At 38.6% G+C, this 135,754-nt stretch overlaps 20 protein-coding genes, 1 long non-coding RNA gene and 1 other non-coding gene across 43 annotated transcripts in view; 12 read left to right on the top strand and 10 right to left on the bottom strand.

Annotated features, from left to right (window-relative positions):
• The window catches only part of LOC135595781 (receptor-like protein CLAVATA2), a 2,540-nt gene extending 1,146 nt beyond the window's left edge, over positions 1-1,394 (top strand). The window contains exon 1 of the mRNA XM_065087168.1: positions 1-1,394. This exon is cut by the window's left edge and continues 1,146 nt beyond it. Coding sequence (XP_064943240.1) covers positions 1-1,180 — 1,180 coding nt within the window. The 3' untranslated portion in view covers positions 1,181-1,394.
• Positions 1,395-1,530: 136 nt separating this feature from the next.
• On the top strand, positions 1,531-4,879 carry LOC108951174 (3-isopropylmalate dehydratase large subunit, chloroplastic-like). The gene is made up of 5 exons (XM_065087171.1): positions 1,531-2,974; positions 3,355-3,926; positions 4,222-4,299; positions 4,368-4,502; positions 4,606-4,879. Exons 3-5 carry the CDS (start codon positions 4,267-4,269, stop codon positions 4,810-4,812), a joined length of 375 nt encoding a protein of 124 aa, XP_064943243.1. The 5' UTR covers positions 1,531-2,974; positions 3,355-3,926; positions 4,222-4,266; the 3' UTR covers positions 4,813-4,879.
• Positions 4,880-14,480: 9,601 nt separating this feature from the next.
• Positions 14,481-32,114, top strand: LOC135583830 (uncharacterized). Of its 7 annotated transcripts, none has more exons than XR_010480648.1 (16): positions 15,525-15,995; positions 16,472-16,610; positions 18,516-18,735; positions 18,815-18,915; positions 21,183-21,304; positions 21,375-21,466; positions 21,897-22,002; positions 23,672-23,826; positions 25,740-25,867; positions 27,083-27,213; positions 28,598-28,695; positions 28,775-29,037; positions 29,154-29,547; positions 30,362-31,024; positions 31,126-31,193; positions 31,794-32,114. XR_010480648.1 is itself a non-coding variant. In XM_065087167.1 (15 exons), the coding sequence occupies exons 2-15, from the start codon at positions 14,749-14,751 to the stop codon at positions 30,477-30,479; spliced, it is 2,400 nt and encodes a 799-aa protein (XP_064943239.1). In that variant the 5' UTR covers positions 14,481-14,547; positions 14,657-14,748; the 3' UTR covers positions 30,480-32,114. The 7 variants fall into 7 exon arrangements, 2 of the variants coding, with proteins under 2 accessions (XP_064943239.1, XP_064943238.1); XR_010480646.1 differs by having other exon boundaries at positions 31,126-31,197; XM_065087167.1 differs by lacking the exon at positions 15,525-15,995 and adding exons at positions 14,481-14,547; positions 14,657-15,081 and having other exon boundaries at positions 30,362-32,114.
• A 1,169-nt stretch (positions 32,115-33,283) lies between these two features.
• On the top strand, positions 33,284-41,760 carry LOC135583825 (adenylylsulfatase HINT3-like). Of its 5 annotated transcripts, XM_065087159.1 has the most exons (15): positions 33,295-33,673; positions 34,694-34,749; positions 36,059-36,116; positions 37,282-37,348; positions 38,368-38,423; positions 38,505-38,558; positions 38,632-38,792; positions 39,020-39,331; positions 39,418-39,525; positions 40,101-40,270; positions 40,514-40,650; positions 40,758-40,945; positions 41,045-41,116; positions 41,249-41,452; positions 41,604-41,760. In XM_065087159.1, exons 1-7 carry the CDS (start codon positions 33,461-33,463, stop codon positions 38,731-38,733), a joined length of 606 nt encoding a protein of 201 aa, XP_064943231.1. In that variant the 5' UTR covers positions 33,295-33,460; the 3' UTR covers positions 38,734-38,792; positions 39,020-39,331; positions 39,418-39,525; positions 40,101-40,270; positions 40,514-40,650; positions 40,758-40,945; positions 41,045-41,116; positions 41,249-41,452; positions 41,604-41,760. The 5 variants fall into 5 exon arrangements, with proteins under 5 accessions (XP_064943236.1, XP_064943231.1, XP_064943232.1 ...); XM_065087164.1 differs by lacking the exons at positions 41,045-41,116; positions 41,249-41,452; positions 41,604-41,760 and having other exon boundaries at positions 33,284-33,673; positions 38,368-38,411; positions 40,758-40,896; XM_065087160.1 differs by lacking the exons at positions 40,101-40,270; positions 41,045-41,116; positions 41,249-41,452; positions 41,604-41,760 and having other exon boundaries at positions 40,758-40,896.
• LOC135595780 (protein VERNALIZATION 3-like) lies at positions 40,878-43,662 on the bottom strand. Its single transcript, XM_065087165.1, has 5 exons — positions 42,751-43,662; positions 42,040-42,101; positions 41,875-41,915; positions 41,252-41,468; positions 40,878-41,127 (listed from the first exon to the last, which is right to left on the bottom strand). Exons 1-5 carry the CDS (start codon positions 42,940-42,942, stop codon positions 41,097-41,099), a joined length of 543 nt encoding a protein of 180 aa, XP_064943237.1. The 5' UTR covers positions 42,943-43,662; the 3' UTR covers positions 40,878-41,096.
• A 2,828-nt stretch (positions 43,663-46,490) lies between these two features.
• LOC103968428 (CMP-sialic acid transporter 5) lies at positions 46,491-59,073 on the bottom strand. Its single transcript, XM_009381646.3, has 16 exons — positions 58,738-59,073; positions 58,049-58,309; positions 55,956-56,072; positions 54,070-54,126; positions 52,966-53,043; positions 52,789-52,833; positions 52,086-52,145; positions 51,694-51,816; positions 50,911-50,988; positions 50,666-50,735; positions 49,187-49,294; positions 48,908-49,041; positions 48,756-48,832; positions 48,332-48,380; positions 48,191-48,253; positions 46,491-46,860 (listed from the first exon to the last, which is right to left on the bottom strand). The coding sequence occupies exons 2-15, from the start codon at positions 58,217-58,219 to the stop codon at positions 48,203-48,205; spliced, it is 1,218 nt and encodes a 405-aa protein (XP_009379921.2). The 5' UTR covers positions 58,220-58,309; positions 58,738-59,073; the 3' UTR covers positions 46,491-46,860; positions 48,191-48,202.
• A 901-nt stretch (positions 59,074-59,974) lies between these two features.
• Positions 59,975-61,296, bottom strand: LOC135595014 (uncharacterized). Its single transcript, XM_065085518.1, has 2 exons — positions 60,764-61,296; positions 59,975-60,301 (listed from the first exon to the last, which is right to left on the bottom strand). The coding sequence occupies exons 1-2, from the start codon at positions 61,278-61,280 to the stop codon at positions 60,222-60,224; spliced, it is 597 nt and encodes a 198-aa protein (XP_064941590.1). The 5' UTR covers positions 61,281-61,296; the 3' UTR covers positions 59,975-60,221.
• A 1,641-nt stretch (positions 61,297-62,937) lies between these two features.
• LOC135595013 (uncharacterized) lies at positions 62,938-65,562 on the bottom strand. Of its 2 annotated transcripts, none has more exons than XM_065085516.1 (6): positions 65,485-65,562; positions 64,863-64,943; positions 64,485-64,790; positions 64,295-64,368; positions 63,479-63,563; positions 62,938-63,312 (listed from the first exon to the last, which is right to left on the bottom strand). In XM_065085516.1, the coding sequence occupies exons 2-6, from the start codon at positions 64,918-64,920 to the stop codon at positions 63,206-63,208; spliced, it is 630 nt and encodes a 209-aa protein (XP_064941588.1). In that variant the 5' UTR covers positions 64,921-64,943; positions 65,485-65,562; the 3' UTR covers positions 62,938-63,205. The 2 variants fall into 2 exon arrangements, with proteins under 2 accessions (XP_064941588.1, XP_064941589.1); XM_065085517.1 differs by having other exon boundaries at positions 62,938-63,297.
• A 595-nt stretch (positions 65,563-66,157) lies between these two features.
• TRNAT-UGU (transfer RNA threonine (anticodon UGU)) lies at positions 66,158-66,229 on the top strand. Its single transcript has one exon. It is a non-coding gene; the product is annotated as a tRNA-Thr (tRNA).
• A 2,803-nt stretch (positions 66,230-69,032) lies between these two features.
• Positions 69,033-70,526, top strand: LOC103968425 (probable fructokinase-1). Its single transcript, XM_009381641.3, has 4 exons — positions 69,033-69,468; positions 69,635-69,967; positions 70,045-70,161; positions 70,246-70,526. The coding sequence occupies exons 1-4, from the start codon at positions 69,082-69,084 to the stop codon at positions 70,372-70,374; spliced, it is 966 nt and encodes a 321-aa protein (XP_009379916.2). The 5' UTR covers positions 69,033-69,081; the 3' UTR covers positions 70,375-70,526.
• A 1,137-nt stretch (positions 70,527-71,663) lies between these two features.
• LOC135595012 (protein SHORT-ROOT-like) lies at positions 71,664-73,155 on the bottom strand. Its single transcript, XM_065085515.1, has one exon. The coding sequence runs from the start codon at positions 72,956-72,958 to the stop codon at positions 71,750-71,752; it is 1,209 nt and encodes a 402-aa protein (XP_064941587.1). The 5' UTR covers positions 72,959-73,155; the 3' UTR covers positions 71,664-71,749.
• Positions 73,156-74,296: 1,141 nt separating this feature from the next.
• Positions 74,297-75,017, bottom strand: LOC103968423 (uncharacterized). The gene has a single exon (XM_009381640.3). It carries the CDS (start codon positions 74,980-74,982, stop codon positions 74,422-74,424), a length of 561 nt encoding a protein of 186 aa, XP_009379915.2. The 5' UTR covers positions 74,983-75,017; the 3' UTR covers positions 74,297-74,421.
• A 705-nt stretch (positions 75,018-75,722) lies between these two features.
• LOC135586838 (protein FAR1-RELATED SEQUENCE 6-like) lies at positions 75,723-81,766 on the top strand. Of its 4 annotated transcripts, XM_065087154.1 has the most exons (9): positions 75,724-75,994; positions 76,646-76,690; positions 76,763-76,867; positions 76,956-79,100; positions 79,189-79,284; positions 79,383-79,493; positions 79,688-79,753; positions 80,799-80,871; positions 81,347-81,766. In XM_065087154.1, the coding sequence occupies exons 1-8, from the start codon at positions 75,974-75,976 to the stop codon at positions 80,841-80,843; spliced, it is 2,634 nt and encodes an 877-aa protein (XP_064943226.1). In that variant the 5' UTR covers positions 75,724-75,973; the 3' UTR covers positions 80,844-80,871; positions 81,347-81,766. The 4 variants fall into 4 exon arrangements, with proteins under 4 accessions (XP_064943229.1, XP_064943226.1, XP_064943227.1 ...); XM_065087155.1 differs by lacking the exon at positions 76,646-76,690; XM_065087156.1 differs by lacking the exons at positions 79,189-79,284; positions 79,383-79,493 and having other exon boundaries at positions 75,829-75,994; positions 81,347-81,486.
• A 304-nt stretch (positions 81,767-82,070) lies between these two features.
• Positions 82,071-87,191, bottom strand: LOC135583801 (probable uridine nucleosidase 2). 2 transcript variants are annotated; one of them, XR_010480643.1, is made up of 10 exons: positions 87,034-87,191; positions 86,766-86,881; positions 85,687-85,746; positions 84,824-85,009; positions 84,632-84,736; positions 83,790-83,886; positions 83,474-83,581; positions 83,038-83,173; positions 82,224-82,410; positions 82,071-82,129 (listed from the first exon to the last, which is right to left on the bottom strand). XR_010480643.1 is itself a non-coding variant. In XM_065087158.1 (9 exons), the coding sequence occupies exons 1-9, from the start codon at positions 87,074-87,076 to the stop codon at positions 82,302-82,304; spliced, it is 960 nt and encodes a 319-aa protein (XP_064943230.1). In that variant the 5' UTR covers positions 87,077-87,191; the 3' UTR covers positions 82,071-82,301. The 2 variants fall into 2 exon arrangements, 1 of the variants encoding a protein (XP_064943230.1); XM_065087158.1 differs by having other exon boundaries at positions 82,071-82,410.
• A 99-nt stretch (positions 87,192-87,290) lies between these two features.
• On the top strand, positions 87,291-89,386 carry LOC103969769 (uncharacterized). Its single transcript, XM_009383419.3, has one exon. The coding sequence runs from the start codon at positions 87,430-87,432 to the stop codon at positions 89,359-89,361; it is 1,932 nt and encodes a 643-aa protein (XP_009381694.2). The 5' UTR covers positions 87,291-87,429; the 3' UTR covers positions 89,362-89,386.
• Positions 89,387-91,875: 2,489 nt separating this feature from the next.
• On the top strand, positions 91,876-97,403 carry LOC135595779 (6,7-dimethyl-8-ribityllumazine synthase, chloroplastic-like). Its single transcript, XM_065087153.1, has 8 exons — positions 91,876-92,059; positions 92,157-92,272; positions 93,528-93,623; positions 94,346-94,441; positions 96,143-96,221; positions 96,400-96,446; positions 97,010-97,069; positions 97,193-97,403. Exons 1-8 carry the CDS (start codon positions 91,924-91,926, stop codon positions 97,232-97,234), a joined length of 672 nt encoding a protein of 223 aa, XP_064943225.1. The 5' UTR covers positions 91,876-91,923; the 3' UTR covers positions 97,235-97,403.
• Positions 97,404-100,015: 2,612 nt separating this feature from the next.
• Positions 100,016-104,560, bottom strand: LOC135583797 (ankyrin repeat protein SKIP35-like). Of its 2 annotated transcripts, none has more exons than XM_065087151.1 (4): positions 104,418-104,560; positions 102,909-103,951; positions 102,317-102,728; positions 100,016-101,453 (listed from the first exon to the last, which is right to left on the bottom strand). In XM_065087151.1, the coding sequence occupies exons 2-4, from the start codon at positions 103,559-103,561 to the stop codon at positions 100,635-100,637; spliced, it is 1,884 nt and encodes a 627-aa protein (XP_064943223.1). In that variant the 5' UTR covers positions 103,562-103,951; positions 104,418-104,560; the 3' UTR covers positions 100,016-100,634. The 2 variants fall into 2 exon arrangements, with proteins under 2 accessions (XP_064943223.1, XP_064943224.1); XM_065087152.1 differs by lacking the exon at positions 104,418-104,560 and adding an exon at positions 104,237-104,381.
• A 1,088-nt stretch (positions 104,561-105,648) lies between these two features.
• Positions 105,649-109,693, bottom strand: LOC135595778 (uncharacterized). Of its 2 annotated transcripts, none has more exons than XR_010480640.1 (3): positions 109,127-109,693; positions 106,151-106,840; positions 105,649-106,028 (listed from the first exon to the last, which is right to left on the bottom strand). It is a non-coding gene; the product is annotated as an uncharacterized LOC135595778 (long non-coding RNA). The 2 variants fall into 2 exon arrangements; XR_010480641.1 differs by having other exon boundaries at positions 105,649-106,025.
• Positions 109,694-111,165: 1,472 nt separating this feature from the next.
• On the top strand, positions 111,166-113,028 carry LOC103968418 (uncharacterized). Its single transcript, XM_009381631.3, has 5 exons — positions 111,166-111,545; positions 111,617-111,869; positions 112,326-112,484; positions 112,568-112,714; positions 112,856-113,028. Exons 1-5 carry the CDS (start codon positions 111,349-111,351, stop codon positions 112,973-112,975), a joined length of 876 nt encoding a protein of 291 aa, XP_009379906.3. The 5' UTR covers positions 111,166-111,348; the 3' UTR covers positions 112,976-113,028.
• Positions 113,029-113,363: 335 nt separating this feature from the next.
• Positions 113,364-117,270, bottom strand: LOC103969768 (glutathione S-transferase zeta class). 2 transcript variants are annotated; one of them, XM_065087149.1, is made up of 10 exons: positions 117,219-117,270; positions 117,034-117,124; positions 116,890-116,946; positions 116,687-116,772; positions 116,503-116,574; positions 115,667-115,720; positions 115,472-115,547; positions 114,927-114,988; positions 114,174-114,233; positions 113,364-113,846 (listed from the first exon to the last, which is right to left on the bottom strand). In XM_065087149.1, exons 1-10 carry the CDS (start codon positions 117,237-117,239, stop codon positions 113,724-113,726), a joined length of 702 nt encoding a protein of 233 aa, XP_064943221.1. In that variant the 5' UTR covers positions 117,240-117,270; the 3' UTR covers positions 113,364-113,723. The 2 variants fall into 2 exon arrangements, with proteins under 2 accessions (XP_064943221.1, XP_064943222.1); XM_065087150.1 differs by having other exon boundaries at positions 117,222-117,267.
• A 1,432-nt stretch (positions 117,271-118,702) lies between these two features.
• LOC135595777 (protein RDM16-like) lies at positions 118,703-123,902 on the top strand. 3 transcript variants are annotated; one of them, XM_065087146.1, is made up of 7 exons: positions 119,086-119,596; positions 121,311-121,379; positions 121,454-121,580; positions 121,666-122,127; positions 122,233-122,427; positions 122,525-122,682; positions 122,900-123,902. In XM_065087146.1, the coding sequence occupies exons 1-7, from the start codon at positions 119,547-119,549 to the stop codon at positions 123,759-123,761; spliced, it is 1,923 nt and encodes a 640-aa protein (XP_064943218.1). In that variant the 5' UTR covers positions 119,086-119,546; the 3' UTR covers positions 123,762-123,902. The 3 variants fall into 3 exon arrangements, with proteins under 3 accessions (XP_064943217.1, XP_064943218.1, XP_064943219.1); XM_065087145.1 differs by having other exon boundaries at positions 118,703-119,596; positions 121,311-121,580; XM_065087147.1 differs by lacking the exon at positions 119,086-119,596 and having other exon boundaries at positions 121,317-121,379; positions 121,459-121,580.
• Positions 123,903-130,311: 6,409 nt separating this feature from the next.
• The window catches only part of LOC135595775 (PHD finger protein ALFIN-LIKE 8-like), a 6,065-nt gene continuing 622 nt past the window's right edge, over positions 130,312-135,754 (top strand). Inside the window, exons 1-6 of one of the 2 annotated variants that reach the window (XM_065087142.1) lie at positions 130,312-130,573; positions 130,669-130,701; positions 131,309-131,537; positions 134,184-134,307; positions 134,375-134,968; positions 135,069-135,264. In XM_065087142.1, coding sequence (XP_064943214.1) covers positions 130,474-130,573; positions 130,669-130,701; positions 131,309-131,537; positions 134,184-134,307; positions 134,375-134,653 — 765 coding nt within the window. In that variant the 5' untranslated portion in view covers positions 130,312-130,473 and the 3' untranslated portion in view covers positions 134,654-134,968; positions 135,069-135,264. Of the gene's footprint in view, positions 130,574-130,668; positions 130,702-131,308; positions 131,538-134,183; positions 134,308-134,374; positions 134,969-135,068; positions 135,265-135,754 lie in introns of those variants that run through there. The other variant, XM_065087141.1, reaches the window with a different exon arrangement.

Genomic DNA, 135,754 nt, shown 5'->3' with positions numbered 1-135,754 from the left:
GATTCCAGCAGAGATGACGGAACTAAGGAGCTTGCAAGGACTTTTCTTGTCACAGAATCAGCTTACTGGAGAGATCCCAGTTGCAATTGGGAACCTGACCTATCTCCAGTCTCTTGATCTTTCTTACAATTTCCTCTCTGGTCCAATTCCTGTCAGCCTCGCGGGTTGTTTTCAGCTTTGGCAGCTCAAGTTGGATCATAACAACCTTTCTGGTGCCCTCCACCCAGAGCTTGATGCCCTTGACAGCCTCCGTATCCTGGACTTAGCTGGGAACCGGATTTCTGGTGAGATTCCTCTTCCTTTGGCAGGTTGCAAATCGCTCGAGGTCGTCGACCTCAGTTCTAATGACCTTGGGGGTGAGCTTAGTGGAGCCATTCTCAAGTGGCAGAATCTCCGGTTCCTCTCGCTAGCTCGCAACCATTTATCGGGTGACCTCCCAAACTGGATGTTCTCGTTTCAGTACCTACGGTCACTCAATCTCTCTGGTAATCACTTCTCAGGATATATTCCAGACGGAGACTTCATTGTCAGTGATGAGTTCAATGGCAATTCTAATGAGCCTTATGATGGCTTCAGCATGGTCCTGGTTCCAGTCTCAGTGAACTTTGCTGGTAGTCGGCAACTGGAATTCAATTACAAGCTACACTCACAAGTGGGAATTGATTTGTCCAATAATGCTCTTCGAGGAGAGATACCTGAGGGATTGATTGGGTTAAAGGGTTTGGAGTACCTGAATCTTTCATACAATGACCTTGCTGGCCGCATCCCCGGAAATCTTGAGAAGATGGGGAAGCTTAAAAGGCTAGATCTTTCACACAATTCACTCTCCGGAGAGGTCCCAGCAAGCATCTCTGTGCTCAGGGAGCTGGAGGCACTAAACCTCTCCTACAATTGCCTGTCAGGGCCTGTGCCAACAAGGGAGGGGCTCCAAAGGTTTCCAGGTGCATTTGCTGGAAATCCGGCACTCTGTATGGAGTTTTCAGGGAAGGGATGTGATACAGAAGCAAACTTGCCTGCAGGGAAGGCGATAGGTGCAAGTGGTGGCAGAGATGATGGTTGGATGTCAGTGGGGGCATTTTGGATCAGTGCCGTAGCCAGTTTTTATGCATCAGTGGTCGCACTACTTTGCTCACCAATGTCAAGGGAATATATTTTTCAGGCATTCAAGCCTGAGTTCTGAGTAGAGACTGGGAAGGAACCAAAACTGATTGTAGATGTACAGTCCTAGCTTCTTTTCATTTCTTGTTTAATCATCTCATCAGATCTGATATTAGTTTTGGCAGAAACTAACCCAGGATTGTGCTGACTTCTCATTAGCACCAGGGCATGTGCTTTAGTTGTGATGCTTTGATGTAGCAAAAATGGTTAAAATTAATGTTTTTAGTTTTGCATAAGTGCTGGATTATGGTCAAAAGGTTTATTTATCTTCCTTTCCATAATGATAATGGTTGTTTCTGCTCATAAGAAAGATTCAGGTCAACCCATGATGCTATTGTGATGCACTTGGAGAAAGCACATCGGAAAAGTTGGAACCATAATTTGGATGGACTTAAATGTGCACTGTATGTATGCTGCACGATTTATCTGTTATCTTATTGGTTTTGTTTCCTGTTTTATGATCATTATGACCGTCTCATGCTCATGCAAATTTAACATAACCTGCCACGGACTTTTGTATGGTAATGTCGCAGCAAGTATTGTTCTCATGATTCTGCTGTAGCTCTCTCAAAACATTGGCAATAATTTTCTATTTCTCCATTATAATTTCATTGATAGGAATGTGATGGTTCCAATCTTTGCAGATAGCAACCCTTATTTGAGCAATCTGTTTTCGGTTTTGTTATTGGTATTTTCATGTAAGAAGTGGGAACTCTAATTGGTGGAGCATTTACATGGCATATTTCCAAATGGATAACCAAGCTTTGGTTACTGCCTTCACGCTTTGGAGGATGTGGTTTAGTTGGTACTTGGTAATCCTTGAAACAAAATGGCATTGGAAGGACATGGATGTTGGTACCCATATTCAGTGATTTTGAACCAGAAGGAATGATAGCAACTATTGAGTAGACTTTTTTTAGCAATAATTTCTCCAAACATCATGTCTAATATAACCAATATTACATAATGCATGAGATAAGACTGACAGAACATTGTTAACTGTGACAACATTAGGAGGATATCATTGAGACTACTGACCTGCTACTGAAGACTTTCTTATGAAAATTAGCAGTGGAAGCATGGTTATCAAGGCCATTTCCTATTCTCTACATTTTTGACTTGCTATCAAGTGGAAAGCCAGCATATTTCTTGACTGCTTGATGATGATGCTAGTCTTTTTCCTACTCCATGCAGCTACCTTACTACCATTTTCCACGTATTTTACAACAATTTAATTATGGTTCTATGTATGGGATACAAATGATTAATTCAACAGCTGTTCTATTTCTTGACATTAAAAACGTATTTATCACTTTCTCTCAAACACATTTTTTGTTGGTTGCTTGGTTAATGGTTAGACATCAGCATTATACATACTGATTATCAGTTTTTTCCCTCTGATTCTATATTGTTCTTATTTATGGTTAATTCAATATCACAATGAAAGGTTTCATTCAAAGTTTTTTTGCTACCGTTTTAAAGTTAGTTTTACATATTTTCTGAATAAAGATTGCCCAGATGAGCAAAAATCTGTGGAGTGTGGGGTATAATTTATTTGCTGTTGGCTTGTAGAATTGCACGAGTTAAGTGCAAGCTGTTGGGGAGAGGTGATGAAATATTTCATACTTCTGGACAGGAATAATAATCTTGAATGGTGATATAGATGACTGTAAGCCTGGCAAGGAATTTGAAATGTTGTGCAAATATTTTTTCTCTTTTGATATCAAGAGAAGCTTTAAAGCACGATTTGAAATACTGATCTGGCAATTGTTTTGGTGATGATCCGCAAGAATTGTATTTGGAAAAAATTGGAAAGGTAACTAGATAGTTTTCACAGATAAATCATGTTTGCATCTCTCCCTTTACAGCATGTTTCTAAATTGTTTATATCAATCATGTGTTTTCTGTCTTCTTTCTTATCACACATTGTGGTTTAACTTTACATATTACCTTGAGATTTACTGGATTTAGGATATCAAATGTTTTGATATGCTTCAGGATTTCAGATTCCATGAAACTAGTCCATTTGTATCTGGAACTCAAAACTAGTAGCTTCATTGATAGAATGCTTTTGTAGCTCACTAGTTTCACAACTCAGGAAGTTTCTTTTGCTTCCTGTAACATGGCAAATAATCTCATTGAAGTATTGTATTGCAATTATTTCTCAATCTATCTCATGGTTCCAAAATGTCACAGATTCTATTTTACAATGGCCTTTGGATGTTCTTCCCCGGATGCTAAGTTCCGACAAACATGCCACCTAGAGAGGAAGAGGACCTGAGGCTCAAGGTTGCGTCCGAATCTGTTAATAGTAAGGGAAGATCTTATGAGACCATGAAAAAGGTGTCGAGGAACATATTCCAGTACGCAAATTTCCTGGTCTTCTTGCACCAGTTTCTCTCAGTCATGGCTGTCGACGAATGAACTGATGGCAGCGGCTTCTTGTTGACGCCGACTACTGCAAGAGAGAGTTAGAGATGACTTAAAACTGTTCATAACAACACACTGTGCTCAAGGTTTGGCGGCCGCTCTTTTTGGACTCGGAGGCGGTGCGGTGATCTTAAGTAGAAAGGCCATCATGCTTCACGGTGGTGCGCTGCCCTCGTCGATGTCCTGCGAGAGGTGGTGGTCGACGGCGTTTTGGATGCCGGAAGACAATCCACTCCGTTCGGATCGGATCCAATCATCCGTTTCGGATCGGATCCACTATTAGGCGGCCCTAAGAAACCCTCCTCAATTCCCGGTCAGCGCGGCGGCAAAATATACTCGTTAGTGATAATTTACAAATATACCCTCCAATATTAGTTTCTCTAATTTTGAGTTTATCATATATACTCAACAAGCTTGCTTGAATTCCTCTAAGATTATTTCAGATTTATCGTTGCTAAATTGATAATGTCTATATTTACATTTACACCTCTAAATTTAAATTTAGAAACAAAGCATTTTAAAATATTTAAAGATATATTAATTTCAATAATAGATATGTAAAACCCGCGACGATATTTATGCTTCTCATGCTCTGCTAATCGTCGGTTCCGTTTCCCCGATCCGTTCTTGTAGGGTTATGTTGAAGATTTCTACGTAAGAAGCACGGCATCGTCGCTCATGGCTTCGAGCTCCGCGATCTTCGGCGCAAAGGTGCGATCTCGTTAGCCAAAGCCCATCTCAGACTAGAGGGAAGTGTCTGATCGACCTCTTTTCTTTAGCTGAAGGATTCTGGCTTCACGTCATGCTTCTCGCCTTCGATGAGAGCGCGTCGTTGCCGGAAGCACGCCTTGAACAAAGTGCTTGCAGTTGCGGCGCCTGCCCGATCTCCCTGCTCTCCATCGATCACCGGCTCAGTTTGGGAATCCATTCCTTCTGACTTGACGTGGGTTCTTTTGATGTGTTCTAGTGTTTAAGGTTTCTTATTTTGTGTTTTTTTGCGCCTTTTGCAATTTGCAGGTCAAGCAAGCAATGACGATGACGGAGAAGATCCTTGCGCGGGCATCAGAGAAGACGCATCTGGAACCTGGAGAGAATGTTTGGGTGACTGTTGATGTCTTGATTACTCAGAAGACGCATCTGGAACCTGGAGAGAATGTTTGGGTGAATGTTGATGTCTTGATGACTCATGATGTCTGTGGCCCTGGGGATGTTTGGAATCTTTAAGAAAGAATTTGGTCAGAACGCAAAGGTAGCTTTTAGTTCAAAACGACAAAGTTGGCTATTCATTTCATTTATACTGCCTCTTTTTCTTTAGATCCGAAAAGGTAAATATTGTTTGTTTATAATACATTTTTAATCAAATAAGAATGCTATAATTAATTGTTAGGATCGAGTCGGCACTAAGAGGGAGAGGTGAATTAGTGCAGCAGATAAAAATACGTCAAGTCAAAAATCTCGTTCGATAAAATCGTTTCGACAAAGAGAGTGTAACTTTAAAAGCGTATGGAAGGGTGTGCAATAAAAGTAATGAGGAAGTAAAACAATATGTAATGAAGTAAAGTTGAATGCAATAAAGAGATTAGGCAGTAATGAATGAACACACCAAAATTTACAGTGGTTCGGTCGTTGTGACCTACATCCACTTCCGATTCCTCCTCTATTGAGGTCATCAGCGTCCACTAATAGTCTTCCTTCAATAAGCGAAGACCAACCATCTCTTTACAGCGCTTTCTCCTTTTCACGGGTTTAGGAGATAACCCTTACAAGTCACTCTTTTACAAGTATTCCCTCACACATCTCTCTTAGGACTAACTCTAAGCACTAGGAGGAGGAAATTCAAAGTTTTGGTAGAGTTTATTTAGTTTTTTCCTTAAGAATTCTTGCTCCTTTCTTGTTGCCCAAGTGGGGTATTTATAGGCCCTAAATGGTTTAAAAAATGGAGCTAAAAATTCAAACTTTCGGATCTTTCGGGTACGGGCGGTACCATCGCCTGCATTGAGTGGTACCATCGCTTGTAGCTTGATATTGGGCGGTACCATCACTTGACACACTGTCATTAGGCGGTACTGTTAGGAACAAGTTGACACTAATAGAGAAGGGGGGGTTGAATTAGTGCAGCAGATAAAAATCACGTCAGTTTAAAATTTTATTTTGATTAAATCCGATATTCGACAAAGCTCGTATATATAATATGTTTAACTTGAAAGCGTATGGAAGCGTAGTGAAAGTAAAGTAGTTTGCAGTAAAGGTAAATTGCACAAAAGAAATGCAAACCAGATTTTTATAATGGTTCGGTCGTTGTGACCTATATCCACTCCATCGATTCCCCTTCCGTCGAGGCCACTAGCATCCACTAATGATCTTCCTTCAATGGGCGAAGATCAACTACCCTTACAACTCGATTCTCCTTTTGACAAGTTCAGGAGAGAACCTTTACAACCCCTTTTCACAAAGCTTCTCTCACACTCTTCCTTAGAATGGTCTCTAAACTTTAGGAGGAGAGACTCTATACTTTACAAGGGTTTTCAACTTTAGAAACACAGAGTTTTTGTTCACCTTTCTTCCTACTCCATGCAGGAATAGCTGGGGTATTTATAGACCCTAAATGACTTCAAAACTTGGAGCCAAAATTCAAATCCCCGAGATTTCGGGGTACAGACGGTACCACCGCCTGTAGCCTGACACTGGGCGGTACCATCGCCCAGCCTGGTGGTACTACTGTTTGACAGTCTGGGAGATCGAGTTTTTTTAGTTTTACAATTCATAGGCGATTCCATCGCATGTTCTGGCGGTGCTATCGCTTGACCTAACTTTTGGGTCACTGAATGGGCCTCCCAATGAGCCCAAATCAATCTCAATTAAGGCCCAATTGACCCCTAATTGAGTTAGCATGATTACACCAAAAGCTAACTCAATTAGTCCCTTAAACTACTTCGACAAATGATTACAAAACATGAATCCTTTATCCAGCATGTCATTGGTTCATTCGGCGCTCGTCCGATCCTTCGGCGTATTGTCCAATCGGCATGTTGACTCCCGCAACTTCCGATCTCCTTGGCGCAATGTCCAATCCTTCGACCCGATGCTCGAATTCACGGCACGAGCCTTCTGCCGACATATCGACCGATTCTCTGACCTGACGTTCAATCTTCTGACATGTTCACTCCGGCTCAATGTCTGATTTCTTCTGCTTTAATCAATTTACCTCTCCTTGATCGAGCTAGTCCCGTGTTACTCAAAACGTAGATTAGATCACAAACTCATTAATTGATTTTATCATCAAAATCAGAGATTCAACAGGTAACACCGCCCAGTCTGGCGGTACCAACGCCTGACAGCCTCGAAGACTGGGTTTTTTGAGTTTTCCAACTCATAAACGGTTCTACTGCCTGTTTTGGCGGTGCCACCGCTTGACCCAACATTTGGGTCACTGAATAAGCCTCTCAATGAGCCCAAATCATTCTCAATTTAGGCCGAATTGGCCCCTAATTGAGTTGGCATTGTTTCACCCCAATACCAACTCAATTAGACCTAAACTAACTCGATCTAGGTAAATTATTACAAAGCACTTAATCATATGTTTTCCGGCATGTCATTGGTTCTTCTGGCGCTTCGTCCAATCATTCGACGTATCGTCCTCTCCTTCAACGTATTGCCCAATCGACATGTTGACTCCTGCAACTTCCGATCTCCTTGGCGCAATATCCAATCCTTCGGCCCAATGTCCGAATTCACGACACGAAGCCTTCTACCGACACGTCGATCGATCCTTCGCCCCGACGTTCAATCTTCTGACATGTTCACTCCGGCCCAACATCCGATTCTTCTTGCTTTAATCAATTTATTTTTTTTTATCAAAGTTAGCCCTGCGTCAGTCAAAACACAGATTAGATCGAAACTCATCGATTGATTTCATCCTCAAAATTCGAGATTCAACAATCTCTCCCTTTTTGATGATGACAACCAATTGATGACAGAGTTTAAACCAAACTCCCCTATCAATATGTCATATTGAAATAAGACATCACTTAAATAAATAACGGTGACCTCGACGGAGGAGGAATCAAAAGTGGATGTAGGTCACAATGATCGAACTACTATAAATTCTGGTGTGTTCATTCCTTACTACTTAATCTCTTTACTGCATTCAACTTTACTTCATTACAAACTTTCCAATCCCCTCTTGTCTACTCATTCAAGAAAAACAAAACAGTTTTCGTCGGAATCAGTTTTTATCGTACGGAGATTTTCAAACCAACGTAATTTTTTTGCTGCACTAATTCACCCCCCCCTTTTAGTGCCACTCTTGATCCTAACATCAATTACCTTTTACGTAATGATTTATTTTTTGATAGGATCATCTTAAACCAAATAGACACCAGTTACGATTCAAGAGCCTTTGACATCTACAATATAATCACAGACCAATTCATCTTAGCTGTTGACGTGAAGCTTCCATTGAAATAAATATTTAACTATTAGGAATGTGCATTGGGAAACTTTTATATTCATTATTAGATATATGTAGTTCAATGAAGGATTCAATGGTTGCAGGCTGGTTTTTGATGGAAAGTAAGGTTTTTCTCATGAAGAATATCTTGTGTTTGCCAGCTGATGGATCAACTCATGCCATTGGCATAATCTGGCATGCTTTATATGTTGGCTGAAGGGAAAAGAAAATGAAAACACAAAAGAAAGGAAAGGAGATAATGAAAACACAAAACATCTATCCATTAATGGCTGATGCTGTTCTCATTGGCATTGACATCTTATTGGTGATTGATATTGTTACAAGGCCTTAATGGTGATTTAAAATCTCGTTTTCCCTTTCTCTTGCACGTCATCAGTGAGAAATTTCCCAAACTCTCCTCATCTCCATGAGATTTCTAGTGCTTATCTATCCTTTCCACCAGATATCTAATATACTTTGTAGTTAGTCTTATCCTCGTTTCTCAACTGCATCGCATGGAGAGGCCAAGGAACCCTGAGAGGCAGACCATATTGATTAAGCAATTTAAAGCCCTTGCCTCCAGAGCATTGCTATCACAAATAGTTCATTAAATGAACCTGTCAGATTTAAAGTCATAATTCAAACACCAGTTGGCAGGTTGACTGGTACTCTTGGAGCAGAATGTTTGGCACACTACAAGGACAAAAAGGATGCTATTTATTTATTACCAAATTAATAGGTGATGTATTATTTTCTTTTTTGAAGCTTTATCTCGTAACTTTTCTGTTGTACTTCATGCTTTCTTATGCTAACATAAAATACAGAATTAACATGAATGAGAGCAGTCGAAAAAAATGCAGAATAGCAGTAGATAGTTTTGCATTTTGGGATTCATGAATTCTTTTAAAAACTTCTAAAAACAGTATTATTGAAGGTTTCCAAATCTTCAAATGTATAGTTTTCAAAATTTCAAATACAATACTATGAAAACATGTCTTTCAGGTTTTCTGATTTTTAATCTTAATATTCTCTGTTCATGTTTAAATTTTGACAGCCTTCAGCTGCAATCCCTTGCCTGCTGTTGTAAGGTGGCATTTAAGATTGCACACTCTCTTTTTTTAACACCACTTGAATTGTAAATCTCAGGTTTGGGATCGTGAAAAGATTGTTGTGATACCAGATCACTATATATTTACTAGTGATGAATGTGCATACAGGAATGTGGATATTTTGAGGGACTTTTGCTTAGAGTGGAACATTAAGTATTTTTATGGTATTCAAGTTCTTGGTAATTTTAGGATATTAGATATTCTTGATTTTTCTTTATGAATATCAACCCTTTCTCAGTATGCTTGTTATTTCTTATGTTCCTTTTTCAAAACTGCAGGCTAATCCAGATTACAAAGGTTATGCCACATTATGCTTGCACAAGAACGCCATTGTAGACCCGGGGAGGTGCATGAACTTATAGTAGCCATCTAACATACAGTTTGGTATCTATATCTTATTCTGCTCTAAAGAATTTGAGATTCACAGGTTTTACTCGGCACAGACTCCCACACATGTAATGCTGGTGCTTTCGGGCAATTTGCTACTGGAATTGGCAACGCCGATGCAGGTTTTGTCATGGGAACTGGGAAGCTCCTTTTGAAGGTTGCTAAAGTTTTCTGTGTGATGTTTATATGCACAACACATAGTGTTTCTCATTTGTGCATTTATTTTTTCTATTACAAAATTATAGATTGTTTCCTACACAAATTAGACTGCATATTTTGGATATCATGGCAAAAGCATGGTGGGCTTTTGAAGTCTGGCAACACTTTGCAAATTAATCTCGTTAATGAACTCTTTAAGGCCATTGGTTCACTTAATTGCCTCTAGTTTCATTTCATTATCTCCACTGGTCTTATATTTGTTTATTCTGGCTAAACTAGTCTTCTTTTGGGAAAAACACTGTTAAAAGTGGTTTATCAGCTAAACTCTTGATAAATTTTCTGATTTATTCTTCATTACTACAAAACTTTTCTCAATGTTGAGTAATGACTGAGTGCAAAATTCTGAGATATTGCTTTTACTATTTTAAGCAAGTGGCGTGGTGTGAGGTCTAAACAGACATGAAAGTATGTGGTCTTCAACTCTGAACAGGGCCATCGTGGAGGATGACATGTGATGCATCACATGCAAATTCTAGTGCTGAAAAAGCATGAAAATTTCCTTTTCCACTTCAATCATTTTTCCTGTGGATGTTGCTCAAATTCAGTCTTTCTGTTGGAATAATGATGTTGACTTCCTCATAACTATTTCCCTTGTAGTAAATATTGGAATGAATTGCTTAAAAGTGCTCTTTATCACCTAGTTGCAGTTTGTTGACAGCTTAATTTCTGTTTCTTTGTACCCTAAGGTTTATATTAGATGGAGCAATGCCAAACTATTTGCTTCCCAAGGATTTGATTTTGCAAGTAGGTTGGATTACTCGACATCTTATTGAGTCCATATTGTCTTTAATGACGTTCTTTTTTACTTTGTCCTTATTAACTGGATTACTGGTGAAATAACTGTTGCTGGTGCAAAATCCATGGAGTTTGTTGGCTCTACAGTCAAAGGGCTAAGTGCAAGTACCATGTGTACTAATTATATTTTTTACTACAATGGATTTCATTAGAATTGATGCATGATAATTTTTGTTCAAGATGGACGAGAGGATGACTTTGTGCAACATGGTCATCGAAGCTGGGGGTAAGAATGGGGTTGTTTCTGCTGATGAAACTACATTCAAGTGCCTTGAGGTATGGAAGCTGTACTTTTTGTTGATGTGTTATGTTTCTAGTCAATACCTTATTTAATATGTTTGCAGTGCAGTTAGTTAGTAAAAACAACAGTAACTGTTTTATTTGTCTATTGTTGCTAAGGAAGGTTACACATTTAGAATAACCTTTGCTAGAGTTGTTCAGGTCATTTAACTTCTGAGAGAAATTTGCTTGATGCAAAATTTCATTCTTATTTTTTTTCAGGATAAAACTTCCAAGAATTTTGAACCTTTGTAGAGAGATGATAATGCCAGGTATTATAAATTTAAGTTTGTAGATTTGTTGCCGTTCTGGTTCATTCATGATATAATACTGTTTTACCTTCTTTTCCATGTAATTGTATTTGTAATGCTGGTTCTCGACTAACAAATGTACTAATAATTTCTAAAATTGTTTTCTGGTCTGCCAATCTTAGACAAATCAAGTCTCTCAGGTATATGCTGATTTCTGATGCAAATTCAATCAAGGATTTTTTTTCTTTTGAGTAACTTCATGAGAGTCCTCATTGACTGTCACCCCCAAGGATTGCAACCATGATTTCTGATTGTTTTGCATAAGTGTTACAGGCAAATTATGCTCCCACCTGAACCACTAGCCACCTGTCTGCAACCAAATCCCCATATATAAAATGTCAATGCAAAGGATAGAAGGAAAAGCAATATATCGACATGGAGTCAGTGCATTACTGGTCTTCTGAACATGTGTAGTATGACCATCCTCAAGGAAAATGACCAATAAATTAAGGCAACTTCAATATGAAGGATGCCTATTAAAGGATACTAGCATGATGGTTATTATCGTAGTGTCTTAACTTTTGAATGATCTTTTAGAGAAAAGTTTTCCATTCTATCCTTAGCTGTAGAAAATAAGATCCAACATCATTTACCCAATCAAACCTTGTTAAAGTTGTCTAAGTTTGTGATACTTACACTTATCAGATCTTTGGTCTTGCAAGCCTCATTCTGATTGACAAGGTATAAACTATAAACTAGGGAAATAGATTGATTTTTCAGGTTGCAAATAGGTGCTCAACAATGAGATTTTTCAGATCTATGAATCTGTATCAAGATGTTTGGAAATAATTTCTGAGCACTTTAGGAGGTTCTGAAGATATATGACTTAGTGGAACCCATAACTGTGGGCATTTATGCAATGTATGAATGACTAAGGCATTGGAAAAGGGATTTTGAGAAAGGCATTGGAATTTAATGGAGTTTGAGAGAAGAAGTTTAAGAGTTCCAGTAGGTCCTTTACTTTTTCCCTTTTGCAGGAAAACTATTACCATCTTTTGTTCTCTCCATGCAGAGAGTCTTATAAGTTTACTCATCAATTTTATCTTTTTGTTATCTTTGTGATGATAGTTCCAAATTTAGAAATTCACTAGTCAGAAGTCTGCCATTTTTCATCTGGAAATTCTTTCGGCTCTATAACATCTAAAATATGTTCGTAACTGCTTAACTTTTGATGTTAATCCTTTGGGTTAGCCAAGGCAGGTAACTTATCATTTTCTCGAAGTAATTACTTGTTCATTACAATGTTTGCCGCATTGTGGTGTACTGCCTGATATGGGCAGTACCTACTGATCTGATAAGAAATCGATATGGGCGGTACATACCAATCTGTCGATACATCCCATCATACCATGTGTCGGTATGTCGGTATATATCATACCGATGATCAGTCGGTACACTAGTATGGACCGGTAAAACGAATCATGATTCATTATATTCAAATATTCTTTATAGGTTTATTCAAGAATATAAAATTGATGTGTCCAAGTTGGAACCATTGGTTGCAAAGGTTTGGAAAAATTACACTGATGACTGATCATCCCTTTAGTTCTTATGGTCAACTTGGATCTAGAATTTTATATTTTTCAACAGGAAGCATTAGCTAACATAACATTTTCTGCTAATAAACTATTCCTGATCTTTTGTTATAAATGTACAGCCACATTGCTCTGGCAAGAGAGTACAAGGGCATCAAAATTGACAGGGCCTACATAGGTTCTTGCATTGGTGGAAAGATGGAGGATTTTTTAGCTGCAGCAAAGGTGTTCCTAGCTTCAGTAAGGGGCTTTGTATTTTAAATCAATTTCTGCAATTGGTTTTAGTTTGTCTTCAATGGACACCTTCTGTGTGCTGAAAAAAGATAATTAGGCTGTCTCCCTGCCACACTATGCCCATCTTGGACTGTTTGATGACTTATGGATTATTTGGATATGCACTACTGATTTTATGAATGCCTTCCAGCAGTTAATTTAAAAATTCAGTTATAATGACTTATTATGTAAATAATCATCTGTGATATGCAACAAGATGCTGTACAAGAGATTTCATGCCTTGCCTTGAAAATTGCAAATGGTCCTTTTCCTGATATCTCAAAATGAGCTTGCTTCTTTTATTCTAAAACTCCTGAATATATGCAAACATTTGTTTCCTTATAAAAATAAGTCTCATTTATCTTTTTTGTCATCCGATTTTCAGAGTAGAATATTTTGCCAAACAAAATTTTGCATTACTTAATTTTTGATCGGGTTAAAATAGTCTTAAGCTTATATTTTTTCCGTCTTGATGATGCTTGTTGGCCTTTGTCAAACAATTTAGATAGAAAAGTGTTCTTCAGAATTAATGCCATCACAATATTTGGATCGACCCACCAGTTGATGAGCCAGAACTTACAGCCTGTTCTAAAATGCTGCTTGAGATGGCTGTCGAAGCAAATGGGCTATGATATTCCCAATAAATTTCCAAGTATCTAACTAAAACCTAGAAACTATAATGTGATTTCAGAAACACCTTTGCTATATCATTTTTGCTTTCTGGAGTCGATAATTTGTTGATTGACAAAAAGCTTTGGGAATTTTGATTATGCTTACAGTCTAGGAAATCGTAATGAATTAAAAGAAATTGGTTTACTCAATTCTTCTTTGTGATATTTCTAGTTGACCTAAACTGATGATTCTCTTGCTTATGACCAGGGAAAATAGGTAAGAGTTCCCACATTTCTTGTTCCTGCCACGCAAAAGGTGCAAATTGGAGCTTGCATGTACCAGTGCTTGCTGAGTTGATTATTGTAAATTTCTGTAGGTATGAATGGATAAATATAGCCTCCCGGTACCAAGATCTGGCAGGAAGACTTGTTCTCAAATATTTGAGGAGGCTGGTTGTGAAGTTCCATGCCTATTTGTTTCTACCACAAATAGGAACTTCCATGGCAGAATGGGTCACAAAGAGGGTCAGATGTATCTTGCTTCACCATATACGGCTGCTGCTTCAGCTTTGACAGGATACGTTACTGATCCAAGGGACTTCCTTCCGTGAAAGGAACAAGTATGCAATCTATGTATCATCATAGAGAGTCCATACAAAAATTATGTATGTTTTTCCTCTCTAGCCTATTGTAACTTGTAATGTTAGATGTTTACTACAAGAATAATCACGGGAAATAGCCTGTATATCGTAAAGTTCTTATGTTAGCATAGAGACAAATATAACAAGTCATAAGTTCTACTGTACTTTGTATGGATTTCATGAATTATGTTGTCAATGTTATCGAGTTGAAATATCTGTGTTCCTATTAAAGTGACTTTGTTATTTCTTCTCTCTCACAGGTTTTTTGGTCATCCATTGCAGGTTGATGGTACCCTATATATGATGCTCAAAGTTTACTTCACAGATCACTTCTTGATTCTTCACCCTGGTGAGAAAAATCTTATGATTCCCTTTATAAAAATGTATCTCCTTTATTTGCTATATTAAGAGGAATTAAAGAAGGAATTCTATTGTTTTCCTGATTACTTCGATCATAGACAACATCTAAGAAAGCTTCATATGCACCCAACAAGTCATTCCTGTCCGAGGAAAGACGAAAAGTAGTGCTGCCTCGAAGCCTCTTCAAATTATGGCCTCCGTCCTTCCGCTCTCATCTGTTCTGTTATCCGAACGAGAAAGCCTAATGGAGCTCTTCGGCCTTCATGGCGTGAGGCGGGTAACGGTGGCCATGGGAGCCATCAGTCTGGCCGAGGCCACGTTGGGGGCGGCTCTCATGGGCGTGATGCGGCGCCGCTGGTGCGGCGCCAGGGAGATGGCGGCTGTGGGCTTGACGTCCTCCTTGGCCGTCGCGAGGATTGCGGCCATGGTGGGAATGGCTGTCGCTCAGGAGCTGACGGCGATCGCCATCGGCGCCACCGACGAGGCCTCGCTTGAGGATGACTTCTTCCGAAGGGAAAGGCGGGTACGTCGCTTGCCATTTTCTTAAAAAATCAATTATTATCTTAAAAAATAATAACTGCCTTCAACTATAAAAACAATTTCATCGCCAATTTTAATATTATACAACTTAAAGTAGATAATTATAAAGGTACAAATACACACTTGACACGGACAGGATAAGGTTTGAATGGTGGTCCAAATGGCCACTTCGGACGGCTTCATCCTGAAGTACAAATACGTTGAGGGGTTTTTTATACAATATCAAATTATACTATAGGGAGGTTTGTACATAAATACGAATATGTTGAGGCGTGTAAACGTACATATTTGTTGAAGGGCAGGTTGATACACAGATATCCTCTATACGCACTTGAAAGGGGTCGAGACGTAAATAAAATTATGTTGAGGGTATATATATAAGTTGGACGGTTGGGTTCTCCGCTTCCCTGTTTCCCCCAACCCACCACCCAACAACGAGAAACCCCATGGCGGAGTCTCGTCAGGATGTCTAAAAGGCCCTCGCCCAAACCCCTCCTCCCCCTCGTCTCCCCCCTCCCCCGCCTACGCCACCTCGCCGCCCTCTCCGGCTGCCTCGCCTGGCTGAGGTTATTCCGCTCCGCCGGTCACATGGTCGGCGATCTCGCGGCTGAGCGGACAACCTTCGTCGCCAAGATCCGGAGGGTGCGATGGGCCTCCTTCCTCCTTGGTTCTTGGAATATTGGCGTGGTCCTCCTTGGGTGTTTCTTGATGGTTTATCTCCTCTCCGGTTGCTCCGCCGAGGAAAAGCTGCCGTTTGCCGCGTCAACCATGGTCGCCGGCATTAGGGTCGTCGCCATGGTCGGCGCTGGCAAGGCACAGCAAGAGACGGCCGAGATAATCGTTAGTTGTCCTACTGACTCCGCAACCGTCGATGCGGTTGTCCGCAATGACAGACGGGTATTCCGTTTTCCATCACTTTGTCTTTTATCTTTGAGCTTCTTGGATGGTTGTTGAGCGCGTTTTCTTATAAACCCAGAAAGATCGCTTGTGCTTCCTCTTTCTGAAGTTTTTTGAGTTGGTTTTGAGTGCACGTCTTGCTATTTTAGTATAACTTACTGTTTTTCTTTTTGAAGTTTCTTGGATGAGTTTTGAAGTGTCGTCTTTGATCTATGGGCTTATCAATTAGAAGATGCGCTTCAAATGATGCAATTTATGTTTGAATTGGAAATTTTCTTCACTTATCAATGTCGACAGGTCATAGTGTTTTGATCTCATTGCAAATAGTCATAAACGTTTAGGTTGTGCCATATTACAAACCTTTAGGCAGCACACTTTCTATACTTTTGTCATGCTGTTCTTTTACTTCGTATACTTTAGTTCTTGTTAACTTATTTGTGGTTATAGTCTCATGGTGTCTTTCTTTTGTTGTGTAGTTGAGGTACAAAAGATGGCTTTGCTGGACCAGATTTGGAATGGTGGTCACAGTGCTTCAATTTCTTGGAGCCATCTACCTAATGTTCATTGTATTGACTGATATATCTTATGGTGGAAGATCTACATCCTGCTTTTTAGGTAATTATCTCATTTCCATACTCTATCTTGATAAGTTTAACTTGTACATGTTATGCCTATTGCTTTCATCAAAATATATGCTTGAAGATTGGAACAATCTTTTTCAGTTATATCATAATTAGGCTGGAACCGATTGAAAAACTGTATGCACTATATATCTATTATAGCTCTATGCTTGTAGGCGATTTTCAAGTCAAAAGCTTTATGAAAAGATAAATATTGATGTGGTGGATGTCGGTAATGTCCGAATCTGCCCGATTCAGTCCAAGACCGTGTGCACAAGAGGCTCAACGTGGCTGAGGAGGCAGCTCAGGCGTCTGCCTAATGATCGACCTGCACGAAGATCAAGGTCGAGTACGGTGCCTAACGAGGTCTCTCTGACACTCAAGTTAGTCCTGCGGTGGAAAGTGACTCACATCAGGACTTTTATGGTGGGCTTGACCCAAGGGAATATTTCACGTTGGATTCTTTATTGTGACTTACCTTAGATGGACGCATTATTGGCTAGGCTCCACTCTCTGTGCTGATGCGCCGCCATGTGTTGAGCTGCAATTGGGGGGCGAATATCTCCCCATCAAATATCAAGTTAATTCTCAATAGAAATTTACAACTTTGAAAGTAGAAACTGATTATTGAAGCAAACGTTAGTGTTCCAATTGAATAATAGTTCCTTGTTTTTATCGTTGGAATGTCAAATACTTCTAGCAAAGATGTAAAAATTGTTGGCTTAACTTGCTACGATTTCATAGTAAGAGAGATAAAACATAGATGCTGTTTACCAACACTAGTTCTGCATTAATATATGCCAATGATGTTGCATTCCCAGAAGCTTGTATCTAATGATGCTGGATTTTAAGGCATCTTCATCTTTCATCTAGTGATTCATGGAGTTCTTTTGATGTTGCTTAGTGTTAGATTAAGATTGTTATGATTATTTATTTGTTTTGTTTTCCTTCAAAATGTGTTTGGGCTAGTTTGAGTTGCCTTTGTTTTATTACAACTTTTAAGATGGTTATTAGAGTTTATTTTAGTTTGGGATTTTTTGAAGGGGCTCTGTATATAAATAACTCACTGAATTTTTCCTATGGTCTGATTTTGTGACCTTTCTCGCATTTACGACTCCCTACCATTCTCAAAATTAAATATTTTTTCCTTCACTGTAATCAAGCAATTTCTTGTCATTATCAACTAAACGAAGCATAGGTTCTGTTTTGTGTAGTTTGTAGTGCTGAAGTGTCATTATCAACTAAGATTATTTGTTGAGGCAATCATTATCAACTGAATCTATTTGTTGAAACAAAGATATGGAAATTCCGTTAATTTATTTCTGTTAGCAACATGCAAAAGGAGGTATTTGATCTTATCACAAATATTTAAGATTTTTTGAATTTCATCTGGTCACATTAATCCTCTACTTAATCAAATTTCCAGGTGCCCTTGTCCATGATGACATTCACCAACATTCCTTGTTAGATCCATCTGTTCCTTGCTTTGAAGCTTAAAGCGCCATGCAAGAAAAGATGTTTTCTTTAACTCATGATGTTGGGTTCACTTGTCCTTAATCAGAAAACAACATGAGTTCTGTAATTAATTTGCCTTTGATAATGAGTTATTCATTTGTTGTTAATGATTGTTTCAATTTTTTTCATTTACAAACAACTTGGGAGTTGGGATGACTTCAACACAAAACGTTGCAAATTTTCATGAACAAGACACACCCTGCTTCTCAGTCAGTTTATAATTATTTACTTTAATGTCTTGACTTAAGGTTTATGTTTCTTAATTTATGGTTCATGATAATGTACAACGTGGTATCTTTTTACACAGTACACTCTTATCATGTTTTATGCCTCCTTCCTCTTCGTGGCTAACTTTGTTTTATTGATTCTCATGATGGTGCTTTAGGACAGGATGCTGTCAATCAAGCATGGAAGAAAACTTTAGTTGTTTCCTTTCTTCTACTGGTGTGGCTTGTGATCCTCATACAGTGCTTTACGGGATCTGATGTTTTGAGATGGAGATCGTTTTATTCAACGCATGATACTGCCTGGAAAGCACACTACCGGGAGGTATTTGATCATGGAATTCGGGAAGCTTTGTGCTGCCTAGGACGTGTGAAGTACTTGTACGGTTCTTTCAGTAATTTGGCTTTTTACAGTAATAATTTTAGTTTGCAAATTAACTTTTTCTCATTGTTTATCCAGGAGTGTTTTGGAAGAAGATGAGGTTTACTCTGTTGCAAGGCTCTTAGGTGATCTTGTGGCATATCGAGCATCAGGAACTGGACATCTTGAACTTTTGATAGGTCCATTTTCGTCATACAGAGCAATATTTCAACATTTAATAAGTTGATGTGTAACTTCTTATGCTATCCACTTGTTATTTTTGAATGCATCAACATCTTCTTGTTCACTTGTGATTTGGTCGTTTCATGTTACCAATGGTTTAAATACTGATCATAGCACTACATTGTAGTTTCTGATTGGACAATTACTGTGCTGAATAAACAGGTCTATACTTAGCAATGAGGTTGCTTCAACTTTCAAGTGGATTGTCTAGTGTTTAAGTTGTCTTCCCAAGTTTTAAAATTTAAACTTACTCTTAGAAGTATATAATTTCTTTTCCTGTCTATATGAAAATATTGGTTGGTACCTTGTAATCTTGTATAATTAATTTTAAAGGAATATGTAAGTCCACTTTGATAACATCAGTATCTTGCATGTCTGCAATAAAGGTGTGGTTGAGAGAGTCTAGGTGGGACTACTAAATGTCTAATTGCATTCTAACATCATTTTTCAATAGTGGATCTTGAAGAAACTATCTTGGGCAAAGATCACCTAATTTTTTTATAGCTGATATTTGATAATGTTTGTACATGGACTAGCTGGCATTGTTTATGTTAATATGTCTTTCCTGTGTTCGTCAGAAGTGATTGTTGGTCCTTGTAGTTGTAAGCACTAATCTTTTGTGAGATGACCTTGATCTATGTGTCCCAAGAGTTCTATGGTTGCAAGATCCATTCTTTAGATCGATCTTGTTACCTCGAAAGATCCATAAACTTTTAGATAAATTTTAGTGCCCCAACAATTATCTTTTCTTCTCATCTGGGTCACTTGCCATTAAATGGTAGCAACCTCAACGGCCACTCCTATGTTTAGCTTAGGTACACTTGTTTATTAATATTTATATTTCCTCCCTATTCTTTCTCTGTGTATATTTGGTTTTATTTTCTACAACTTTTTTTTCAGTGGTCAATTTTTTTTTTCAGTAGATTAAGGGGAAAAAAAAGGAGAATTGCTATCCGGAAGGCCAAAGAGAGGGACAGATTTCTATATTAGATGAAAATATGTAGGGTGGATGACCTGACAGATACTAGGAGAGTTCTGCTGTTATAGAGAGAGAAACAACCAGCTTATGCTCTACTTTGGTAGACCATAGCAGGAGTTATGATGCTGGGAAAAAAGAATGGCAAAGAATGCCCCACTGCACATCCAACAGAATAGATTCCTAACTTACAATGTTAGAATACACAACAATTAGCTTTGTGTGTGTTGGGGGGGAGGGGGAGGGGGGATTGGAGAAGTTTTGAGGTGAAAATTGGGAGATGGACTGTGGTGGAAGGTTCTTGACCATTGGCTTAAAGATCTATCTCTAGGGATATAGTAGGACTACAACTGTCTCTATTTAGATAAATGAAGTCCAGTGTGAGTTTAAACCTGATTCAATTAATACTTAAACTAAAGCTGGTAAAAACCAATCAATGGACTCGTGTAAATCTCACTTCCAATTTAACAGGGTGGTCTATTGGCTGGAGTCATTGAAAACAAAGCTCATTTCAAAGTTTAAAACCCATCATTAAATGTTTAATGGGACCCTAAGCTTGCATTAAACAAACTATTATAAATTACTATATCTTCCAGTCTGCATTTGGCTTAGCAGTCTGTCGTTGCCTCTGTAACTTGATGAATGTCTTGGCCATCTGATTTCCTTGTGAAGTAGCTTTGACCTCTGAATTGATCCATTTTGGCTTTAGTGGCCATCTACTAGCTAAGTTATTCTAGAGAATACAAGATGTTAAGTAGAATGCTCTGTGCCTCCATCTAGAGACAGGTTTGTTCTTATGTTTCAACTTCAACTTAAGAATTACAGCTTCAAGAAGGTTTGAATTGGATTTAAGTGGTTGGATATTCTGTGAATGCATCAATAACAAGAATGTTCTTGACTTTTGCAATAAGCAATGGTGGGTTGCATGGGGTCACAATCTGGCTACTGCATATGCAACTAGCTCACTTTGGAAGTTATGGATCTTGACCATTAGTAGTAACCCATTTGCAAGTCATTCAGAGCATAAATAAGATTATTAAAAAGTTTTTTTAAATCAAGATTTTCATCAAAACTCTCTTAGAATATTATGGTTCTTGTGCCATTTTCATCTGATCAAGATTCCTTTTTAACAAAATATCTTTGAAATACTTTTATAGTTTTATGTTTCTTCTGCACATCTAAATTTCTTTACCCTTTTCATACTTAAATATGCTGTTTCTTCTTTTTTTCTTTAATGCCCTTCCTCAGGACTTGCTCTATTGCAAAGCCACAAACAAATGCAAAATTTGCATGATGAGCTTCTGGATGCACCTGATATACTTGTTCAAAAGGCAGCATTCTTCCATCAGTTCGCTGAAGCCGCTTACACAGTTATCTCCAAAGTTCTATGAAACTCATGCTTTCTTAAGAATATTTTCTAATGTCCAGGTCTTAATGCAGGGACCGCTGCTTGATTTTGGTCGAAACCCCATCTTGTTTCCCTGTGCGTGGCTTTATAGACAAGGATTTTTGACTCCCTGGGCTCGTGACAGGTTTCAGTTTCTCCATGAGATATCTGGAATTGTTTCATATACATTTGTTATTCTAGAGTAGAGTTATTGCCAAGAATGAACTGTATATAACCTTGAAATGAAAAGAAACTATTTTACCCTTGAAATGTTAGACCGTGATATTACTTCTCGACTGATAAAACACATTTACCTGTATGCTGTACCAGCTGTACATCATTGACCAAGAATGCATCCACTATGTTCATGCCACACCCTTTTTCCTCGTCAATTTGCATGCTTGCCAAGTTTGAAGTGCTATTTCCAATGATGACTTAATTGTCTTATTGAAGCATTCTATCAGCCTGATAGAATTCTGCATTTATATGCATGTCATTGAATACCTAGCCGATGAGATTTCTGTAGTCTATATTGATTTGCAGATACTAACCCTTTCTTAGGTTTTCCTTAATAGGCGACCTTTACTTGAAGGTGATAACTGGTGGCGTGGACATGCAGCAGCCTTCCTTAAATTTGTCAATCTACCACCTAAAGCTCTTCGTAAGGGTCGAGTTAGTCAAGTAAGGTTACTTAAGTCGTGTCTCACCAAGAACTAGGAAAGGCATTAAATTTTCTGCACTATGTGTGTTGCACATTGTCAAATTGAGGCTTTAAAAATAGTCAGCACAGTAGTGTTTTTGTTATGTTTTGACAGCATAATATAATTAGCATTGTCCTCCTGTGCTCACTGAAACAAGCCATTAACTAACATGACTATAGACTGCTGGTTATGATATGGTAAAAGAGCACTTTTGGCATAGTTCATTTGGTTCACCTATTACCACTAAGATTTTCAGTTTTGCTTGCACAAAACTTAGTTTTGTTCCAACCATCAAGATATCGTTTTATGGGCATGTGCCAACTGACGAGTAATGTGCATTGTAGAGAGTATTCATAACACCTTTGGAATGGCACAAAACTTTGTGATTGTACTAGGCCAGCATTCACTGTCACAACCTTCCACCTGAAAGCCTGATTTTCCTTTGAATACTTCCTTTTTACTATCCTAAAATTTGTTTTGATGTCTATATCATGATCATGATCTGGGAGGATGGCTGCATTTTGCATAATATATAAAATTGCGACTTGAGGTAGTAAATTAGGCAACTGAAAGCATTTGAGTTTTCCCTCCAGCTAGTTGTCAATTGTCATTAAAAACTTAAAATGTATTTATTTTTTGCTGCATCATCACATTTATCATGATTACATCATAATTTTTTTAACACATGATTATTAGAATGAAAATGGGAAGTTGCCTTTATTTTTCATATGACCCTTTAACACTGACAGCAGTTCATTTAAGTTGACACGAGAATAATAGGTTTAAATATCTAGTGTCTGCACTAAATGAAATTCTAACAATCACAACAAAGAAGTTCTAACTGACTGCATTGATGCTTTTAAGTCTAGCAGAACTGTATTCTGAATTTTTGGAACATGTTTTATGAGATTCTTATTTTTAAAAAATAGGCTTCATTTCTATTTTCATAATGAGATAGAGACAGATGTGTCTTCACATTTTTTTCTTAGAAAAATAGGGATTGTTTCAATGTCTTGTTACCATTTAGAAAATGTTATCAGGCAAATATGAATGAACAATGATAACTTTTCACAGAAAAAATAGTACTTTGAGTCATTTTTATTTCATGATCATGAAACAGTTTCTTTTGACACACTTTCTGTTATAATTTGGTAATGCATATCGATATCTTAGCGAGCTGCAGGAGGTTCAGCATTTTACAGATACCTAGGCAATTTCTTGTTGTAAATTAGGAGGGAGATGACTCTTTCCAATCATAATCTCACAAGATGCACCACTTATTGTTCCTGAATAAAACGAGTGTTATATGTTTTTTCAGTTGTCTTGCATGTCACAAAAACATTAGTTGATGCTTGGATTCTTCTTCACTAGTGCCCATGATTCCTGATACAACATGATGTGGGAGATGTCTGATTTAAGTTAGTTATAGAGTATGCAATCGTTAGATACTTGAAATTGGATGATTTGGCAATAGTGACCATGTCTGCTCCTGTTAACTATTGGAAACCTCTAGTTTTTCTTATTGGTTGCAATTGTACCTCAACTCCTTTGAAATTAGTGTCAAATCATGCATTATATTTATGAAAAGCTTTTGATAATTTTGGTATCTCTGTTCCATCTGACATCTCTTTCCTTTGCTGACATTGTAGACAAAGCGGGAGGCTGCTTACTTTGTTGTGGTTCTGCATGATAAAAAGACCATAGTAATTGCTATACGTGGAACTGAGACGCCTGAAGATCTCATAACTGATGGTTTATGCAGGGAGTGCGCCCTAACTGTGGAGGATTTGGACGGTCTGATAAAGTAACTATTATCTATCCACATCCCTTGTCGTCTCTGTTTGATTGTTCCACTAATGCTTTATATTGATGCGGCAATACCTCATCTTAATAATTTCTTATTTGATGAGCAAAATAATGCATATAGTTCTAGATGATACATTTTGTTGTATCTAAATATGTCTTATAGTTCGTTGATTGATCCACATCATGTTTCTATATTTTGACATCAGAGTCGTCAATAAAGAAACATTTCCTAATTGGTTCACTGCCTTTCTATATTATGCTGTACCTATATGGTACATCTATTGTTGTTGGAAGATGAGTTAGCAGGCCTTCTGATTGCTACATATGGCACGATGAAAGAAGATTTATTCTAGAAGTTCCAGGATTTGTGTTACCTTCTTTGTGAACCTGTTTAACGAACACAGATGGTTAGTTGATGTCAGGATTCTGGAATGGTTCTGTTAATTAGTCTAATTTTTTTTACTCAAAGTGACAGTTATCCTCGAGAGAAAATATTTTAAATACATTTGTACTCTGTAAGTCTGTATAAACCCTGGAGAATTTTGACATGTGCTCCTTGCTATAATGTGTTAGCTATGTACTGTTCTCAGTTTCATGCAAAACTATATATGTCCAAAGTTGAATTGATGTTGAGTTTTAATCAGACTTCAAGGATTGAATTTAGCATAGCCGGTAGATTAAAACCTGCATAGTCCTTGAATGGAAACCATCTTGTGGCAATGAGCTTTGTTTTGATCAAGCATGCTAAATATGAAAATTGTTTGGATGATACTCTTGTAATTAGGGAATATTTTTACATCTACAGAGACATCATATATTACAAGACACTATGCACAAGCTTGAGTCATTTCTACTGAGAACCAACGCTCGAAGAAGGAAAAATACATGACTGAAATCTTCTTAGTTCTTATGTCTAGATTCACTTACTGAATCAATTGCAATGCCTAAGCTATTGGATTTCATTATTACATACCCAACGGTCAAGCTTCCAAAGTTCCTATTACTTTTGGTTTGTTTTATACCTGGCCTACATGTTTAAGGTTGTCTGCTTTAACCTGATTCCTGATTCAGGCACGTAAATCCGTGCTTAATCTAATTTGATCCACTCTAACTCTGACCTTTAACATGTTTATGTGGATTTATGTATGTTTCAGATGAAATTAGCATCTCTTTTCTCTGACTTTTAACATGTCCATGATTGCCCTTGGCCCGCTAATATTCATCACTTTCTTTTAAATTCTTTGTTCGTCATATTTGTACCTTAATTCTTGATTGTATATCCTCCATATCTTCCTACATTGTCATGTATATATTCCTTAACAAATCTTGTCATTATACTGGACAAGTTTCGTAATGAAGATAATAAAAAAAATGCTGATGGAACTAGAGAATATAGAACATCCTTAATCATTTCCTCTAGATCAAGGTCTATTTAATGCTATGAATGGTCTTCTTTCTTTTACTTTATCGAGCACAGATAGTGGTCAAGACACTAAATTCATTTACTAAGAGATTTTGCAAATTTCATTGTGCACTTGGATTTACATTAACTCAGAGATGGCTAGACAGGACCTGTAAATGTTCCCAAATTTGACCCTTTTTTGTCGATGAATGTACATATTCATTAGCAAACAATATGCACAAGTTTATTAGGAAAATCCTTAGTGAATTCATCCACTACTATTGCTCGAATGCATTTTATTAGAAACAAAAATGAAAAGATTTGATGGCTTCTAGTTTGTCAACTGATGTTTCCTTCAATAGATCTCCAGTCATAAAAAAAGAAAAAAAAGTCCATGTACTAGATCCAAATAGTTGAGATTCTTGATGATCTGGTTTGTCTTGTTTATATTTTTGCATCCTCCATGCTCTATCAAGTCAACTGAAACTCAATTTATTCACTTTATGCAGTAGTGAACATTTACCTTCAGCTAAGAGACAAAAAGTTCTTTCTTCTTTCCCACATTATGGACATGCAGGGATTGTTGAGTCTGCCAGGGAACTTTTCATGCAAATTGATGGCGAACATGGAGACAAAGGTCAGGAATTTATTTCAATTACTCAATCTGCTATCTTCAGTATTTCTTTACTCTTTGATATGCTTATGACTAAATTATTTTCATGCATTTTGGAAATACTCTATAAGAAATTAAATTGGAAACAATCCACTAATATAACTTTTGGAACTCAGTGTTTTGTGATAAAATTGTTCTGCATCAGCTTATTTGGTGATGGCCTTTGTTTTAACTGATGGATATTATATATCTCCTAGGAAGAACCTAAACTCTTTGCTATGTCTTTTTGTTTATTGGAATATAATTAAAGGACCTTTAGACCATGCATGGTGTTAAGATCTTATTGTGCGTCCTGTTGAATTTACTTTGAGGGATGAAGGAATTTGTTGCTTGGTCTGTATTCTCAACTTGAGATGACATATAGGGGTGAGTCTTGTTTGGTCGCTCAAATAGTATGTTTCAAAGTTGGAAATGCTCTCATTCTAAATAACTATTTTCATTGTAATCTGCACTTTTAGCTCAAGTTTCCTTACTCAGAATGTCACCAATTAGTAAGGACTTTATAGTAGGTTGACAGTTTGCGACAAGATCTCATAGAACTTTAATCTTGAACACCTTCAACAAGAAGCTTAATACATGTAGGGTAAAGGGGGAATTCACTTAGTTGTTCCATTAGAAATGGACAATGAGAGCAAATGTCACCTCGGTCCAGAATCATGATGGCCGGTGCATGCTAGAATTTTCAAATTTTTAGGAAATGCATCAATCTTATGCTATTTTAAATGGAAATTTTCTTACGGGCTTCTCTAGTGAAAATTTAAATTTTATCTGGTACACTACAACAAGTTCTTCAAATTGCATGGTCATTTAAGAATATCTATGTTTGGTTGTTAACTGCTCTATGGGATGTTTCTTTTCAGAAATGAACTAATGCAAGTGTATCTCATGCATCTTGGGAAACTCTGATGCAGCCACAGGTCATTGCTTTAGAAATGAACTAAAGCAAGCATATGTCATTCTTGTAGATCATGAATTTCATGTGCTTGTAAAAACTGGTGCAGCCACAGGTCAGCATGGGTTTTCATGTGATCAGTGTCCAATCACATGAAATTTCATGGCATGGATGCCAGCTTATGCTGTGTCAGCTTACCAGGACATGGCATGCCAGTGAAACTGATGTCTTTGATGTACACATTTCGTTTAGTTTATATTTGGTACTTATATATCAGCACCTTACAGATGCCTCACCATCTGAAATATCTGGATTTCTGGCGTCGTTGTTGGGACCTGGATCTGAATGTCATGGATATGAAGTTAATATTGTGGGGCATTCTTTAGGTGGTGCTATTGCAACACTTTTAGGACTAAGGGTAAGTACCTTTTGATGAGAGCTTCTGTGATGCATTGCTTAATTCTATCACTTTCCTACAAATTGAAGAATTATTGTATACAAATTATGTCTGATCCATTTGTTTGATTCTTTTCTTATATATTTTCAGAAAATAGTAAATATGTTAGCCTTTATGTATCAGAGGCTTGCCAGATTCTTTTGTCTAGTACTCAATGTTCATTATTGTAAATGCACATATTGTATTTGCAGACATTATTTCACAATGCAATTTTATGTTATTTTGACCGTACAATGGTAGATGTTTAATTTTTCTCCTCATTGTTTAGAAAGATTTAAATAGATGATAGAAGGAATTTGCTACAGTTAAATAAGCTATCCTCTTTTAGTTTTGGCCAGTCTTGTGGGATATTGGTGAAGTGTTTACCTGGTTTATCATGTTTACATGAACTAAAAGTGGGTCATTGGATTAATAAGTGTGTTTACTTTTTTCCATTTGCTCTGTTTGTGTTCTCTACAAAAGGATGTTCAGAATGATGCTGTGTATCAGTTCTTTTCCTAATCAGTTTACTTTTATGTTTTCAGAAACCTTTAACCTCTAAACATGGTAAAACAGTAAATACCTTATACAACAATGAACCAGTGACAGACAAATACTCTCCACATGTTAAATTTTAGGCAACTTTTCTGAATGCACCAATTGATCCTCAGAACTCTCATACGAGTTTAGCAGTTACTTTTATAGTCAAGGACTCAAGAAAGTTTACAGATCTCAATGAGATTTTGTTAGTTGATATACGCCACAAGAGTTAGAGGATGTTGAGTAGTTGTGAGGAGCTACCAGTGATAAAAGATTTTATTCATGAATAATTAATTGCATCTTCAGTAGATGATAAAATGATGAAGAATCATATAAAATTGGTATAAATATATGCTGAGGAGGTCTATAAATGCAGTATTTGAGAGAGGTGACATAATTAATTGTTATTGTATATGGAAAGACAGAGGGAGACTTAAGAAGATTATTTAGAAATTACTAATAAAGACTTGAATGCCGTTAATCTAACTAAGGATTTTGTTATCTATGGAGCTCAATACGTTAAAAGATTCATGTGGCCCAACTCTAAATGGCGGCAAAAGATTCATTATGACGTTGTTGTTGTTATTGTTGTTTTTGAATCTATTCTGTATTGCAGTTTAGAATACTTAGTACATTCAATAATTTTTCCATATGGTTTTCACTATGAGTGAAAAGTCCATATTTATTGGTTATTTTCTGATTTTTATTTTTATACAAAATCTAGTTTTTTCTTGCATAATGAGCTTGATATTTTAATCCTTTTAAGTTCAAATGTGCTATTAAATGGATTGTTACCCTTTACATCATTTCATTTTTCTTCTATTAGTTGTATCGATGGTACCCGAACTTACATGTCTATGCTTATGGAACTCTTCCTTGTGTGGATTTTGTCATAGCTGAAGCATGCACAGACTTTGTTACTACGTAAGTATGGTTAAAATTTTACTCTGGGGATATGTTCCCATGCACAGCCTTTAACTATCATGTTCTAAATTCTTTGCAGCATTGTTTACAATGATGAATTCTCTGCACGCCTTTCAGTCAACTCAATCCTCAGGCTTCGTTCTGCTGCAACTAACGCTCTTTCAGATGATTCTTTGGCTGATTCAGCTATAATACAAAAGTTTGCTCGAAGAATCCTTCATGTTAACAAGTACCTCGAGGATGGGCAGAACCATAATGTTTCTGCCTCATCTGTGAGACCGTCTTTGGCAGCTACTGAAAAGAATCATGTTTCTAAAAGGAGGCCATTCAAACCAATCACAGGTGGTTATTTATGCTGTTATTTAGAAGTCGTTACTGTTGATTACCTTTAGTGGATGGTTGTAGCAAGTCTGAATTTTTAGGCTTATGTAACATATATTTCTATATTTTTGCTGTAGTGAGTGCCCAAATGAATCAAGATCTTTATCTGGAGGATTCTTCTTTGTTTGATGATGATGCTTCAGAGACACAGGTTTTGGTAGACTGTGATGTCTGGAGAGCAAATTCCTGCAGAACTGTCAGTTCCAAGGACACATGCTTAATCATGGATCGGATGACCCAATTTATGGGGGACCAACCATCATCTACGCAGGTACCGGTAGAACCACCAGAAATGTTTCTGCCAGGCTGCATTGTTCATATAGTACGAGAACCGAAAAGTATTTTGCCTTTCTGGAAAAGTTGGAAACTTTTTGAGGGAGACCATAATTATAGAGCTTTTCTGCCAACGAGGGAAAGCTTCAGAGATATCAAAGTTACATCTCATATGTTCATTGATCATCTCCCTTGGAGGTAACTGCCTACCAATCTTTTTTGGACATGTACACAACATTTATCTTTTTATTTGCTACACAACTTTTGGACATGAAATTAAGAGGATGGAAATCTTGAAGTAATGAAAGAGGGAAGCAAATATAGAAAAAAGGAAAAAAAATCTGATCATTTCTTAAGAGAGAGAAAAGAGGGAGAGAAGGAAGAATGTGTGTTGGGGGCTGTGGTAAAGAATGGGTATCCATATAACCAAATTGGATTCTGTGGGATCCAAGATTAAGAAATAAGAACTCGTTAGCTAACTTAGCCATCTGATCCAGTGTAATACATATACGCAGCTTGATTTCCTACCCCATGGTGTACATTGTACAATAACCAAAACTGAACTGAATGTCTTCAGTTTTTATGCCTGAAACTAAAAGTCTAAAACTGATTTGAACTGCAAGAGAAACCACAGCAAAACCAGATCAAATTTCTTTGGTCTTTATGCTTGAAATCAAAACTGATTTTATATAGAAGAAGAACTGCACAAAACCAAACCAAACAACCTTGGTTCAGTTTATTTTTTCAGGTTTCTTGAATTGTTTGTTTATGTGACTGTCATTCATTGCTTCCTAGAATTGATTCCAGGGAAGATTAGAAACTAAAGGCCATGAATTTGAAAAAATATAGCAACTTTCATTTATTTGGTATATTATAAACAATTTTGTACTATCTCCCTAATTCTTATACTGTGATTTGTAAATCTTGTTTTTGATTAAAAAAAATTAGACCATTTGATATGTGATTCATCTGTCATTGATGCAGGTTTTTGTTTTTGTTCACTGTTCTGCAGGTGTCATTATGCGATCCAAAGAGTATTAGAAGAACGCGAGTCTCAAGGCCGACATTGTTCCAACTTATTAGATGCAAAAGATATAGCCAATCTCAATTTACTGGATTTGGTTTCATAAGATTGCAACAAATATAATTTTGTGCATGCTTACATGAAACATGCATGTTGTATCTGCTGGGCGAGTTTATGGTCAAATCAGCAAATCCTTTTTCGTCACATGAATATGCAATTGATGAAATAAAAGAATGAATATTGCACATTGTACTTCTGTGAATATGCGTGTAAACCCACCTGTTTGATATTCATAACAGTCACTATACATTTAAATCCTGCTGATGTTATACTAAATTCAAGCTGATTCAAGTCGTTTGATATTCAACAACCAAATTCTGGCCTTGTACTGCATCGGTTTCTTGGTTTAGTCTCACAGCAATTTGGTTGCTAATCCTAACATCTATTTACAAGGTTATGGAAGTAGTGGATATGTGTTTGCAGGTTGAATAAATCATCACAAGACATATCTTTTCTATAAGATTAAGCAAGATGAAACAGTTTCATCTGGCTGCCCTTCTTCTGGTCCAAAATATTGCAAATTATCATTTGTTGCAGCTGACAACTAGCTCCTCAAATGAGACAAGTTATCATTAGTATTTTGGTATTTAGGCAAGTTAGAATTTGTTCGGTTTATCTTTTCTACAAAATCAGAATTCATATCTTCATCTTATTTTTTTGTACTAATAATACAGGAACTCTCGCACTTGCAGGGGCAGATATATCTGTGGCCTTCAGTGGCAAATGAGTAGAATCTTCCTTTTTGTCAAAGATGCTACTAGTAGGTACATATTATTTATGCGATGTTAATTACGAGCTCCTCATTTATCTGGATTGTAAAGAAAGCACCTTTTAGAATTCTATATCATAAACTTTATCATTTTTGTCACTTGAATAACTCTTGCATTCTAAATTGTCTTCGCTCCATATTCCTGTTGAAGCTACTTTGTTCATGTAGTAAAAAAAAAAAAGAGCAACAATAGCTTCTGTAGAAAAAAAAGGGATTCTATTAGGGTTTGAATTACTTCTCAGTCAAATTTGAAAAGTATCGGGAAATTGCTGATATGAAATTATTGTTCATTTTTGTTAGTAAGATGTCCATAACTTGTTGCATTTAGGTGTCCCCAAACAAACAAAATAAGAATATAAATATAAACTCTAACTTTCACTTCATTTGGTGAACTAGCTCTTAGTTATTGATCATATGCTTGCAATTGCTGTATATACCATCAGTACAGGCTCATCCATCCCCTGCAAATGGTAAAGATGATTCAGATGCTTGGGACACTGGAAAATTCTGGTTGTCATTGCTAGGAAATCGTATGTGCCAAAGCCCCATTGGAATTCTAACCAAATAATCTCAACCTGCATTTAATTTCAGCACAGCTGCTCCACTTGCTGGAAAATGGTGGGCTTACTGGATCCTGTGCCACCGTTGAGATATAATTAGTGGCTGATGCTGGTACTCCAACTGTCCAACGTCCGTGACTGTTGTTTTGTTTACAATGTTGCTGGAAGAGATGTGATTGCCAAGGCCAACTCTGTCGCAGATACCAAGATCATCGAGATCTAAGGTGTCTCCGGTCTGAAATTTGTTGTGTTCTTGATTGATAACATTGTTGTAGTATGCTCGATTGGATCTCTTTTAAGTTTCATGGACCACATGAAATCTATATTGCATTGAAGAGAAAATATATTGCAAGACTGATTTCAAATTGCTTTTAGTTTTATGTATCATATTATATCCTTTCTTTGGCTTTGCAAATTTCGTAAGAGGCAATTGAGATTATATATTGGGGGTGCGATACAATTTTTGTTTATCATTTTACTGCATGGTGAAACCCTACGCATTGCTATGTTTTGCTCTACCCCGCTCCTTCCATTTTGCGTTGCAAGTCCAAGTCATGCTGTTTTGTCAAAACATCTTTTATTACAAGATTAATTTTGATCACACTTGAATCTGTCATTATTTTTTATATTTTTCTTGTTAGTTATTGGTTTCTCATACAACAAGAAATTCGCCGAACACTTTTGTTATTAACTTGAAGCCATGCTTTTCCATGACATCTTATGTCACAAAAATTGTTCTTTCCATATTTAAATCTTTCATTGATTGCATAGTTTTCATGTAGGTTGGCACGATTAATAAAAATATTCTTTTATAGTGTTGTTTTCACTGGTAGGTTAATAAAATTATTCTTTTATTAATTACTAGCCAGAAGCATCATCAATCATCGTTTTTTAATCTACAGGGTAAGGTTTCTTGCGAAGCATGTTTCTCCAATTGGCGCCATGGAATATCTGTACTATTGCTCTCTTTATACTACTATTCTTTTGTTTGGCATTGTTTTTAAGTGCAATATTCTCGTCACCCGAAAATTTTATCGTTGAGCCTTTCATCTGCCGTGGTTTCAAGCTGTATCGAATTGTGATCTTGAATGACTCGGTATTAACTCCTCATTCTCTTTCTCTTGCTATCTTAATTTTTGTATTTATTGTGCCAATAAAACCTCGAAGCCCCCAAATCAACAGTTGATCAATATAGGAAAACAATTAGAGCTGAATTGTGTTAAATCTCTATCCAAGACGGATAATGAAAGCTTAAAAATAGATGTGTGTGTATGTATATAATATATAGGAAAAAATATGAAACAAAAAGAATAATCATTAAAACAGGCTCAGGAGATTTTTTTTTTTTTTTTTTACCCGCATGTTAGAAACGCTAATTTAAGAAATAAAAGCAACAATGGAATAACTCATTAGTAGCAAATTAGATATATGTATCGATAAATTAAGAGGAGAAAAAAGAGGGGCCGCAGCAACAACGAATCGGCAAAAGCTGGTGGTTGTCTCGGGGCGGTGAAGGAACTCGGACACCCTTTTATTATTTTCTTTTACTCGAGACTTTTGTCGACCACTTGCAGCCGTGGACTGCGGCTGCCTCTCCTGTGCTGATTAGAGAGAGGGGGAGAGAGAGAGAGAGAGAGTTCCACGGTGACGCCACTCCAGCCAGATTCCGCTCTCTACCGTCGTCCCGTCCTCTCCTAGATGGCCCAGCGCCGCCTCGCCGTCCTCTCTTCCCACCTCCTCCAAACCGACCCTGTACTCCCATCAGCCACGCACCGGCGGGCGGGGTCCGTCGAACCTTTGGATCTCGCCTCCACTTCATCCTGCTGCGCTGGCGGAGGCGACGCTGGACGGGATGAGGAGAAGGGATGCGTCTTTTGTAGGATCATCCGTGATGAATCCCCCGCATTCAAGGTAGAATATACTCCTTTGATCAGTTTATGCTATTTGATACCGGATTTAGTCGTACTAGATACTTTCTTGAACGACTTGGAGTGTTGATGGGTTTTATTTGTCCATATTAGAACTCATATTCGCTTTCTTCTTTTTAGTTTCGTTTTCTAAAAAAGCTGCTTATGAATATTGTTGTGTTCTTCTTCTGGCTTTTATTCTCTCTTTTTCCCAATTTGATTCCTTGTATATTATTCTGGCCTAATCTTGAGAATCACAACCTCTTCATGTACATAGGCTACTAATGATCGTTCGTCACTTGGTTAGTAAATTAGTACAAGTGGCCTAGCTGGGCTATTCATCTAGAGGGAGTTAGTATTGCTTGCTTGGGGCCTCAAAGTAGGTTGAGTGAGATGGAACGAGATGGAAGGCTTTTGCTCTACTAAGAAAATTGATGTGGCCTTTTCACTCTTAAGAACTGGTTTGGGTCCTTTATTTTAGGTTTCTGTTAGACATGTGCTTTAAGCCAGCTAACCTTAATAATAACCAAAAAAGAGAGAATTACCAAAATTTGGGTGTTCAGATGAAAATAATATCATTGTTTTGGATTTTCAATTAAACAAATATGAGATACGATTACATCAGACTTGTTAGCAAATTGATTTAGCTGTCCAATCTTTTGATTGGACCATAAGCAGGAACCAAACTTTTTGTCGATACTGAACGTAATTGCATTGGAAAGAATCGTTTTGGATTTCAATGTGCCTATTTGGTGGGCTCAGAAGAATTTGGTGTTAATGGACAAAATGAAGAAACCAAATAAAGGTAAAATAATTGACCTATAATTGAGTCTTTTGATAACCTTTGAATTCTCTTCTATCGATGCTTGTGATCCTTGATCTGATGTATTGACTTTTGGCATGATTTTTACTCTCTTTTTCACTCCAAACACTAATCTTATGCTAAATGTATATTTGGAATCTTGTAGTTGTTACCATACGTTGGCCTTAATTTTTATCTCTTACCTTGTATTCTTGTTGGCAGCTTTATGAAGATGATGTATGCATCTGTATTTTGGACTCTAACCCATTGATTTTGGGGTAAAGTATCTCCACTGCTCTATGATTATGTTTTCTTAAAGTGCAAAGATGTTTTTTAGAACTCAAACAGCCATTGCTATGACAATGCACTGAAACCATAAATTTTTAAAATGATAAAATATTGTAGAGGTATTGTGGGCATTTCATCAGTTTTTATTTGGGTTTTGAACACTTAGGCAAAGTTGCATTTTTATTTTCATGAATCTTTCCATAAATATGTTGTTTTATACGATATTTTCTTTACCTGATCACGAGTATGAAGTAAAAAAATGGGTGGCAACCATTGATTTGTGCCGGTCAGCCTGATCAGACTCATGTATACCAGTTTTCGTGCTCACCAGTCAGTTCATAGTTAAGGTTGGTTGATTTTCTAGACAAATCCAGGTAAGACGTCCATATGGGCCAATTTCTTTTATTCTACAGTTAGCATCGATCCAGACTTGAGCATCAAACCTATCTAAGCCAACTTGTTTCACAAATAACATGATCATCTTATGCTAAGCTTGCCAACTTGGACAACGTGATGATCTATTTGAGGTTTTGGGTTAGTCTTAGTCGTGCTTTGCCTGACTTGAACGTAATTCAATCCAGCCTGGTCACCAGCTTTTTTGTCATGTTATACTCTTGATTAGCTTTTTGTAGAATTATGCACCTAGATTCTTGAGGTTAATGTTTCTCAAGCAATGGTTGTTGTGAATTGTGAAAACATTTTGGCGAAAGTAAATCCCTCCCAAGCTCATTTTTGTTGACTAACTCAGAGGCTACCTATCAAACTGGATAGGGCAGTTTGAAGGCATCAATTTTAAGCCATACATTTAACGTAGCGCTAGGCTGGTTTCAGAACAAAGGTCAAGTACAAGTTCCATATATAATTAGGATTAACCAGATCTAACTTGATCTGCTGATGATATAAGAAGAGGGTAATTAGTCTTGTTTAGACATGTTGCTCTATCTCCATCCGACCAAATTGTTGTAAAGTTTGGGTGTCTCAGTTTGGGTTAAATATTTGACATGTTAGTGGCACTGATCAGTGGCCAATCTTACTAGCATACGAAACCTGATCAATGTGTTGCCAACCCTATGTTTAGTGAACTGTGACCTTTTTCTTTTCTTTGATGGTAGTAACTGAATATGAATTGCTTAATAGAAGATGAAACTTGAAATTGCTTGTAGTTGGTAGACTACGAATTTCAAATATTTAAAAATGGGATCATACGATTGCCTATGTTTTACTCTTTATGCCATCTTAGTTATTTTCTAGTTTTTATGAGTTGTGATGTTCAATTTCTTTTGGTCTTTTCTTGTATAGGCACTCGCTTATCATCCCAAAGTCACATTTTCCTTCACTGGAAGCGACTCCACCTCCTGTGAGTTCTCTGTATCTTTCTTTGTGTAAACTTGTAATGTTGATTTTTGAAGTCTGTTTAGGTGATAACTTTTACTATCTGTATTACTAGCCTTTCATCTGCAAAATGTGAAGAGAGGCTCCTCAATAAATTTTATTGGGACACCTTCGATCCTGGACTAACAGAATCTCTGTTCTTTTGATTTATTTGTCTGTCTGATCCCACCATGGGGCACTGCTAAATCATTTTTCTTTTTTGTTTCCTGTTTATCAAATTAGAACATATAAACTGAGGAAATCTCTGGGGATTGTATGTTTTTCATTTCTTCTGATGGTCTGTCATACCGGTTTTCATAATAGATGGATGTTGCAAATTTCTCTTTCTGCAATCTGCTTGAGGAGCATTACTGATTATGGTGTTCATTTGGAGTGGATCTTTTAAAGCCGTCTATCTAGATGCACATGCATACGTATTAAATATGAATCAATAGATGCAGTGAAACAAAGGTTCATATATTGTTTGATATCCCTTGATCATGCTAGTCAAAATGTTCCATCTCTTTTTTTTATTAATTCTCAGGATCTTTATCATATGGCAAAGCTAAGAAATATTGCTAGCTGCCACAGGTTCGGTCCTTAATCCATTTGCCATGGCAATTGGAAATGCATAGACCTTGGAGATGAAATAAAGAAACATTTTCTAATGCTTAACCAGCTTTTGTATCGTAGAAAAGCCAGTTTTATACTCCTTCAAACATCAAAATTCCCCTAATTATTGAACTAATGTCATATTCCAGTAGTGTCCAACTTTGATTGATTTATATCACTCTGGTTGATTTATCATCTAAAATTTGTGCTAAGAAATTGCCTACATATGTAAAACATGCTTTAAGTGAAAAAAAACTTGTGACAAGGGATGAGACTTCATTGCTTCTGTTCTATATTCGATACCTCCGTTTGAAGACTTCTCCGGCTGAGCTTTACTAGGATGAAAGCTGTCATGATATATATACCATTACAAGGACTTCTATCCTCCTTACAAATAATATGTACTCCTCCTCTATCCTACTCATTTTCTAACATCCAATTGTACATGTCTTTTTGATTGAAACAACTTACAAATTCATCACTTAAAATAAAATGAGAAGGATATTTGACTGCCTTATTTTTACATGTTTTTGATTCAGGTTGTAGCAGCCATGTGTTCCAAGATACCATTTCTCAGCAGTTGTATAATGAAAGCTACTCGATGTGGTAGGTGGAACATGTTCAAGAATTCTCTTGATTAACTATTTAATAATCTTCTTTCCTTATATCTAATAAAACTTTTGTTTTATCAGTGGTTTAATTGCATCTTGCTTCTCATGGAACCATTGTCGTCTTTCATCTTATCGCTTATTCTGTTGGAGAACTCCTTTGACAAACTTGTTAGCCCGCCTTTGCCACATCGACCACTGCATGCCAAACATTGTTTTATTTCATCATGGTTTAGAAATTTAAAACTAATGTCTAAGAGAATACATGGTTTTTCTAGATGGTCTACACACATTATTGTCTTTGTTTCATCCTTACTTTTGAGTGTTATTTTATAAGTAATCTTGCTGGTAGTAATTCTTGTCAACAAACACTTCCACTTATTTTTTGGATGAAGCTTTCCGTGCTTATTGGGTCTTAAAGTGGGTAGTAAAATATTTTTTTCTTTGTTTTTCATCTTTGATATCTCTGTAATAATGCTTTGATTTATTGCATTGAGTATTACTTAAATCCTTCATATTATCACTTATAATATGTGCTTTTCTTTTAAATCACAAATTGTCTCACATCATGATTCTTACATCTGGGAGGGAGCTTGCATGGAAATATGTCCACTTCAAGTGGTTGGTTCTACCCATGCTTTAAAGTCCTGCTCAGTCTCCATTACTCAGACTCCAAAACCTGACACCATGAAACAAATGCCCTACCGATCCCTCCTCTACCTTTTAGTTTCTTCTTTGTAGTATGATAGTACCTGTTTTTGCATCCTTTAGGGACTCTATTCTTTCTAATGTTCCTTTGCATGAACTTAAACTTATAATTAGAAACCAATGTCATCAACGGCGACCCTCGACCCACTGAAGGATGAGTTGCCTGAGTCTGATCCTCATTTAAGCTATTTGCTACTGGAAAAATCGAATCAAATGTCAAAAAATGGATAAAGAAACCTTTTGAGTACCTCTTTCTTATCATCATGTTTAAGTGGTTGATTACATCTGATTGATTTGCTTGCTAAGCAGATTCATTCAATTTATTGGTCAACAATGGATCAGCGGCAGGGCAAGTAATATTTCATGTTAGTGCTCAACAGATGGTCTCAGTTTGTAAATGGCGGCTGTGTATTTACCTGATTCCATTTAACCTTCATCTTCTGCAGACTCATCTTCACATAATTCCTCGAAAAGCAGGAGACGAACTATGGCGTTCTGAGGTGAGACAACCGGTAAACTCTTCTCATCCTGCCCACCTTAATCCACTTACTTTTACAGACTTATGACATGCAGAGTTGTAGAAGGCACCCCATCGAATCAAACCAGGAAATCGACCATCTCGTGAATTCAATCAGGCATCTGGTTTCTTCTTCTTCTTCTTCTTCCCAGCAATAGCTGCCGATCTAATACACGGATCGTCCCAAAGATTCTGCAAGATTAGGGATCCCAACTTGGTATACTATTTGCTCAGAACTTTGTATATTTATGAATATGCTATTATTATCGTCTATTTAAATCGGTTTATCGCACTAATCATAATTCTGAAGTCTGTAACAGTTAGCCTCAGATTCTGACATTTTATGAGCTCTTCATTTGCTTTCCTTTTTCTGTAGTTAAAACCCACGGAAGAGCCATTAAAAAAATCTGTACAATCATAATAAAATAAGTATAATTGTGACAGAAGATTAGATGCTTGGGAGGTCCTCCAGCATGGGATGGTAGATAAAGAAGAGTGTTTCCAAACAAGCATTTGAACATGGAGTTGATTTCATTACCATCACAGTGCGTCCAACACACTCCCTTCCCATCCTCCACCTGATCTCAATGAAGGCTGCTCAGAGTCTGCAAGCGGTCGATGGCGTCGAGCTCGCGAGCAGGCGCTTCTTCTTACGGCGGCGGCGGCAGCGGCAGCGGGGTGCAGGCACTTGCAGTCGACGCAGACCCAGGCCACCATGTTCTCCCTCGAACCGTGCTACTCCTTTGAGCTCCTCAGGTGGTCTTCTCCATCGTCTTCATATTTCCTGAGGAAACAAAGATTTTGACGCGTAATGATAGGCACTGATCCCAATCTAATGGCAGGGCATCAGCTTCGAGCTGTATGTAGGTCAACGCTGCAAGTCCTGGTTCGACGACCAGGCGTTCGTGCTCTCGCTTAAGATCCATGGAGGCGGGCCAAGTGCAAGCTCGGTAACGCCGCCCACCTTCTCCCCTTCCCTTCCTCTCCATGGACTCTCTTCCTTGACCTGTGTGTACACGGCCGGAGCTTCTCCGACGCTCCTTACACTGATTTGGCCTCGTCCAAACCCCCACTAAAAGGTTGGGAGTGCAGCGACGCCTTTAAATGCCTCCACGAACGATACCAGTGGGGTTGGGATCGTCTCCGAGTGCCGCACAGTCATCGGGCTGCGCCTCTAGAAATCCCAAGCCAGGTACGTGGCAATGGATGGTCTTGATGTGGGGATCAGACGGCTCCAACCAGAGGCATTGTTGGAGCGGAGCGGATCCTAACCGCACATCATCCTTGCCGTACACTTCTAAGAAAAATATACACCACCACTACATAAGAAGTGCAAACTTAATATTCGCTATTAGAGTATACAAAAGTTCTGAGCAAACAGTGTTTGAAAAAAAAAAGTCTAAACAAATAATAAAGGATTAAATTATATGAAAATATTTAAGAGGAAATATATCTAAAGAACATATAATAATATATTCTTTCAAGAAAAATATTGGGGTGTCTAAGTTTCACTATTTATCATTAGGGAGCGTGGATGACACATTCATCCTCGTACAGCTACACCATTGACTCCCTTTGAACTCGTTCGAGTGGGTGAGCGAGCATTCATGAGCAGTTGGTGCCCACAAGACAACAGCCTGTGGTGTGATGTGACTTCTACAGCTCCACCAGCAGCAACCACTACAATAAATTAAGGTCATGAAGGCTTGAGGTCATAACCACTGTGAGTTTAATGTTGCAGTACATATCTGTGAGTCAAGGTGATCGATATTTGACTCGATGACTTGGGTACAGAGATAGATCTTGATATTGTTATGTAACAATGTCTTGCCATCCACGAAGGCATCACGGACAAATCATGAAACTTTAGATCAATGTGTTTTGCTCTGTGTTTTCTGGATTGATATTTGATACATTATATATCTTCCTAAATGTTAGGCATTTAAGATCACAGTTACGGTTGCATGTTTGCTGTCACCTACCTACAGAAGATGAGCCTCGGGACTTGGCATCGAAGCTTTTCTGTAGAGCCTACGAGGTTTGATTGCAACAATGGGATCTCAGGTTCAATGGGAGTATGGAACTGTTTCCTCTCTTTTCGAATCAACTCTCTTGGTATTCTTGATTTGGAATCCTTAATGTATGTATGTAATTTAATTTTGATTTGGCTCGTTTTGTGCAGATTGAATTTGATCGGGTGTGGCATTGGGCGATTATGAGAGCCTTCCTGCAGCAAACGCTCAGGCATTTCCAGATGCTAATGCTATCCTTTCTTCCTCAAACAGATAAGAAGAGACAGGACTTCTGCTCATGCCAAATATCATCGACATCTTCGCTTCATCAAATCACTGATACAAGCAAGTTCCCCAGGTAGGAGAATGGAACAGACAGACAAGAACACAAAGTAGTTAGGAAAGCTTTTTAATTTAAAGCACGCATCTCATCCATCTTTGCATGGCTGCGCTGTAGGTCTTCCTGATCTGCCTGCCGAGAAATCTTTGCAGTCCAAAGAAGACCATCATCACATCCATCCATTGACAGGTTGGTAGCACCTTTCAATTCGGCAAAAAAAGTTCATCAGTCTTCACATAGAACTAACTCTTAGTGGATCTATATATGCACAAAGCACATTATGTTTTAGATGAAGTTGAGCTCTATTGATCTGATATGTAGTACCTTCTTCCACCGCACCCATTCTCCCTCTGGCTGTTGAAGAACATGGCAGCAACAGGATCCCCGAGGTTGTAGACTGCTGCAAAGTCTCTTGTGCTGAAGTTTTGCCTCCATCCCGGTGCATAGATTGTTTGCCGGACGGATTGCCGGAACAGCACAAACACAAAGCGATGGATTCCAGAGATGGGTCGGGGACTCTCATAGGTGACTATCTCGTTCCCTGAAACATACAATTACATTTTTTTTTTTTTTGCAAGTAAAGAAATACAAATATCATTCATTCCTTCTAAGAACTTAAGCTAGTAGACGAGGCATAATTTTAATTTATTTTCTAACATTTTTACCCTGCCTATAGGTGGAAGACGAATCAAACTCGAAACATCAAATTAATGGATTTTCTTTTTCAACTGTGATTTGGACAAAATCCGAACACAAAATCTTTCGCGTTTGTGTTCGATGATAATAGATTGAGGCATGATGTTAGTAGAATATTACCCTCTTATTTGGATTTATTTTTCTTGATCTATGTCCTTCAACTATATGTTTGCTAGTCTATCTCAAGCACGGAGGACATGAAACATAAAAGGAATAAATGCCATTATAGTGAGCAATGTGTTCTAACTCACCATAACTGGCATTTGTTGTTTCTGGGATGTCTGTCACCAACCTACCACAAGACAGAACAATTAGCAGTTAATTTATGAGGAAAAGATATATTGTTATATATATATATATATATATATATATATATAACTTTTAGGCTGCATGTAATTGTAGCAAGCTCATCTTACCAATGCAGATACTCTCTCTTGGTTGGTGTGCTGGGGCTTGGTGCATCAGGGTCCACCATCACCTGATCACATACCCCCATCCATCATGGTTAGCTCAGGCATTAAGAGGGCTACTTAGTCAGATGCAACTGAAAGATGATCAAACACGACAGAAGCATTAAGAAGTCGGTGCTGTATTCCTATTCTTATGATTAGATCAGTAGTAGTTGTTTGGAATACTTTCTTGCCATTGGTTGGAATAGAAGACTTTCTTGCCATTGGATGATCATGGCAATCACGGTAGTTGTTTCCTAGAACCAAAGTACCCTTCTCCTAACTCATTCTGGCATCTCTGCTCGTCTTGTGTGAGCAGGCTGAGGATGGGGAGAAGATGTGTGCTGGTGAACAGGACAAGAAAGTCAATCATTCTTGTCATTCCAAAGGCAGCAGGATTGTGTGACTGCTGTCCTGGTTTCTACCTCCAGTCCAAAAACCACTTTGCATCTTTACCCACCGTGAGTTAGGGTGGACTTTTGGCTAATCCTAACTCTCTCAAATTGGATTGGATTTCTCAAGACATTTCACTGTTGATGGCGATGGCGATTGAACTTGACTAATAAAGTCAAGTAACTTATTATTATTACATAAGTGATAGATTTAAATTTCGAATATATGCAACAGTATTATATCATAGATAAATTAATATAATGCTTTCAATCAACGGACACTTACAAGCGTGTAAAGCGTCCTCATGTCACGTCCTCTGATCTCGACCCTGGGCTCGTCGGCGATCGTCGAAGGTTTGAGCTCGGACCCATTGATCAGCTCCTTGTTGTTGTAAGTCACCTTCAAGTTTGCGGACTTGACGAATGGGTCCAGGATGTCACCGACGACATTGCCGATGACTAGCGGATCCCTCGACATGATCAAACAACACAGAGAAAAAGGAGACTTGCAACCGAGTTTACAAGACAAAAAAGTGTTGGATACGGTGGCTCGTTTGCAATGGCAGGGGAGAGTAGAGGTCGATGCATTTTTATAGAGCAGGAGCCCGATGGGAATCCGGTCTTGCTCGAATCAAAGGAGGTGTAAACAATGTTGTGATACGAATAAAACGCGTCGAGAGGCTCCACCATTTGGGCCTCCACAGGGACTGTGGGCGATTGGCATGACACCATGGCGAATCAAATCGTCTGCTGGAATTGTTCGCATGATCTGGATCCTCTGGGAGGAGTGATAGGGTACATGGGAGGGAGGGGAAGAAAAAGTGGGCTTCCTTTTGACCTGCCTCCTGCAAGTGTCACCCGGAGATGTTGTGCCCCGTGCTGGAATAAGAGGAGTTGTAAGCCCCTGGGGCGAGGAACAACATGGTGGTGGCTTTTTGGCTTTTGATGGCTTCTCTGGCCACCCACCGTAGTATCATGGCAGATGACTTGGGTTCGGGCATGTCACTCCACTACATCCCTGTTTTCTCATAGGGGTTGGGGGCATATTGGACGTGGTGGAGAGGAGGGAGAATCCAAGTGTTTGTGTGGATTGTCTAATGATGTCAGCAGTGGAAAAATGGGTCAAGATGCTCTGCTTTTTAGCATTCTCTCTACCATTGGCCCTCTTGCGTCCGCCGTCCGGTAAGTCCACGTAAGGTTGTCGTTCTCCAGATTTGAGTTCCTTGCTTTTGATTGATCTAAGCGATCCATATACATATAGATAGATATCAATATAGGTTTTGGGGAGAGCGTCAATACACTCAAGTTAGCTCTAAAGATATAGAAAGGTGTTCGACACCTATAAGGTGATAACCTTATCATTGTATCAACATCTGTTCTCTACTCGAGAACAAACACTACGGGTATGATAAAGGATGGAGTCTGTTGTTCTTCGAATGAGAACATACGAGAAGAGACGACTTTCTGGCTTCGGTCCCACTTGCGATGTGGATTTAGGTTGGATTCTCCTGTTGTATTAAAATTAGATTGTGCAGTGGTGGTGAAGGATCGAAGCCTAGATTCCTTCTAGGATCCACTCCTACTCACCAAATATATTCCCCAATGATTCATCTCAATCTAAGATGAGTTATATTTGGGTGAGGAATGACTTGTGTCAGTGGACAAAGCAACCAAGACAACCAAGACATGGACTAAAGCTCATTGGACCTACACTACTTTTACTTGCGCAGGAGGATATAGCAGTTTGCTCACACGTGGCAAGACTGCTTCGAATCTAATCTTTCTTATTATCCTCTTACCCCAAACAAATCCCACCTGATCATAACTAACTAAACTATTGATGTCTACTCTCTGTATATATACAAACAGAAATCACCAAATCGATTAGATCAGAAAAATGATGAATAGATGAGATCGAGATGGACCAGAAGATTTCCTACTGAGACGAACAAGATATGGTTGTCCAAAGTTCAAAGGAAGGACTTGGAAGTCTTGTCACACCTAGAAACCAGACACGTCAAAGATGCAAGCGTATGCTTAGTTTTATGTCAGTGGACCTTCACCGAACGCCATGATGCACGTATGATTGGATCAAAAGGTGTCACATGGACACGGGCAGAGGAAGAGCATCCATCACCTGCTTTCCATGGGTCCTTAAAGAAACAAGCATGGTGATGGAGAATAAAGGAGGAGGTGACTTGAAGGATTTAAATAAATGGTGATTGCATGGGCATCAGCCATCGGGCAAAGGTGAAGGGATATGACAACAGTCACAAAGATATAAAAGCCTTGAGCAGCGGAGAAGAAGAATCTTACTGATTTGTTCTATCTACCTTTCTTCGAGGTCAGATGCAGTTGATCAGAATAGTTTCCTCGGTGACTTCCTGCATCAAGGCTCATGGTTAGTGCCACAAAGATGTAAAAGGATGAGGAGCAGCAGACTGAGAGAATGAAAATTAATGAGGAGCTGCACATGAAACATGAAATCTAATAGGAATATCCCCAAGGTGATGTGCTGCGGCAGCTTTTTATTGGACTTGATGATAGACTGACTAATACACCAATATCCAGAGAGGGATTCATATGATGGAGCACAAGGTTCCCTGATGCTTCTGGGACTGCATATATTGACAAAAAGTGAACAATATATTCTTGAAGAACATTATGTGACCAAAAGCATACAGAAAGCACCTCCATTACACTCCCCCATTTATACGTCAGATATGGATTCTGCAAATAAAAGCTTACCAGCTTAAAGAAGTGGAAGCATGCATACATGGTGGATGCGACAATGTGGGGGTTGGCACTGTTCAACTATAAGAATAGATGTCACTTGATTCATGTCAAGAAAAACTATTTTAATTATAATTATTTAAATTATAAGGATAATACTGGATATTTTTGCAACATGTTAATTTGAAAACTACATAGGCCTACCAACATGTTCATCTAGAGAGTATGATCACATTTTAGAAGGAAACTACATTTGCCCTTGCTTTGTAGTTGACATTCTAAAGAACAATAGAGATGATGCATAGTTTCTCAGGATGAACAAGAAGAATTCTAGGAAATGTTTACAAGGGGATTAATCTGTACTGGATGTTAAAAAGGGGATTTTAACAAACTTGTATGTGCCTCAAAAAAAAAACATCTCTGGTGGTAGCACCTGTGAAGGATTAGTTAGACTTGTGTACCTCGAAAAGCTCTAATCAAAACATCTTCAGCTTCTCAGAATGCACTCCCCAATTGCCGCTCAGATCACATTCCTTGAGTTTGATAATTCCAGAGAGCAGAGTTCAATTAGTACAGATTCATGATATTATAGTTTCATATTCCCAAGCATGTTATACATTATCTAAAAAACATGTAACGAGGTCAGTCAATCAAACAAGATAGCTTAAAAATAAGCTTAAAAAATTTAGCAAAACCAATAGAGATTAGAAAAAAAAAAAGACGGGTGAAAGAAAAAAAATTAAAAGATCAAACTTTTGGCAAAAATCTGATGAGATGGCTCACCTGGAGGAAGGACATTGTAGGCAAAGACCTCAAACTACTTGGTTAAAGCAAGAGACAAAAATATAGAATAATTTCATGCTATAGCAAATAGGAGAACATTGAAAACTCAGTGTCTAGAATTTTGAGTAGAAAGATTGACCTAAAATCTAATATAGAAGTTGTGAACGTTTATGGGGACCATTGTAAGAAACTTCTTTTCAAATATCTAAGACAATCCAAGTTTAGTTCATTTTGCAACATGTATCTAGTTGACAAGCTTTCAGTACAAAATAAATTCACTGGACAATAGAATGTTTTCTCATTTATGGCAAATATAAAACGATCACAATCATAGTTTGCTACCTTGGAGCAACAAACCAATATTTCACATAAAATTAAGCTTATGAAACAGCCCTGGCTTCTAGTTTCCATCCAAGATTTTGTTCATCGTGGAACACCAGAAAAAAAGATGTAAAAGTCATATAAAACCCCTTGTTTTGGCTAGCAAAAAACATGACATATGTTTCTGTGTAAAAGGATTTATTAACCAATTAAAAGAATAGGAAAAATATCATTTTACATGAATAAAGATGAAGACAACAGGTATCAGAATGCCTAATAGCCAAATGTAATATAGAAAGGCAAGACAAAAGAAATTATAATAAATGGTATCAAAGTCCATTTCTTGAATTACACCACCAGCGGATGTTTGGATACACCATCTCAATTTTCTCCGTTTCATTCTTCTGTACTTTTAAGCTACGACTGCGACCTTTTACTCGTCTGGAGCTTGCCCAGCCAAAACAAAATTTGTTTCTGGTTTTTCACTTTTCTGAAAATTGTTATACCCAGATAGTGTTTCAACTGTATGCTGTCAATAAGAAGACTTGTCCAGCTATACCTGTTGTACAAATCCATTGTCAAGTAAGTATGCAGCAACTGTGAGCAGCTTCAAGATTGTCTAAGTATTAACGATACTTTTTTACAGGAGAATCCAAGAAATAACAATAGAACAGCAGACAATTTTAATTGCCAAGTTATAATTAAGATGGAGTGTTGGATGAAATTAATCGCTATGGTATCTTTCTCTATAAAAGGACAAATTTATTAACAAAAAACTTTTCAAGGTAACAAAATTCAAATGAAGAAGGGTTAATTAACCTGAGCTAAAAGAGCAGAAACTTGCTGCAAACCTTTCCAGTTGTTTGCTCCAGACAACTCATTATGTTCAATGTGAATAAGTTGTTTCCTAGTCTTCAGAACTAGAACCATCCACTTTATCCATGAACATTCTAAATCTAACTGTTAAGTGTCTGATCTGTTAGGCATCAACTAGCAACAGATTCATCCTAAAGCCTAGGCAGTAGTCCAAGTCCCAGGGCACTAGGATAAACCCAACGCAATGCATTCTCATTTCTTTTGAGTAACCTAACACATGATTGTCAAACATACATTGACACTCATAGTGGAATATGGATATCTAAAAGCGCTTTTAAGACATTGTGTTTGTAAATGAACTAATCTTACCAGACAAATATTGTCATAACCCAGAAGATAAGATATATTGTAAATGAACTAATCTCACAAGACAAATATTGTCATAACCCAGAAGATAAGATATCTGGATCCACAAGTATGAATACGTAAGGTCTTACAAACATATGCACTCTCAGATTATTTTGCTACCTAGTCACAAGCTCACAAGTCCAAACAACTGCCTATACCAACAATAATCTTACCCAAACAGGAATAATCTACTTGTAAAGTTGCATCAAAATTTCAATGTGCCTCATCACTAAATTCATGCTCATTTTCTATGGTGATGAAACCTATTGCTTTCCTTGCTAAAAAAACTATTGCTTTCCTGGTGAAACATGAAACACATACGAGCAACCACTTCTTGCAGAAAAATTGTGAAAAACATTATATTGTGGCCCATTAGACTCATTTGTAGAACATAATCATTAACTTCTCATCCTAACATTCTCCATTCATTTTCAAGAAAACATGAGTCTGACCTTTAGAGAAATCTTTGATAGCATATGACAAAGAGATGTTCTTATTAAGATATGATGAATAAGTTGCATAAGTTGCATCTAGTTTATATCTATTCTTAAACAAAATAGTTTGATTTTCCTTATCACATTCAAGTGCATCTTAGATTTGATTGGAAACATCTTAGCTATCAGATAATGCACTAAATTAAAAGTTTACAAGGATTGGAGTGATACCTCAAACTTAAATTAAATGGGCAAAAGCGGTTGTCTCTCATCATGTCCAATGTGGTGGCTGGCCTGAAAGAAAGTGATTATGATGTGTAAGGATATGCTGATACTTAATAAACAAACAGTTGGGCTGTACAATTATCTTACATCTTCAGCAGCACCAGCAGTCATGTTTAAGAAAGAAGCTTCCTTTGACCTGAAAACAAAGCAAGCATACTAGCGAATGAAATTATAGTAATTTAGAAGATGTGCATTCAATATCTAAGATTTCTTTATTAAAAAGCAATTAAGAATGTAAGGTTGATTCTTCAGACTCCAAAGGAAGATATTTCTAAAAATAACTTATTGGTTAGACCAACTTGTTAATAAAATACATTAAGACCATTTCGGAATAGGGCATCCCTTAACCCACTCCCCAAAAAATCACATATTCACACCCCAAGAAGAAATAATAATAATATTTATTATTATTAAATAACAGTCAATGGAATCCAACTTAAATGGCACTGTTGTTGACAAGATACATTCGAAAATGAAAAAACTGAATGATCAAATAAATGAAATGGCATACCTGGGATGTTCAGTTTCCATCATTTCTAATTTTCCAACTGGTGTCTCATCTTTGACTTTGGCAATGGGAGAGAAGAACTAATATAAAAATATCAAGGTTATTGAAGAAATGAAAGGCTCTAATAAATTTAAGAACTTAAGTTTGGCAAATACCTGGTGCATAGATACAAAGACTATGGAAATCCCCAAGATAAAGTTCATGGTCAATGTATGACCAAATAATGCAGCGGAAGCGATGCCGGTAAAAATTGTCGCAACAGTAGATGAATACTTCTTCAAGATTGTGTCTGTAAGCATCAAAATTAGTATTCTGACTAATAACAAAAAAAAATGCCCTAATATTGTAAAAGTGAACTAAAGGTGCCTAGCAGTGGGTAACAACAAAACAAACACAGAAACAATTCCAATTTACCAACATTTAGAAAAATTTACCAGCATATTTAAAAAAGAATGATGAAAGTATGCCCTGTGCTGCATTGTTGCATATCAAAAACATTGTTGCCTTCGAGTGGCCTTCAAGGATATTGAAGCTCCTAGGCCCTGTAAAAGTTTTAGAATGTGAAACGAAATAATGATTCATATCTCTAGCACAACACATCAACAACAATAACAACAATAACAACAGAGCCATAATTCTCAATTATTTGTGGTCGACTACAGGAACATTTTATTGTTATTGAGATTTGTAAAAAACCATATGTTTAGTTAAATTCGGAGTACTTACATATTTATTTATAGTTTCTATTAAAGTATTTTTAGGTCTTCCTTTATCTTTTTTCATACCACTAATATTAATCATTTAACCTCTTCTGACTACCGCATCCGAAGATCTCCTAAGCATATGCCCGTACCATCTTAAATGATTTTCCCTCGTCTAATCCTCTATCGAAGTGATACCTAGTTGTTTATAAATAAAAATATTTCTTTTCCTATCTTTCCTAGTAACTCTACAACACATCAGAAGCATATATTGTTATAAACAATTAACCAAACATGTATCATTGAATGAGCTTACATTGCAACCAGTAAAGATCTATACAGCAACTACAGTAGGTCTTTAAAGGTGCCCATTTCTGTTTGACACAATCTTTAAGTGGTCTATTGCTAAGTTGACAACTAGGTAAAGCAATAACCCATGAAGCCTTCTTAATTCGTATTCTGTAGCTATATTTATATAAATAAAACCACATTAATGAGCTAGGATTCCTACGAAATAGCAGCCTTCACATGTTTTGCGTTAGAAAAAACATGTTTTATGCTACCATGTACTGAGGATATTGAGCATCAGGACTAAAATACCCTCCACACAAGATCAGTGTTTAGATACACTTATTTGCTATTCCTAGTAGATCCACTATTCAGTTACCAAAATTCTTTTAGAGAGATTCCTTTTTCACTTAAAAGATTGATGATTGGTATAGCACAGTGCCAAAAAATTCCTAGCCAAGTTCTTCAATTCTCACAGTTTTTATTCAAAAATATATCATAAAAATATCATGGATTTTCAATCCCAATAATGTATAATTTCTTTTCAAGTTCCATCAATCTTCCTACCGTAGTCTTGAATGTTGCCATTTCTTTATAAGCATGACAGGCCAGAGGTTCTGTTACTTCTGATTGGCTCATTAAAAGCATATGAAGACAGGAGTAGTTCAGGTTCCAGAGAAATGCCATGCTGTCCAAGATGCAATACAATAAAGCAAAAGTTTTTAACAATTAAAACCACAAGAACATAAACTTTGCCCTTCTGATCGTATACAGGAATATTTTTCACCGGAAACATGTGTACCACAAGCCAAAATAATGTCATCACAAAATGATCCACTCAGAAAATGTAAAGGACTGGTCACCAACAACATAGCAAATGTGTGGCACCAATATGTTTTGCATACAGGAGTCAAGATGACACACCTTGGAAAATGGCAGTTCCTAGAATACCCAAAAAGTTGAATATTGCACCGTAACCATACAAAAATAAGTTCTGCAAAAGTGTAATAGAAAATTGTATCATGCATTGAAAAAATGACTTAGCAGCATAACATCATGGAGTAAAATTTTAAGGAGAAAATACACTAAATTAATAACATTATCCTCCTCCAGCTATTCATCTATTGAAAATGTATTCAGCAAGACTACATTCTGTCATAAAGAGTCACCTGAAGATAGATGCTTGTCTCAAACTGGCTTTTCAAAGCATATTCATTATAGACAGAGGCCATTGATGGAACAGTAACCTGCAATTTCAGGATACCATGTGAGAACTTAAAGTGGAACTTAATTATATAAACTGTACAATTAGTAAACTCTGTACAACTAAGGTTATGTGTGTGTGTATATGTAAATAAATAAATAAATAAATAAATAAATATATATATATATATATGTATATATGAATGTATGTATGTATGTATATAAATATAAGGTCACATTTATATCACTTGGACTCTAGAAGAAAGGTAATCTAATAATACTGATACTCAACATCTCAACCCTTCATGAATTTGTCAATTATTTTATACTCAAAAGCCTCTCCTACAGAGAGAATAGTATGATAAACCAAAATTAACATGTCATGCTGAATCAAATCTAAAGTATCATATATTTTGATATTCAATCAGAAGTTTGAAATTCCAGCAGGTAAAGGAGTTAATAACTTCGTTACATTCTGGGATCTTTTGGTAAGACAAGGTTACAATTGGAGTTTGGGGATGTTTGTTTCATGATAACAGAAAATTTGGAGTAAATCCAACTTATTAGAATTCCATTCTCAAGTTTGATAATTATGTATAAAAAAAGATGTAGAAGAATCACAAATAGAACATAACTAAAGTGCTCTGAAGTCTGATCAAAATTCACAGATTCTAACTAGAGAAAGCAAGCAAAATCTTGTAGAAAGCAAAAGTGACAGAAATACCAAAGATAAAAGTGATAAAACTTACAAAAATTAGTGTATATACATAAGCGACCATTGTAATTGGAAGAGCCAATGCAGTTGAACTCTCAGGCGATGATTGAAGCTGATTTATGCTTACCCCAATTAGCAAAAGCGCAAGAGCCTCCCACTGCCCATGACAAAAAAGTAAAGAAAAAAATATGCAGGCCAAGATCAAAACATTATGATTAGGAATAAGAAATCACAAAGGGTCAGTAAGAAGCTATATTATTCAGGTATGCCCTCACAGAAGATCATCTCATATCAAGCACTTCAGGACTAGCATATCATAGTTTGTATCTAACAATTTATCCACAACAGCAGCAGACTTCTCTTGGCCTCATCCATAAAAGTACATCATGCATGTGAATCATTACCCATTTAATAGTCCAAACTGACCTGAATTATAGAAAAACGCCTTCGCATTATAATCTTTAGAAGAACAGCAATCACCAATACCTACAAGAGTTTGCATAAATGCAGGTCAATACCAATAATGCGATTAAATAAATTCAGTTTTTAGCATCTTGTATGAACAAGCCAAGAAAATGATGGAATAGAACAGAATACATCAGCAAATGATTAAAGAACAAATCCTTGAAAAAATCTAGATTTGGTAATGAGGAGAACAAATAAGATGGATTGGTTATTCAGAATTGTTTTTGACTGAATAATAGAAAGGCAGCTGAGAAATATGCTTTGCATGTTCTTCCACATGGAAAAGAAAACATAGTAATATATTATTCTGCTATACAATGTGCTTAATGTTAATAAACCAAAACCTGAAGAACTACATGACATAATATGTGTATCCAAGTGACTCCATTTACATCACAAAGAAAGCTAAACGTGTCAATTATATGGTAGACCTGCTGGTTTCACCAACGAAAATCTATACACCAACTAGAGAAATCATGCATAACCATGTCTAGCAAAAATAAGAGACTCCATGAGCATATTTGTTATTCTATCTATTTAACCATAGCACAGACATCACCACGTAATTATTATTCCAGCAAATAATGTTTCTTAAAATAAACTACATGCAAATGAATGGTTTAAAAGCTAAATGTGATGAATTAACATTTATATAAAGCAATACCTTCAGATTGCTCAACATCTTCACAGTTGCAGGATTAAAATATAACTGCAAAGAGAGGGAAACCAATAAGTAGAGAACATAAGCAATATTAAGTACCCAAATGTACCAATAGCTAAAAGCAAACAAATGTAAATGTAAGTTATAAGTTTTTCAAAATATATGAAGCTGGACACAAACCTGCATGATAAACTTTAAGTAGTTATTGATTGCATATAGAAGAGCAGGAATGGCTAGAAGGACATTATTCCGAGCGGCCTGCAACATGTTGGAATAACCTCCATATCATATCATAGCATGAACACTAAATCAAATTTCCTGATAGCCCTATCAATTATTCGGTTGTAAAGATGAAGCAAGCCATAGTAGAAATTGAATTACAAATGATCCAGTTGGTACTACTAACCATGACCCTAAACCACATAATTTTTATAATTTGCAGAAAAACAATCAAGAAAAGCCATATCAACCTTTCCCACATTTTTCTTACCCTTGGTGCTGAAAATAATGCACAAACAATGAAGGATCTAAATTTAATTCAGATGAATCTTATTTCATTACAATTTCTTTATGCACATAAATTTGATTAATTCGAAAAAAACACAACTTTAATGTGTTTTATTATTCTTGTATAAAAATGTACAAAATAAAAGATCAACTCTCAGATCAACCAAATATTGACCAGAGAATGGATCCAAAATTATGGAAATGGACATTTGTGTGTAGAAGTTTGCAAAAAAGATCAGTTGTTCTTTGTAATTCTGAATGGATTTCATTGTCTGATTTAAAACAAAGTTCTCCCGACAAGGCCTGACAAATTTCTTCTCTATCTGACAAATAAAGTTCTCAAATGCACTTTCTTCTAAGTTAAATGAAACAAGCAGTGGTCTTTAAATCCTAAAGTGAACAATTACAAGAGCACTCAAGTCTATCTAGCAAATATTTTTCGTAGATATAGACTCAGTCACCTAAAAGATTCAATTTTTTTTAGTTTTCTGTTCAGGGCAGCAGTTATTTTGAAAGTTCAATACCAGCAATACCCTATTAAACTAAAGGGATGTATACTTATGATAAAAGAAAAGCATTATACATGAAAATGATGTAGAAAGAGCAGCTATAAGCTATCATAACTAAATGCTAAATAATGGATTAAAAGACGATGCTGCAAAATCAGGAATGCTCACCCAAAAAAAACTACAAGAGAAGTTCAAAAGATAAAAATATGACAATATGAAAGTTACAATGAGCATGACAGTCAATTTTGGGCATGCAGAAATACTCTACCTGTGCAAATGTGGCAATTGATAGAAGGGGTTTCTCTCCAACCTTTTGTTGTCTAGCCTGTCAAGTTATATATAGAAATGATGACAAACCATACCAATACATAAAAACAAAAACAAAGCAGAACTCCTGCCATGTTTGGATCAAATATCTATCAAATATGATTATACCAAAGTATGTCTTAGCTTATATAAACAAAATCTTACAGACTGTGCATAAGACTCCTGAAAGTCAGAAAGCAAGAATTCAAATTAACAGTAGTAGCAACAATCTGAAAATCAGAAAGCAGAGATATAGAAGAGAGAACAAAAAGGGCAAACCCAGTGCAAAATGCTCCTGCCTATTCAACCTATTCAACGAATTATTTGAGGGTATTTGATATTGAGTTCCTCAAACACATAATTTAAAGAACAGACCATCACATTTCCATTCTATATCATCTTCAAATCTGTGGCATACTATCCTCCATCCTCCTCTATGCTGACTCCTAAAGAATGTCAACATAAAACTGGAAAAACTACTGTATCTGAAGCACACCTGAAAGTTTGATAGAAAGCTACTTGAGTACAATTTCTTATAGCCATCATTAATCAGTTTTGTTCAAAATGTAAACGTGGTCCGACTTTAGGGTTAAAGAAAATTGGCCAGTTACCATTCTTGCAGGTACACACAAATAACACAACTGTACATGCTACGGCCTTTATGTGACAGTTTGTACTGCAATAGTTTTGAAACCCTAAATTAGCCTGTTACAAATAAGTACTAAGATTAACTCTCAGACTAGTTAGCAAAAACAACACTTAGTAACCAAATGATCATATGTTAAAGAGAGGATAAAGAACCATATTCTCCTAATTATCAAACATATCCATGTTCACAATCATCCAATCATTTGGCACTATCCATAGAACTCTACGCATGTTATGCATGTGGAGATATCAAAATTGAACCTCTTCAGAAAGAAACAATCATAAAGACTTAACAAGAGAACAGTGTCTATCGTTACAGTTGTATGGACAGTCCTGATCATGCACAAGAACAATGAAGCTATACAACCATAGTCTTCATCCCTAGGCCTTCACTCATGTTTGAATAGCACATATCTCGTCATGACTAGACTAATGGGATAAGTAACTCATTAACTTCGTTGAGCCTGAACCAATAACCCAAAATGCTTAAGCCCAAGTTAATAGCATTACACTCATCATACGCTTATAAGTCAATCTAAGTCTTTGTCCATTTTCCGATGTGGGACTAAATTGGAGAATTACAAACTCAAAGTGGGCTTAACATCGGCCCAACATAGCCCAAAATCAGACTTAGCATAGACCTTAGTATGGTGCATGTGAAACATAACCAGTGGTGGCTATACATCATGTCGTGTCGTGTAGCCCTATAGCCCTTTTCCTATTCAAGTCTTTCACTCATATCCCAATACTATCACCTTTGATACAAATTGTCACAATCTAACCTGATGATGAGATAATGACCCCGTTAAATTCACCGAGTCCGAACTACATATCCAAGATACTTAAACTCAAATTAATAGTAGTATACCCATCAAATACTTATATATCATCATCAACAACATCCAAGCCCTTTGCTTAGAACTCTCAAATGCTGAATTAAGAAATGTTATGATTAGCTGTTAGACCTGATCTCAGACCTCCATGTTTCTAGCTTCTAAGCATGTTTAAGAGAGAACTTCAAAAAGATATTCAAGAAAAGGCTACTTGGCTAATAAAGTCGTCCATGTTAATTGCAGTTTGAGATCATGGAACCTAAATTCCCTTGAATTCCAAAGTGTCTAACAAATGGAAAATGCCGGGATAAATTGACCTGATTCCCACAGATATATATTAAAACATGAGCTTAGAAATAAGACAAACCTGGAATAACAACATAATGATGGCAAACAGGACTTTTGCAACTTCTGTTAAAAAGTTCACACTGATAGGACTAAACTTGAACTTGCCATCCACCTTGCACATATAGACTAGTATAGGCTGCAATAGATTTCAGGATCTGGTTAAGCACTATCAAGTTTTCACAATATTACATACCAGAAAAAAACAACTGTAAACAGGAGCTTGTCCTATGAACACCCAATAATAAGTGCAAGTGTATGTGATTGATCAGAGGTTCCCAAGGAATAGCGTTTGTGACTGCCTATGGTCTGAAATTTGACTTGTGCCTAAGTATCAGCACATTTACCAATACCAAGCAAGATTAATTCTCCAGAAATGTGGCTAATCATGTTCACGAGAGCAAGAATTATTTACTCAAACCTAAAACATACTCTAAAAAATTGAATCTCAAATGTTCTTGTAAACTCATCATACAAAAAAGAAAAGGTTATTCTCTCCTAGCTTCTACCACACTAGATTGACAGTCTTGTAGGTGATCCACCCTGTCCTTAGGGATGGAGATCTGTTAGCAGGTCAGCAATAATGCTCTAGTTATGAGATGTCAAATCCATGTCTACTTGTGACCATCACCACCCCAACAGAAAAGAGAGATCACATTCTATGTTAGACGCACAGGATAATGAAGTAAAGTATATTAGCACATAATGACATTAGCATATGTTGTCACCAGGCATATATGACAAAGGTTCAGTTGAGCCTCTCTGAGCTTTTATCATTCTGTATCAATTATACGTTACCTTCTCTGTATTATAAAGGTTATAAAAGCTCTCTTGCCTTTCGTTTCTCATTTATGAGCATATTTCCCCTTTTGGTGGTTAGGGAGATCCAAAGTAGGGATATAACAAATCCATAACAGAAATCATCATGCTTCACCTAAAGTGAATTGTTGTGATCCCTCAAATTATAATGAAAAGAATCAAATCATAATTACAAATTATATTTCTATCATTTCACACTGAAGTCATCATATTTTGTATGGTTAGAAACTGTCTAAATTTGTAGAACTCGTTAGTTCATTTGTTTCCTCAGTCTATATGGGAAAGATTCGCAATATTGCATACAGTATTGTGGTTCCAAACAAGATCAGGATGGACTCCGTTATTACTCCCAAAAAAATGCAATAGCAACTTTAGTAACCAATAAATCTACAACAAACATGCGCTAAATTCAGCAGTGACAATGAACTTGCCTAGGATGAGTGATCAATGAACTTATATACATGTTTGAGATGATGGATTCTTCTCTGAATGTTTGTACACTAATCTTTAGCTGGAAGGGAGATAAGGAGTAAATATCACAACCAGCAATAGTTGTTTATTAAGTAACTATAAATATTTTATTTTGATGATCAGAAGCAACCATATTTAAGTTCACAGTAACCAATCCAAATACTCCAGACCCACATCTCTTAGGCTCTTAATCTGTCTCCATACTTATGATAAGAAAATGTAGGTCAGGCAATGGCAAAAAAGAAAAGGGCAATGGAGGAAAAGGCTTTAATTAAAACTTTGCTCATAGTGGTTGCCTAATTGACTTTTGTCAAAGGTCTTAATGTTTGTCAATATGACATACAATAGTTTTCAATTTCAAGTCTTGATATTATACTCAATTGATCTAATTAAGGGACAATTTACAAAAATAATCTAAAACATGCATTCTGCCCATGCCACAGGTCAAAACACTTAAGCGAATGAGAGAGACATCAGAATTGCCATGTTCAGTATACCAAACTAGAAGCAAAAGTAGAGCGCAGCATTTAACAGGCATGAATCAGCACATGAAATACAAGTGAAAACACCTCTATCTGTACATATAATTTGCTGGAAATTTACATATTATGTGGCAACCACAATGTGTACCGACCAGCGCTTAATTCATGTGTCTAAGGCAACAGATGGAAAATGAGCGAAGTTTCAACTATTTCTACCAATGAAAACAGAAGCTAACCGAGTCAAGCTTGTGCCACTGGGAATAAAATGTAAGCGTGCAACACTCTGCTATATTCTAAAGGAAAACTAAATCTGAAGATTACATGACCATTCAATATAAATTACCTGGAGACCGACCAAGATACAATCACCCACAACAAGAAGGAAGTTGAGAGCACGATATTTTGATGACACATTACTTCTATGTTTATCATATGCCCTTGATACAGATCTGGGGCTTGGTGAAACAAATTTGGAGTGACAGTAACTGCATTCTATCATCCCGTTCTTTGGCATCTCAAATGTAACCCCTCTTGCTAATTGGCCTATAGACGGCCAATAGTTCCAGAAATCAAATCTCTTGTTGTGGTATCAACAACACCAGACCTGAGAACATGAGAGCATACAATAAGCAAATAGTATAGGAAGTAAAGATAATCCATGATTATCCAATGCTGAAAAGTTTCGACAAGTATAACCTTATAAAAGATCAAGGAGCAACATGTAAAACAAACAAATATACCAAAAGCGACCTCCATATAACAATTGGCCTAAAAATTGGAACGAACCAAACAGATGACACCCGGAAATCTCATGATGAATCCTATGACTTCAGGCCCATAAAACCAAAAGCGCTCTCACTTTAAACTTCCCAGCAAAATAAAACATCACACATTCCCAAACAAAAAAGACAACAGAAAACCACATCTCCGCTATGAGCATTCTATTCAAATCATATATGATCCTCGAAGATAAAATGTAAGCCCGCAAACAAAGCCCAGAGTCATAATTGAGGTAAGGTTTCGGAGACTGACCAAGATTCCAGATCAAGATTCACCTAGCTTAGCTTCGACCGCGCTCGTCGCAGAATGGAGGCGGTCGAAACCAGATCTAATCCAACGGAGTCCAAGTCGAAGCAAGATCTAACCGTCGCCACCTGCAAATCCGGCGGGGATCACAAGATTCGAGGCCTTCTCAATGGGATCCCGAGATCATTAGGGTTCTTGAGATCCGGATTTATAGAACTCGAGAGATGGCCGAGAAGAATCACCGGAAAGCGGCAGAGGCCACGGCGACGATATGGGAAGCGGAAAGTCTTCACACGTTTGTTTCCTTTTATAATATATCACACAAAAACTAATAAACCTGCGCTCACCAAACTTTACACCTCCAAACGACACATTTGGTTGGTGGAAGCAAGTGAGTTCCATTGGTTAACGACCGAGCGTCAAGTGGGTATGAGTCGAACAGTAGGTAGCGTACCGGTTAACACACAAAAACGTGATTGTTATGATACGGTAGCCTTTCTTCGCTTTAAAATGCAGTTTTGAACGAGCGCCGCTTGATGCAGCAACTCGAGTAATGATTTGATCCAGATGCTCGCGTGGTCGGTGACGACGCCCCATATCGGCTACCGGCGCCCCGAATCGCGACTAAAGCTCCGTACGCAGGACACGAAGCATTCCTCCATTTGCCGACTTGGTGGTTCCCAACCCACGAACCTGTTATGTGATTGGACCCTTGTGGGACCCACCAATTTAGTTATCACTTGTTGTGGAAGCTTGGTCGAGCCACGTGGACTTATCAGATCCGTCAGATTACCGGGTCGGATAGTGGACATCCGAAACCTCACATCCTGATAGGTGACGAACCCGATCCGCTTATCTCCGGTCGTTCTCCTCCTCCTCCTTCGAGATGACGTCACCAAAAAAGGGAGCAGAATTGCCCCCTCTTCTCCTGCATCGACGTCTCCAGTCAAAACCCTCTTCTCGATTCGATATCTGAGACTTGAATCGGTATGGTTTCTGTTCTTTTGAGGCGACTTTCATTCTCATTTATTATTGTTTTTTTCTTAAGTATTTGAATCAGATGCAATCGGACTAGCAAACATTGGTTATTCTTTCTATTTTGGACAGGAAAAGTTCTCACCTTTCCCGTTTCAGACACCTCGATCGCTTCGGATTTGTAGCACCAATTGCTGGGGAAGCGAAGAGTGTTCTTGCAGCAGTTGTTGAAGCAGAATTCATATTAACATCATCACGATACATCATGTGTAGCAAAAATGCAATTATTCCTGATGCAGAAAGATCATACATACTAAAAGACAATACATTATTAGTGATCTCAGATTTCAGGAACACTTTCTCTGTGCCTCTGCTTCAGCAGCCACATCGCATTCGAGCCTTGCTGTGCCACTGAGAGAGTGTTGCAGAGCATCTCAGGCAACATATGGCAGAGCATAATTCGCGGGGTTGAGACATAGCACCACTGGCTGTTGGATCTACATGGATCGTCTCCATCAGCTGCATAATCTGACAGTGCATGCCACTGCTTGGGCCCAATACTTCAGTCTTGCTTTAACTTCTTCGGGATGGTCACCTGTAAATTACAGAGGTAAAGAAAAGAACTGAGGAACAACAGGCAGAATAAGACAATTGGGATGATCATGAGCTATTGGCATTTCAGCAAGGGAAAGCAGATTATGTCAGTTGGGAAAACAGGGGAGGAGATAAAAAAATGAACTTGATGATGGAAGATCAACAAGGACATCATAAGCTAAGATCACAACACGCTTGTTCGTGGACTGAAAGTATGCGAGATTCAGAATTGCTGTGTGTAAATTGATATGAAAGAAAGTGAAGCGGTCAACACTTATTTCAGTGGATAGATCCTTCCCCAAAAAGAAGGAAAAGGAGCGAACGTAAAAATGAGTGTTTTGATCTGAAATCCTTGAAAATGTTTGGATTTTTGTTTTCCTCCTTTGTCGGATCAGAACCTCCCAGCAAAGCATTCAAGGTGATCTTCTAAGATTCGCGTGTGGATGCAAAGATGGCATCTTACCGGGACTGGAGATCTTCCAATTGGCGACCGGAGGCGTAGCGCACGGCTCCGCCGCCACGGACGGTTCGCCAGCCGCCTCCAACGACCTGCTCATCGAGTAGCAGAGCTCCAAGGCCGGCAGCGTGCCGCAGAGCTCGGGGATCTCCTCGTAGCTGAAGCCGAAGCCCAGGTCCAAGCACCCCTTGAGCTCCTCCAGGTCGTCGTCGGTGAGGCTCCTCGTCCTCCCAACCCCGTCGGCACCGTCCGGGCCCCGATCTGCCCCCTCCACGTACCCCTCGAGCGTGACTCCCCCGCCGGGCCGGCTCCTCCGCGGCCACGCCTCTTCCAACCCCATCTCCTCCATCTCTTCTTCCGCTCTCCTCCAAATCTTCTTCTTCTTCTTCCTCTTAGCTCTCTTAGGGTCAGGGTTTGGATTAGGGATCGAAACAGGGGATTCCTCTTCGGAGGAATAGCTCAAACTACCCATCCCTTCCTCTCTCTCGGCGCCGCTTTGGCAGGTGAGGGTGTTGTTCTTCATGAGTTTTATGGCGGTATTATGCCATCATGACAGGATTACGATATGATCGACCATCGCATCCGTTATATCCTATGGTGCGGAATGTGATATAATGGGAACAGAAAGACTAGGAAGAGTATAATATAAATTTCAATATCAAACGGATTGTTGGATTATAATATATATATATATATATATTATATATATATATATGAAGAAGCCAATTTTAGAAAACATTTCTCCCCTTAAAGAACCCAATAAAAAGACGAGAACAGAGATGTTGACTTATGGCTGTCGAGTACACCGTGAGGAAGATGAAGATGCCAAAGCCAGGAAGAAGGTGGCCATCATACTATGCAGCGGTACGACTCTCGGCCTAACTGGTAGCGTCTCCGCGTACTCAACACCACAGCATCTTCCAGTAATCGAACCAAACAAAACAAAGGCTCTTCGAGTATCGGAAGACAGAAGAGAAGCATGCAGCACAACCATTCGACAGCAGCAGGGACATGGAAGCCAAAGCTCTTCGAGTACCTGAGACATGCATTCTCTTCTTCGACTCTCATCAACTGAGTTGACTGAAACTGCACGAGTCTGTCTTCTCTTGTACTCTCTGCAACAGATCATCGACGAGTAAACAAAAGCATCAGGCATATTTGTCATTTGGAGTAGAATGATATGTTACGGTGAGATGTAATGCTTCCGACTCGAGAAATAATTAATATTATGCGTTCTTTAAGGCTAAGAAATATTTTTCCGTCTTCTATTCGTGAGAGAGGAGAGGCTGCAAAGTCAACGTAGACTCCACTAAGAGCTCCCATTGGGTCGTATGTGTGGACGTGGATCCGTCGCGGCGTACCATGACATCGATACATGGGCATGATGCCTTGGGACGAGCCATGGGCATGCGTTCTCACCCATGCATGCATCCATGGCGAGCGGACACGTGGGGCCCGTCGGCACCTCGAGGACATAACAAGACAAGCTTCCGCCACCAACCCACGTGGCCGGTCGTTCTCCCCCAATTATTGTGGCGAGATGCGTTTCCCGCAGCACCCACAACCACACCCTCCCCAACAAACGTGGGTCCCACGCAACAGGTGCGATTGCCAGGTCGGCTTCCCCGACTGTACCATACGATTGGATCGCGATAGAATATTCTGCACAAAAGATTCCATACGATATATATATATATATATATATATATATATATATATATATATATATATATATATATATATATGAACTTATTGCTATCTACAAAAAAATTTATTAAACTTATCTCGACATCTTATTACCAACTTTCACAAGGATAGGTATGTAAATTTACAGACCATGAGTTGATTCCAACTTCGACATTGATGAGAGCTGGATTCTGATTTGATGTATATAAACCAAAGTGTAGAGATTCCGACAATTGGAATCCAAACCGATGGGATTTTGATTCTGATTCTGATTCTGAGTTCAACGGTTGTTGAGTTAAGGTTGATTCTTAATCTTTACCGGTTAAATTAAACGCCTTCATCAATTTTGCTTCTTTGTGTTGTTAAATGATTTAATCCATTCTTTGAGCAAAGATATCCTTCACAAATCTTTCAATACTTGTTGTGTCCTAAAGATACCAAGTATCAAAACTGGATCAGCCGATCGCTAATAACAACGGTTAATGCAGTCCTCGTGACTTGAAGTATCTGAGAGATTGCTATTTATGTAAAATCCAACTTACACAACCTGACATTATTTTAAAGATTGGATTGGCCAAAATTCTTTCTAGTTCTACATTCCACCTAAACAAAGAAACTGACATGAGTAAGAACTCATGAATGGATTTACAAGAATTCTCCATTCCATCTAAACGCGCAAACAGACAAGAATAAGAAGTCATGAATGGATTTGCCAGGAGCATCAGTGTTCTTCATTTTCAAGCAAGAGCACCATCAGCATTGTTAGTCCTCTTTCAGCTGAAACTCAATTGGCCGTTCCAGAAATGAGGGATGATCGGCCTCAGATTCAAGGAGACCGTCGATTTCTTCATGACCTGTGAGCACCAAAACTGCAGATGTTTTAATAAGAAAAAGAATATGTCTCCACAAAACAGGACATGGATGGGGAAATGTTTGGTTTGTGGCAACATCGGAAACACTGAGATGGGAATTTAGCAGGTATCATGTCACCCCCATATGTGCGCAATCGAGAGGAAGGGAGAAAAGAAGACAGACCTGGAGTTGGAGATGTGGGGATGATAGGAAGCACCTCGGTTTCTAACTCCATCGTCTTCTCATCTTTGGTACCCTTGGAAAGCACCTGACCAGATTCACAAGTATAACATTTACAAGTAACATTCCATCTTGCAACATCTTGCTGAAAATAATTTGTTTCAAATGTTTAAAATGTTGGCCATTTAACCGTGTGATCGATACACCAGGTTACCAATTATCCTATTGGGACTATTGTTATAGATCGATATCGCAATCCATATCTAACGTTTTCGGTAATAGAAAAAAAAAAAAGGTACAGTTCAGGATGAATCACCACTAGGAATTAATTCAGTGTTTTCTACTTCAACCCCAAATTATTCACCAAGAAATTTATGAGGCATTTCATTTCCATCTTAAAACTATCGGTCATGAGCAGGACTTTGCATAAGGAGTTGTATGAGACCCTTGGAACATTGAATGCTCATCTTCATGTACCAAAGACATCCAAACAAATTAATGTTAAAAAATATCAATATCCACAGTAGCATAATATTTCCAAATCACAAGAAAAATCGTATTGCTTGGTTTGTAAATTTTGTTCTAGCACTAATATTTCCAAATTTTCTTGTTTTTTTCTCTTCTGCTAAAACACCAAAACTCGCATCTAAAACCTAAAAGCCTGATCACAATCAAGCTTTAAGACCTTACAATATATGGTCCGACACTAGAACCTCTGCATGTTATGATTACAGTCGATCGAATATTGAAGCTTCTTATGTGGTCAACTCATAGTAGTGTTCCATTTCTACCAAACTGAATGTCGTAGGAGCCACATACCTTCTCTGTCAATCCAAGATCATTTGACCGTTCATGTAAGTCAGACATCACCATCCGAACCTTCTTGTTTACACCTAATCAAGAAGATGTGAAGCAGCATAAAGTTGTCGGTAGCTTGAATTAGTGCATGCAGAATATTTGCAAATGTTCAGAAAAAGAACAAACTACAAAGGATGTGTACAGAATTTACGTTCTTCATCGATATCTTTCTGTAGCTTTTGTAGTTCATTTCCTGTGAAGTGTGTCTGCTCGATTCCCTCCCTTGCCCACTCATGGCATCTCTTCATTTCTTCATCAGTGAGGATGTTTCTTTTGGGGGCAGTTTTGATGGTCTCCCGAGCACGTAGTGCAGACTTATCCTTCAGAACCGAGGCTTTTGATGGGCCAGAAACCGGAGGTTTTCCTGTATTGGAAAGATCCTTCAAGGCCTTTCGATCTTGACGACCTGCCTTTGCAGGCTTTGGCGGAGCAGCCTTCGTAAGATCAACATCTTTTCCTGCAAAAAATACATGGAACTTTAATTAGTGCGTCCTAATATTCGCTTGAATTTAATTGTTTAAGCTCATACCTATAGGGATGCGAAAGTTCTCGTTTTGAATCGCAGCAGGTGTTCGGTAATAAGCCATAGGCGCAAATCAATACTTTTGCACTAGCAAATTACAATATAATCCCTTTAGTAGGAGCAGTAAGGAATTTAGTGCATACTGAAAGAGCCAATATTACTCCATCAGATCAACGTTACAGGGATACCATTCAACAACCCTAGAACTCACAAATCCAAGATCCAAATGAAACAACAGAAGCAAATCGAGCGAAATCAAACCCCAAATTTCAAGAAATTTATGCGGGTAGTAGGTGGTACCACAACCAAAAACAAAAAAAAGATATGTTTCCAGACCAATCGTTCAGACGATTCCTCCGATACCACATGATATTCCACCAAGATTTCATCTTTTCGACGCGAAACCACATGAAGGAGAGAGAAAGAGATAAATCAAGGTGATAAACCAAGGAAGACAACAAGATCACGATGTAACGCCGAAAGACTTAGTCAAGAAACCACTCGTAGAGGAAAGGAAAAGGGGAAAGGTTGTGTGGGAGAAGAAACAGGAAATTCCGTGAATCTTGCACGCGGGAAGAAAACATCCGAGACACACAACGATCGAACAAAGCGGATGTTTGGAAATTACCTGAGACCAATTCTTACTAAAACATAATCTTGTTCTTTCTCTTTGAGACGGGGAAGGCAGAGAGATGCCAACGGTAAAATGGAAGTGATATGCGGGGGAGCGGGACGAGCAGCCATTTTAAATCCCTAATACTGTAGCACGTGTCTCGCACGCGTGTGCAAGAGAAGCTTTCTTTGTCTCTAATTATAAAAGAGTCGAGGGACTAAATTCAAGAGACCACGTGTTTCCGACGTGGCAGACTCCATCATCCCTGAATATTTTCAGGGGAATGCCACGATTTATTGATTTAAAAATGTTAATAATTTATCATAAAGTCATGAATTTAAATTCCATCTTTATCACTTATCTTTCTTAATATATATATATATATATATATATATATATATATATACAAAAAAAGTGAGCATTTATTCGTTTCTAATTAGAAAAAGACTGAGAGGCTAATCTATAAAAAAAACCTGTTTACGACGGGACTCTGTCACCACTGAAAGCTGTATAGGTGACGTCATCAATTCAATAATACTTTTGTCATGTTTTTGAATCATATAGCACGTGTCCCGCACAGGTTCTTCTGATGGGGCGGGACTCTATCACCCCTGAAAAATGTGTGGGTAAATTAGATGGACTCAAGTTTATCTTATATATATTATATTAATTAGAACTATAACAAATAGCCCTTATAGCTCAGTGGTAGAGCGTCAGTCTTGTAAACTGAAGGTCCGTAGTTCGATCCTGCGTGAGGGCATATATTTCGGTAATAAAGTTGTTTTCGTATAGAAATGTTTTATCTTTTTTATTTTAATTAAATACACGTTTTCTAAAATTCCTTCCATCTTCTTACTAATACATAACTATGTTGTCACTTCTCTAACTTTTTTTTTTTGGGTGATCAGCATATTTCCTCTTAATTTTCAATTTTCATCTTCTGTATTTTTCTCATTCTCCTCTTTCTAAAAATCTCTAAGTTGGTGTTGTTTTAATCCCCAACATATAAATTACAAAGTTCTGAGTAATTTCTCATGAACAGCAGTCCGTTATACTTTTCTAATGCCAATTATTTAAAGCGCATCATATGCGGTGCATGTTATTGTAGATGATATAATTATCTATTTCTTAGAAATTTTAGCATAACATCACGTAAGCAGAAGAATAGAAAAATAAAATCTTAAATTTTCTAAAAGAAAAAAAAATTATCCGTACGAGGATTGTTGTACGAAACAAAAAGTAAAATAAAAAAATTATATATGTTAAAGCAGATTTATTACCTAAAATGATCGTATATTTCTACGAAATCTTTTATATATATATATATATATATATATATATATATATATATATATATATTTAGGAGTGGATAAAAGAGGTCAACTGTCCTTTTTAGCGACGATCCATATGGTAGATATAACGATGACGCTCCTTAAATCATTGCATAATCTTCCTTTTCATGTGCACCACGTGATCAAGAAGGGGCCGACTCTTTTTGCTGTTCATATGTCTCAAATTAGGGCTGCGATTGAGGAGGAGAGAGTGAGAGGAGAATAGGAGGTGATAACCAGAAAGGGTCTAGCCTATGCCACTTTGGTTCCCTCCTATTTATAGAGGTATCTATCAAATTAATCATAATGGATCCTGCCCTATTGAGTCATGGATCTCCATCCAATTACCTAAGCATCTTGGATTAGTAGATCTTTACCTAATAATCTCTCGTTGGCTCTTATTGGATCTTATCCATATAATCTAATAATTTAGGAGTTTACTATATATCCAATAAGATATGGGCTTCAGCGGATATCTCATATTTGAACTTCTGCTCATTACAACACCTACCATATATGTATGACCCTCTATGCTCAATATCAAGCTGCCCGCGAGTCATACATGTTAGAACTCTTTTTTACTCAGTGAATTATCATCTCTTATAATAATCCACTCGACTCATCGATCGACTACAGATGTACTATACCACTACGTCTCAGTCTCCAAACGATATAGGAAAATCCAATTTATTGGACTTATCTATCATCAATTATCATATATCTATAGTCCTTCATGTATCTAATATCTCAGAGACCATATACTGGGCATTGTGCTATCAGACTTAAGTCTCGCTCTAATCATATTCTTCCGGAGAACTCTTTATCTCTTAATCCGAATGACCATGGTTAGGGATTTAATTGAGCAATAACATATAGGATATTCCTCTCATGATATCGAGAGCGGATGATCTTTTATCGATACTTAATTGCCCTTGTAAGGTTGACTACCACTCTTGATAATCGGTTGTGCTAGATTTAAAACCTCCAAACCTATAAGTCAGGTTTCAAAAAACAGAATACTCATACAGGTTTCTCAAGTTTAAAGATCATATGCATAACCGGGATCACGAAATCGATGTTTGACATTGAGGTATCATGAACAAAAAGTATTCCGTGAGCGGATCAATCAGTGAACTCATTGATCATGTGCATTATATCCCTAATGTTCTCATATGAGTAGCTATAAGACCAGCGACCTTATATCATATGGATGAATACAACACATCAATCAATCTAGTTATCTCAATCTTCATCTCGAATAACTTTCGATCGAGATTATTTATAATATATGTTTAAAAATGAATCTATCTCTTTATCATGATTTCATCACGATTCGATTCTCATTGCACCGATCTATGAATATCACAATATATATAATATATAACATATAATATATAATAATAATAATAATAATAATAAATAAAAAAAGATTACATAATATGTTGTGTCATCACTCGTGATTGAATTACAGGCCAATTATGACTAACTAATACTATTCACAGAAATATCTCTCGTACACAGCAATTGGTGACATCAAATGCTTGCATTATAAGTCAAGCAGATATCAATGCATCAACCAGATATGACATTGGTGGTGCCTGCAGTGAATCGAGTCCGTCTTGCACTGCAGATGTGACAACATTTTACATATTATGATATATTAAAAATAATATTCTCTCGACTATTTGATTATAAATTTAATATAGACAATATTCTCTTGACTATCTGAATAAGTCCGTCTTGCACTGCAGATGTGACAATATTTTACATATTATGAGATATTAAAAATAATATTCTCTTGACTATTTGATATTAAAAATAATATTCTCTTGCTAGACTGGTTTATATTAAGCAATACATTTCTTATTTTAAAAAATTAAAAATATATATTTTTTTCAACCATGATAAATACATCAACACTAATCATATTTGGAAATTAATCCTATATTTCAAGGAAGGGGATAAGTCCTGATACCATATAATGGTGTATCCAAAATATCAAGATTGTCTTATATATCCTTATAAACGTATCAAATGGTGTATGTAATTCCACCTTGGAATTGCAGTGTAATGTCAGACTGCAGTCATTAATCTGCCATGGAAATATATCTTACATTATGATTACGATCAATGAAGTCAATCCAAACTTTCCATCATCCATATTAGTCCATCTCATAATCTTCGTATTCTATCTATAACTCTCTCTTCCTCTCTCCGCGCGTGTATATTACGGCGGCCTTCTTCCGTCGGTGCGTAGACCTCGTCTTCTTCTCTCTGCAACATGGCGAAGGACCTCGTCGCGAGCTTCGGGGAGATGCTGATCGACTTCGTGCCGACCGTCTCGGGCGTGTCGCTGGCGGAGGCGCCGGGGTTTATTAAGGCGCCCGGCGGCGCCCCGGCCAACGTGGCCATCGCTGTGGCTAGGCTCGGCGGGCGAGCCGCCTTCGTTGGGAAGCTCGGCGACGATGAGTTCGGGCGCATGCTGGCGGGCATCCTGCGGGACAACGGCGTCGACGACGGTGGCGTCCTGTTCGACACCGGGGCGCGCACCGCGCTCGCCTTTGTCACCCTCAGGACCGACGGCGAGCGCGAATTCATGTTCTACCGCAACCCCAGCGCCGACATGCTACTCACCGAGGCCGAGCTCAACCTCGACGTGATCAAAAGCGTAAGCGCATGCATCTCCCTCTCTCCATGTTTGTCGTCGCAGATCCGTAGAACTCAGATCTGTGCGTCTGAGATCCGCAATCTACCTTGCGGAGATCGAACCCATACTGCTTCTCTAATTGTTCGACGTTTTGCCTTTCCACTGTTCTTGGATCTCTCATCTCCAGGCTGCTGTCTTCCACTACGGATCCATAAGCCTGATAACAGAGCCATGCCGTTCGGCGCACCTGAAAGCCATGGAGGTGGCCAGACAAGCAGGAGCGCTGCTCTCCTACGACCCGAACCTGCGCTTGCCGCTGTGGCCCTCGCCGGAGTCGGCGCGGGAGCAGATCATGAGCATCTGGGACCAAGCCGACATCATCAAGGTCAGCGACGTCGAGCTCGAGTTCCTAACCGGGCAGGAGTCGGTGGAAGACGACGTCGTGTTGACCCTCTGGAGACCGGAGTTCAAGCTGCTGCTGGTGACGCTCGGGGAGAAGGGATGCAAATACTACACAAAGGTAAGGCAGTGATGTCGAGTTCATCACCGTGATCCAGCTCCATCGCTCAAGACTTCTCTCGGTTGGATCCGGCGCAGGACTTCCAAGGTAGCCTCGATGGGTTTGCCGTCAACACGGTGGACACGACCGGAGCAGGAGACGCGTTCGTGGGCGCCATGCTCAGGAAGATCGTGGACGACCAAACCGTATTGCAGGTGAGTCGAAGTACAGGAAGCTGACGCATCCATGTCTTTTCATGGCATTTCGTGTCTGGTTTGAGCTCACTGTGGCTGATGCAGGAAGAAGAGAAGCTGAGAGAGGTTCTGAGGTTTTCCAATGCCTGTGGAGCCATCACCACCACCAAGAAAGGAGCGATTCCTGCTTTGCCAAATGAGGCTGAGGCAGTGGAGCTTCTGAAGAGGGATTAGAGAGTGTCAGCCTCTCTGAGTTCAATGCATTTAGTTTGGAGTTTGAAGATGCCATTAAGGAGTTCTGCTCATTGTCATTCCATCTCATTTCAATACTCGGGCAGGAATCACTGAATTGTTCAGACCAATATAATAAAACCTGATTCAGATCATTTTGTTTTTGATTGGCATAGAACTCCAAATCGATTAATGCTACTAAAAAGTGCTTTATGCCAAGAAAAAAATTCTTCCTGTTCATGGAAGAACAAATAGCTTACGATACGAATTGAAAGGGCCAACGCACGAGCACGACGACGACGGCATGAGTGGCGTTGACGTCCACAAAGGCCTCGGCATGGCCATGCATGGGTTTTGACCTTACTAGAGGAAGTCCAACAAAAGACCAAGTTACCATGTCCTCTTCTCCTTTGAGGAACTCTTCTCTCTGTTCTTTGTTGTTGTTCTCCCTCTTCTTCTTCCACTGCATAGGTTGGACTTCAGATGACAGAAACCCCGTGCATTAGGCTGCCGTGCCGATGAGAAGAAGATCTCAGACAGAATTTGTACTCCTGCAAGAAGCAGAAAGGTTGAAGATGAAGAGACGTGCGTGCCTCAGCCCATGCGCAACATGCAGAGCAAGAAGATGAGTGGATTTCTCCACAGGTAATGGTGATCTCTTCACCACCATGATTGCACATGGTGAGCAAACGCTCCATGGCAAGCAGGGGCGGTGGCTTTTCCTGACTGCTGAGGTCTTCGTACCGAAACTTTCCCCATGGGCAGGACTACCGAAGGCCACTGTTCATCACAGGAAAAAGCAAAAGTGCAACTCTGAGAGCATTGTTTGATAGTCTGTGTGTTCCTTCTGTTGTCGGGATTTTTCAGGCTCGACCAAGCTAAAGTCCCACTGGCCTGGTCGCTGGTCCCGTGCTTGCAGCCCACTCCTTTGCCGAGGGGGTTCTGCTAGAGCAAGCTCGAGACAGATGATGATAATGGACGGAGAGGGAAGTCAAGTTCTCATGATAACCAGGCAAAGGCCATGTTGATTTGATTTGAGCTTTGATCGGACCCCCATTTGGATATGAATGTTTGGGAGGTACCAACAAGCAAAGCTTGCTAATCCTAAAAGAGCTGTTTCCCACTAAATTCTCCCACCAAAATGTCAGATTGGATCTGAGTGGGCGTCCATTTCACTGTGTCGGTCATGTTAGAACATCTAAGGAGAGAAGGAACTCTGAGTTCATGACATAACGAAGCCAAATCATGCAATCTTAATGCTCTGATTACTGAACATGTTGTGTTATGAGATTGCGACCACTTAGACTTCACATGCAGTTGCAGAAGATGTCGATGTTGATGATGGAAGCTAATGGAGAAGAGACTTGATGTTGAAAGTTTAAGGTTTGATTGGCTTCCAAGCAGATGCCCACACCACTGGTTCCGCTTTCCATGTCAGGTAGAGTCCTGCGGCGTTGCCTTTTGCTGGCACCAGTGACCACCCTTCTCTGTACCTCTCTAGCAGCGCCTCCAGGTCGCCGATCACGTCGTCGTTGAAAGCGGTCGGCGCGAAGGCCTCCGTCAGTCTCTCGCACCATTGGCTTGCCTTTTCCCTCCTCTCGCTGACGCCACCGCCGTTGCAGGCAAGAACACCCAGTATGCTCCTCGAGCACTCCTTCTCCAGCAGGAACCTCTCGTTGCTGGTGGGCGAGAAGCTCTCCTCCAGCATTCCCAGGAAGATGCTGTAGAATTTCACGCACTGCTCGAAGCAGGCCACCAAGTCGCCTTTCGAGGTGGTGAAGTCGGCCTCCTCCTCCACCACCGTCACCACCCGAGGCCGCAGCGCACAGAGCATGCGCATGAACGCGTCCCTCTCCTCGACGCGAACCCTTCTCAGGGCCCCGACGCAGTTCACCACGACGGCCTCGTCCTTCCGCAGCCCCAGCTCCTCCTCGGTCAGCTGGCCTAGCGTCGACGCGATGCTCACCACACGGAACTCGAACGGCACTCCCATCAATCTCGCGAACTTCACCATCCTCCGTCCTATCTCGTCCATGACCGATCCGCCCATGCTGACCATCGCCACCACAGTGAGCCGCAGGTGCGGCGTGTCGCTGCCACGACTCGCCAAGGCCTCCATTAGAGTCGGCCACTGCGTGCAGTAGGTGTTACTGATGTCGACGATATGGAGCTTGCTTTCGCCTTCCATGGCTTCCATGATGGCCCCATTGGACGCGACATGGCCGAAGGTTGTCCAGGGGCTCACCTCCTGAAACTTGAGCATCACCTTCCTCGCCGTCACGAAGGACTGCTGCTTCTCCGCCGCCGATATCAGGGTGGTGTAGCAGAGCTCTCCTGCCTCGGTTGCTCGACAAAGGAGAGCTTGCAAGAAATAAGACGCCAGCTTCTGGTCACAGTCGCCATAGGGGGTCGCAAGCTCGTTCAACATCCAAAGAAGGTGATGGATCTTACTGGAATCCTTCTCGGCGATGGCCTTTGCACACTCTTGGATGAGCTCTGCCGCCCATTTCTCTTCCTCTCTTGGATCTTTAGGCTCCAACAAGCAGCTGATGGACGGATGATGGTGACAAGGATCTGTATTCTGCATGTTTGATCTATTATGGAGCTACTTGTTGGAGAAGATATGTGAGGTCGGCTGTGAAAGGCTGAGGGTGATGGTTATATACGTTGGAGAGGGACACAGACTTGAAACCTGTCGATAGCAACATCAATCTCAGTCTGGACAATTCTTCATTTAATGCCCCATACTGTTCCAGTACTATTTGATGATTAGGAATGATCTTAGTCCAAGATTTCTAAACCTAAGGCTTGGACAAGACCATACTTCTTTTGAATCTTGCAATCATTAGAAAATGTTGTCTTGAAAATGGTCCACACTGGGAGCAATGAGACTAATTGACTTCTCTCATCTGTGCCCTGTAGAATTGTGGAACGCTCTTTTCGTTTTGGTGGGCACATTAAGCTGCAGACTGCAGTAAATGGCAGTCATCTTTTCTCCATTGTGCAGGATTTCTGCACCCTATGCCTACAAAAGAATCATCTAAAGCTTAAACTTTTCATGATGACACTACATGCCTCCATTTGGACGAGAAGATGCCAGGACAAGCGCTGGAATGATCGATCGTCAAATGCACCAGAAGACTACCACTGGTGATTAACGAGGATATACTGCTGGAGGATGATTTAGAAGCAAGATTTCAAGGAGACTACCATTGGTGATTAACGAGGATATACTGCTGGAGGATGATTTAGAAGCAAGATTTCAAGGAATACATTGGATCTTTTTGTGCAGATATCTGGGGTGCAAATATGTAGGCTGCATTCAGTAGAGAGAGTATGGAGGTGGAACAGATCAAGCATCTTTACTGTCAGATCATTGTTCAGAAACTTATGATGAGAAGATTCTGTCCAAATCTGGGGAATAGTGTGGTTTCATCAGGGTCAAGAATCCATGCTGCTCCATGATGAATGACAATGATTGAAGCTTTGACCAGAGACTTGGGATCATGCTGGTGCTGGACTTACAGAGAGAAAGGAGTGCAAAGATAACATTGCATATATCTACAAAGTGACAACAGAGACAACAATAGTAAATATTTATGGTTATCAGTTACTGCCTTTACATGGAATCAAACTCATCCTAAATAAAAGCTTGTTTGAATGATTTTTGAAAGATTTTTTTTTGTTTCCATGGAATCAACCAGTAGATGCAGATTATAATCCTTCCTTTAATATTTGTTATTTATATAGGAAAGAAAAAATAAGGTGGCATTGCTCAAAGATATATCCTTGATCTTACACTTAAAGAGCCTTCTTCTTCTTCTACCTATGAGCTCCCTGTTGTCTCAAGCTTCCATGGCACAGGTTCTAATAGGACTCGAGAACAGAAACCAAAACAGAGCAAACACCATAACATGCATGTGCATTTCAAATCAATAAATCGCAATGTTATTAACATATAATGAATCAAAGTTACAGTGATTTGTTGCATCTGCTCTCAAACACAGCCAAATATAATTTGCAAGCATATGGTCTCAAACCTTCTCTGTTTCAGACCTGGAATGGCTGCCAGTTACTTGCACGCTCCCCCTGCTGCACCTTGGCGCTTCTCCCCATGGCATTCCCGTCCACATAGGCGTAGTACCTCAACACGAAGGCCAAAGCCATCACCATCCACTCCATGCAGAAGATGACGACGCACAGCCCCCCAACCATCCTCAGTATCACCACCCCGTCCTCCTCCCTGACGTAGGACCTGAGTCCCTCCGCCAGGAAATCCGCCGTCCTCGTGAACACCAGCACGGCAACGGCCCCCTGGAGGATGGCGGCCAGCACGGTGGCCACCATGTGCGCTCCGTACCAGCGGCCGGAGCTGCCGGAGGAGGATGCTGCGGTGCAGCCGGCTACCGCGGCGGCGATGGTGAGCCCCTGGAGGAGGATGAGGAGGAAGCCGTTGAGGGAGGGGAAGAGGCGTAGGGAGAGGGTGAGGAAGATGCAGCTGGAGGCGGCCCCCAGGAGGATGTAATTGCTGAGGAGGAAGGCCTTGTGCGCGCGGCAGTGCGCCGGCGAGGCGGCCTCCGGGGCCGAAGAAGCGATGGACATCATCCCCATTGTGTGTGTAGAGAGAGAGAGAAAGCGAGAGAGAGAGTACAGTGTGTTGAGGGATGAACGTGGTGGTATATGAAGGCCACGAGGTGGGCGTGGGAATTCGACCGTTGGGAGAGGTGGAGGATAACGGCTAGTCTTGCTTCTAATAATTTAGGAGGGGATCGGGGAATTCGACCGTTACCTACATATTACTTCTTCGTTATGATTATGATAGTTAAAAGATGTAAAATAATTAATGTCATTGAAATGGAGTAATAAATTTTTTTTAACAAAAATAATAAATAAATATTAACAAAATTTAAAATTAATTAAATATATATCTTAATATAATCAATCTCAAATAGTTGAAACCTAAAATTTTATTGTTTGTTACGTGTGTATATAATTACCCAAATCTCCCATGACTCAATAATGTTAATTTTCTATTTTTTACTGTAAACATCTAAAATAATTAAAAAAAAGAAAATAAAATTACCATCTGTAATATAAGCAGCTATATAAATGCTGATGCAAAAGCTTGTGGTTGTGGATATAAGTAGCTGTTCTATGGTCCTGTTTAGGCCTGGGATTATATGTAACCCGATCCGGATCCGTTCGTGGTATAATCGGGTCGGATCTCATCAAGATCATAAGAAGCGGGGTCGGATGCGGACACCCCGATACGATCGATCCGTTTCCAGGCCTACCCACGCCCAACAAGACTTGAGCACCCTTCTCTCTCCCCTGGGGCCCGTCTTTTCTTCTTCAAAGGTGTGGAAGTGGGTTTCCTTGCGCGTCGGAATTAATCTGCCGTTCACTGCCCCCTTCTCTCTCGCGTCCTTCGAACGAGAAACCCTTCTCTTCCCTCCCGTCCCGATCTCCTCCTCCAGCCTCCGAAACCCTAAAATTCTCCGCGGATTGACCGCGCACCCAGGCCATCCGACCGGATCCTCGTCAAGTTGTGCGGCTCTGGAATGCTAATCGAAGACGATTGAGCGCGGAGATCGAAGGCTTAATGGACGATCCGAGCTCCGCTGTAAGATCCTTCTTTGCTCGCCTTCCGGTCTCGGAATTTCAAGATTTTAGGATCTTCTTGGTGAATCCGTCGTTCTTAGCGAGTTTATTAGGAAAATTAGGGTTTTTTCGAACTACCTCCAATTCTTCGATTAGGTCTTCTTTGGGAGAACTCTGATAATATTTTTTTCTTTAATTCATGTTATGTTATCACTATCTGAGGCGGTTAGTGAGTCGTTCAACATCTACTTTGCTCTAACTTTTGTCAAAGATTAGGAATTTTGTGGAGGTTGACTTGTTTCGAGGTATTTTAAGGACTCTGAGTAATCTTAATGCCGGACTAGAATCAACTATTTGGAGTTTGCGGAGCAGCTTAGGTCAATCATTTGCATGAGTAACTGTTATTTAAGAAAGGAAGTTTGATGTTCTTTTTTGTTCTTTTTTATGACGGATGACTGTTTGTTGAGTTAATACTTGTTTATGTATCAATGTAATATATTCTTCTTTAAATTGATGTAACTGTTGAGGCTAAGTTGCAAACACATGATGTTCATAACGATTTATCAGGGTTGCATGAAGCATTATGTTCCATGTCGAGCATGTGAGTCGATTATTTTTGTTAGATTTGATGTTGTTACTATGATGGCAATTTTCTTCTTATTCCCTATGCCAGGACATATCGAATGACATTGTAATAGAAGTACCAGTAGATGAGCATGTGAGTCGATTATTTTTGTTAGATTTGATGTTGTTACTATGATGGCAATTTTCTTCTTCTTCCCTATGCCAGGACATATCGAATGACATTGTAATAGAAGTACCAGTAGATGATGGTGATGATGATGGTGGTACTGAGGTGACTGGAAAGCCACCTGAAGATGGAGAACCATTGAAGGTAATTATGATGTTGAGATCTTTGATCAAGACACTTACTTTTTTGGCTGAACATTATAGACTTGAGTACTGTTCTTCTCCTTTGGCAGGGCATACCGAGTGACTGTGGTAAAGACTCATCTGAGAACAAAGAAGTAATCACTGCTGAGGATAACACTGATGATAATGAGAAAGAGGTGCAAATTGAGCTTGATGAGGATAGTAAAGCAGTCCAAGGGGATGATTTAACACCTAGGCTGGGGATGACCTTTAAAACTAGAGAGGAAGTTTGCAACTTCTATAAAGCATATGCTATGGCTGTTGGCTTTGGAGTAGCTGTGCAGAAGACATCATTTGCAACATCTGGACAGTGTAGGCGGGTAATTATTGCTTGCTCTAAGGTGGGCAAGGGCAAAACCGATGCTTGCTATAAAGCCAGACAGTCGGCAAAAACAGATTGTCAGGCTAAGATTGTGGCAAAAGCTGCAGGGGATGGGTTACTTCATCTGGTGGAAGTTAATAACGAACACAACCATCCAGTTAACCCGTCAACAGCACGGTTCCTGAACTGTTATAAGAAGATGGCTGGCTCAAGGAAACAGGAATCTGTCGGACAATCTAATGGACAGGGGAGTTCTCGACCTGATGAGATTGAATGTGAGGACTCTACTAAAATAGGGCGATTGAAGCTTGCTAAAGGAGATGACGAGGCTGTTTATCAATTCTTTGCAAATATGCAGAATAAAGATCCAAACTTCTTTTATTTGGTTGATTTGAATGATCATGGTTGCTTGAGAAGTTTGTTCTGGGCTGATGGTAGGTGTAGGACAGCATATCAGTATTTTGGCGATGTGGTGTCCGTCGATACAACCTTATTGACTGAAAAATATGATTTGCCTCTCGTTTTATTTGTGGGTATGAACCATCACGGCCAGTTAGTGTTGTTGGGATGTAGTTTGATCTCTAATGAAACAGTCCAGACTTATACTTGGTTATTTAAGGCATTCCAAACATGTATGTTAGGGATCTGTCCAAATTCTATTGTTACTGACTATTCCAAGGCCATTCAAGGTGCTGTTCTGGATGTATTTTCAGGAGCTAGACATCGGTTGTGTTTGTCCAGTATCATGAAAAAAGTTCCAGGGAAACTGAAAGGACATCCTGATTTCAAAGCAATTAAAAGGGCACTGAAGAAAGCAGCATTTGATTCCTTGAAGGTTGATGAGTTTGAAAAATGTTGGATGAAAATGATTGTGGATCATGGGCTTGAAAACAATGACTGGCTTGCTTCATTATATGAGAACAGGCATATGTGGGTGCCAGCTTTTCTTAAGAACACGTTCTGGGCTGGAATGTCTGTCTCCCAACGTGGTGAGACTATAAGTACCTATCTTAATGGGCATGTCTATCCAAAGACTTCTCTGAAGCAATTTTTCAGCAAATATGATATGATATTGCAAAGCAAATACAAAAAGGAAGCAGAAGCAGATTCAGAGTCTCACAAGACTCCGCTTCTGATTTCAAAATTTTACATGGAAGAACAGCTATCAAAACTGTACACTTTTAATATGTTCAAAAAGTTCCAGGAGGAGCTGAAAGCTACTATGTATTGTGATGTTTTGCTAATCCAGATGGATGGGCCACTTATTAACTTCCAAGTCAAAGAGTGTTCATTTATTGAAGATGGTAAAGCAACAGAAAATAAGGATCATGAGGTTCTTTACAATACAGACAAACATGAGATTCAATGTATTTGTGGTTCTTTTGAGTTCTGTGGCATCCTATGTAGGCATGCTTTGTCCATATTTAAGTTTCAGCAGATCTTTGAGATTCCATCTCATTACATTCTTGGTCGCTGGAAAAAAGATTACAAGCGATTGCATGCTGTTGACCGTTCCTTGAATGATATGCAAGTTGATAATGTTGTGGAGCGCTACGATTATCTAACTATGCGATGCCTTCATCTTGCTGAGTTGGGATTCATATCAGATGATAGGTACCAAGTCGCTTTAAAGTTACTAAAAGAGGTGGAGAAATCTCTTTTAGATGATGGTATATGCAGAGACAGGCAACCCAGGCTTCTCTCTTTTGGAATGAATTCCAATGAAAATGTTCAAAATCTTTTGTTAGCACAGCTCGGAACATCTGAGGGTAACAAGAATTCCAATTCTTTGCAAGTCAAACGCAGAGGTCGGCCACCGAAAAAGGCAAAAGAGCCTAATATGGAAATGTTAGCTCGGCCGAATAAGGAACAGGTACTTGATTATTATTAGGCATGTATATCAGACATTTCTTTATATGCACTTTGATGTTCATCCTAAATGGTTCTCTGATCAAAACTAGGATTTTCTGAGATCATCATTGGTCGGCAATGAAGGCAATATACTTCATTCTAATCCAACTCCTTCTCATCTTAATACACAGAGGATTGATCTAATGGTCTGTAGTATGTTCTGTATCTCATGGTTTTGCACTCCTAATCCTTGTGATTCCTATTCTTTTTCATATCTATATCACTTTGTTGTAACTTTTCGTAGGAAGATATCACCACAGATGACTTGTCATTTGGTAGTCACTTTGGCATGCATGTAAATCACCAGCATCACATTGGCAATCAGCCAAGGACGCAAACACATAATTTGTTGCAGGTTTGCTATATGGTTTCTTTTTAAATTTGTGTCATCATAAGTTTTGTTTTGACATAACCATGCAAATTAGAGTTCAAACTTCTGGTTTGGCTTTTGGTTTGTTTTCTTTATCATTAGTTGTACCATGCAATAGGATCAGATTTATCCTTTAATTACCAGATTCAGTAATTTATTCTCATGTTTGTGAATTGCAGGATCAGTATGACCATCAAACAATTGGGAATCCAAGGATGCAGTGGATTTATCAACAAATCTTACAAGTATATACTTCCCTCAAATTTTGAGCCTTTGTATTTAAATATAATTTATGAAACAACTATGAAGGATTCATATAGGTGTTATCCCCTCATAGCTTCCATCCAAAATTAGTGATACTGGTGGACCACTTAGATGCAAGACTGTCATTGTTGATCCAACGAGGATGGTTTTGAAAAACCAATATTTAATTCATTTTATAATTCTTTTAGTGATATAAAAGAGAATGGTTATGTTTTAGAAACAACAACTGGAATTATTGATCTTGATCTTGAGGCATTAAAATAAATTGAGAATCTCTGCTGTGGATTATTTGGCATTGGACAATGTTGTTCTTTTATCCAAGTGCTGCATTACTACAGTTAAAAGTAAGTCTTTTGTGTGAGGATGAATCTAAAAGTAGTCTGGCCCAACTCTCTTATGAAAGAAATGTAGTTGTTTAGGTCGTTAAAGAATATGTAATTAATAAATAATCAATGAGCATTTTTATTAAAGAAGACGTTGATTTTTCTAACAGCATTATTTTTTTAGAAATATGCAAGAGGCAACTAGAAATTATAATTAAAGAGCTTAAAATCCTTTTGTTGTTTCCATAATATTTTTTTGATGTTCAACACAGAAGACATACAATAACGAGTTTAAAAAAAAAAAGAAAAGCTGATGTGGAGCTTGGTCACTTGACATGAACCATGATGCCCCATGGCTATTGCTAACTATGGGTCACAAGTTGGGGTTCCAAAATGCTGTTCAATCTAGAATCATCTTTCCATCTTAAATATCATTAGATGACCGAGTTTCTTAGAAAAGGCAAGAGCCTTCCGTAAGAAGTACCCATGAACAAAAAGTTTCGTGCGAGTATATAAACTTAATGATGTATCAAACATGTACTCAACGGTGCCCAGACATTATTGGTATTCAAACAGTTATTTGAGATGAATGTGACAAACATTAGGAATTATTCATGTCTCATAGATTGACCCAATCTTATACGATCATATGATCTTGATCTTACATTTCTTTAGTGATTTATTTAACTTGATAATTTTGCAGGATGATCAAATACCGAAAGCACCTTCCGGTCGAAGGACTGGGTAGAGATAGAGGAGCTACAGAAGAGCCTTGGGTATGCTCTCAGATTCTTTCTTTTTGATTAAGTTATTCATATCAAGGATGTGACTCTTGGTCTTTACTGGTTTTGACAACTGGTGATACCGTGGTACCAGTATAGCGGGTGAAATACTGGCCTTTAACGTCTGGTCTCATTGGAAAACGAAAAAATTATATAGCTACTGGTACCAACGTATATACCAGTTGGTATATACTGGTCTGTATCGTACCAGTCCAACCAGTGTATGAATCTTGATTTGTACTATGAAAGATTCTTGTAATATTCTTGTGCAAATTTTGCCGCCTTATATATGCTATAGTACAAACCACTCTTCTTGGCATTTAGATCAGTAGGGACAAAGAGAATACTGTTGTAAGAATGTGGATGAAGATCCAAAAGAAGTTTCATATTTGAGGTCAGATAGCAAAGTCTTGTCATATTGTTGCAGCTATTCTTGGGCTGATTGTCAATCAATTATTTGTAATTGCAGGTTGAAGGCTGACAGTCAGATTGAAATGGCACAGCAATTGACAATAGTGATTACATAAAACCATCAAATCTCTGACATCGCTGGAATATATGGCTTCTTTCTCTGTTAGTGATTGCCATGGTTGACACATTGAAGTCCAGCTTGAGGGATCTCATATTATCCCAGCACTTTATGGTCAGAAGAAGATGTAGTTGGAGGCTGATATCTAGAACTAGAATGGTGGATATCGTGAAGCTGTGCAAGCATTTCCACCTATGAACTTAGTTTATGCAACCTCCCCTTGTATTTTCCTAACTAGTTAGGAAACCATGATGCTATCTTCTTGTATAACGTTGTTTATGTGTTTTTTGTTAGAAATGGTTGTCACTAATGTACATATCAAGAATTTACAAGAGCATAGTCTGATGATGTTGATATCCATCACGAGGTAATGTGGGAACTTGTGGTCCATTGCTGGTACAAAAGCCATATAAGATTCAGAGTAAATTCTCATTGAGTTTTGTCTTAAAACTGAAGAGATAATATATATATATATATATATATATATATATATATATATATATATATATATATATATATATATATATATATATATATATATATATATATATATATATATCGTTTGGTATCCAATTGATGTTTGCATCACATTAGGCTGACTACTGGTGATACAGGCGGTGTTGTTTTATGTCTGGATGTTCATCAAATGTTTGATGCATGTATGTTCTTGCAAGTAGCTCTTACTCTCGCATTCTGTCAGCAAATGTGTTCTTGAGCATCACTCTGTGGATGAACAATTTAATTAGGAGGTATGAAATGGTCTTGCCAGAGAGAAAGAAGATGATTTAGTGGCAACAATTTCCAAAGTACTAGCAACCAGTCAATGTGGGCAGCCATTGCCATCCCTTTGCTCCCATGCCACCATTATTGGGTGTTCTTCGGATTGCTGCTGCTCCTAAGAATTCATCAGCCTCTCCATCATAATCTTGACCACGGTTGGAGCATCCACAGTTACAGCAACCCTGACTGTGGGCTTGTTCGACCATTCCGTGTTTTCTCCATACCTGCAACATTTTAAGCACATCAGTCATAGAAGAGCTGAAGAAGAAAAAGATGAAAGTAAACGAAATGTGATTTTTCTCCTAGTCTTGAAGAAACTCATGTTTGCCAAAACCATGATCTTAGAACTTACAACAGGAAGCAAAAGCATGAGTGAAGTTTTCTCTTGATTTCATTCGCCAAGTTGAAGAAATGACATTTTGCTCAACCATGATACCCTTCTTCAGTAGCATATATGTGCAGAGATAACTTGAAGGTAATGTCACTAGCAGCCTTAAACGTTATACTTAAGAAAGCATAGCATATACATAGTTTCCCGGATAGAAAGCATAGATATGCATAATTTTCTAGATAAAAGCCTTGCAGATACATAATTTTCTAATGGAAAGCATAGCATGTAATCAAGTGATCAGACATTAAACATCAGAACTTTTCGGTGTTTTCACAATATGGATATAGATGGTTGATGATCTCATCCATCCCTTCATTGCAGAAAGTGCATGTCTGTTCAACTATGATACACTTCTTTAGTGGCATATACTTGCAATAGATAACTTAAGGTTGGTATAAACAACCTCATTTTCATGATAGGATAGCATACAAATAATTGTCTAGATAGAAAATCTTGTTACCTTTTCTTGGTATTATCAAATATCGTCATGCCTCTCGTTATACCACATGTTTGAACCCGAACCACCCCCTCAGTATAAGTCAGCAATGAAGGATCGACCGCAGCAAGAAGAGCTGTTGGGTCATGAAGGTAAACACCTGCATACATCCCACACAAAGATCATGTTATAGATACATGCCGCTTAACCATATTTCTCATCCTAAGGTTACAGACATCAGTGGTACAAAAATATGTATCGACAGATATCTGTCACTGGTCAGACCAATGGCAGATATTGGATCATATAGCTTCGTACCTATCATCATTTGTTCTTACTTTTTTATAGTGATATTGGGCAGTACAATTGGGTATATCTGTAGTATCTCCAGTCCAATAAGATGCCAAATCAAGTAGTGGAACAACATTTTAAACATTGCTCGAAACTACTCTTTACTAACCTTTTGTCGCATAGGCTTCACGGTGATACGAAAAATAGATTCCCAAAATCTTGCACAGATATTGAGCAAGCTTGCTTTTGGATTTTGCAAGCTTTTCACAATCAGCATCTGAAATGAATTACAAATACCTTAGCTGAGGAATGAGAAATTTGATAAAGCACTGAATATGACAGGATCTTCATCTTGGTAGAAAGATCATTCTATTAACTAGGCGAGCTTGATCTTTGATAGAGCTTATATTATATGAGTGTAGCATTTCGAGCTACCAACAAGTTCCTCGAAATGTCAAAAACTTCACAGATATGGCATTAGGTACCTGTAAGAACAACTTGATGTGTAACATTTATTCCCACAGCCGAAATATCAGCCCCACAAGTGAAGACAATATCGGCAGCATCAGGATCACCAAATATCTGCTTAAGGATTTTCACAAAAAAATAAAGATGAAATAGATAAGATATAATTTGTGAGGGAAATCCTGAAAAAGGTGCATAAATTACTTGATATTCATATTGTTCATTCTAAAGAACCAATAACAAGCATAGCTGAACATGCTAAACAAATAATAATTTACACAAACTTCAGGAAAAAAAAAACTACTTTTTTGCTATCGACAATACATTGAGATGATTTGCACTCAGATATCCCGCTTGATATGTTTACGCAATAATCGCTCAATACAAGGTAAATCATTAGCTATGCCAAAACAGAATGAAATTTTGATTCAAAAACATGACATATCTTGCAATACTTCTTCCAATAACTTAGTAAAAGCAAGTATTAGAAAGTTAATGCTAGTCCAGCTTGAATTGATCAACTTTTAGTCCTCTCTGCTACCAATCTACCCAGAAACACTTGAGGCTTCATCTTTTCTGTTAAGACCACTGCATCAAGTTTTAGCTTTGACCACATTCAACATGATACTAAGGTAAATGACAGCAGATCAGCCTCGATTTCTAACTTTGTAATTGGATACATGGCCTCTTGAGATCCAAACAAATTTAATTACCTTACAGGCCAACTTGTCTCGTATGGAATAATTTCTAGTAGTTTGGACGTTGGATGCAAGATGAGTATTAGTTTAATTTTGCATGACAACATAAACCTCAAAGGCAAACCAATGGAACTAGCAATATTGTCAGGATTGCAACAGCATACATTAGCCTCAGCTGCTGGATTAACATTGCCATTCACAAAAAAGGCACCTCCAAGGATAACAATTTGCCCTATCTTCTTTGGAAATTCAGGATCATTTTCAATGGCCTGTAACAAAACAGATGATAATTTTGCAGCATTAAATAAATACCAAGAACATAGGATAAATGATGATCCAGATCAGAAGAAGCTGACCAGAGCAATATTGGTAAGCGGACCTAGAGCTACCACTGTAACTTCTCCAGGGAACTGGCTAGCTTTTTCTACGAGAAATGTTGCAGCTGATTCATCAATGGCCTTCCCCTTTGGTGGTGGGAAGTTCTGGTTTCCCAGCCCATCCGAACCATGAACAAAATCTGCAATCCGGAGCTTTGTACCTTTCTTTGAAATGAAAGAAATGAATGAAATTATATAGTGAAAGTCAGGTCTTTTATTGTGACTCCAATGCAGGAAATGAATGACATTATAAAGTAGAAGTCAGGTCTCTTATTATGACTCCACAGTAAAACTAACAGCATATGGATACGAGAAATATTAGCACACTAACAAGCATTAGATTGAAACTTTCATTCATAAGGCCAAATCGTTCTTTTTTTTTGTGGTAATTGATCAGGAGGAACAAAGACCCCTGCAGTTTGTGTGCGCAACTAAATAACAATCCAACTTCTGATGCCATCAGAAAACCAAGATGGGTAAGGAACTATATAGTAGGCAAAATCAACACAAACAAACTGACTACTTCACAATGATAATTTTCAAGAAACCTTAGAAGTTATGATCCAACTAGTTGAGTAAGGAACTGTAATTTTCAAGAAATCTCAACTACCCTGTTGAGATTTCTACAATTGCATTCATCTTTTGTGATATAATTCTTGCATACATCACTTAGCTTGTTCAACTAAATTTTAATTTAAATATAAAGAAACTAGTAAATGAAAGAAAAATAACAAAGAGACATGAATAGCAATCTCCAAAAATTGAACAACCATTTTGAAAGAAAATCTATTAAAAAATGGCCAACTTGCGGGAACCTTATTTGCCCATTTTGAATAGCATACCGTGATTGTTACATGAGATCCCTCAGCAACTGGAATATCACTCCTCTCTGCAACTTCTAGCTAAACCAGTTGGCAAAATAAGAAAAAATATACACAGGTGAGCAACTAAAATTTAGATATGAAATATTTTCAATAGCACAATAATTAATGCATAACTGGTCTGACACTTTAACATCAGGACAAATCGCCTGTTCTCCTCGCAGAAAGACAAAGTGCAAATTATAGCTGATGTACAGAACAAGCTTAGATAACAAATACAAGATTTTCTGTGACAACATATAAGATCATTGTAGACAAAATTTGTCTAGTCCTGTTCATTCTTTTATACAATGGATGGTCATTGTTTCAGTCATCAATTCAAGATCATGTCATATTTTGAATATAATGAAAATGACAAAAGATTCTAAGAAACTCCCATTTTACAAGACAATAGTATTGCCTTTGGGTTTTGAAGACAATGTCGTGACAGGATTTGCGGGGCGGGGGGGTGGGGGGAAACTCACAATGACATACCTAAAACTGGCCTTTCTGAAAATACTATAGAGAAAAATATAACTTGGGAATGTAATAAGTTCCTAGGCATAGATCATTAACTCACCTTGCAGGTATCTAAACAATCATACAAAGTTTCACAGGGACAAAACATCAAGAGGAGCAGGTGGAGTACAGATGATTATTCTAACTCTTGGAACTGCAACATTCTTTAAACTGCAAAACACATGACAATATTGCTACAATTCTTCCAGTATAACATCTCTGTTAGTGTTTAGGCACAACTGCAACACCTATCTCTAATGCTATATGAAATCTTGCAGGTAATCATCCATAACAGGATCATACAGCTCCCAAATCTCATGGCAAGAAGGCTGGGTCATGGACCAATCGACATCCACAAGGAACTTCTCCCTAGATCTGATCAGTTTACCTGCGTTTAATTCTTAGGTTGCAGTATTTTGGTTCTTCCTAACACCATATCACTAGATCAGATCGAAAAAGACCTTTCTTCCTGAGCAAAGATTGTATTTTGATCGACAAAAATCCAAGCTTTGCTTGCAGTAAACGAAGTTTCAAGTCAATACCAAATGCAACGCGTTTCTCGTGGCGAGGGTCGTGTACACATTCCCGTATATCGTCGTCAGTCCGATCACCTCTATCTCCGGTGAATTGAGCGCCACAAATATCGCCATCGCATCATCTTATCCCGCAATACAAACATTCAGAACGCACAAATAACAGTCTAGCATCAGATTTCGATCCGATGAATCCAAATCCAATCCAAGAAAGTTACAGATCAAATCAAAGAGAGCAGGATTTTGTTTGGATTCGAGAGTTGGGGCTTCGGAATACCGATTCCGGGGTCGGTGTCGATGATGATCTTCTTCCTCTCCATGGCGCAACCCCAGGGCGGCAGCTACAGACAATGATGGTGGTTCGTTGTCTTCGTCCTGCACAGTTCTCTTAATACCACCACCAACCACGTGATCGTCAACGGCGGTGCCGAAGAAGAAAGAGCTCGAGCCAATCACCGTCGCCCATCTCATGCCACCGTCATCGATCGTACCGTCTAGTGTTGTCGGGTCGGCGTCATGTACGGTCCGGATCGTCGCCCATCTTATGGCATCGTCATCGCTCGCTCGTCACATGGCGGTCGATTTGGATCGAAGAAAGGTTGCCGAATCTCGAGGCCAACCACGTCGTCCCGTTTAAAACGATCCCGTCTTGCCAACGGATCTATTGAGAGGGATGGGGCGAGGAGCCATGAATGCACTTCCCAAGCTGGAGAAGAGGGCCTCCAAAGAGTCTTCGGCTAAGAAACGGGAGTCCAAGAAGAAGCCGAGCCCCAGAAATCCATTGAAGGAGCTCAACAACAGCTCCATTCCCCCTCTTGGCTCCGCTGAGCCACCCAAACGGGGATGTGTCAGATTCTTGCTCGCCGATTCATCTGCCAAAGAGTCGCTCGCCCGATCCCAATCAGTGCCAAGAACTCCCAGATCCGCGCCTCCGAATCATAAAAATGTGGCCTCCAATCCCAAGAACTCCACGAACGGTGCCAGGTACCGAATCTCCCAAAAGAACTCATCAAAATCCAATCTTGAACTCCCCAAGGAGCTCGAATCGAGGAAAGCCTCGAAATCCAGACCCCCGGATCTCTTCCCGCGATGGAACAAAAGGAAACCCAGCTCCAATGGCGAGAATCCTCATCCAAGATTAAATCTTGAACGGGGTTCTGAGGGAAAAGTTGGTTCTTGTTTGGCTTCCACGCCTGAGAGAACTCTTCTAGGTTCCGATTCGGCGAAGGAAGGAGAACGGAAGCTGATAAGTACACCGACTTCGGCCACCACTCCTCCCGTTCAAGCATCCATTTCGCCGGAGTTCACCGTGGAGGCCTCTGCGGTGGCTGCCACGCCTGTATGTTTTGCCGCAGGCCATGTGATCGCCAGAGTGCACGACCGGCGGAAATGCAGGCCCAGAGGCATACTTACCATCGGCAGAGATGAACTGGAGATCGAAAATATTCACGGTGGGTGTCCCTATCCGACTCTGGTTTCCGTGACGCCTCCTCCTCTCGCCCGGGCGTCCGTTCATTGGCTGTCTTCACCTTCGGAGATTGTCAGTTCGGGTCTCGGTAGCAGCTTCGATTCTAGCTCTAAAGTTCTTGCCGCACATTGTCCTGCTGAAGCTTCTGTGGGGTGGCTTCTTCCCCCTTGTGAGGATGGAGATAATATGCCCAAAGATGAGTTCTTGATGGGATATTGGAGATCTTCTCCGGATGATTCTAGCAGGAAGAAGTCGCCTGAGCTTAGGGGCTTGTTGGGCCTCGATTCTCCAGCTTTAGAAACAACACCATCATCAGGTATTGGCATTCAGCAAACTCCTCCTACTGGTGGTAGTGATAGTCCTTTCTCAATGATCCTAGAAAGGATTGCAAAGATATCCAAAAGCAAACTTGTGAGGCCTCAACAAGAGATGGGAGGATCCTGCCATGGTTCTGGGGACTCCTCTAATGAAGTCCATTTTATTTGCACACCATCATCTTTTTCGAGTTCAACGAAGCAGAAGAATTTGGCTGATTCTAAGATGGATGCAATGGCAGAGGCTCTCGAAACAATTAGCCTGTCACCAAGGTCACTAAACAATGATACAAGTTGTCAAGCACCATTGCCTGGGCTCAGTTTCCAGTTTGAATGCCTGGAAAACCCGTCAAGTTCTGTAGATTTAGATCGTTTTCAGAATCTCTCGTGTGATAGGATCTCTACATTGAAGGATGATGCTTGTGCTAAAGAAGAGATTTTGCCAAGTTCTCAGGCAAGCATATCATGGAGAGAAGGAACGGTCAGTAGGATGTTTGAGTTGGGGGAGTTGGATCACTGTCAGTGGCTTTCGGAAGATGAGGATAGCTTCATTCACCATGAAGAAGATAGAGTAAGATCCGTTCCTGATCTTGAGCTTGACCCGAAAAATATCGGCTCCACTCTAAAGAAACAGAATGAACATATTGCACCATCCGGTTTTGGATCTGTCGAGTTTGTGTTTGAAGCTGAAAAGAGTGAAGCAAAAGTTCTTCATCCACAAGGACCCACCTCATGTGCAGAATCCATTAGCATAGAGGGGCTTGTGGTGGACTCATCTGGTGATTCTGACTGGGCATTTTTCTACAAAAAACCACTTATTTGAAGTATGAGATGCTTTGCTTTTCTCAGTTGGTTATCTGAGCCTCTTGTATTGTTAGAATATTAGATTAAACTTTTTCATGTCCCCCAGTTTCTTGAACTTTGACCTGCCATTAACTATGAGATGAGCTTCCATGTCCTTCAATCCATGTATACTACATTCTTAGTTTTAGTAGTTTGAACTACCTACATGACTTGCTTGAACAGGTACTGATAGCTTAAGAAAAGGGCATAAATTCTACAAGATTCATGTAGCTTGTTATCTATGGAACTCTAGACCAGTATAATTGCATTGGAAGGGTTGCAGTAAGCCAAATCATTATAATGTGACAAGAAAATTTGTTGTCTTTGAGTCATCCTATGCAAGTTTGATCTACCATTAGGTGATATTCCAAAGCCTCATTTCTTGATTTACTTTGGTGTTCATGCAAATTTACCCTCAAGATTTTGGTCGATGTTACGACACAAGTGTTGGCAAGGAAACAACAGTGTAATGATTCTCATCAGGCAACCTAACTTCAATGCTTGCAGAAACTTGTTTTAATTCTGCTTCTGTGAATTTAGATCCTGTATGAAAGTTATTGAAGTGAAACAATTGGGAGTTTGATTATTGATCCGCAAACTATAGTTGGATGAAATGGCTATCTGACAATTGCCACTCCATAATCCTTAAAAAGGATATCATCATTATGTAGCCTTTGTAGGCAAAATATGTAGACTAAACAGAATCTTATAGCTGCTTATTCAATCTCACTTTTGCATAATCAAGAAACAAATGCTTTGGCTAGTAAGGAACTGAATGTTGGAAATTTGCAGCACCTACATTTTGTTCTGTGATAAAAGTCATGAAAAGCTCTATTTTTGGTCGATTATGTAACGCGCATGAGAATTCTCATCTTATATGGAATATGTTGAGAGCTTGTGTTTCTACGAGTACACTCGGCATCCCTGCTTTAAGATTCTCACATCAACCATGATTTCCTTTGTATCATTGTAGTGTGGTTTTCTGGGATTACAAAGGTGGTTCCCTTTAAAGTGCCAAGACATCCTGAGATGAAAAGGCATGCATAGACAATCACTCTTTGGTTGTCTGATTAGTGGAAGGTTATCATCATCCAAAATGTCCCAAAGGTCTAAGCTAGATTGACTAGAGTATACAAGAAAGACAACAGAAAAGGTATCATGTGGTGTGATCTAAGCTCCAAAAATACAAAAGAGCCTTGTGATTCCTAGTTATCATCAAATATCATTAGTGTGATACTAAGAACAACACTAGTGATAAAAAGAGCTTCAACAATCAATATGTTGAGTTTGTGTTGTTACACTATAATCTCACAAGACAGGATGTGAAGCTATGTATGTATTCTTTTCTCATGCTACAAATAGAACAGATGCAGGTGAACATGCAATTGGAAATAGGGTTGCATTGCAATTGCATTTTTTTTGGCCTTGTATTTTACTCTAGGTACCATCAATATCCATCATATTCAGCAATGATCCTTGTATAATCATGAGGTGTTACTAACAGATGCCCAGAAACACAATCAACTAGTTATCACCTGCATGAGAAAAAAGTGTCATCATTCAGGACAATAAAACAAGATAGTTGGACTCCCTGAGTAAAAGAAAGATCAATTAAAGAGATGGATTGACATGTAAAACATGATTCTGAAAACAAAAAAGAAAAATGATTCTTAGTCAGCCTACTATTATCTAACAGAGCAACTTGCCACAAGCTCCTGATACCAGTGATGGACTGAGAATATGCACACAGTAGGGAAAAGATCAAGGATGTGCATGTCTTGTGAACTTGTTTGCTGATGGTCATCTAATCATGGGCTCACTCAACAAGACAGGGAGGAATTTGGAAATGATTAGATGACCATCAACAAAACAGATTCAAAGCTGCAATTTCTTCTCTACAGGAGCCTAGAAAACAGATGAGGCACTGAAGGAGCCTAGAGAACTTGTCAAACAAGGCTTATATGATGCATTGAATGGATGAGGGGTATATTCCTGCAAAGATACAACAAGAAGGCATATTCCTAGAGAATAAACCTCTTGCATGATTGAAGGATGGGCAAGAAGAGTCACTCCAGATCGTACTCCTTGATGCAGGAAAAGATGCAATATCCACCTCCATGCATATGCTAACAAGTTACTGTGGATGGATTACTTGCAGTAGATTTGGAGAAGGAAGCCTGTGAAAGGGTTGACAAAATTTGGTTGTTAGGGTATCTTCAAAGTAATTCTTTGATGAATAGATATATTTGGATTTAAATTAAAGCATTATAATATATTTACTTAATGCTTGATACTCTAATCAAGGATTGATATATTCATATGTGTGTTTGAATATATATATATATATATATATATATATATATATATATATATATATATATATATATATATATATATATATATATATATATATGTGTGTGTGTGTGTGTGTGTGTGTGTGTGTGTGAAAATTTGTCACGTGCTGGCGAGCCCTTTTAAACGAAATAATGTACAAAAGTAGTCGATTTCAGTGTCAGTGTTGCGGTGGAGAGGAGAGGAGAGGATGGCTTCGTTCGCCGCAACCGAGCTCGGCCGTCTCTTCCCATCGCTATTGGCGACGCCAAGAAACCCTCGACCGGTTCCGTCTCCCCTCGGGCGCTCTCCCGAAACCCTCGTCTCCTTCTCCTCTTCGATTCGAGGTACTCGTCTTGGCCCCTGCATCTCCGCTCTCCGTTCTTGGACGCCCCCCCCCCCCCTTTCCCCCTTTCTGATCTCCTCGTGGTGGGTTCCTCCCAGCTGCTCCAGCCGCACTGGTACTCTGCGCGAGGAATGGGCGTGCGCCCGTTGTCGCGGAGGGCACGAAGCATCTAATCGGGTCGTTGACGAAGACCGAGGGGCTGAAGTTCGCGGTGGTGAGTGCTTTCGTTCTGTTTCTTTGCTGGACTTTGTAAACTTCCTGGCGGTAGCTTCACGGCTTCATTTTATGGTTATTGGTTGGGAACTGATCGGTTGTTTTCTGAATTCCAGTCCGTTATAGTGGGGAAATTTGGTCATGTTTCGCGGCGACCAGTTGTTTGATGCTTTGTCGCATAGGAAACGTTTGACACTTACGGATAAAAAGATGATACTTTGGGGTCTTTTCCTCTTTGAAAACCAAAAAGATGTCTGTTTACCTATAATGCGTGATCATTCCGAGGTGTGGTTAGGATCAACTACAGAGATATTACCACACTTAAGTGATTGCGTTGAGATTGTAATTTTGGTTTTTAGTTCTGTTATAGTAAGCGTGCGAAGCTATTGTAAACAAAAGCTTGATGCACCGTAATGCCTGTTTTCAACAAAGTTGGTGGATTTTTGGTGTTTCAGGAATTAGTATCCAGTTACTAAGGTATGCAAGAAAATCTTGAGATAAGTAACTCCATAAATTAAGGGTTTGTTTCTATCTCCCTTTGGTCTGTATACTGCTTAGAGGATATGACTGCAGCAGTTTTCCAAGTTTGGATGATAGTGAAGCATTTGGTTTTATTATCATAAAATTGCAACAGCCAACAGATAAGATAGGTTCCATTGCCTTCCTGAAAGCCTTTTAGATGAACTTATTAGTGAAATATTCTGTTTTCTTTGTCCCCAAAGAAATGAAATTTAGATGGTTTAACTGACAAACATTCTCTATGGATGTTCTGGCCGAGAAGTTTGATCTGGTAACTTTTGTTTTTTTCATCTATAGGAACTTATAGAATTTGATCTAGTAGCTGGAACATTATTGATCTAGATCTCTTTTTTTTTCTGGAAGTTACCATAGTGGAAAGTTCTGGGAGATGATTATAAACTGTAGCTGGTAGGCATCACTTTCTCATGTTTTGTGGTGATTGGCCTGACTTCAGAAAGAAAGCCAGTAACCTGGTTGTTTCATCCTCATATTTACAGTCCAGTGTTCCTTCAACAGGATAATGGGTTTATCTGTAAACAGAATTGCAATCCTGATGAAAATGAACCATGACAAAGCCTAGTTAATTCCCATGTTCTTAGAAAAAACCTACTGTTACACCTTGCATATACAACTGTCAGATTAAGGGTGATCAGCGCATAATTGAATGATTTGTTTGTACAGTTTCACCTTTTCCAATTAGCATACTACTTAATTCTTTTGCCTTTTTAACAATGCAGGTTGTAGCACGCTTTAATGAAATTATCACTAACTTGCTATTGGAGGGAGCTCTGGAGACTTTTCAGCGTTATTCAGTTGATGATGATGATATTACAGTATGTAGTTTTCATGAAGCTTTTAATAATTTCAAATTTCTTCAAAATATCATCTTGTTTACTGACTATATTTAGGGATGTAAATTGTAGAGTTTTATTTAATGCTTTCTGAGATATTGCGTATCATCAGTTGGTTAAATGTGTGCACTTGTTTTGTTATGCTTCTGCAAGGCTTGAGGTTTGTTTCGCGGGTAACTGCTATTTTAAACTTGTTCCAACTGGAAATATATAAGATTAAGTACAGTTTTGCTCTTGGCTGCTGAACAAGCTGATTTCAACTCAGATTCTTAAGGCTTAGACTATCAGAGTATCAGTAATCTCTACTTCATCTCAATATTTAGCTTGCTTAAAGCTCATCTCTTATTGTTCTTTAGACCCAAGAATCATTGTCAACAAAACTTTAGCTCGCTCACGTTCTGTGCATGTATGGCAACATAACCTTGAATGTGGGAATCATGGTACATAATTAATACAACAATGCAACTTTAAGGGCTTCCATATTGCGTCCGGTTTTAATTGTTTACACTAATTTACAGAATTTATTCATAGGAGTTTTCTTTATCATATTATATCTTTTCCTTCATTCATCAGCTTCCAATTTAACAATAATTGTTAGTATTTTGCTTTGCTCCACTGGAGATCTTACTGCCTGCTTTTGCAAGATGAATTTATGTTGATGTTCATGTTTTTGCTGACAAGGAACAATATCATCTTTCGTCTAGGTTGTTAAAGTTCCTGGCAGCTTTGAAGTTCCTGTTGTTGCACAACGCCTTGGAAAATCAGGAAAATTTGATGCAATTTTGTGCATTGGAGCTGTGGTAATGCCCATCGACATCTATCTTAGCTACTTGAATGTCATCTCAACTTACCATTATCATATTTTTGTATCTGCCTATAATGAAGACATCAATAACCATTAATTGCAATGTTACAGGATCGTAGAATCCGTGATCTAGATCTTAAGATTTAGATCTATGGTAGAATCATAATTTTGATGATTGCTATGGATGATATAATTCTTACTCGACGAGATCCATCAAGATCACATTGGTTTATAAATACCTAAATTGTGACATGCACTACATGTTTTCAATTTTTGTACACCGTGGTATTATTACTAATTATTCTAGCAGACAGTAAAGCAATCTTCTTTGCATTGTATTTCCTAAGAGCAAACAAGTTGAAGTTAGAATTGAGGCTTAGTTTCTTGTAACTTAAAATTTGAAGTATTTCTTAAAAAATATTCCAAACTTGAATTCTGGGCTTCTTGTTGCATATAGCCTTATTAAATCAAGTAAGCTTGATATATATTCATTAGATGATGATGAATACTAGTTATTTTTCTTAAAAGTGTTCCTTTTTTTTTTTCCGGGTATTCACTTGTCAGTTTTTTTTTTATTCTTTCGGTGTTTCTGTTTTTTTATATTTTCCAATACTTTGAGCCCTTTTTGGAAAATTGATAAGAATACTTCAGTCAGTGATTCCTGGCATCATTTTTTAAAATATGATGGGAAAACTATGATAATCTGTTGAACAACTATAAATTTTGGATTTTACTCATCTCTCAGCTGTTTACTTGAAATGATCATCAACTGAACTTTGTTTCTTCAGACAAGTATTTATTTGTAAAGATTCCTAAAAACTTTCAGTTCTTTACTCGATGTAAACTCAAAGAGCCTTCTTACAGTCTTGGATGATGGATGGTTAATGTGAGAAATATCCTGCCTATAAGATTATTGTACTTGAACTGTCTTCCCATAATGTATAAATATCCATAAATGACTCTTGGCGTATCTTAATACCCATTCTTACTCTTTTATGAACCCCTTAAGGTTAGGCCTAATCAATTATTACCTGCAACTGTCCTGATTAAACAACACAGGTTAGGGATTAAATAAGATCCATATCTGTGATGAATCAATGACACATGTAAATTACCTATATAAATGTTGATTCAGAAAAAAAAAACTGCAAAATTTAAAGTAGAGCGGATTATAGGATGGAAGTAGAAGGTGAAAAGAAAGGAAATAAAGAGATGCAAAAGAAGAAAAGAAATATTACAGAGCTTGGCGGCTAAAATGCTTTTCTCAGTGAACCATTGATTTACAAGTGTTAAAATTGTTCCATTGTCTTCAATCAAAGGGGTATTGATTAAGGAAAGAAATCAAGGTGTGGGACGGTGAAAAAAAAAAGACAGATTGCATAGGGACAACAAAAAGTTTGAGTTGTATGTATATATCCTTTTTCCTGTGTTGGTCTAAACTGGAATACGAGATGAATATAAGCAACTTGTGTAATTATGCTAATTAAATAATTTATGGCATGACATCATCTAACAATCTCTGTTATTAAAGACCCAATGATTATTCGCAATTCCTTGGTTTTGCATATTCAAGCTCTATAGTAGTGTAGTGCTGCAAAGTGTACCTTTCCTTTGAAAAGATGTTCTTGTTAACTTTTAGCAAATGTTTTGATTTGATGCGTTTACCAGTCTTGGCTCCTTGTTTGCTGTTTTGTAGATTAGAGGTGATACTAGTCATTATGATGCAGTTGCAAATTCGGCAGCATCTGGGGTACTTAATGCTGGATTATCTTCAGGTTGGTCAATGCCCTCAAATTCTATGTGTTACAAAGGAGTATGTTGCTTCGCTATTACTTTGCTTCCGGTACCAGCATATCCCTTTCACTTTTTGTGGTTGAACAAGGAGTAACATATCCAAATTGATATAAATGCATGTGAAAACTAATATGTTATTTCCTTTTAATATTATTGCAGGAGTTCCATGCATATTTGGTGTTCTGACCTGTGATGACATGGATCAGGTAATCAAAATGTTATTCTTGACAAACTGATTCAGGATGTTGTGATCCACTTCCAGTGACAACCAGAACTCAGGACTTCTAAATATCAACTTTCATAATAATGATGTATTTGTCTGAATATTGGAACGGTAAAAGATTTGCCAACCTATCCTGCAATAGGACCAACATACCTTTCTACTTAAGGTTTTGAACTCAGTTAATGCTCAACCTACTATTAGCTTTTTCAACCATCCTGTCCTCCTTGGCCTTTGGGTTTGAACTTGGAAGCATTCATTGAGTACTTAGTCAATAAAGTTGACTGATGTTTTCTAGTGACATTATACAGCGACATAACATCTTTGTGAACATGTCAGAGGGAAAGATCATAGTGCATAAATTAGTCATTTGACAGTCGAGAACTTCTTTGATCATCATAAGTTTCTTACAAAATATGGAGAAATAAGTTTTTTTTGTAGTGTGATTCTTGCCAAATTGTGTTGAAATTGTATAGAACAGCTTGCTGTCATAGTATTTCCATCCTTATTTGCATAAGCCTTGAGACCCTCCCTGTCAATTTCGTACAGGCCTTAAATCGAGCTGGTGGTAAATCTGGAAACAAGGGTGCAGAGGCTGCTTTGACCGCCGTAAGTCCTTTTTTTGCCCCCTTATTTTAGCCTTTTTAGGTTATGGAAATCCATTTGTCTATGATCATTTTTAATCTGACATTTAACCTTTTTTTTTTTTCTCTTTCTCATCCTTCCATATAGATCGAGATGGCTTCGCTGTTTAAACACCATCTTTTGAAGTGACCACCAGTACTGCATTCATCCTCTATTAGAGCCACCTTTTTTTTTCCGCTTCCTTGAGTTTGTCTTCGAAAATGTCATTCTGCTGAAAAAAAGTTTTTGTTGTCGGCCTCAATAAATTCGAAATATTATTTGCTGCCACCCTTAAAATAAAAAAAGCAGTTGGTGTTGATGTTGTGTGCTTCATCAGACATTTGCAGCACTTCTTATTGATTGCTATTTGCGAGCATTTGCTTCATTAGAGCAACAATGCTTTCAACTTCATCAAGTTGCTGTCTTGAGCAACTTCTAATGGCCATAGACAAAAAAAGGTGCCTTTTTGATGCACCCATCATCAAAAACAGCCAACAGCAGCAAATGGTGAATGGTCAAATTTCTCATGTTCCAGACCAGCTTCAGTTCATGGAGTCTGTTGTGAAGTGTGTGGCTCAAAGGTTGCCATGATCTCTGTTTATTAGTAAGTCTACTCCAGACTAAACTCAAAAAAGGATATCAGGGAAGTGTCTTTGCCAACATCTAACATTGATATGATATGGGCTTTGACAAAGTTGAGGCAAGTAGTAGATGTTGATTAGTAAGTCTACTGCATACAGTGGGACAGACTGTATGCAACATTGATCTATTTGACGTCCCAAGGCTGATATCATCTCGTTGAGTATAAACTTTTGGTCTAAGATGATTAAACTTAAGTTAACAATAATAAATTTATCTAAATAAAAAAAATATTTAAGCTCTCCATGTCATGTCATGGTATGTGTGCATCTATCTATGCGGATTGGTCTCTAATCATATCAATTTTATATCGATGTTTTTAACATGTCTTTTTTATTGGTACATGTATGCGGATTGATTTCTAATCATATCAATTTTATATCGATGTTTTTAACATGTCTTCTTTATTCGGATATTAACTTTTTTTTTTTTGGATCTAACTCACTTTAAATTTAAGTTAATAATAATAAATTTATTTAATTTAGATTTAGATTTTTTATATTTGATGTGAGACGAAACTAATATAGATTATATTCCACGTTATTCCACGAGTGAAGGGAGACCGTTGGAGTAGGTCATGGAGAATGGCAGTCAGCTTGAGCGGTGGTGGTGAGAAGGGTGCAGAGAGCAACTGACGATGGACAAGGGGAAGGCTTGGACGTCCACTTGCGTTTGGCCCTTCGAAGCAACGAAAAGGAACGCTAGATCACAGGAGATCTCCATCAGATCCGGTAGCCGAATCCAACCCCACTCACCACAAACTCCCATTTCTTTTCGGGACCTGCACATTGTCCTCTGTCGCGCCCGAGGAGGATGCAATGCATCCACCGCCAACCACATCCTCTCTCTATCTGTCTCACGTCCTTCTTCTTCTTCTTCTTCTCTAAAACCTCGCACGTCGATCTTGTTCTTCCCCGTGGGTTCATCGCCATCAGTGACGCCAAGGTACTACTTCTCTTAGGAATTGTTTCATGCATTGATCGTTGCTCTAATATCTCTTATTTGTGTGTCAAGATATAGCCACGTGCACGAGAAGGCCAGTTTGACGAGCTTTGCTGGGTTGCTGCAATGGAAGGAAGAGCGAGGAAGGATGGGTTCACAACTGATTCGAGAACCGAGTGTAGAGGAGCTTCACCTCCAAAGTACTTCAGTGCCGAGTCTTTCTTGTTGCTGCTTTGCCTTGCTGCCTCACTGCTGCTACTTCCTGTGATGCTGCCTTCGTTGCCTCCTCCACCTCTGGTGGTGCTCCTACTTCCCTCGGGCATACTTGTTTTGCTCATGGTCTTGGCATGCATACCCTCTGATGTAAGAAAGCTTGTAACCCCTCTGTGAGCAAGTCATCTCTCTCTCTCTCTCTCTCTCTCTCTCTCTCTCTCATCTGATATGAATGATCATCTTTCATGGAGCAACTGTTTGTTCTTGTTAACTAAAAACCATCATCAGCTCTTGCTAGAGAGGTATAATCTTGCAAAAATACACAATGGAAGCATTGGAAACTCGGTGGTGCTGATGATAATATTCATTAAACATTTTTTAAGGATAAATTGGTTCTGACTGAAAATTCTAAAAGCTGTCATATTAGTGGTTATATATATTAGCTTTTGTGGAATACTCCATAGACATAAAAGAAGTAAAATTTTCGATCAAAACACTACATTCTCTTAAACATACGTTTACAAGGAAGACAAAGATGATAAAAGTGAAGAAATCTTATTTTATGTATTCATATCATCGAGTTTTTTGGTTTTCAAAATATTATAACGTAAAAAAAAGTGCTTCCAATCATTACTATTTGAGGAGATAACTCTTCTCTTCTTCACTTGAAGATAGGAGATTATATTGTCGAATTCCATAGAAAGAGTTAAATTATTTTATATCGATTTCATATATATATATATATATATTCTTTGTTGAAGATATGAATATTGGCTTGAAATATTTCCCAAAAAGATTCACAGTCCAAATACATGATCAACAGTACAAGGAAGTTCCCAACATAATTGTTTTATGTGGCCTACAATCATATGAAGACTGGCTTGGCTGATAGCGGTTTGTAAAAGCATAATGATCTGAGTCAATATCTTTTGCAAATACAAAGAAACAAGGTTGATCAAACAAAGTATTCTAGAGATGGACAAGGAATGAAACAAATCTTTGGCACATAAGAATTTAGAAGATGGTAAAGATTAGAGATTACTCAGTGGATGGTAAACAATCCATCTACAAAGGTTTTAAGGTGGAAAGAAAACCTCACTACAAGATAATGGACAAGGAATGATTCAATAATACATGTAAACAGCATAAGTAGTAATCACTCATCACCTCCTTGATTGAATTAATAATACAGGGAAAAAAAAACATAAAACCTGTTTGAGAAATTTTATCAGTGATCGAAAACCCACTGGTCCAATCAATGACCAGATAAACTGAGGGCTTGATGGATCAACTCTTGCTCTGGAAACAAAACACTGATTACAACTGCTAAAGATGACAAGGGATTTAGGAGAATGCCCAAATACTACTATTGCACTTTGGTTACAAACAGCAGATTCAACTAGGTATGATGGTGAATACCAAGTCCTCTGCAATGGGGTCCTGAGCAAGAAATTTTGACTTTAGTTTAGGGTATATTTCGAAAACAAACTGAGTGTTTCAATCAATCGAGATGCGGTGCCGCCATATATATGCGGATAAGACCAAAACAACAATGCTCAAAACTAATCCGATGAGCACTTTTCCAAGGTAAATCCTCGCTTGGCTTACCATTAGAATGTTTCAGACGAATGTTGGGTATCCATGCAACTCTCGATGCAAAAGCATGGAACAGGAAACAAGCACAGAGTGCCCAGAGCTATAGGGGGCTGAGAAAAGACATATTTACTGTTCCATGATTCTGTGTTCTATCAATTACCTATAATAGGGTGCTACCGATGTTTGGAAGTTGCAGAAAGAAGGTAGGAAGGTGCTGCTCCAAAATTGCGAGAAGCTCTCTTGCCTGGCTATTCTTCTCCACCGGCCTTCCGCCAACCCTACTAGCTGCCTCCACAAGCTGTCCTCTCAGTTTTTGTGGCAACAACTGCCCACCCTTCTCCCGACACTCTCTGTATAGTGGCAAGTATGCTATCGCAGTCACCAGGGGTGGCGGAAGGTCCTTGAGACAGATGGGTGAACCACCCCTTCTCAGAATCCTCATAAAATTCACATAGTGATTTTGCCCATAGCTCAAGCCCTCAGCATAAGCTGCCTCGGACCAGTGTTCCTTCAGAAAAGCTCTCAGATTAGGGGCCACGGCCTCATCACTGGACCTCGCAATGCTGTCGGCCACAGCATATGTTGCTGTGGGGTCGCCAAGGAAGTTGTTGCGGAGAAGGAATGCAACGCCATCCAGAGACCCGCTGCTTCTCTCACCTGCTGCCTTTAGGACCTCGATGCTCAGGGCAGCTAGGACATGCTGCGGGATGTGTGGGAGAAGGTAAGATGCAATTCCCACCTGGCTGCTAGAGGCGGCGGCAGTAAGGGCAAGGCATAGTTCCATGTCCCTACATCCCCGGTCAACAAACCATTGAACTACCTGCATGCAGCCCCTCTCAGCTGCTCGCATCAAAGGACCCAGGAAGGCCGCAGCATTCCCTTCTTCAACCAAACACTCCATGGTTCCAATTTTACAGTAGTGAGAGGCAAAGCCTAGGGCAAGATCAACGTCGATATCCAAGCTGTTCCTCTGAGCAATCTGGGGGAAGAAACACAATGAAATTAGGAAGAGTTGCTCGGACACCTTTTTCTGTATAAAAAGTTATTGTTGTTTCTTTCAGTAGAAAGATTGCTCAAAGGAAGTTTGTTTTCTGGTAAGCATGATAAACTCACTAGAAACATGGGGCAAGATCCAAAGGCTGTTTGGGGGAAGAGAACAAACTTGCCCAATGTTTCTCTGGTAAGTATGCTAAAGTTACTCTCAAAAACCAAGATCCATCAAGTATGGTAACTAGAAAACAAACACGTATCCAGTTTAATACTAGAACACCTGTATGAAAAGCAAAAGTACAAAATGAGTTTTAACTTGCTGTATGCTAAATATATACTATCTTGTTTTCATTACTAGAACACCTGTCTGAAAAGTAAAAAGTACAAAATGATTTTTAACTTACTGTATGTTAAATATATACTATCTTGTTTTCATTACCTGCACAACAGCCAAAGGCTGGTTGACACAAGAATGACAGAAAGTTCATCCACCGGTGAGGGCAGATGATTTTCAGGTATGCATTATACAACCTCATTCTAGCGAACCATAATTCAGATTCTATAATGTAGATCATCAATCTTTAGTAAAAAAATCCAAAATCATCCTTGTAGGCACAATCATGATAGGCAGCAGGTTTCGGCTTTCTATTTTCGGCCTTCTCTATTTGTCCTATGTTGGTATCTACTTGAAATTGTTTAGAGTTATTAAATAACCAACAAACATATAAATAACCAAAATGCAGCTGAAGCTTGGGTTATCATTGCACAGCCCAATTCACTGGCAACCAAACTTAATTGATAAAAAACTCGGAAATTATTATCTGCACTGTGAAACTGGAAGTAAATGAATACCTGTAGTAAAATTCGTACGAGCTCTGTACTTCCAAATCTTGAAGCTTCAAGAAAGCATTGGTTTACATTATCTGCACCGCCCTCAACTAGCATTCCCAGTAATCCTTGTATTACAGTTGCTGAGATTCCAGATGTAGAGAAGAGAGTCAAAGGGAAGCATGCTGCATCAAAAGCTTCAGTAAAATCCTTTCCTGTAAGGTTGTTGCCAGCAAGATCTAAAAAGTTCTTAAAAGCTGACAACTGAAGTTGGACTTCGAGAATTGTGCTGTGGCTCCTTCTGCCCTTATTCTCCTGGCACCGAGAGTGAACTCCGATGCACTTCAAGGCCCATTCTGTGAACTTCTGGACCTTTGCACCTGCTTCTGCCTTCAAAACCTCATCACCGTGGCATTCTTGAAGACGCTCATGCAACCTGACAAAAAAGGATGGCATGGGCAAAAGTACATTATTTATGGAACATGATGCAACTTTACCTACTATAAGAGAATGCAAAGTAGTAACCCAAGTGAAAATTTTCACCGATGCAGATGCATGAGTTCTTTGAAGTTTCCATGAGCTATCAAAGGAGATCATGCAAAGGAATCACAATTACCTATGGGCCATGATGCCCACTGTATCAGCCAAACTCATGGTTTTGCTCTGACATGCAGAAACACATGAAGCCAAAAACGAAGTCCTGAGGGCCGCCCTTGTGAAGTCATTCGCTCCATTGGCAACAATCTTCTTAATCAGGCCAGTAATACCATTCAGTTCTTGCCGAGTTGTCAGGAACCATATAGAGTCTAATGCTATGCACAGCATATCATTGAGAGTCAGTGGATCAGCCAACAGAATCAGGTTCTCAGCAAGCTCTAAATCCTGAGAACTCACTGCACCCTGAAACAAGCGACCAAGCTCAATCCTCTCCTGCCTACTGAGTTTTTTCTCCTGCTTATTTTTGTCCTTCCTTTGGATTTCAGACTCCATCAACTCGGAGGATTTCGATCTGACCTTGCTGCCACAGCAATGACCTTTGGAGATGAGAGAGCCCTTTGTCAGTATAGGAGCCTCCCTTGAGAAAACAACATTGCTTTCCTCACCCATCTCGCCCTCAAAACCAGCGCTACCATCTGCGCAACCAATGACACCGTTCTCGTTCTCATCCATTTCCATCTCCGAGCACAAGATATCCTCTGGTTGAGACTCTTTCACCAAATGCACATGATCCTTCTCATCGACCGTCACGATGGTGTTCTCTCCCTCCATCTTTCACAAAACCAAACAATTCATCAGCCGCTTTTCCCAACAAGAACCCAATATTTTGCAACCAGATCCAGTTCTTTCAGTCAAATCCCCCATTCCAATAAGCAGCAGCATCGAATCAACGCCTTTCAAGACCAAAATCTAAAGGGCAATTTTTCACAGCTTATGCATCAATAAGAACCAACAATTCACAAATCCACCCCAAGAACCGGAAAATCTCAAGCTATAACAACCGATTCGACCCCCCTCCACCACGTTTCCGCCATCAAAGAAGCACAGCCACCGGACAACATCATCAATCCTCAACGAGGTGAGGGAGCTGATCGGGCTGCGCGGGCCATTCTAAGAACCCTAATACTCTTCAACACCAAAAAGCTAGATCCACTACGGCACCTGCAAAAGAAAGAACAAAAAGCATAAAAGGCCTGAAACGAGAATCGGACACATCCCAAACACCATAATCTTCAAAATAGGGATTTTTATGACGACAAAATCCATGACCATAACAAGCGAGCAGAAAAGCCAATACAATAACCGTTCCGTGATGCAGTAACGAAGGAAAAAAGAAACGAAAAAATCAAAACCCGAAACAAGGATCCGATTCGCAATAACCACCATAAAAGCCCCAAACAAAGATCAAAAATGGATCTTTCACGATGGCAGAACACATGATCATACCATCGAGAAGAAAAACCAACAAAAAAAAAGATGCGGTTTTTAGTTTTAGTGCAGCGACGGTGGAGAAAAATGGGCAGACAGCAGCAGCAAATGAGCGCAGACTGGCAGAGATGATCCCAGAGGGAATAAAAGAGGAAGAAAAAAACAAGAGAAAGAGAAAAAGGAGGGGCTAGAGGCCAACCTTGAAGGCATGGGACTGAGAGGGGAGGAAGAGGAGGTGGGGGAAAGAGAGGGAGAGGGAGAGGGAGAGAGAGAGGGAGCTCGGTCCCAGCGTCCATGGAACTCTCCTCGGACAGGGAGACGCGACCCTTTTTATCGTCTTGTTTTTCCTTTTTCCCCCTTTTTCGTATTCATTTCCAGCCTCTAGAAATAAACTAAAATTTTTTTATATGTATATATAATTTTATTCATAGGTCATACATGTGAGAAATGTTTTTAATTTTCCCCCTTTTTTTCTTTTATATCACCACATGAAAACGACGGTCACCGCACGCGCACACACACACACACACACACACGTTTCTTTTTGTGTGGTGGGACCCTTCATCGGGTGCCGTGAGGCCCACTTCAATCATTGGAATGATTTCCACCCCCCTCTCTCTCTCTCTCTCTCTCTCTCTCTCTCTTCTCTAAAAGAGAGTAATTTCTTTTTTCCTTTTTTTTTTTTTTACCTTTTTTCTCTCTCATGAAACCCTACTTCATCCACAGCCATCAAATCCCCTGTCCACATAAACTCCCACCCCAACATAGATCTGTTTACTTGTCCCTAAAAAACAAAGGATCTCTAAGTTAAACTCCATGGACTCTATTATTAGCCACTGTCATTCTTATTGGCACTAATCAAAAATGCACATTAGCCAAGCACAACTATAATTGGAATCCCATGGGTCTCCTTAATCTCTCTCTCTCTCTCTCTCTCTCTCTCTCTCTCTCTCTCTCTCTCTATATATATATATATATATATATATATATATATATATATATATATATATATATAACACTAAGGAGTCCAATCATTTAAACTTACCACAATGGTATATAGGTTTAGAAAAAAAATATTTTTAATATAAAAAATATTCTTTTAATTATTTATTATATAATAAAAAATCTTTCAAGTATAATTTCTAACATTCTCAATTCAAACCTCTTATTCATTGAGTTGCAAACATTCAGCATCAAGTATGAGTGAATGAGTCATATGGGATCAGTTTTGATATTAATGATGTATAATTTTTTTCCTAAAAAATAAATTTTTTATTTATGTAGTTTGATAGACACAAATACTAGAAAAATTAACTTCAATTGAAATTGAATTCAATATGTTAAATTATTTTTTTATTAATTTTGATAAGTAATGGACGGTATATATCAATCCGACTTGATATATTCTCAAAATTGGTATCAGATCAATATTTTAAGGTACCGTAAAAAAAAATAAATACTTCTACTGGATCAGACCCCTTGTGATCAATACATAGTGAAGCCAAGTTCCATGAACAACCTCTGAACCAAAAGCTGGAAAGAGGCAGCTCATTTCATGCAATCCTTGTTCTTCTGAGGCAGAACAGATCCATAACATGGGGATCGGATGCCTGTCTGCTAGTTTTGTTTGGCACAGCGCAAAAGATGGTTTCAAGCTTGCAGAGGTGGAAGGAAGACGATCCTAATCAGCAACCATGGAAGGGAATCTGGCATCTCAATCCTGCGTGGATTGCATGCAAACAAATACTTCCTGCTAAAGAATGTTTGGCAGAAAGAGGGATGGAATTTGATCCATCTTAACCTGAGACTGCTGCATCAGATAAAATACTATTAGCTGGCATGTAGTTGGGAACATGGAATTTGGTTTCCTCAGTCTAAGAATGATTGATTCAAGGACTGGCAAAGAGAAAAGGAGATGTCAAAGAAGCATACCTGAGAAGAGTTCCAAGGAGAAATAAGAGGATCCTACTGGCAACATGAAGTAACAAGCAAACCACCCCTCTCTCCCTCTCACATACTGATGAATTCAAAGAATTCAGAAGGAAAAAACCAGTTTAGCTCCTTCTCAAAAGGTGAATTGTATTGGGTCCACTGCACACTGATAATAGGTAGGTTTACTATCGGAATCGGTTCTTGCGTGCAATGATTGAGCTTGAGACAGATTTCTCAACTAACATTGGCAGTGTCCCCATCTGAACAACCAAATGAAAGAACCTTGGCAGTACTGGCACATGCTCCTTGTGGAATTAATCCTCCATTAGCACAATCCACTAATCATATGACTTGACTGCTTCTCGCTGTACTCAACTTTTAGTGCGAAAACATAGTTTATGATGCTGTCTATGATGCTGCTGATTCGGACTAGCGTACAGAAACAAAAGTATTATGGTCCTTCAGATAGACTTTGAGTGTCACTGTGAATGAAACACGGTTTCACATTGTGCTCTTAATCCATGGTTATTGCAATATAATTCAAGAAAAGATGGAATCATGGGTTGGAAGAGTTTACAGAGTAGGTCATGACAACATAACCTTGTTTTATGTGACACTAAAGCAGGTAAGAGTACATGGCCACCATGTTGGCAAGTGCTGCTCCACTTGATATTAGATTCCATCAACATTCTGCAAGCACAATTAGCAGAAGAAAGAGATGTTGTTAATAAGAGAGATGAATCATTTTTCTGGCCCTGGAAACATGCTAATTCCTGCAGAGTCAAGTCAATGGTTGATAAAGAAATGATGCCATCCTCGAGCTACAATCAGGCAAAAAATTACTCATTTTTCTGTCAGAACATTTTACTTACTGAATGATACAAGTCAAGATAGACTGAAGAACAGTTGACAACTCATGAAGCTTCCATCATCCAGGAAGAACACAGAAAGTAATGCATGAAAGCCTTGCCTGTACTCCTTGCCCTGGTTCACTTATATCAACCGATCAAGTTTTAATTGGTTTAGTTTCATCAAGCTTCTCCTTCTTTCTCGGTTTTGTTCCTTGTTGTACCATGCATCCTCACTCCCAAGACACTTACTCTCTTGCCAGAAGAAACTAAAGGCTTCTTCTGATATACTTCGAAGCCGATAGACTGCCAATGTCTATCAACCTTTTTGAGCTCAAGTTATCGGTTTCCAACCTCTCCACTGCTCGACTGCAGCAAAGATTTTGATGTCTTAAATCATAGAATACTAATGTTCTTCTGATGTACTAGTGCTCTATGCAGCTCGACTTCTATAGAACACTAAGATTTTATGTTGCTTCGTATATTTCCCATTGTCAGGTAGTATGTAAAATCCTATTACAGTAATGTCGGCATTCCGACCTCCAGCTGCAGAAGCATCCTGGAGAACCACATTCTGAAACTTGCAGACCTGATGTTTCCTGGCACCAAGGTGTTTGATACACATTCTGATTACTTTACTGTTTGTTGTGTTCTTCCTTGCCCCCTCAGCGCAACCCAAGAGGCCTGCTTGAACATTCTCAGCAAATATAGCCTTGTCGAATGAACTCCTCATCTGGACTTTTCAAAGAAGATTCAGATCGCAATGACTCGGCTATCTAAGAGGGAAGACGGAAGTGACTGAGGCTACAGTTCACCTGACTGACAATGGCATAGAGTGCTAAGGCACTATAGCTATGCAGGAACTGTATGATCACATTAGAGACCAGCAACTAATGAATCAGAACTAATCAATCAGATATGAGAATAAGAAATACTTTGGTTTCATGAGCTGAATATGTTGCAGTATACCAGATTACAAGTCTGTGAACAATGAAGACAGCTTGAATCAAAATCATACATTATCTGCATCACAGAAAGCATTGTTTAACAAGGAATTTTCCTCAAGCCTAAAGCTACTTACTTTGTCACTGCTCGCTAGCACACATTCAAACTCTGAAAGTTTTACAGACGAAAAATTGATCCTTGTCTGAGCATACAAGCTTAAAATTCAAATGGAAGCCGTTGGCCAGTAGCTGTATGGCCTTGTGCATTACGATACCCCTATCCATCAAAATCATGTACATTGCCTATACCTTCCATCGCGAAAAATCATTGTGATTATAACCATCATCAAATACCTTACCCACAAATATGAGGCCACCTATAGAGGCACATTAAAGCTTAAGTAGGTTCCATAAAAGATTTGGAAAATGTTAATAGCAGGACTATCACACAAGTGAACCATCCAAAGTTGGTGCCAAATTCCTAACCAAGCAAAATCAGACATAAAGAGGAACTTCCTTGAGGCCTAAAAGGTAAAACATGTCCGATAGAAAGCTATAACTCACAGGATGTAGTAGAAAAACACTTAAATTTGGGAGAATCTAGATTGGAGGAAATGAACAAGCTATAACAGAGGGAGCTTGTTCATTTCAAAGGCACAAATAAGCAGATTAAACAAACCCCCCAGCCTAGGTTTTAGCAACAAAAGGAATCAGAATCTCTTGTGTCAAACTAAAGACCGAGGCTTAATTAGAGTTCATAGTAACAAGCACAGCAAAAAAAAAAAAAAAAAGGTTAACCTAGTATTTATTATAAAGTTCTCACTCAACCTGAAGTCACAATTCAATCACGAATTTTTGGAAGAATATGAAGAATGGATTCTTTTTCTTCCACCCACCAGCATTTATTTTGGTATGCACACACCGGAAAGCTAGCCAATTAATTAATGGATCTTTATCCTAAGGCTTAGTCTGCAGCATAAAAGTATCTCAAGAACATGAATTTTCTTGGAATTAGATAAGAATCAACAGCAGTTAGATCAAAGTTAACCATTATATGTACCCATGTATTGAAATTAATCTTAAGCAGATACCTCATAACACAGGATGAAGAAATTGCAGCTGTAAATGCCAACAACATAATTAGGTAAATGAGAAGACCAAGGCCAAAGTGATAAGAAACATACAAGTCCTGTTGAATCCATCTGCAGCACCAGGCTCCCAGCATTTGAAGCAGTAAATGGAGATTCCACATGCATACCACTTCTATTCCTCCTCAGCTCGTCCACGAAATGGTCCAAACGCTCAGTAGCATCCCCGACCACGGCACTGCCTTCATCACCAATTGCAGGTCCAACACGCATGCATCGACGCATCTTCATTTGTCGCCTCTACCTACCACAAGTTATCAGATTCGACGAAGATGATTCAGGTTCTTCTCCTCGAGCAGGGGCCACGGAGAGAGAAACCCTTAATCGGGTCGACATCGAAATATCAAAAAGATCGCAACTTTAATACGATTGGTACGATTCCAGGAACCCAGACGAGGATTCAAAGATCACAAACAACAGATTTTCTTGAAACTTAGGAAGAACGAGGATCTGCAACTTCTGCCTCGACGGAGTCCGCATCTGACAACTATGAGCGACTTGCGCGCCGCGTCGGCGTCGATCAAAGCAACCGGAAGAGGATCCAAAGCTGATGTCATAACCTAAAACTTACTTGAACAATATTATATATATTAGAGAACGATTAAGAGAAAATTATTTGTGGGAATTGGTGTCATATAGATTCGCTTTAATTGCATTGAGGTGGGATGGATGGTTTGGCTCACATTGTGCCTTCTTCTCTACGACAAAACTGTATGATATGTTCTATTGCAGATTAAATAGCTCAACAGTAAATTAAATTTCTTGTCCTCCAAATAAGTTGATCTCCAAACAAGTTGTTCTCATTTAAAGAATACAAAAGGATCATCATCAACCCCAGCATATAAGCATATGATGATTACAGGAGCTCCCACTGCTCCTGTTTCCTCCTCACAGGAACATGGGCGATGTCAACAGACTATCTTGCCTATTATGAACTGTGATCTCTCCAATGGCTGTAAAGCTGAGATCCTCCCGTCCTCACAAACTAGGAGTCCTCACACCTGTTATCCACTTCGGTCTCCATGATTGTCCATGTTTCTGGTGCAAGAAAGCACCTTCTTCTTTTTCCCAGACCTGGATGGTTCTTGTACTTCCAAGGAAAGGAAGCTGCAGTTAGCTTTTGGTGGAGCAGTTCCTCTTGGACCATTCTGGTCGCTGCTACCTGTTCTTATCCTCCAAAGGTGGACACCCAGTGCTCGCTGATCATGGCTTGCTCCACAGATTTCCAACATAAACAGGAAGTTAATGATGGTTTCTCCTCAAAAGTAGAATCTGAGGTGATGTTTTGCAAAGCATGATGCTGAAATGTTTGGGAGGCAAGATCAGATCATGTATGTAGACATCTCCTTCTATCAGCTGTCTTTTACTGGGTTCTTAGTCATTTTAGGTAGCAGAGTGATAAGAGCAGCAGCAGCTCTTTAGATCTGAGTTTGACAGCTTGGGTTATGGTTTGTATATTTGATCAATCTTAAGGTATTTCCAATATTTAAAATCGTTAGTCAAGATCCAAAAGATTGGATATGTTTTACAAGCTGTGGATTCATCCTCATAATTAGCCATCTATTGCACTGGTCACAGTGTGATGGCAGATCTGCATCATCTTGATATTAAATCCTTTGAACTCGATCTTATTCAGTATGTTTGACTGGAAAACCTAGCATTAAATCCAGGTAGGATGACAGATGTTGATGGATAATATTTAATGGAAAGAAACTGAGGTGTTCTTCTTCGCTTGGCCACTTTTAAACTGATACTGCCACTAATCATCACAGAAATGATGAGACTCACTTTTCCTTGAAGCTGATGAATGTGTTTTCTTCCATGTTGAAAGCACAGTATCTTTCTTTTCTTCCTCCTAATGTTGAGTAAATCGGTAGAAAAGCATTCACTCATTCCACTGATCCGAGCATTTAGCATCACATCAAGCAGACCCATCAAATCTCAAGAGTCCATCCGCTTCAAGGCATCAACAGAGAAGACCGCATGCACCGGGGAGATGTGGGGGGGGGCTCCGGCCCACCAGAGTGGATTTGCCCCACCAAAACTCCCCTTCCCGCAGAGCATGCGCAGAGCTCCGGAGAGCATCAATGGCGCCACTAGTTCTCGGGCTCATCTGCCCTCTATTTGCTTCCTTCCATGTCTGGCCACCAGCAGTCCATGTGCTCCGTCTTCCCCACCCTTCCCTCTCCCTGCTTTAAAGAAAAGAAGCCATCTTTAATGCCCCTGCGTGGGGAGAGCACGTGCAGCTGGGGCCAATCATGGAGGTGACTGCACTGGCACTGCATGTGCCCCAATCACTACCTGCCCACTTCCATCCCTTCCCCTCGCCTCCATGGCTCCTCGCTTTAAAGCTCCCGGGATATGCCCCGCTCTCTCTCCCTCCGCACCCACCGCCACCTGACACGATGAGCAACACTTCCTCTCCAGTGACTGCTTCATCTTGTTCTCGCTCCTGGTAATCCTCGCGACCTGACACCATTACCAGCTTCTTCTGCCCACACTGATCTGCTCTGGGTTTCCTGCAAGGTCTGTAAGCGAGGATTCCTTGAGGAGGTACGTGACGTACGCGAGCGAGCGATGCATTCAGGAGCTCTTGTCGGCGTCGGAGTCCAGCCGGGCCGGAGGTGGCGATGGCTGGAAGGTCTTTGCGTTTCAGAACGGCGTGGAGATATCGAAGCGGAGCGCGGGCTCTCTCCACGTCTTCAGAAGCCGTTGGCTGCTCCGCTCGGTCTCCCCGCAGCAGTTCATCGTGGTCGCCACTGCCATCGATGCCGCCAAGGTGAGCTCAAACACTCTGCTATGCTCTGTTATCTACAAGCATCGTGAAGCGCCATCGGATCCAAGCTTTAGGAGTTCTTCAAGGATTCAACGAGAGTGGCAAGCCATCCCATGCAGCAGCATGGATGATTCCTTGGCACTAGGCGGTAGGTGGGAAGCTCGATCCGATAACTGGTTGGATCTTCCCATGGGAGTCCACATGACATGTCCTGGAATCTTAGTCAGAGTTGTCGGAAGAACTTGCACTGTTGGCTGTGCTTCGAGACGACATCAAATACAATGTTGCGTCCGATTGGCAAGAACAGTTGACCTTTGATGCGTCGAACCAGATCAGGATACTAGGAATAGACTGTATCAGATCTAGGAATACTAGGTTCTGATACATGATGCTAAGATCAACTTTGTTGTCTGCATCAAAGAATCACCTGCATGATGTGTCTTCTCTTTTCTACACCAGCAATGGGATCCGGACCTGGTGGAGGCCAAACACATCAAGGACCTCGATGACAACCTCAGCATCATCGGGCTCAGATTTGGAGACTCCTCGAAGCCGCTCTTCAAGAAGAGAGAGTTCATCGTCTACGAGCGTCGTGAGACTCTGGATGATGGAACCCTAGTAAGCTGCCTCCAAGACCCTATCAAGCTGATCGATAGAACATGATGTGTTAGATAGTTTTCCTTGTGGTTGATGACACGCAGGTGGTCGCGGTGGCTTCTCTGCCGAAGGAGATCGCGGCAGGACTGCAACCGAAGAACAACAAAGCGATTCGAGGGCTGCTGCTTCAGTCGGGGTGGGTGGTGGAGAAGCTTGAAGACGACTCTTGCATGGTGACTTATGTTGTGCAGGCAATCGAACGATCCATATCTATCTACACACACAGACACCAAAACATCATTTCATACTCTTGATGTTCTATGGTTCAGCTTCTTGTGGAATTCATGTAGTGTGCTTACTTGCTCTTCTTTCTTCTCTCTTGTTCTTGGCAGTTGGATCCGGCAGGCTGGTTGCCAAAGTGTTTTGTCAACAGGCTCAACACAAAGCTGGTCATGATCATTGAAAACCTAAAGAAGTTGGCAGAGACTTCCCCAATGGAGAAAGAAATGTGAATGTAAATTCCTACAGTTTATAAGAAACACAAGAGCAAATGTATTGATAGACATTTTACTGATCTCATGTCCTTGTTTAGCCTTTACCACATCTCCATGACATCCACCATGCCCATGAATGTCAACCATGCATGGTAAAAAAATGTTATTTTCCTTTGCATAAAAAGCAGGTGGTTGGATGAATTCTTTGGCCACACCAGTTAGACATGACCTAAACAAAAGTTACATTTTAATATTTATATCTATGATTAGAAGTGGTTTAACATGTGTTTTTTGTATGGATATTAAAGACAATAGCATCAAAAATTGAGAGACATATGTACATTTGCTATATCAAAATTTACAATGGCATGTATGCTATTCTCAACTTTTGCAAAGATAATAAATATGCAGAGAACCCCTGTGTTTTTTACCTTTTAAATCAACCACACCTTAATTAAACAACCATGGTCTTATATTCCAAAATTACCTTCTACAAACAAATTAAATCTTTTGCTAAAAAACACATGATACAATGCATATGGCAAAGAAAAGGCACATGGAAGTGCAGCTATGTACCATGTAGAGCAGTTTTCTGCCATTCCAATTACATCCCTTGACTGCAGAAAGCATTTTGTGATAGGATGCACCACCTTGGTAAAAGTCTTTGCAGATTGCTCGCAGATTTGTCGTGCACATGAAACTTTTGTGTCAAGCAGTTTCTTTTAGTCTTCCAAGTATACAACAGAAGCAGCAGTACAAACATGTACTATTTTTTTTTTTCCCTTCGATCAAATATAAATGCATCTGGTTGCCTCTTCGGATGGGCAGCTTGGAATGCAGGCAGTTCAGCATACGCTTCATAGATTCTGGCTAACTTAGGGTACTGAGACTGCAGAAACAACATGCTTACCTAAGGTTTTTGAATAAACTGTTATCAAATGGAAAATTTTGGCAACAGATATAAAATCCAATTTTCAGGCTCTTGGGACAAAAGCAAGCAAAATATCAAGTAATATTAATAGACGGTGCAAACTCAGGAACTAAGATGAAACATGATAAATTTCATAGAAAGTAGAATTTCCATCATTATTAGTTTACAAACAACAAATTTCAAGAGGTTGGAAGATTTTATTGTTTTTAGTTCCACAGTGCTTCAATCGAATTCAAGAAAATAGCCCACAAAGTGAAAGCAGAAAAGTTATATACAACTGATTACCATATCAATCTGGAAACGTGTTATTCCGACATATATCTGAGGTGCCAGAAACACGTCTGCCTGCATGTGACAATAAACATGTAACATAAATTTTCCATTGCAGTGGGTGACACATACATCCGATAAGATACGTGAACTTCTACCAAATAAGATTCATCGGCAAGTCAGTATTTAGTAGATATTCATCGTATGGAAAAACTTACCACCAATATATGTGCCAACTGATTCATTCATCTAGAAAAAAAAAATCCATATTTGTCGAGTGGGTGTAGTTCCACCTTATTAATTATATTTTACTTCTGTGAATTGTGCTGTGGATGAGAAACCCACTTAACAGTGTTAACTGGTTAACTTTCTTTCTCTCTTCTTTAAGCATGTTCTAGATTTAGAAAGGTTTTATTTGGTCAGATTATCTTGACAGACATAGGAAGGCATCTAATGCACTGTGCTATTGGAAAACTTCTACCGATCAAAGCTTTTAAGTTATTTTTTATGGTTAATTAGTAAATGTTCTAAGCATTGAGCAAAAGTTGACTAGGCTCAGAGAGCCAAGCCAATTTGTGATTGCCAACATGGTCAGTAAACAAAAAATAGTAAAACAGAAGAGATTTCTGCCCATTGAGATGTGAAGAGGATTGATAAGTAACAAAAAATATCTTGCCACTTACTCCGAGAAAAACACATCCTTAATCAACTATTTGTATACATACACATGTCATAGCAAGGAAACAACAAAAGTTTTGGCAGACAAACCAGTTGTACTTTGTCTCCTGTAGCATATTTCCCAGCAGAGCCTTCTAACAATTTTTCTATTGCTATATCACAACAACATCAAAAAATGATCAGCTTAAATGGAAAATGTCTATCCTATGAATCAAACTCAGAAAACTTGGGCACTCAAATAAGCAGAAGACTAATATGAACATTAATTGTTTGAACAACTAGCATGATAAAATTCTTATCTATTTGCAAACGAATAAATATTTCCTTTATAAATGTATCCATTATGGCATTGATTTCCAGCTGTTTATTGGTATTTCCCATTAATTACCAACCAAACATGTGCCTCATTTTTGCTTCATTTTAATAAAAATCATGTACAAAAAGGTTATCCAACACCAGAAAATTCTGGTGTTCATTAATAAATCTAGAAGATGGCTCATCAAAAATAGAAATGAAACTGGAGTTAATGGGAATCTTTCTTGGGACATTTTAAACCATAGTTTGTGGGGTTTCTTTTGTGCAATATGATGATATAAATTTATCAGAATAGGATAGTGATATAAGTTAAAGCCAACCAGTGAATCCATTGTTGATGTGACGCTGAGCCCATGCAACTTTCTCGTCAGAACTGATTTTTTCCTCAATGAAATTCTACCAAACCATTAGAAGAAAAAGTAAGTTCCAATTTTTGTATTAAAATTTTGCAAAAGCAACATATAATTTCACCATCACTAATAAACATAATCCAGTTGGCCCAGCTTCTGACTTACCAATACAGAAAGCATCTGAAGTGGCTGGATACTTGAACTAATGATATTTGCTACCTATGATGAAAAGACATTTTAGTTTCTTGCACTAGTAATGGATAAAGGAACTTTATTTACTTCAAAAATAAATAAAGAAAAGGTCACAAAATCATGTCCAGCCTGGTGAGGGGAAAAGAAAGATACTTTAAGCAGGCTGATTATGCCTTAGATAATAGCATTCTTTCTGATGTAATCCCAACTCAAGTTCTTTTCTTGTAAAAAAGATAACCAACTCTTTTTAGTGGATGGATGCAGATTGTGCTATTGATTTTTGTTTAACTCTCTTAATTATTATGTGCAGTGGCAGACCATTGAGTTAATTTGTATCCTTGCTCTTTGCAAGGCAACACTGTGTCGTTACATTTCACTTGTGCTGTTAGGAACTAGATAGGGATCAATGAGAATACAGACATGGAGATGAGCACTTTATTTCTAGATTTCCTAAGCAGTTTTTAAGATAGACAGAATAAGTGTGGCAGGCAATTTCCATGAGTAGTGAGAAGCTTGGTGCTTATTAAGAGGGGCAAACAGAAAATTGTTTCTTGCAATTGGGAATGCAAACAAGGTCAGTACTATAAAATACTTGTTGTGTAACATGATTACCATTTTGTTGAGCAAACAAGGTGCTTTAACTGCATTACCGGTTTTCAGTCTTGTAATCGCTATTTGGTTGCTTCTTTGGAACAAGAGGATGAAACATGCTATCAACATATATTGTTAAGTAGAAGCACTGGTGCAAAAAATGTTTGTTAAAATTTAAAAATTCATTAGCAAGAATATCATCAGCATGGTGGGCTCACCTGGAGATTGAGGGCTTTCTTTTTCAGATCTCGAGGCAGAAGTGGAAATTGAGGGTGCTCGTCTTCTAAATACTGTTCCAATCAACAAAAAAACACTTAATTAATCAGTAGCAAGATGTAAAACAACGTCCATTCCTCCAATATAAACAAAGATGCAATTAACAGAGAACCATCACCTACTCACCAATATGATAGCAAACGAGTCTGCAACTACTACATCACCATCCACAAATACAGGCACAAACCTAACTGGATTAAGCTTCTCGAATTCTACAATAAAACCATAACAAATCACTCGAAAGAACAATAAGTAGGGGGACAAAAAGCAAGCACTCTGATCATGCAAAATAACAACCGCAGAACAGAGGCAAACGAACATCAACTGACCTGGATTGAACTGCTCGCCCTTGGATAGATCCACGGCCTTGTACTCGTAATCCAACCCTTCGCGATCAGAAGGAAGCGATTGCATAAACAAACCATCAACACCGAGAGAGTGGAACCGAGATAGGGTTTAAGGAACGACCTAACCTTTGAGATTAAGCGCGATCCGGACTCGGTGCGAGCACGAGCTCCGCCAGTAGGAGTAGAGCGTCAGCTTCTTCGGGCACGAGGCGGATTCCTGGAAGAGAAAAGGAGACGAATTTAGAAGAAATGGAGAGAAATTAGCACGAATAGAGACCGGAAGAGTCCGAAGAGCGGGGCGACGAGCTTACTACCGCCGAAGCGGTCGCCATGATTCGAGAAGCGGCGGTGGCCGTGGCAGGCGGGTTGTTGTTGAAGACATTTTCACATTAGTCCCCATTTCTTTTTATTTTACCAAAAGGTCTCTATAAAAGGAGTCAATTTTCTTTAATCCCTTAAGTTAATACAATATTTTAAGTACTTTTTATTAAAACTATTAAATCATAAATTCACTTTTTTCACACCCAAAAAAAGATAATTCCTTTGCCTATAGTCAATCTTTTCCTATGATAAATTTGAGCTAAATTGATCCAAATTAGAGAAAGAAAAGGGAGGACTAACAAAAAAAAGTCATCAAAGATATATATATATATATATATATATATATATATATATATATATATATATATATATATATATATATATATATATATATATATGAGAAATAAAATTAAAAATATTTTACTTTACAGTAATTTTTTTTACAGCAACTGAGAAATAAAACATTTACAGTAATAAAATATCCATTTTATTTATTTAAAGTATTTTGGGAGGAATGAAAGCATTGAATGAGTTCTTAAATAAATAAAGTAAATACAAACAAAGTACAAGAGTTCATGTCCAGTAATTATGAGTTGTTTTAATGGTTAATTCATAATTATTGATCACTATAATATCACCAAGTCATCCAAAAGGTTAAAATTGAAGGTGAGACATTATGTATAAAATTAGCATTTTTTGCACCTTGGAAAGTTTCGACCTTTTATAAGAATAAAAATTAATCTGAACTAGTAATGCATTACACTGATAGAGCTTATAAGAAGCATCAAGGCACATTTTGCATGGATAAAAAATTAATATTATGTTTTCAATGGAAACCTCATTCCCTACCATTCTACCACTTTTTCTTCATAGTTTTCTTGATTATTTTTGTTTTTCTATAGAGCAATAAAAAAAGTTTACATGTTTTTACTGACTATCTTTTTACTATGTATATATATATATATATATATATATATATATATATATATATATATATATATATATATATAAACAAAAATTAATATCTTAAAAATATTTAATTATATATATATTTATTTATTTAAGAGGATTACTAATAGTATGGAGTTGCCAACAACAAACTTCTTTCCAATTACAACTTATCCCTGTTATTACTACAGGAAACTCAACTGTATATATAATTTTTGGTTTGGATTGTAAACAACATATAGAAAAATTAAATATACAAATAGCCCTATTATCACAATAAGTTTGACATTAATATCAATTAAAATGTCTAACAAAGAATCAGATAATGTTTACTATAAGGATAGAGGTGTAATTGTTGATTTGTAGGGGTATATATGATAAAAACATAAATTTGGCGAACTTAATAAAGCAAAAGAAAAAAATCAAATCACAGCCGTTCATTAACATGATCTCTGGTCACGTGATTTTCACGTGCATGTAGTCTGCATATATTCTCATCACAGTTCATAGCCTGCCTTAAGCTAATCGTGCCCCCAAATCTCATCTCCGCAAGCCCCCGACGCGAAACCCTAATCCCATGGATAGGGCGTCCGAGAGTGATCGATCGGGCCGCAAGTCCTCCAAGGATCACGATCGCGACCGCGATTCGTCCAAGAACCGCCATCGCGATCCCGAGCGGGACCGGGATCGCGACCACAAGCACCGCCACCATCACCACAGCGGCAGCAAGAACTCAGACGACAAGCGCCAGCGCGACGACGACCGGCGCCGGCGGTCGAGGGATCTGTCCCCATCTGACACAGAGGCCGACACCCGTCGGGAGCGCTCCTCTAGCCGGCCGCCGGACTCGGTGGACCGCGAGCGCTCCGAGGAGCGGCGCCACCACTCGTCTTATAAGAGGAAGGAGTATGGGGACGAGGAGGGTCTGGAGAAGAGCGGGAAGAGGGCTAGGGTTTCTGATGGGGAGAGGGATGTCAAAAGGGAGCGGCGGCGTTTCGAGGATCGGGCAGCCGAGGATTCAAATGGAGATCATAAGGAGGCAAGGAGGGACGAGAGGTCTTCAAGGAGTGGGAGGGAAGAAGGGTTGAAGGTTAGGGAGGAGGCGAGAGGAGAAAAGAGGGCCAAGGATGGAAATCTGAGTGATGGAGAGGATAAGAAGAAACAAAGGAAAGAGGGGAGAAGGTTTAGTGATACTGTTAAGCTCGAGAAGAAAGAAGCGGATCTTGATGATAAATTGCTTCACAAGAAAGACGTGAAGGATGAACATAGGTCTAAAGATAGGGTGAAGGAAGAGACTTTAGAGAGCGTTCAGGAGGAAAGGATGTCGGCTGTGAATTCAAAAAATAGAATTGTTCATAGTCAGGAGGAAAATGATTTCCTGGGCAATTTACATCTGGAGAAAAGAAGCTCCACTGCAAGTGTAAGCAGCTACTTTATTCCACTTCATCGATTTAATTAATCATAATCAAATTTCTATGTTTATATTAGTTCCACTTTCATGTTAAATTAATTGTCTTAAAAAAAAACATGTATAAACAGAGGTCTGATTTTTCATGTTATTATGGTTAAAGGGGTATCCTTATTCACTTTTTGCTAAATATCAGATTGGTCTTGACCCATTGCCCGGCTTGCTCTAGATAAAGTTAAAAGTAACTAAACCACTTAATCGAGTTGTGCAGACTGAAAAGAAGTAACACATGCATAAGAATAATATCTTAACAACATCCTAAGCTATGTGAATAAACAAAAGTAATTGCTACAACAAATAAATCCAAATGAAAATAATGTAGGTAGAAAAGATGAAAAATCTCCTTGTAATAAAGTTTGGTTCCTCTTGAGTGCATACATCATCCTATGTACTGAATGCAATCAAGAAGATCTGGTGTTTATCTCACTTCAAATTCACATGTTCTCTATAGAGGATTTCATGAGCCTGTTGTCACACAATAGCTGAAATGTAAGCATGCTTTTTTACTAAGCATTAACATGGCTTACGGGTCATATGTGTGGGCTGATGTACTAAGTCTAGGGGATTGAAATGAGCATGAAGGGTGGGTGAGATTCATCGAGATTCATCAAGTTCAACCAAATGGCATGATAAATTAATCATATTTTGTGTTGCACATTTGTGATGGTACTCGAGTAGACATTGATTTACTAGTGCTTGTGTGCTAGTGCCATCAACTGGAAGTATTTTGTTCAAGGATGGTAATTATTTGTTACACCTAGCTGACTATACCAATATCTAGTGATATAATTTATCAGAACAGTTCCCTTCCCATTTTCAGAGGCATATCATGATCAGATGTTGGTTTCTTTAAGCATGTGAGTATCTGTTGGACAGAAGATTTTTGTCTGTAAGGTCTTCAAGTTTTGAGTTTGCAATTTTGATGATTATTTGGTCAATTTGGGGATGAAGTCCCTAAATTATTTTGAGTTTCTTACTTTCAAGTATTAGTTGGGTTTTTTTGAATGTAATAGAATCCTCATACTAATATTTTGGTTGAGAAAAGTGTGTTGTTGTTGCATCGCCAGTCAGTTGTAGTTTTCATCCCTTTATATTGGCAAAAAGCTTTACAGTCTGTTTGTGGCTATGATCTGGCTTATCTTATTGATGGACTGAGATAAGGTGGAAATTGTGCAAGCTTTTCATGTTTGTGAAGAAAGGAAAAAAAAAATTGAAGGTTGTTTGCATTCAAGGTGCTTATCACGAATAGGCACATTTATTATGCCATTGAATGATTTTAACTATGTCATTCAAGTGCTTTTTCTTGTTTGAAAACTTGAAATAATTGGTCCCATATTCATGTGGTCGTACTAAAAAAGTCGCCATGCTTCTTTATATCAGTAGTTGCAGAAAACATACACAATTTCTTGTCAGTGAATTTGGATTCTTTTTAATTCTATCACTCTTTAATAGCTAGATTTTATTTTATTGTCCATGTGATAACTGTCAAATGTCTGTTGGATTTAGAACTTGTAATATTTTATAACCTTGTAATATTTTATAATATTTTAACTTTTTTTTTCATTTAGTCTTGTCAACTTCTTAAATTCAATAGTTATTTGCAAGCCCGGGGTGGTTGTACCATTCATGTAAACTACTGATTGGGGTCTTGCGGGTTACTGCCCAGGAATCACATACTTTGGCATCCAAGATTACTACGAACTCTGCAGCATCTCATCATCTCCTGCCTTCCAAGGTATCTTCATTTACTACCACCAATGAAAATGAGGGAGTTAGTATTAGATCTGATGAGGTTCCTGGAAAATCCAGTACAGATGGCACAGCAACTTCAGTTGCTGCCAAAAGTGGCAGCTTGTCTCTTGATGCTTTAGCAAAAGCTAAAAGAGCTCTGCAAATGCAGAAGGAATTGTCGGAGAAGCTGAAGAAGATTCCTGTGGTAATTATGTTATCATTTTTTGGTTCTTGAGACAATTTTTTCTCCCTCAGCAATTGATCTAAGTTCTCCTTTCTTGCACTTACAGCTAAATAAAGTTGTTAGCTCGAGCACTGATAACTCACAGGTAGCATCTGATAAAGATGGAGGTAAAATTTCTCTGGTGGGTGCATTCCAATCTGGCCCTTCTGGTTCTATGAGCATTGCCTCTGCAACTGATGCTCAGACAATGCAAAAGGTGCCAGAGGTTGCACCATCAGAAAATATATCTGCCGCAGTTGGTGTTGGTGTCCTCCCTGGGCTCACAAATATACGTAATATTGAAGCTGTAAAGCGAGCACAAGAACTTGCTGCTAAGATGGGGTTTCGTCAAGATCCAGAGTTTGCACCCCTTATCAATATGTTTCCTGGACAGTTATCAGCTGACATGGCTGTACCTCAGAAACCTGCCAAGGTTCCTGTTCTGCGGCTAGATGCACAAGGTAGAGAAATCGATGAACATGGGAATGTCATCAATATGCCTAAGCTAACAAACCTTAGTACTCTCAAGGTGACTTTAGTAACTTGTTTTTCTTTTCACCTTTTATGTGTTCAACTTGGTGATGAATGTTTCACTAATACTGTAACAACACTTCTTTTTTGCTTTTGATATTAGGTCAACATTAACAAGCAGAAGAAAGAATCATTTCAAATAATAAAACCAGATTTAGATGCCATTGCATCATCAACTTCTCATTTTGATGAACGCATGGGTATTAATAAGACGAAGCTGTTAAGGGCCAAAAGGATGTCATTTCAGTTTGTTGAAGAAGGAAAATGGTCAAAGCAGGCAGAGATCATAAAATTTAAGGTTTGATGCAATATCTTGTGTTCTGAGTATATACCTATGATGTCACAGTTTCTGTTTCACTGCCATATTTACTCGGTGCTGGTGCCTTGCTCTGCAGAGTCAATTTGGGGAAGCACAAGCTAAAGAATTAAAGATAAAGCAGAACCAGCTTGCCAAAGCAAAGGCCGAGCCTGAGAGTAATCCAAACTTAATAGCAGTAGGAGTGCGGCTTAAGAAGGAGAAGCAGAAGGATGAAATACCTGAAATTGAGTGGTGGTAAGATGCCCTCTCTTTTAATGTCTTCATTGCATTGGTCATAATTTTTTTCAGATAAGTTACAATCTAGAAATGACCTTATTAATGGAAAGTCTAATGCTTATAGATGGGGTCTAACATCCACAAAGCATGTTTTTCGTTAGAAGGAATCTATGTTTCACTGCAAAATTTCTCATCTTTTTGTTTAATTACTGATCTGATCTTTATATTTAATCAGGGACAAACCCATATTACCGACAGGGTCCTATGGTGATGATGTAGAACATAAACTTAACATGGAGAAAATTACTATTTATGTGGAACACCCACTTCCGATTGAGCCCCCTGCAGAGCCTGCCCCACCACCACCACAACCTCTCAAGTTAACAAAGAAGGAACAAAAGAAGCTTAGGACCCAGAGGCGGCTTGCAAAGGAGAGAGACAGGCAAGAGATGATCAGACAAGGCCTTTTAGAGCCTCCTAAGCCAAAGGTCAAGATGAGCAACTTGATGAAAGTTCTTTCTTCTGAAGCAACTCAAGATCCAACAAAGCTTGAAATGGAAGTTCGTAGTGCTGCTGCTGAGCGTGAGCAAGCTCATGTGGATAGAAACATTGCTCGTAAGCTTACCCCAGCTGAACGGCGTGAAAAGAAAGAGAAGAAGCTTTTTGAAGATCCAAACTCGCTGGAGACTGTTGTCTCCGTGTACAAGATCAAAGACCTATCACACCCGCAAACACGTTTCAAAGTCGATGTGAATGCTCAGGAGAACCGGCTGACAGGTTGTGCTGTGATATCAGATGGCATCAGTGTTGTGGTTGTGGAAGGAGGTAAGAAACCTATAAAAAGGTACGGAAAGTTGATGCTGAGAAGAATAAACTGGGCTGCCGCTGTGGGCAATGAAGAAGAGGGAGCCGAGGAAGCAGATGGCCCTGCTAACAGTTGTGTTTTGGTATGGCAGGGTAGTGTTGCTAAATCCAGCTTCAATAGGTTCCTTGTTCATCAATGCAGAAGTGAAGCTGCTGCTAGGAAGGTGTTTTCTGACGCTGGAGTTCCACATTACTGGGATCTGGCCATCAATTTTTCCGAGGAACTGTTGTAAGCTACGTAATGTGGCAGAGTAGATGTCATTCGAACCATCAGGGATCCCGAGGACATTGTTTTAATTGCTGCATTGTCTGTATTGGCCGTAGTACGATAGCCATCTTTCAAGCTATTATTGGCGTTTCTTGGTTTTGATGAATGACACTAGTAGGTGCTTCCCACCCAAATGGTCATCTAGTTTGGTTTGTTTGTTGTAATTGTTGGTACCAGCCACTTTCAGCTCTCGCTACTGCTAAGCATCATCCTCTAGTCATCATAATATGTAGACGTTCCATCGAAATCAACCGAGCTAGCATGTTGAAGAGCATGTCATTTTTGCAGCATCTCATTCCAGTCGCTTTCGGCTGCTACTTGCAGTATCATCCTGTTGTGTGGTTGGTGTATACAACTGGGCATGGTTTGGTCGTGCTTTTGATGAACCTCTTAACTGATCATAGTAACCCGGCACTCTAGTGAGTAACCTGTTCTGAGAGGGCTCTTAAAAGATGTGGAATGTTTTATAACATTTTTTTTTAATGAAGTTTTCTTCTCAAAATAAAACGTGTGATATATAAGGTTACTCTAGTGAATAACCTGTTCGGAGAGGGCTCGTAAAAGATGTGGAATGTTTTACAAAACTTAGTTTTCATGAAGTTTTCTTATCAGAATGTGATATATAGGGTTACTCTAGTGAGTAACCTGTTCGGAGAGGGCTCGTAAAAGATGTGGAATATTTTACAATGTTTTTTTTTCATGAAGTTTTCTTCTCAGAATAAAACGTGTGATATATATATATATATATATATATATATTGAAATTTCTCGGAAAGCATCCAAACTTAAAAAAAAATTAAATAGTCTTTTTTTTTTCAAAATGATCATCCGTCTATTGCCCTTCGGCTTGTTAGTCACCCCCCTTTGCCCTCTCGATCGCCCCGCCTCCTATGCATCTACACGGACAAGCCTCATCAATTGCCCCTTCCCCTTTCCCTGTGCCTTTGTGTGCAAGATGGTCTCAGTTGGCTCCTCCCCCATCCCTTGGCCACCTACACCTGAATGTGTAGTGTTATAAACAAACCTATAATGTTCAATGTAATGTTCATATATTATGTCTTGTAAACATAAATTATGTGCAATTGTCAGGATAAAGTTATCCAAAAATAGATCATCCAAATAGTTATTTTGAAGGTTTTTTAGCTTCGTAGAGTGGCATGGAGTGTCAGTCAACATAGCACTATGAAACTCACTATGTGGCACATGATTGGATAAGCCTTTAGAATAGTGTATAGGACTAATTCACTATCTTATTTTATAGTAGTATTATGTGAGCATTTCTATAGACTTTTAACTACAGTAGATCATCTTTGATCCTTTATCATGCGATTATTTAGAATTTACAAAATCTATACTTATAATTTATATTGTCTATCAAGTATTTAATAAAATGTCTACTTGTGAGATCTTGAGTTAAACGCTTCTCTATCTCATCTTTTCTTTTGCAGGTTCTTAATGGACTATAAGAGATTTTGGAGAAGCTGACCATTTGCGGACGAAACATAAGGATACCACATGACTTATGCAAAATTAGCTAAGTCTATGATAGATTGTATTAGAGCGAGATAAGCACACTTAGAAAGACTTGACATGCAAACGTGGGGGACATAGTGATGCTGTGTTAAGATAGCCAGCATGCATGATCATTTAAGAGAAAATAGCATAGAGATATAAGGAATGAAGTTGCTTAGAGATTGTCATTCAGAAGAATGAATAATCAACCATTCCCGATGACAAGTGAGCTAAGAAGAATATGTAGTATACAAAGGTTAAGATGGTTGAGTTCAAGTTACGACTCGACATTGGAAACTAAACTTGATGGTTCTCAAGGCAAGTGAGATGCTTAGCAAATGATAAGACCGTGCAAGAAGAAATAGGTTTCTCGGTGAATAAACGAGTTATGCAAAGCTCATAGATGTGAGGAGAATTGTCAACTCAAAAATTTAATACATATATAAAGGCTTGTCTACGGATGATGAACCGTCCGTTGACATTCTAAGGCGATCGAAACTTGATGCCATGAGGCATTGAAGCTTTTACCTCGGCATGAGAATGATATGTTTACAAGAGGCTGAAGTGTATAATAAGTTCAATATGTTATTAGGTATAGTAGGTGTGTTCGCGGTGGCAAAATAGTACATAATTTTGTTCAGTAAGATGGAGTAGTCTAAGGGGATGGTGATCTTCAAAACTTCCCTAGGGAATGACATGAAGAGAAAAGTTGCTCCTATTGGATAGATATCTATGAGGGATGAATTCTAATTCTTCAGAAGGAGAATTATATATAATGGACCACACATGTCGAGGGGAGTACCTAAAAAAAAATAACTCCATAAAGCTTAATAGACCAAGTGAGCGATGAAGAATTATTGTATGATCTTACATAAGGTAATGTATTAATGGATACATTGTGAGATCAAATGAAGAAGCGACCCTAGGCAACACCAAACGAAGATATATTTAGAGCTGATATGAAGATCATATTCAACAAAGGGTTAACCCGTGAAATGGTAGGTGCGAGAGCCATAATCAACTCAATGCAAACCAAGGAATGAACCAACTTGGGTGGAACTTGGTAAAATGCTCAGGTCACATAAAGAGAGTTGATATAGAAGATGATATATAGAGTGAAGGTGTGCAGATTTTCTTAGATAGTAGTCGAGGATATGAACTCTTATAGAGGTAAGAGCAAGATCATGTTGTTCCATGAGATTCATCATTTTGATGAAACATACTTATCTTGCATAGTGCCATAGTCAAAGAGAGCTTCAAGGCATATACACATTATCTTGGTGAAGCAATTGATGGAGGAACTAAGATAATTCAACTTACGAAGATGAAGTTAGGGTCAGAAAGCCTTGGTACAGGATGATAAGAGAATATAAAAATAGGTTTTTTTGAAGTATATATCTTAGTGCTACTATTTGAGTTATGATAAAGAAAGCTATGTGCAACGGAGATTGTGTTGTGGGTAGGATTAAAATAATAATGCATCAATTTTAGCAAAGTTGGTGAACTTTGATAGTTATTTGACAATGGACTATCCCAAGGCTACGCTTTATCAGTATATGACTCGAGAGCAAGTGAATGAATGTCAATTACCAAAGGAGCAAACATAATTGAATGTGCAGGAGGTCACATATGGAGAGATCACTATCCAAATTTATCTCACAATGACCAAAATATAATGGAAATATCACCAAGAGGCGATATAGCGTAATAGATCATGGTGGAACAGTTCGAGGAAATACGACACATACGAGAGAAGTCCTATTGAGGATTTAATCATATAGAGGTATGATTGAAAGCTACTATGAGCTCCATTTTAGTAAGCAATATGATGGTAAGAAGAACTATGAATTTAAGAGATGAATATCATGGTACCATAGAGGTGAGTCTTCTGTGTGTGCACCAAATTTTGTATTGAATGAAAGCCTTGGTCATCAGCATATATGAGCTATGTACCATCAAGGGGGATTCCGAATACAAATACCAGTGAGTCACATACAAAGACTTGATTATACAATGGTATGAGCATAGCGAGTTGAGAGTTCAACTGCTCCAAAGCTCATATTCGGTTGAGAGAGCCCAACAAACTAGAGGATAAGATCAAACATTGCTACCAAAGATGCAAATGAGAGCAAAATCAATATGAGCCATGCTATATGATGGCGAAGGCCATACATAAGAATTGTACTCTATCTTTTTATCGACTAAGGGGAATTACTCATAGAATACAAAGGTGCTAAAATAGGTGGTTAAAAGAGGTGAGGAAATGACGATAAGTCTTGAGGGACTTAGTTACCCAAAACCAAGTGCCAGTGAGGATGCAGGTGGACTTAAAGAAGTACCATAGTGTCATAGAGGTAGATCTATCGATTGTGAAGAAAAAAACATGGATGCAAGATAATTGATAGTAGTGACATATGCACAGCATCACCATGGTATCTTAGAGGTAGGAATTTTATAGAGTCATCGATTCTTGCTCTCATGGAGGGAGAACACATAGTCGTAAAAAGGGATCGAGGAGGTCAACTCTTGAGTATTGAGACAAGGTCGAAGAGTAGAGGCCAGAGAACTTTGTAAGATCGATGTTGATGGGCTTTTCATCAAGATAGTCAAAAGTGGGTGGGACTTTGAATCAATACAGTAGTGCTCGACCAAGAATGAAATAAGCATTACGTGGTGTTATACCTTTTCTACTCAGAGGAGTAGGCTATAGAAATAATAGAGAAGATGATACAATCTCAAAGGCGATCAAAACTATCAAATACTTGTTTTAGATTGAGGTGAAATTTTACTTTTTTTTGTCAAACTTCATGCATTTTTAGAGTTCGATGATAGTGAGGAGGTGAATTATAGCAATTAACTAAATGCAAGGAATATAAACACTTCGAGTACGTTATAAGTGCGAGGAAAAAATAGGCAAAAATTAGTAACTAGTTTGATGCATGAAGTAAACTCTTGAGGAGGCAAGAGAAGTTAAAGTAATCTTTGTCTTATTAACTCCTAAGAGAATTAGTGAAACTGAGTACCTTAGTTCTCTTTATTTATCAAATAGTAGAGCTCTACACATGTTCAAAGACCCTTCAAAGAATCTGAATAGAAAATAATGGTCGTCAAATTCTCACCAATGATGATGAGTTTTACTAAGAGTAGATTAATGGGCAGGAACCAATAAATATCAAACTCGATCGACCCCACACTAGAGTCAAAGTTATTAGCAAGATGAATCAAAGTTCAACTATATATGTCGGAGAGGAGATGGGAGGAGATGGGAGCTAAGAGGCACGTTGCAACTAGAGCAAAATATTAAATATTTAGCAAAGGCCATGAGATACAGTATGTCATATCGCTATCGTTTGATTTTGTTCTTACTTTGCACAACAACATGTAGAAAGCTTGTAATAAGTTGATAATCTTATTTTGATGGACTTTTATGGTTGTCTTAGTCCTATAAACGTAAGTTGTATGCAATTATTGTGTAGAGATAAAACTATTTAAAAATAAGCAATCTAAGTAATTATTTTAAGTATTTTCTAGCTTTGCAAAGTGGTGTGGAGTGCAAGTCAACATAACATCCTAGAGTTACCTAAGTGGTACATAATAGCTTTTAAGGTAATGTTTAGTGCTGGTTTGCAGCCCTGTTCCATAGCAATGTCATGTGGACACTTATGGGGACTTTCTGATCGTGACAAATAACATAAGACCTTTTATCGTGTGACGATTCATGTGAAGTCTATGTAATTTATATTATTTATAAAATATTTACTGAAATATCTATTTATTAGATCTCGAATTAAATATTTTATCTAACTCAATCTTCTTTTTTGTAAGTTATTAAAGCAATATATGAGGTTTCATAAAGATTAATCTTTTATAGACGAATATACAAGAATATTGTATAACTTAGATAAAATCAATTAAGCCCATGATAATAGGCTAGTCATGCTTTGCCTCTTAAGCGTAGATTAGCTCTATAGAAAAAAATTCAAAGTGGCACGTTTTACGAAAAAAAAATTAACTTATACTTTTTTCTAATAATTCACCATATATATATATATATATATATATATATATATATATATATATATATATATATATATATCTGAAATCGTCTTGCTTAATATCGTCGACCATGTTGTGCGGCTCCTGACATAGAGGAGGTCTCTCCCATGAGGCGGTTCGGTCAGGCCAAATAGCCGTATCAGCGAACACGATTTCCAACTCTGGGCGGGAGAGGAAGAGTGGACGATACGTCTCTTTGGCGAACGACGAGGCAACCCCCGGCAGCGCCTCCCGAACAACCACAGGTACCTCCATGATCCAACCATCTTCATCTCCGGTCTTCGAATTCCTCCCCCGTCTCTTGCTATTTCTGGAAAGAGTTCTTGGGATGAAATCTTTCAAGTTGATCTGCTGCAATGCTCATGAGGTACTCGAAAGGACTTCTCCCATTCCGTTCTTCTTTGAGTCGCCGTTTCTACCCTATTGCAGCTGAATGAATTTGATCGAGCATGTACTCTATGCCATCACTGGATTTGACCTTTCTCGATCGTGCGTCATTCCAGCTTCTGTAACTTGCGTATCTCCTCCTCCTTCAACACCTTTCGACGCAGTCTCGAACAGGCATCGAACGACTGGTTTCTGGTTGAGGTACCCTTCCTCTGGTGTTCTTGTGGTCAGAACAGAAGACGTGCGTAGGGGAGTTCACTTTTGGCCTTCTCCATGAGCCCCATTGATATTGTCAAGTCTTATTCTTGGCACAACTCATTGATGGGAATTGATGTTGGCAGTGGGAAATGTCGATTTCTGGATCTACTGGGAGAGTGGAGTCAACGCCACAAGGCTGTTTCTTCCTCTGTAATGACTCTGTAAACTCAACCTCATGAAGGCCACACGCAAAGCACGCAATGTAGTACTGTTTGAGGGGTGAACTCGTAAATATGAGTCAATTATGGACCTAAATAGAAGAATAAATTTGAAAGAAACCTTCGGCCCTTTTTGGGTCTCCGCCTTGCTTCGCTTTTTTGGACGGAGGGAATCCAACGTCTCCCTCTATTTATCGGCCGGAAACCCTAACACCAAACCCCAAAACAGTAACTTTCTTGCTTTTCCTTCTGGGTTCGCTGATTCAGGCGGGGTTTGGGAGTCCGAGGACGGTCGGCTAGGTGGGGAATGGAAGGGGGTGCGGCGGATTACAATCCTCGGACTCCTGAGGATGTCTTCAGGGATTTCAGAAGCCGGCGGGCCGGAATGATCAAGGCTCTGACCACTGGTACATAAAGTTCGATTTTTTGGGTGTTTGTGCCTTGAATTTGGTTGGTACTTGTTGATCGATGGGAGTTTCATTCGGCTTCGATTGCGTTGCAGATGTCGAGAAGTTCTACCAGCAATGTGATCCCGGTGAGGTCTCTTGTTCGTCGTGGCACCGATAGTTGTTTTGTTCGGTTTGTTGGAACGTTAGGATTAAGGCTCCTTCCCCACTTTTTTCTTTCATTCATGGAGTGTTCTCAAGAAAAGGAACGGAAAAACCCGACCTTTTCTTAAAGATTTCTAGAGGAGGCGGTACTGATGAGTCTGCTTGGTTGGCTTTGTTTGTTTCTTTAAATTTGTTTTCTCCTTCAGGTTCTTTTAGGGTTTTCAGAAATGTGGTTGCTGTTAAAGTCTTTGACCTATGAGTTCTTTTATCATACAAGAGCGAGCACACTTCTCCCATTAGTCATGATAACTGGATTTTTCTATCTTGTAAAACGTCAACGTTGATGGAATGCTGATCTGTGGTTGTAGTTCTATCAAAAACACAATTCTTCTGTAGCTTTGAACTCACAGCAAATGCACAGTTTCAGCGTTCTTTGTCCTTTAGTGATGTAATGGACTAATAGTCTATCACTGATGATTATGGGAACTGTATTATTATGCGTGATGGCTGCATTCCTTATGTAAAGAAGTTAAAAGTGATTTGGTTTTGATGAACTTTTAGGTTATTAATTTAATTTGACTGGTTCTGCAGAAAAGGAGAATTTATGTCTATATGGGCTACCTAATGAGACTTGGGAGGTAAACTTGCCAGCTGAGGAAGTTCCAGCTGAACTTCCAGAACCAGCATTAGGAATAAACTTTGCGAGGGATGGAATGGCTGAAAAGGATTGGTTGTCACTGGTTGCAGTTCACAGTGACGCATGGTTACTGTCTGTTGCTTTCTATTTTGGGGCACGTTTTGGGTTTGATAAAGAAGCTAGGTACTTTTCCTTTTCTTTCTTTGTTCCCCTGCCTATTTTCTGCTGGTTATTGCTTTCAGTTGTTAGCTGTTTGTCTTTCATGGAAACTCTTTTCTGTTGCATTTCAGCTATGATAATTACTGTCCTAAGTTGTATTTCATGGATTGCTATAAATCTAATGCTGTTGTTGTCATGTTCTTTGTTAATGCATCTTTACAGTATTATAATTGTGCATGGATAGGGACCTCAGTTAATTAGAAACTAACAATATTGAATCATATGCCTTGGACTGCACTTTATTGGTGCCTTGTTGGTTACTTGTTTCATTTGATCATGTTGTGCATGTTTTGTGTTATAAGCATGCATTCAAGCACATTGTTATTAGTTACAAAGAATGTTATGTGTTATCTTATGCATGCCAGTATGTGATATACCAGTTAGTTTGCTATGTTTTTCTTCATGGTAGGCATGGAGTGTGATACACCAGTTAGTTTGCTGTGTATTGGATCATGGTACGCATGCTGGTTTGTGATACACCACTTACTTTGCTTCATGGTATGTAGGTTATGCCATATCAAATTGTTATGTTTTGTGATATGTAGGTAATGGCATATCAAATCAGGTAACACAACTTGCTGCATTAGATTAAATTTTTTAGTCTTACGGGTGACTGTATATCAAAGCAGGATAACACCTCAACTTGCAAACTCTTTTTCTTTTCATTATTACTTCTTTTGTTATTTTGGGATTTTCATGGGAACATATATGCATTTATGCCTTTAATTGGTTTGTATCTACAAAATTGCTGACCATTATTAGCTTAGATCCCTGTTTTAGAGTTTTGAATTATCTACCACGGTGATTTAGGACTCAAAAGTACTGTGAATTGGAATAAGAAGCCAAATCAGACTTCCAAAAGGAGTTGTGTGATCTCAGTAATTATTTACCAGATTATATTTCAAAAAGGTATAGTGGGATCTCATTAATTATGTTAAGGTCTCAGCACGGTTCACTGCAGCTAGGCAACATATTTATTTTTCCTTCTTGCTTCATTGGAAATATTGTTGTTTTTATAATTGCCCATGTATTATCTGAATATTATTGAATAATTGTTTTATGCTTCTGAAATTTTGCATTACATGATTTGCTAATGTTATGCCTTATATGTTAACATTGTAGAATGCTATGTTGTTATAATTATACACAATGCCATAACTTTATCATGATAGGCATCTTAAATTTTTGAATAAATCAACATTTTTTCCGGTGATTTTCAACCAGTGTTTTATTTGTAGTCCAGTGGCAAAGTTATGATCTTCTGAACTATCGCGAGCTTGCTACTAAAACGTGTATGGGAGCTGCAACAGGTGTACACAATATTGGAGTTTGATTTCCCAAACCTGCTTTATGCACTTTACAAAACCTATTTTTCAACCTGCCGAAAGCTCATAAAGATTAGAAGTGACCTTGTGTTAAACAGAAGATGATTAGGGATCTCATAGTTATCTGCTTAATGTATTTTGCTTATTCTCTTTTCACCAGCACCGAAGATGCTGGACATTGAACTTGCTAGATCTATTCTCGGTCTGTGGGATGACTATGCTATGGATCTGCGTGGCTTCTCTCTGTTCATTTATATGCTGATGTAATAATTGCTTGTTTTTGCTTGTGTAATTGTAATTGGATATACAATTTGTGATTTGAAACCAACTTGGAAGAATGGGATGTTCCAGTGGAACTGAGAATTCCCTTTTTATGCCTTTCTTTTCCTCTTAGTTGTCATTAGTGGATAGTTCTTTTTTCTTTTGTGCCTCCATTCAGAGGACATCTTAAATTAACCATGCACCCTGAGTCTCACCTATTGTGGATTTACAATTATATCTGGCAAGGGAAGTATAAAAATATTAGGTGTCCTTGCACTTAAGATGCTACCTCTGTAACCTTTTAAGTTTTCACAAGACTTGTATGTTTTTTCTGACTCTTGTATTTTAAATAACAGCTATATAGCTAAATTGTGAATGTATCTTTCAAGTTCTTTTAGCTGTATTTTACGACTTCCTCTTGCATTGCTCCTTCAGCTTACATGCAATGAATAATATTTTTGGTGTGGACTTGTCTTTACCGTTTCTTTTATATGAATTATTCTCATATCTCGAACTATTCTTTCTTGATTTTTTGCTATGTTCCAGTGCTACTGAAATTATTGTTATGTACCAACATCATGAAGTTAGGCTGGTGACTTTTTTTCCTTTTTAGTTCATGTCACCTAAACTTGGTAGCTGATGTTTTGGTGAAAATCGTATTTGTGACTGGAAATGATATTGTCCATAATGTATATTGCCTTTCAATTGATATTAGGTTTTTCTCATCATGCCGGCTTGTAACATCATGCATGTTGTTACAATTTGTTGACTGTGATGCTAACAGTCAAAAGGGATGAGAATTACATGGTTGACATGTAGAAGATAGGTTGCCACTCTAGGAAAAGGAAATCATCTAACAATTCTGGAAGATATCATATCTTCAATTGCTCTGTTAGGCACTTATGTAGTATATCATCTTTTGATTGTCTCTATTAGTTATTTGTCAGCCATCTCCAAGTACAGATGATGATTTATCCCAGTGTTCTGCTTTGACATGTTTTTTCCCATGGCATTTTAATTGCAGGAAGAGGCTTTTCCACATGATTAATGGTCTCCCAACTATATATGAAGTTGTAACAGGAACCTCCAGAAAACAATCAAAAGAAAGAACTAACAACAGCAGCAAGAGCAACAAGTCTGGTTTGAAGGTGATATTTGCATGCATAACACTTGTGACCTCTTTTATTTTTTCTTATTATTGGTCTGTTACTTCAGAACTCACGGCAGTCTGAGTCTTATACAAAGGCCTCAAAGATGCCTCCACCAAAGGAAGAGGCAGGGAGTGACGGAGAGGACAATGAGGACATGGAGGAACATGGAAACACTCTATGTGGTGCATGCGGGGACAACTATGCTAATGATGAGTTCTGGATTTGTTGTGATGTGTGTGAAAAATGGTACCATGGGAAGTGCGTTAAGATTACTCCTGCAAGGGCTGAGCACATCAAGCAGTACAAATGCCCTGGTTGCAGTACCAAAAGGGCCAGAGCATGAAGGAATTGAGAATTTGTGGTGGTCGTTTCAGACGGGGGGGGGGGGGGGCTTCAGCAATATGAAGAGGAGAACCATTTTGGATGCAGCAGCAAATTGATATGCTCGCCAAATCTCCTTGATCTCAATTTAGACATGAACTCTGTAGTCCTAATACATATTTGTCTCTGTATTTTGTGTCTGTTTAGTTTTGACAAGCTCTAATGGATGGTTTTCTTGTGTTCTGAAATGTCTCATCCTTGATTGAGCACAGTTGCTGCTTCAAGACATTGTGGAATCCCATGTGTTGGACCAGCGGACTGTGCGCAACCATCTCAGGTACTTTTTATCACCTCCAGAATTTGATTAGACTTAAATATAAAGACCTAATTTTTTGTTGTTTGACTTCTAAATGCCATCTCTTGATGTCCCCTTATAGGGAAAGCAACATTCCTTGAAGCAAATGGGTCCATCATGCTTTTTGCTAGATCATGCAATAAGCATGCCAAATTTTAGTTTCCACTGCCTATTATTTGTGCATGAGAATTGTACTAGTGTGAGATCCTTCAACTAAGTCAAAGACAATGTGCTTTAGTTTAGTGTCAAGAGTTTATGTTCAGCCATGGTCCTTCTTTGGATTCTAGACTCAAATATTGGAGATATCTGCAGTGGAAAATAAAAATGAAAAAACTGTAACAGGAAGCTTGCATCATTTTTTTTTATTTGTCCTAATACTGTAAGACCAAATCACATTGTTCAAATGAACAGGACTCAGGATTCCCAACCTTCATCCTGCCATTAAAATAAAGGCACCTTGCAAGGTATGGAACATGGCTTCATATGCCCTTGACTGCCAGAAGGTTGTAGAGACCTTCACTGTTCATCATATAGTAGAGTCATTTACCCTCATATTTTTTCTGTCATCTATTAGTTAATTAGTTGGATAGATTTCTAGCCCCACCACTGTGATCTTATCAACTAGACATACCTGTACATTGAACAGTCATTCAAGGGATTAATGTTGATTACATCTTGTATCATCTTGCAGTGGCAATTAAGCAAACTTTGCAGTCAAACACTACATTGAAATGTAAGTTAACAAAGTGTATCCAGAAAAATCAATTA

Source organism: Musa acuminata, chromosome BXJ1-10 (assembly GCF_036884655.1).
Source record: "Musa acuminata AAA Group cultivar baxijiao chromosome BXJ1-10, Cavendish_Baxijiao_AAA, whole genome shotgun sequence".
Classification (NCBI taxonomy): Eukaryota; Viridiplantae; Streptophyta; class Magnoliopsida; order Zingiberales; family Musaceae; genus Musa; species Musa acuminata.
This window is presented reverse-complemented; position numbering and strand designations above follow the sequence as displayed.

Excerpts from the sequence above, each read along its gene's own strand:
- LOC108951174 (XM_065087171.1), top strand. The coding sequence starts at position 4,267 with ATGGCTTCGAGCTCCGCGATCTTCGGCGCAAAG. Across the intron at positions 4,300-4,367 it reads CCGCGATCTTCGGCGCAAAG|CTGAAGGATTCTGGCTTCAC; the intron begins GTGCGATCTCGT and ends TCTTTTCTTTAG. Across the intron at positions 4,503-4,605 it reads CTCCATCGATCACCGGCTCA|GTCAAGCAAGCAATGACGAT; the intron begins GTTTGGGAATCC and ends TGCAATTTGCAG.
- LOC135583830 (XM_065087166.1), top strand. The coding sequence starts at position 15,564 with ATGTCTAAAAGGCCCTCGCCCAAACCCCTCCTCCCCCTCGTCTCCCCC. Across the intron at positions 15,996-16,471 it reads TTGTCCGCAATGACAGACGG|TTGAGGTACAAAAGATGGCT; the intron begins GTATTCCGTTTT and ends TTTGTTGTGTAG. Across the intron at positions 21,467-21,896 it reads ACTCCCTGGGCTCGTGACAG|GCGACCTTTACTTGAAGGTG; the intron begins GTTTCAGTTTCT and ends TTTCCTTAATAG.
- LOC135583825 (XM_065087159.1), top strand. The coding sequence starts at position 33,461 with ATGGCCCAGCGCCGCCTCGCCGTCCTCTCTTCCCACCTCCTCCAAACC. Across the intron at positions 33,674-34,693 it reads ATGAATCCCCCGCATTCAAG|CTTTATGAAGATGATGTATG; the intron begins GTAGAATATACT and ends TCTTGTTGGCAG. Across the intron at positions 37,349-38,367 it reads AATGAAAGCTACTCGATGTG|ATTCATTCAATTTATTGGTC; the intron begins GTAGGTGGAACA and ends CTTGCTAAGCAG.
- LOC135595780 (XM_065087165.1), bottom strand. The coding sequence starts at position 42,942 with ATGTCGAGGGATCCGCTAGTCATCGGCAATGTCGTCGGTGACATCCTG. Across the intron at positions 42,102-42,750 it reads TGAGGACGCTTTACACGCTT|GTGATGGTGGACCCTGATGC; the intron begins GTAAGTGTCCGT and ends GTATGTGATCAG. Across the intron at positions 41,469-41,874 it reads AACAACAAATGCCAGTTATG|GGAACGAGATAGTCACCTAT; the intron begins GTGAGTTAGAAC and ends TGTATGTTTCAG.
- LOC103968428 (XM_009381646.3), bottom strand. The coding sequence starts at position 58,219 with ATGCCAAAGAACGGGATGATAGAATGCAGTTACTGTCACTCCAAATTT. Across the intron at positions 54,127-55,955 it reads TCATTATGTTGTTATTCCAG|GCTAGACAACAAAAGGTTGG; the intron begins GTTTGTCTTATT and ends ATAACTTGACAG. Across the intron at positions 50,736-50,910 it reads AGACAAGCATCTATCTTCAG|AACTTATTTTTGTATGGTTA; the intron begins GTGACTCTTTAT and ends ACACTTTTGCAG.
- LOC135595014 (XM_065085518.1), bottom strand. The coding sequence starts at position 61,280 with ATGAAGAACAACACCCTCACCTGCCAAAGCGGCGCCGAGAGAGAGGAA. Across the intron at positions 60,302-60,763 it reads TTGGAAGATCTCCAGTCCCG|GTGACCATCCCGAAGAAGTT; the intron begins GTAAGATGCCAT and ends TGTAATTTACAG.
- LOC135595013 (XM_065085516.1), bottom strand. The coding sequence starts at position 64,920 with ATGGCTTATTACCGAACACCTGCTGCGATTCAAAACGAGAACTTTCGC. Across the intron at positions 64,791-64,862 it reads GAACTTTCGCATCCCTATAG|GAAAAGATGTTGATCTTACG; the intron begins GTATGAGCTTAA and ends TATTTTTTGCAG. Across the intron at positions 63,564-64,294 it reads ATCTTGGATTGACAGAGAAG|GTGCTTTCCAAGGGTACCAA; the intron begins GTATGTGGCTCC and ends GAATCTGGTCAG.
- LOC103968425 (XM_009381641.3), top strand. The coding sequence starts at position 69,082 with ATGGCGAAGGACCTCGTCGCGAGCTTCGGGGAGATGCTGATCGACTTC. Across the intron at positions 69,469-69,634 it reads ACCTCGACGTGATCAAAAGC|GCTGCTGTCTTCCACTACGG; the intron begins GTAAGCGCATGC and ends TCTCATCTCCAG. Across the intron at positions 69,968-70,044 it reads GATGCAAATACTACACAAAG|GACTTCCAAGGTAGCCTCGA; the intron begins GTAAGGCAGTGA and ends GATCCGGCGCAG.
- LOC135595012 (XM_065085515.1), bottom strand. The coding sequence starts at position 72,958 with ATGCAGAATACAGATCCTTGTCACCATCATCCGTCCATCAGCTGCTTG.
- LOC103968423 (XM_009381640.3), bottom strand. The coding sequence starts at position 74,982 with ATGGGGATGATGTCCATCGCTTCTTCGGCCCCGGAGGCCGCCTCGCCG.
- LOC135586838 (XM_065087154.1), top strand. The coding sequence starts at position 75,974 with ATGGACGATCCGAGCTCCGCT. Across the intron at positions 75,995-76,645 it reads TGGACGATCCGAGCTCCGCT|GACATATCGAATGACATTGT; the intron begins GTAAGATCCTTC and ends TCCCTATGCCAG. Across the intron at positions 79,494-79,687 it reads AAACACATAATTTGTTGCAG|GATCAGTATGACCATCAAAC; the intron begins GTTTGCTATATG and ends TGTGAATTGCAG.
- LOC135583801 (XM_065087158.1), bottom strand. The coding sequence starts at position 87,076 with ATGGAGAGGAAGAAGATCATCATCGACACCGACCCCGGAATCG. Across the intron at positions 84,737-84,823 it reads CGCTTACCAATATTGCTCTG|GCCATTGAAAATGATCCTGA; the intron begins GTCAGCTTCTTC and ends GTTTTGTTACAG. Across the intron at positions 82,411-83,037 it reads TTTGATAATACCAAGAAAAG|GTATGGAGAAAACACGGAAT; the intron begins GTAACAAGATTT and ends AAAATGTTGCAG.
- LOC103969769 (XM_009383419.3), top strand. The coding sequence starts at position 87,430 with ATGGGGCGAGGAGCCATGAATGCACTTCCCAAGCTGGAGAAGAGGGCC.
- LOC135595779 (XM_065087153.1), top strand. The coding sequence starts at position 91,924 with ATGGCTTCGTTCGCCGCAACCGAGCTCGGCCGTCTCTTCCCATCGCTA. Across the intron at positions 92,060-92,156 it reads CTTCTCCTCTTCGATTCGAG|CTGCTCCAGCCGCACTGGTA; the intron begins GTACTCGTCTTG and ends GGTTCCTCCCAG. Across the intron at positions 96,447-97,009 it reads CCTGTGATGACATGGATCAG|GCCTTAAATCGAGCTGGTGG; the intron begins GTAATCAAAATG and ends AATTTCGTACAG.
- LOC135583797 (XM_065087151.1), bottom strand. The coding sequence starts at position 103,561 with ATGGAGGGAGAGAACACCATCGTGACGGTCGATGAGAAGGATCATGTG. Across the intron at positions 102,729-102,908 it reads GTGGGCATCATGGCCCATAG|GTTGCATGAGCGTCTTCAAG; the intron begins GTAATTGTGATT and ends CTTTTTTGTCAG. Across the intron at positions 101,454-102,316 it reads TCGTACGAATTTTACTACAG|ATTGCTCAGAGGAACAGCTT; the intron begins GTATTCATTTAC and ends TTCTTCCCCCAG.
- LOC103968418 (XM_009381631.3), top strand. The coding sequence starts at position 111,349 with ATGGAGGTGACTGCACTGGCACTGCATGTGCCCCAATCACTACCTGCC. Across the intron at positions 111,546-111,616 it reads TCATCTTGTTCTCGCTCCTG|GTCTGTAAGCGAGGATTCCT; the intron begins GTAATCCTCGCG and ends GTTTCCTGCAAG. Across the intron at positions 112,485-112,567 it reads CTCTGGATGATGGAACCCTA|GTGGTCGCGGTGGCTTCTCT; the intron begins GTAAGCTGCCTC and ends GATGACACGCAG.
- LOC103969768 (XM_065087149.1), bottom strand. The coding sequence starts at position 117,239 with ATGGCGACCGCTTCGGCGGTA. Across the intron at positions 114,989-115,471 it reads CATCAACAATGGATTCACTG|CAATAGAAAAATTGTTAGAA; the intron begins GTTGGCTTTAAC and ends GTTGTGATATAG. Across the intron at positions 114,234-114,926 it reads CAGGAGACAAAGTACAACTG|GCAGACGTGTTTCTGGCACC; the intron begins GTTTGTCTGCCA and ends TGTCACATGCAG.
- LOC135595777 (XM_065087145.1), top strand. The coding sequence starts at position 118,754 with ATGGATAGGGCGTCCGAGAGTGATCGATCGGGCCGCAAGTCCTCCAAG. Across the intron at positions 121,581-121,665 it reads AGCTGAAGAAGATTCCTGTG|CTAAATAAAGTTGTTAGCTC; the intron begins GTAATTATGTTA and ends TTGCACTTACAG. Across the intron at positions 122,428-122,524 it reads CAGAGATCATAAAATTTAAG|AGTCAATTTGGGGAAGCACA; the intron begins GTTTGATGCAAT and ends CTTGCTCTGCAG.